Below are 124,775 nucleotides of genomic sequence, written 5' to 3'. Positions count from 1 at the left end.
CCTGTGGAATCGCTAGCCTAATAAAATGAGAAGTGCTGAGGGGTAGGTGCTTCTGAGTGAGCCTTCTGTGCCTTTTGCAAGCCACATGTGCTTAAAGATGGAGAATGGGGCATGCGGGGGCCGGGGCATATTCAGCCTGGGAATGTGGCAGGTGTGGGCTGTGCACTGCTTCAGTCTTTGGCAATGAGCCGGGGATGGATCCTTTTGTGTCCTGTCACAGCTGAAGTCCTTGGATGGCAGTGATACAGTCCATACTTGGGGGGTGGGACTACTCACTGTGCCTCTTTAGTCGTGAGAAGCAAATGAAATTAGGCACGAGAAGGTACTTTGTAAACTATCAACGGCAGTACGAATACACAGTGATATGACAGGCTGTATGGTTTAAAGGAAGGAGCTCTGCTTTCACTGACTGAAGACCTGAGCTTGCGACCTTGGATTACTAACTTGCTACTTGTGTGGCCTAGGACAGTCTTTTGTTTTGTAGTTTTTTAAAATTGTAAAATACACATAACTAAAATTTACCGTTTTAATCATATTGAAGCATACAATTCCGTGGCATTAATTATATTCATAGTGTTGTACATGCATCACCACTATTGCAAAACATTTTCAAAAACTCTACTTATTTAACAATTACTTCCCACTCCCCCCTGTCCCCAGAACCTGGTTTCTTCTTTCCATGAATTAGCCTATTCTAGATATTCCATGTAACTGGAGTCATACATTCTTTGTCCTTTTGTGCCTGGCTTTATTCACTTAGCATGCTTTTTTCAACATTCATCCATGTTGACTTCGACAAGTCTTTTAATCTTTCAGAACTTGTTTTTTGTTTGGGGGTATGTCCAACTGTAAAAATGGGAATGATCGTTCCCCTACCTACCTCACAGGGTTGTGATCACATCAAGAGACAAGATGTTTGGAAGTTCTTTGGGAAGTATAAAGGGATTGTTAAAAAACAGCACAGCTAAAGTTGTCAGATTTCTCCATAACTATGGTTCAACTACTTAAAATTGGTCCCATAGTTATCTCGTGTGACAAGCCCAGACAGCACATTATCTTTCGCCCTAGACCTGCTCCTTCCTTGGTTTCTTTAGCTTGATATCATCACTAGCTGGGGGAGCACAAAAAAGTATATGTGTGGCTCCCCAACAATGATCAAAGCAGGGTTATTCAGGAACCACAAACCAAGGACCGTGATCATTAAAAGTTTGCAAGCTTTGTCACTTATTCACGTTTAATAATTATACTGTCTCCTGTTTCTCTATAACGACTGGCAGTGAGAGAAACCTTGCACAGACTTTTGGCTGTTCTGCATCACGGTGACTTTTCAGTGGCTTCCCATGTTCTTTCACCCATGTGGTAGGTCCCAGGTCCCTCTTTTCTGCTCCTTCAGTAGCACCATTACCTCTCCATTTCCTTGGGATTCTCTGATTCCCAAGAGAAAACATGGGCTTCCCAACAATCAGCCTTCCTGCTAGCCCCTAATAGAAGAACATGCATATTCTTTCACCTTGGAGGACTTTTGACTGTTAATCACTACGGGGAAACAGTTGGGGGATAAAATAACATATTAAAAAATGATGATGTTATAAAGCCGACAAAGTTTTCACATCAGTGAACTCTCTTCTACTCCTTAAATCCCTCTGAGATAGTAAGTGAAAGTCCTTTAGGTGCCTGTTCTCAGCTTTTATTCTGGAAAGGTGTATTTCCCAACCAGCTCCCACTCCCTAGCCTAGGCTTGGGGTTCCCTGTGGGCAAGTGACAGTGTCTGAGTTGTACTTGGTATTCTCAGTGCTTAGCATGGTGCCTGAAACCATGTTAGTAAAATGAACATTTATGGAGCATTTACAATACCATATGAAGCCTTTACATGGATTATCTCATTTACTCCTCAGATGATTCTTTGAGGGACTTATTATTATATCCCTGTCTTAGAAAAGAGGAAACTGCAGACAGGCCAAGTAAATTTCCAGGATACGCAACTGAAGTGACAGAGCTGGGATTTAATCCCAGGCAGTCAGACTCTAGAAGCTAAGATCTTACCCTCTAAGCTGGAGATATCTAAACATTTGTTGAGTGAGTGTATTAAATTAATCTTCCCCCACCTTGCAGCTGGAGTATCCTCTTCCATTTCTTATTCACCTCAGTCCTCTCCATTCCCAAGCCCAAACTCTCTCCTCTATCCCTGGAACTTTACAATTTCCTTGTAACTGTTCATCAGACCTCCAAGATGTCCTTTCCCCACTAGGCCAGAGGTTTTTAACCTTTCTTGAGTCACAGAGACCTTCAAGAATTTGATGAAAACTATGGACAGCTCCCCAGGTTATCATATACATTTACACAAAACTTTCATACTCACATAGATTATCTTAAACCCATCTATGCTGGTTTGAAATTGTTGTGTACCACAGAAAAGTCATGTTCTTTAATCCTTATTCAATATTGCTGGGTGGGATCTTTTTGTTTAAGTTGTTTCCATGGAGATGTGACTCACTGAATTGTGGGTGGGACCTTTTAATTAGGTGGTTTCCATGGAGATTTGTCTTCACCATTCAAGGTGGTGTTACTTAAACAACTGAGTCCTTTAAGAGGGAGCATTTTGAAAAAAAAGCTTTGGAGCCCACACTGCCAGAGACCTTTGGAGATGCAGAAGAAAAACGCCCCTGGGAAAGCATTCTGAAAGGAGAAGCTGGGAGAGAAAGCTAGCAGACATCACCATGTGTCTTCCCAGCTGACAGGTGTCCAGCAGCCAGATCCCAGCAGATATCAGCCATGTGCCTTCCCAGCTGACAGGGTGTTCCGGATCACATGAATCTTTCTTGAGTGAAGGTAACCTCTTGTTGGTGCCTTAATTTGGACATTTTCATGGCCATAGAACTGTACACTCATAATGCAATTAATTCCCTTTTTAAAAGACGTTCAGTTTCTAGTATATTGCATTCCAGCAGCTTTAGCAAACCACAACACCGTCTGTGAGCCCTCAGGTCAAAAACTCAAGGTTCTTTTCTTATTCTGGGGATGGCGGTGGGAATGAAAATGTCTGACACTACTTTGCAGGGCTTGCCAAGCCAGGTCTGCATTTCTAGCCTCTTTCTGGACACACATCTTAAGTTTTTGGCTTAAACAAAGAGGGCAAGTCTCTGGACACTTGCTTATTAAATTCCCATTTGAAGTTCCCATCCCCTACACCCCTACCCGACACATTTCTCATCAAAACCCAACTCGAACGTCACAACCGCTCAGGAACCTTGACAACCCCAATGCCCTCAAAGAGAATTGTGCGCCTGTAATACTATTCATAGCTACGGTGGCGATTATCACACTATGTTCGTTGCCGTGGAGCAGATCTCTCTAGACTCACCGTCTGCTCGTCCGGAGCACTGATACTATGCCATTCATCATTGTATCCCCCCAAATTTAGGACGTGCATGACACACAGGAACTCAAGACGTTTGCTGAATTCGTCTGTGGGTAGCTTGGCTTTGGTTCTGTGAGCAGCAAATTTACTACAAGTTCGTTAGCCCCCAACACGCCAAGGAGAGAGTTGAGCGATCTGGGTCCCGCTCGTGGGGCAATAGCCTGAGAGAAAGTGAGATGAAGCTAGTTTTTCCGAGCTGAGAAGCCTGTTTTCCCGAGTTGAGGAGAGAGCAATACACCGCCCGCGCGGAGTCGGGAAGAGAAACAGGAGAACACGCGAGCTCAAGTCTTTCAGGGTCAGAACGAAGGAACTTGCGCGTTGCGTGCTGGGATTGCCGGCTGCCGACAACGATGCATGCTGGGACTTGTAGTTCCTCTCCCTGGCGGGACACAACTAATGACATGCGGCTGCACGCAGCCACATCCTTACATAGATAAGGTGTGGTTTTGGCCATCCCGCAGAGAATGAAAGTGTTCTCCAACGCAGGTTTGCCTAACATTACTCCTCAGAGCGAACCTAATTTCGGGGTTGACTACCAAGAGAGGGCTTTGAGGCGTGGGAACGCGTGGGCAACTCTGCGTCCCTGTGTGTGCGCATGCGGTAGGCCCGCCCCAGAAGGACAATCGTTGCGCGCAAGCGTCGCCTGCGCAAGGCCTTCTTGAGCTGGGTGGCGCAGGCGCAGTGTCCCCGGGCCAAGATGGCGGCGCGGTGCTCCTCACGCTGGTTGCTGGTGGCTGTGGGGACCCCCCGGCTGCCGGCTGCAGCGGGGAGAGGGCTCCTGCCGCCCAGGGCGGGCGTGGTGGGGGCGTCGCTGGGCCGCAAGCTGAGCGTCACCGTCTGCGCACCTCCCTTGGGAGCTCGAGGCCCAGGGACGCTGCTGACATTGAGACCCAGTGTCAGCCTCACAGGTGAGGGCGGGCTCCAGCCCCGAGTAGGGGCTCCAGGGCCTATAAAGGAGAGACTCGTTTCGCTCAGGGACTGAGGGAACAGGGCGGAGTGTGGCTTCGGACTTGGATGCGGAGTTGCTGGGGGGACGGGCAAGCAGGAGGCGTAGAGGCCCATGTGGCTGCTTGGGAGCGGTGAAGGGAGGGTGAGCTGCGTGGAGCCCTCGGCAGCAGCGACGAACTGCGCCGCAGGCCTTGAACCTTCACCTCTCTGTCATCATTTCTGGAGGCATCTCGGGCCGCCGCTGCTGCCTTGCCCTATTCCTGTCCTGTCCATCCACCTTCTAGCTGGTGTTCCTTCAGCCTGTAGCGGAAGAGAAGCGGTAGCTGCGATTTGGTGAGCACCTATGGCAGGGATAAGCATTCTCTGTCTCATCTCATTTATCGTCGCGACAACTCTGCGAGACAGGAATCGTCATCCCTGTTTTACAGGATGGGAAACTGAGGCTCTCACAGGAGGCAGCTGCCTGCCCAAGGTCATAAAGTTAGAGGAGTGGTCCCAAACCCAGAGCTGTCATTTCTTAGCATCCGCTTTTTTGTGTTTGTTTGTTTAACCCCATGATATTATAAACCAAAGGGCACATTTTACAATCTTTTTTACAAATTCTTAAATTGGTAATTTTAATAACAATTTAATCTAACATTTAAAATCTCATTTCCATGAGACGATAGACGCTGATATTTCTTTGGGAGGCGTTAAGCAATTTGTAATAGGTCACAAAGCTAGGAAGTATTAGAACCTTGATTTGAAACCTGTCTGTTTACTTGTCAGAGTGATATTGAATTAATTAGAAATATATTAAGCTGTTAAGTACTTTGCCATGATGAGTTCTTATGCTATGTGTTGGATGACTTCTGTTTTAGTAAGGGGAAAGGAGGGGAGGAAACATTGCTTCCCTGCCATGCACCTGAATTGTGATAGTTGTTTATACATTGTATCCTCTAGATTTGTTCAAATGAAATTTAAACTATCTATAACCTTAAAATTAAGACCAATTAAAGGGTCTTGACAAGATAATTTATGCAAGATAATTTCCTATTGGGATCCAATTTTATAGTACTTACATAATAGGCACTCATTAAAGCATCAGCAGTTGTGATTACTTTGTGCAGTACCAAGAAAAGATCTGGAGCTTTAGGGGTGAACAGACTTGCATCCACCACTGTGTGTGACCTTGGTAAATTATTTAAACCCTTTGAGCCTCTGTTTCCTTAACTGTGAAGATTTATTCATTCATTCACAAGATGTTTATTAAGGGCTTGTCATATGCCAGCTGAGAAGAAACAAATAGTGTGTGGGTTTAGTCAGATTAACCCAGTTTTTGTTTCTGTTCCTGCCATCTGTATTTCCTCATGGATGGGTCAATAGTCTGCTAGTCTGTCCAGCTTTCTTTAAGATTATTTAGAAAGATGTCCTGCCCTAATTCTCAGTCTAAGCAAAAGTGTCATCTTTAGGTTTTGCTGACATTTTCTTATGTCAAGGTGAAAGACAGGAGCTGTTTAAAATGAAATTTGATGGCATCTATTTTTTCTTTTTTATTGGTGTATATTCACATACCATGTAATCATCGAAAGTGTACAATGGTTTATAGTATCATCATATAGCTGTGCATTTATCATCACAATTGACTTTTTTATTAATTTTTTAATTTTTTAAAAATATAACAACAAACACAAATATTCTTAACATATGATCATTCTGTTCTAATATATAATCAGCAATTCACAATATCATCACAGAGTTGCATATTCATCATCATGATCATTTCTTAGGACATTTGCATCAATTCAGAAACAGAAATAAAAAGATAATAGAAAAAGATTCATGCATACCATACCCCTTACCCTCCCTTTCATTGATCACTAGCATTTCAATCTATTAAATTTATTTTTTAACATTTGTTACCCCTATTATTTATTTTTATTATGTATATGTTACTCATCTGTAGATAAGTAGATAAAAGGAGCATCAGACACAAGGTTTTCACAATCAAAGTAGATAAGTAGATAAAAGGAGCATCCAGATACAAGGTTTTCACAATCAAACAGTCACGTTGTGAAAGCTATGTCACTAGACAATCATCTTCAAGAAACACGGCTACTTGGCCATTATCAACAAAACAGAAAATGACAAGTGCTGGAGAGGATGCGGAGAAAGAGGCACACTTACTCACTGTTGGTGGGAATGTCAAATGTGCAACCACTGTGGAAGGCAGTTTGGCGGTTCCTCAAAAAACTGAATATAGAATTGCCATACGACCCAGCAATACCATTGCTAGGTATCTACTCAAAGGACTTAAGGGCAAAGACACAAACGGACATTTGCACACCAATGTTTATAGCAGCGTTATTTACAATTGCAAAGAGATGGAAACAGCCAAAATGTCCATCAACAGACGAGTGGCTAAACAAACTGTGGTATATACATACGATGGAATACTATGCAGCTTTAAGACAGAATAAACTTATGAAGCATGTAATAACATGGATGGACCTAGAGAACATTATGCTGAGTGAGTCTAGCCAAAAACTAAAGGATAAATACTGTATGGTCCCATTGATGTGAACCGACATTCGAGAATAAACTTGAAATATGTCATTGGTAACAGAGACCAGCAGGAGTTAGAAACAGGGTAAAATAATGGGTAATTGGAGCTGAAGGGATACAGACTGTGCAACAGGACTAGATACAAAAACTCAAAAATGGACAGCACAATAATACCTAATTGTAAAGTAATCATGTTAAAACACTGAATGAAGCTGCATCTGAGCTATAGGATTTTTTTTTGTTTGTCTGTGTCTTTTTTTTTCTTTTTCCTTTTCTTTTTTTTTACTATTATTATTATTTTTATTTTTTTCTCTATATTAACATTCTATATCTTTTTCTGTTGTTTTGCTAGTTCTTTTCCTAAATTGATGCAAATGTACTAAGAAATGATGATCATGCATCTATGTGATGATGTTAAGAATTACTGATTGCATATGTAGAATGGAATGATTTCTAAATGTTGTGTTAATTTATTTTTTTTCTTTAACTAATTAAAAAAAAAAAGAAAGAAACACGGCTACTGCAACGCAGCTCTACATTTTCAGGCAGTTCCCTCCAACCTCTCCATTACATCTTGACTAACAATATGGTATCTATTTAATGAGTAAGAATAACCTCCAGGATAACCTCTCGACTCTGTTTGAAATCTCTCAGTCATTTGCACTTTATTTTGTCTCATTTCACTTTTCCCCCTTTTGGTCGGGAAGGTTTTCTCAATCCCTTAATGCTGAATCTCAGCTCATTCTAGGGGTTTTCTCAGTCCCTTGATGCTGAGTCTCAGCTCATTCTAGGATTTCTGTCCCACGATGCTAGGAAGGTCCACACCCCTGCAAGTCGTGTCCCATGTAGATGGGGAAGATGGTGAGTTTGCTTGTTGTGTTGGCGGGAGAGAGGGGCCACATCTAAGCAACAATAGAGGTTTTCTTGGGGGTGACTATTAGGCCTAATTTTAAGTAGGCTTGACCTATCCTTTGTGGGGTTAAGTTTCATACGAACAACCCCCAAGATTGGAGACTCAGCCTAAAGCTTTGGTTGTCCACACTGCTTGTGAGAAGATCAAGAATTCAACTTGGGGAAGTTGAATTTTCCCCCTTTCTCACCATTCCCTGAAGGAGACTTTGCAAATACTTTTTTATTCACTGTTCAAATCACTCTGGGATTTATCGAGGCATCACTGTGGACAAACCAACAAAATCTCATGTCCTACTCAAGGTTCCATGTACTTATGGTGTTCAATTAAGCTGTCTACATAAGTTATATTAGGAAATGCACTAGTCAAAATATGAATTTTGTATCAAGTAAACATTTTTTTGCTTTAGTCTCACACATAAGTTAATATTTTAAAATATTAATTACCATCTATTTTCAATGCCCTGCAGTATTGACATTCCTTTGTTCTTCCTCATGCAAAAGCATTTTTAAATTTGTACATTTAGTCACTATCATTTTACACTCTGGGCATTCTTAGATTATACCATTCTCAGTCTTTATCGTCTGTCTTTCTTTCTGATTTCATTTGTGCCCCCAGCCCTCCTCCCTCTATCATTCTCATATTCAGCTTCATTCAGTGTTCTAACCTAATTGTATTACAGTTAAGTACTATTGTGCTATCCATTTCTGAGTTTTTATATTCAGTCCTGTTGCACAATCTGTATTCCTTCAGCTCCTATTACCCAACATCTTACCTTATTTCTTTCTCCTGATGATCTCTGTTACCAACTGAAATTCTCCAAGTTTATTCGCTAATGTTAGTTCATATCAGTGAGACCATACAGTATTTGTCCTTTTGTTTCTGGCTAATCTCACTCAGCATCATGTCTTTAAGGTCCATCCATGTTGTGACATACTTCATAATTTTATTCTGTCTTACAGCTGCATAATATTCCATCCTATGTATATACCACAGCTTATTAAGCCACTCTTCTGTTGATGGACATTTTGGCTGTTTCCATCTCTTCACAATTGTAAATAATGCTGCTATAAATATTGGTGTGCAGATGTCTGTTTGTGTCCTTGCCCTCATGTCCTCTGAGTAGATAGCTAGCAATGGTATTGCCGGGTCATATGGCAATTCTATACTTAGTTTCCTGAGGACCCAACTTTTTCTTTTTTGTGAAAAATAACATATATACAAAACAGTAAATTTTCAAGTACCTTGCAATAATTAGTTGTAGAGCAGATTTCAGAATTTGGTATGGGTTACAATTCTATAGTATTAGATTTTTACTTCTAGCTGTCCTAAGATACTGAAGACTAAAAGAGATATCAATATAATGATTCAGCAGTCATACTAGGGTATGATTTAAAAAACTTGTTTGTTAAACCCTACCTTCTCTGTATAATGCCATTATTGCCTTTGATCTTTCTCCTACTCTTCACAGGTATTTGGGCTATGCCCTATCTAAGTTTTTCTTTTTGGAAGGGGCTATTGATAATATGGGATGGGAAGTGGAACTAGTTGATGTTCTTGAGAAGCTGTCCCCTCTGCAGTTTAGGACTTATTTGGTCCAGGGACACATCTGGAGGTTGTAGGTTTCTGGAAAGTAACCCTAGTGCATGGAACCTTTATAGAATCTTATATAGTGCCCTATTAGGAGTGGCTAGAGTGGTTTTGGTTGGGGTTTGGCAAGCTGTGATAGGTAGCAGTGTCTAACTGAAGCTTGTGTAAGAATGACCTTTCGACTCTATTTGAACTCTCTCAGCCACTGATACCTTATTTTTATCACTTCTTTTCCTCCTTTTGGTTAGGATGGCGTTGTTGCTCCCACAGTACCAGGGCCAGGCTCATCCCTGGAAGTCATCTCCATGCTGTCCGGAAGACTCATCCCTGGATGTCATGTCCCTCTTAGTAGGGAGGCAATGATTTCATTTGCAGAGTTGGGCTTACAGAGAGAGAGGCCGCATCTGAGCAACAAAAGAGGTCCTCCGGAAGTAACTCTTAGGCATACCTATAGGTATTCTAAGTTTCTCCACTACATACATGAGCTTCACAAGAGCAAGCCTCAAGATCAAGGCTTAGCCTATTGATTTGGGTGTCTCTAATGTTTGACCCAGTATCAGGAACTTCCCCAGTGGTAAAGTTTAATAGTTCCATATTTTTTCTTCTATACGTCAAAGGACTTTGCCAATACTTTTTGATTATCTGCTTAATATACTCTAGGATTTATCCAGGCATTACATTAAACTATACAGGATTAAAGGCCCTCATTCTTATTCTGGGCTCCTTGCATTTGGAATGCTTAAATGATCTATCCAGACAGGTTGAGTTAGATTATGTGCCACAGAAGATTTAGGTTCTGGGCAAAATAAACCTTTCTTCCTTTGGTCTCCAAGTGGCTGCATCTTTTTGTTCAAAATATTAATTCCTTAGATGACTTGCTTTATTAAGCTAAATTTATTCATAGTACATTTGTACAACTAGGGAGAGCGTTTTTTTTTTTAACTTTATATTTAAATAATTTTACACTTACAAGAAAGTTGCAAAAAAGAATGCAAACAGCTCCAATCTACACCCTACGCAAGTACCCGCATTTATCAACTTTTAACATTTTACCACATTTTTGTCATTCTTTCTGTTTTCTAAACATTTGAAAGTAGATTGCTTACGTGATACTTCTTTACCACTTAATACTTCCATCCATATTTCCTAAGAACAAGTAATCACTTTTGTAATCACCTTAAGTACAATGATCAAGTTCAAGAACTTTAATATTGATATGAAGCATACAGTCTGTATTCTGATTTTTTTTTTTATCCCAGTCATGTCCTTTTGGGCATTTTTCCTCCATTATTGGATCCAGTTCGGGATCATGTATTGGATTTAATTGTCACTGTCTATTTAGTCTCTCATTTTTTTCAGTTGTGTTAACATACATCATAAACTTTCCCTCTTATTCACTCCCAAGCGTTACCATTCAGTGGGATTAATCACATCCATGATTAATCTCCCTTCACCACTAGCTTTTATTGCAACTTTTCCATCACTTTGGGGAGCATTTTTGATAATTGTTTGAGAAGGAGAGAGAGGTGGAAAAATGAGCCTTGTATTGAGTCAATATCAAGGAACCACGGTCAACTGCCCTTTCCCCAAGTGAAACCCTAGCCCACGGTAGACATTCTTTGTGGCTGGTGATGAGCATATGTGAGAGGTGGCCTTCACAGGGTGCACTCTGAATCTGTCACATCTGAAGTCATCGCCTCAGCTCCAAAACATTGCTCTGTGATCTTGTCTCATAGTTAGTATTCTTGGAAGTAACTTGGAAGTTCTGTGTTCTAGAATAGGCAAGCTATTTATTGGTCATATCTTGAAAAGCAATTATTACATGAACTTATTCTAATTATTGCTAATCATCGATGCATTTTAGGTAGCATGATACATTTTCAAACTTGGAATAGTTAAAACATGCAGTTTTTTTAAAAAGTATTTTTCTTGAGATATGTTCACACATGTGCAGTCTATTCAGAGTATACAGTCGGTGGCTCTACATAGTTGAGTATTCATCAACATCATTTTTAGAACATTTGCATCACTCCAGAAAAAGAGATAAAGAAAAAACCCATACATCCTGTATCCTTTACCCCTCCTTCTTATTGACCACTAGTATTGCAATCTACCCAATTCTTTTTTTACCCCTTATCTCCCCCCATTATTTATTTTTTTTGTCTTTATTTTTTTACTTATCTGTCCATACCCTGGATAAAGAAAGCGTCAGCCACAAGGTTTTCACAATTATGTGGTCACGTTGTAAAAGCAAAACATGCAGTTTTGCACATTATTGTCTCATTTATTCTAACTTAAATGCAAGTTCTCTCCTCACTCTGTTGAAGGCACAGCTGGCAGAGTTTTACCCCTCCCAGGCTCAGTCTTCTGGGTTTGGAAGGAGCACTGGTGGGATCAGGGTGCTCTTCACTGATGAGTAATGAGGCGGTAGAATACAGAGTCATTGGAAACATGCTCATTGTTTTCTCAAGTCTGGTCAAGGTAGCAGTCTCCAAGCTCCTGGTACTCCCACACAGCTTTTTATATTCAAGGAAGTCCAGAATATAGCATTATAAAGTGAGTATTGGGGATACTGAAATTTAGATTTATTTTCTATTTCCTATTTCTGGTTTTCACCACTCTGCCATTCTGACTCATTCCTCTGTCTGATCTTCTTTAATCCTGCCTCCTTCCTGGACATGCCCTATACTCCTGGTTGTCTTATACTCAAATGAAGTAGTCTCCTAATCGTTTTGAGAGTTCTTTCTCATATGCAAATCTGATTAATTCCCAGTTTAGAACTTGTGGCTTCCTATTGCCCTCAAGATAAAATCCAGTCTCCTTAGCATAGTTTACCAAGCCCTTCTGCTTATTCCTAGGCCTCAGTAGTCAACCCCTCTCACCACCTCTGTACCACCACCACCACATGCACCCATGCACGCACATGCAGGCAGGCTGTTGTCTAGCCACATCAGAGTGTTGGCAGTTCCTAAATTCACTAGGTTCTTAGCATTTACTTTTGTCTGAACCACTCTCTCCAAACCCAAGGTGATCATATAATTAGTGTCCACACAGAGCAGTTTGAAAGTGAAAAGGGATGCTGACAGCAATTACACCAGGACAACAGGTATAAATCTGGATGAATTCAGATCCCTTCTTTGCCTAGCTATTCTCTACAGCTTAATGGCAGATACCCTAGGAAATCTTCACTGAACTTGTTGGATTGGGTTGTCATTGTTTCTCAACTGGGGAGGTTTTACCCCCAGGAACATTTACAGTGTCTGAAGATAGTTTTTGTTGGGGAATAGGTGCTTCAGGCATCTAGTGGATAGGGGCCAGAGATGCTGCTACATATCCTATGCTGCACAGGATAGCACCTACATTGAGGGGTTATCGGCCCTCAATGCCAATAGTGTTGAGGCTGAGAGACCCTGGGTTAGGGGACTCTTACTGTATTCTCAACCCGTACATGCCCCTTCATAGCACCATACGTGTGCTGGCTAATAACTGTCTATATACTACCTACCACACTCTCATACTAGACTGTAAGCACCTCCAGGGCAGTGGCAGAGACACTTTCTATTCCTCCTGTATCTTCAGGGCCTAATACAGTGCATATCTTACCACTGAGCCAATTAATAAATATAAGCTCCAGGATTGTTGCAACAGCCCCAATGTGGAGAACAATTCTTTGCAAATAGCAGGTTCTGAGTATTTGTTGAATGTGTGATTGGTAAATGTGGAAACTAATCTGCAAGCAATGTTCAGTTTAGAAGTCCACTGCTTCCTAATGACCCTTATTCTCTTTTCTTGACCTTACTCTCCTTTGTGCCTTATCTTGGCCCTCTTTTACTTTGGCTCCACCCTCCCCAACTTTTTTTTTTTCCACCCTCCCCAACTTTTAGTTGTCGTGTCCTGGTTGGGAATTAGAGGGCAGGACCAGGGATAGCAGAGCAGCTTCCCAAGCTTTAGAGGGCAACAGGCTAGTCTACACTTCTTTGTCCCTCTGTGCAGAAAGGTCAGTGCAGTAGATGTATTGGCCTTTCCTCAGAGCTGCTGATGTAAGAGATCTGAAAGAAGGGTAATGCATTTGGCTACCTGCCATGTAGCCACGTGCTTTGATTCCTTTTAAGTTGTCCACTCTGGGGTAAACAGGCTAGGACCAAGGCCTTTTAACCTTGGGTCTGTCCATTCCCTAAAGTTGTACTCAGTTTTTATGTCTATGTGTATATTTTTAGGGGAGGGAGTCAGCACTTTCATCAGATTCTCCAAGAGATCTGTGACAGTTAAAAAGGCTAAGAGGGTGGGCCATGGTGGCTCAGCAGGCAGAGTTCTTGCCTTCCATGCTAGAGACCTGGGTTTGATTCCCGGTGCCTGCCCATGTTTTAAAAAAAAAAAAAAACAACCAAAAACAAAAAAAAGCTAAGATCCATTTCTTTAGCACAGTGATTCTCAAACTTGAGTGTCTATCAGAATCATTATCAAGAGAGCTTCCTAAAACACAGCTTGCTGGCGCCCACCTCCAGAGTTTCTGATTCAGGTTTCAGATGGGTTCTGAAAACGTGCATTTCCAACAAGCTGATGGTGATAGGGCTGGCCTAGGGACCAGACTTTGAGGACTTAGCAGATCCCCAAGGTTGCAAGGTAGAGTGAAAAGGACCTAGGGAATTGTTAAGAATTAACTGAGAAGAATATGACAAAACCTAGCATGTTGTAGGTGCTCAGTAGTGTGAGGGAGCTAAATTCCTTTGTTCTCTTCCCCCAGATGCCGCCCCCAATCTGAGGCTAGACCTTTAGTGCTATAATGAGGCTCCTCCAGTAGTGTGATCCAGCAGAGTCAACCACACCCAGTGTTTTATATTAATTGAATACTGAACCTAAGCCATGCTTGAAATGGTACAGTATGTTTGGTCCCCACTGGACTTGGAGGACCACAGATCCTCTAGCTGTGATCTGTTTATTCCTTCATGGGTATATTCCAGTTGGTAGTTTACTCACAAATTCCTCTTGTTGAACACATTCCCAGACTGATTTTCTTTTTTTTCCTTTTTAGGAGTGAAAAGTTACCCTTTTGCTTGTACTGCTTCCTTCCACACGAGCACCCCTTTGGCTAAAGAGGATTATTACCAAATATTAGGAGTACCCCGAAATGCCAGCCAGAAAGAGATCAAGAAAGCCTATTACCAGGTCTGTATGCCAGCCAGTGACTATAGACCAGATTGTGGAGTGAATCTGAGTGTGATCTGATTCTGATGAGGACAGTGTGTGCCCGTCCTGAACGGCAGCCTGCAGCCGATAGTCCAGGACGGGATGACAGATGGACTTGGCGCACTGCATTCTTCAGCAGGTAATGCCGTGGCAAGCGGTTAATGCTTCAGAAAAGAGTCAGAACCAGAGATTTAAAGCATTCTTTTTCCAGAGATGTTTTTGTAATTAACTTTGAGATTTCTGTATTGGGAGGGTGGGCTATGGTTCTAAGTTCATTATTTGCATTCAGGTAAAAGTTTATAGATTTTAGATTTATTTGTTTTCTTACCCCAGAAGCTATGAGATTTCCTTTGTCATACCCCACAATGTGATAGATTTCATTAAAGCTGTATGTGAGTTACCTAGACCAGTGGTTCTCAGATTTTTGTTTTTCTCTGACCAATAAGATAAAACAAGAATAGGGGGCACCAATGTAGGATTGCTGGTTTATGGCTTGGATGGCTTCTTCCTCTTCCTTCCTTCCTTTTATTTTAAGTGTACAATTCAGTGGTTTTTAGTATATTCCCAGAGTTGTACAGCCATGACCACGATCAGTTTTAGAATATTTTCTTCACCCCAGAAAGAAACCCGTTAGTAGTTATCCTATCCCTGTTTCCATGAGTTCACCTGCTGATTTGGCTTAGAGAGAGAGGCCATATCGAGCAACAAAAGAGGTTCTCTGAGGGTGATTCTTAGGTGTAATTATGTCGTCTTAGCTTTTTCTCTTCAGGAATCAGTTTTGTAGGGGTGGGCCCCAAGATGAAGGGCTCAGTCTGTTGAATTGGTTGTCCCCAGTGCTTGCTAGCATAACAGGAATACCCCAGGTAGGAAAGCTTAATATTTCCTCCTTTCTTCCCAGTCCCTCAAGGGAGCTTTACAAATACTTTTTTATTCTCTGCCCAAATTACTCTGGGGTACATGCCCATTTTTTAATTGTTATTTTTTGAGTTGTAATGGCCTGAGCAAAGTCATGGATTTTGGAAACAGATCCTGGCTTGGGAATATTATGTCTCTTTTCTGGGGCTGGAAAGTAGTCTCCTTGAGAAGATTGAAAAGATGGAGGCTGGGGCCAAATTAATGTGATGGGAGTAGTTAGCAAGTACTGAAGACTTAATTTAAGAGAAAGTAGGGAATTAGTCAAGCTTTTAGGAATGAAAGTAAAAAGATCAGGTAAAGATGTTCAATTTAAAACCTGAAATTTTAAAAATCAGCCTTTATTGAGCAATTACTAGGTGTTAGACACTGATAAAAGCTTTACATGCATTCCATCATTTAATCCTCATGGCAACTTCACAGGGTAGTTATTAATATCCCTATTATGCCAGTGAGGAACCTGAAGCTTGGAGAGGTTATGATCTATAACTAAGGCACATGAGCCAGGGGACTGAAGTACAGTCTTTCTTGACTCAGAAGAGTGCTCTTGTGTGAGCTCAGGAGCAGTCAGGTGTGTCTTGCCTTAGCATTTGGGATGGAGCCCCCCCCCCCCTCGGAGCTCAGCACGCAGGTGTGTTTCTATAGGACACTTTGGGGACGAGCACCTCTAGCAAGTAGAATCTGGAGGGACCAGTGGAGCTGTGCCTACTTTTTCCATTTATGATTATCTTCACATTGAATGGTGGAGCTATATCTGGCGATACTTTTGTTCTTGTCTCCCTGACTTTGGGAAGTAAGTGGATATTTCTGGCAATTTCTGTAAGCATCCTCATTCCTCCTAGAAACTTTGAGTGGCATGTGATAAAGTTTTTGTTTAATTTTTTTATTACAGGCCTAGTGACATATACTGCTTCTTTTGCTGAAAGAATTGAGACTTAGCTATTCATCTTAGCATAAAAGAAAGGATTTAATGCATCATGATATCTAGTTTCAGTTATTTACTAGGCTCTTTTGTGGAACATTTTTTTTGGAAGATGGATGAAAGTTACCTTATGATTCCAAAGTGCAGAAGTGGAGTCACTTAACCCCACTCTAACCAACAACTTTCTAACAGAGCTAGTGGCCGGGGCACATTCTACCTTGGGTGGTAGCGAGCTCCCTATCTCAGGAAATACCCCTGCAGTGTTTCTCAAACTTGGGTCATGTGTTGATGTCTTTTTAACTACGTGAATTTCAGGTGTTTGATAATGCCGTTTGTCTAAAACCAGGTTGCTTCTCCTGTCGTGGTTATTGTACAGATGTCTCCAGCACAGGGTTTTTGGAGTTGCTCCCCTGCCCCCTGTACAGCCCTCTGATGTTTTATTCTCCTAGTACTTATTTGAATTCACATTGCTTTGAATCCTTAATTTGCATTCTGAGCCATGATATCATTTTGCCTTTACTTTGCAAAAGTACATTATTTGTGTATTCTTGTCTCCCTTTGCTCTTTTCACGGTGGTCCTACTGGCACCACACCATTGTAGACAAAATGCATGCTTTGAAGTGCATTTTATTCATCCTAGTGGTTCAGAGGATCCTGATAGCAATAATTTTTAGAGCATCATTGAAATTTAAAAATTTCTATTAAAATTTCTTAGATGCCCCCTCCTGAATATATCTGTATACTCCCTATTTTGTCCTACTAATAGTTGACATCAGGTGTTACTGTATACTGTGCCTTGTGCTTAATTCCTTATCTGTGTTATTTCATTTTAGTCTTATAGCAACCCTATAAAGTAGATACCATTATTCTTGCCATTTTACAGACAAGAAAACTGGTTTACATGCCACCCCCTAGGAAATGATAGATCTAGGCAATCTAACACCAGGGGCTATGCTTTTAAAAACTTCCTTGAGCTATACCACCAGCTGAGGCCGGACAGCCAGTGGCAAGTGGTGATGAAGTCAGATGGTTCCTTGAGTTGCTTTTCAGCTTTAGGATTCTGTGAGCCACCTTGTCCTCGCACAATGGACAGACAATAGTCTGTCGACTTGGCACTCATTGGTGGCTACAGCAAACAGCAAACCACAGCCAGAGGTAGCCTTCGTTTTAGAGCTGTGCCTGGGCAGCCACGTGAAATTTTATTCTGTTTTGTTTTTTTAGTAGTTAAACCTGTTTTTGAATAGATAATTGATTCACTTTGTTCAAAAGTCAAACAGTACAGAGGAGGGTACAGTAAAAACTTCCTTTTTCCCCTTCATCTACATCTCTCTGGTAACAATTAAAATTATCAGTTTATTATGTATTTTTAGAAAAATAATTTACATAGCAGATATATCCATCTAACTGTTTAGTCAGACATACAATTTTATACCTTGCTTTTATAGTTTTTCAGGCTCTAAGGAATTATTATTTTCGGTAGAGATTAGTTGTGGCTGAAAAAATGTGCATATACTTCAGATTTGGAGAGACTATTTTAATGTCTTAAATCTTGTTTTATGGCTTGCTATTGGTTGCTTAGTCTCAAGAGAGACAGCTGCAATGAAAGAGGAATAATTATGACTAGCATTTGGGTGTCCTTTTGAGCATTTATCTTGCATCTGTAGTAATTAATCTTTTTCCCCCTTAGCTTGCCAAGAAATATCACCCAGACACAAATAAAGATGATCCCAAAGCTAAGGAGAAGTTCTCCCAGCTGGCAGAAGCCTATGAGGTAATGTGATTGGCTTGTAAGCAGTTACTGTCATTTAACCATGTGCCGTGACTAAGTTTTTGGACAGGGCAGCCAGGCATGTCATAAAGTTTAGTGCGAAGGCTGTGTTCCCTACATCAAAATCATCTTGATTTAAAAAAAAAGAAAAGATTCCCAAGTCTCACTCTAGGTATACTAACTTGGTATCTTTATGGACAGGATCTAATAATCTGTTAAATAAATCCCCAGGTAATTTGGACTTAGCCAATTTGGGAACTCCTGGTATAAGGGACCCCAGCCCTTTATCTTATTTGGATTAATTAATTCATCATTTATTTGATGAGCCCCTACTTGGTGCATCATTATCTGTTAGGCACCATGGGTATTATAAAAATAGAAGAATGTCACTGCTCTGAAAGAATTTAAAATGTAATCAGAGGTAAGTCCTAAATTGCAGTGGGGTCAGCCTTTCTAGAACATCAACTAGTTCCTTCCCCCTATCCCATATTATTGACAGCCCTTTCTAACATGAAAAAGTTAGAATGGGCATATCCCAGATATTCCTAAAGATCAAAGGTGATGGTGAAGGAAGGTAGGGTTTAACAAATGAATGTGATTGCTGAGTCGTTATATTGATATTTCTTTAAGTCTCCAGTATCTTAGAGCAGCTAGAAGTAAAAACCTAAACTTGTGGAATTGTAACCCATACCAAACTTGGAAATCTATTCTACAACTAATTGTTGCAATGTGCTTTGAAATTTACTGCTTTTTTGTATATATGTTATTTTTCACAAAAAAGAAAAAAAGTATTGATAAAAAATATGTATGTTCCTTCTAGCCTCTGATGTTCTGGAGCAGCTAGAAGGAAAAATATGAGATGATAGCATGGTAGCCCATGATGAACTCTGGGATCTGTCCTGAAACTACTTGCTGAAGAGTCCTTTGAAAATTTTTGCTTTTTTCTTTCTTTACTTTGTATATTTGTTAAATTATACAATTTAAAAAGTTAAAAAAATAAAAATAAAAAATAAATGAAAGGATATTAGCAGTTATTCCTATGGAAAGGGTTGAAACCTGGAAGTATGAGCCCCCAGGAACCCTAGGGCTTCTGCCTGTCTCCTTCTCTCATGTCTTCTGCCTCCTTTCCCAGCAGACCTGCTTTCTCTTCTTCTTAGTCAGGAACCCACAGTCCCCAAGGCACTGGTCCATTCTATGACCAGTCCGCTTTGTTTCCTCCTCTGATTCTAGACGGAGGAACCCTTTCCCTTTTTCCCTTTAGGGATGGACGCTCTTTTCTGTTTGCTCTGCAGGGCAGTGCCTTTTTAACTTTCTGGTGTGAACAAAGCAGACTTTATTTCAGTTTCTCCTTTCCAGGGTGGCTGAAGCCTTCCTGTGTTCCAGCAATGCTATGTCTTTCCGTCTCTTCCCTTCCATCTTTTGACTCGTGTCTCCATTTCCTTAATTAAAACAAAATGAAAAAGGTAAAACAGAGAGATAGAAGAAATACACAGTGAATGCAAGTTTCCTTCTTAGCCCTCCCTAGTCCCTCTCCCCCAGGTAAGCCTGTTGGTCTGGTACATGTGCCTGCGTCAGCATTGGTGAGCAGGATCTTTAGAATGTTTACATAAAGAATATGCTGTGCCTTCTGCGCCTTGCTGCTGCTGCCACTTCCACCTGCAGTTCATTTGTCCTGGCCTCTAGAAGCCTGGTGGATGAAGGGTAGAGGCTATGCAACATAAATTCTCTACCAGACAGGGTCTCCTGAGAAGAGTGGCAAATGTGGACCAGTGAGCAGTACAGGCTGCCTATGATGTCCTTTAAGGAAACACAAACATTTTCACATCAAAGGCAACTCCAGGTGGCATCCATTAAATTTTTAGAAGTACTTCCAGGTCCTGTACTCAGACTTAAGCACAGTTATCTCTTCTGTCATTTTCTAGAAAGTCACAATCCCATCCCATCTCAGAGGACATCATACAATATATTTTCACACAGTAGCCACTTAGTAAATGTGACTGATTTACTTGGTATGAACTCTTTTCTGTATTTCTATGTATTTCTGTGCCTCGGGAGAAAGAGAAATGCATGATTGCCCTGCCTTTTGTCTGCTAGGTGCTGGGTGATGAAGTGAAGAGAAAGCAGTATGATGCTTATGGCTCAGCTGGCTTTGACCCTGGGGTTGGCAGTTCTGGGCATAGCTACTGGAGGGGGGGCCCCACTGTTGATCCCGAGGAGCTCTTCAGAAAGATCTTTGGGGAGTTCTCATCATCATCGCCTTTTGGAGATTTCCAGAGTGTATTTGATCAGCCTCAAGAGGTAAGTTTCTCATTTTGAAAAGTTGTTTGAATTTTAGGCTAAGTGTGATGAAAAAAGAATCTCAAAGAAAAAGCAAAGCAGATTAAATGGAATGATCTGGAGGCAGCCATTTGTGTAGAAAATAATTTCGATATTTGAAAACTGCTGTAGATAGCAGCCTATTTTGACTATATTCTTACAATTGCTTAATCAGGCAGCACCTCAGGCTTTGAGAGTTCATAATGTGGGTATGAGTATTTTATCCAAAGCCTGCTATGTTATTCTAGAAGAGCTCAATACAATAGAGAGACCTGCTGATCATACCTCTTTACTGTATTTATGTCTCAGTGACATTGGCTGAGTTTGAGAGGGGGAGTATTTTATGATATAAGTTATGATTTTGTCATTCAAAAAATGTTAGTAAGTGCCTTGTGCAGATACTATCCATGGACATTTCAGTTTGTTGAAAAGTGTTTTTTCACTTAAATTAAAAACATGTGTTGTCCCTTAAACATCTTGAAGAGTAGGGCAGAATCAGTTTAGTGAGTCCTGCTCCTTACTTGGCAAAGGACACTCAAGCAATTAAATAGTACTGACCAGTGTCCCCTTTACCTTTTTGTTTTAATTCTTTGAGCAGTTGGTAGGTTTACAGAAACATTCTGCAGATAGTAGGTTCCCATTTATCACCCACCCCTGTCAGTTTTCCCTATCATTAACATTGTGCATTCATGTGGTACCTTTGTTATAATTGATGAACCAATATTATTTGCGTTATTTTATTTAAAGCCCACAGTTTAAATTAGGATCCACTCTTTGTGTTGTACGGATCCATGGGTTTTCTTGTTTTTTTTTCATTTTTATTGTGCTACCATATTTACTACCAAAAATCTTTCTCGTTAGCCCCTGTCATTCAGACAATGCATTGTGTTAGCCACATTCCCTTCTGTACTTTAGATTTTTATTTTTGGGGGAGGATGGTGCATGGTCTGGGCATTGAACCCAGGTCTTCTGCTTGGAAGGTGAGCATTCTACCACTGAACCACCGTGCACCCTCCCTCCTGTACTTTTAAAAGCAGAGCATCACTTTGATAATTGTAAAAAAGAAAGATGATGGGTTTGTATCTTGGTTTCTGTAGTACATCATGGAGTTGACGTTCAACCAGGCTGCCAAGGGAGTCAACAAGGAGTTCACGGTGAACATCACTGATACCTGTGAGCGGTGTGATGGCCATGGGAATGAGCCTGGTACCAAGGCGCAGCACTGCCACTACTGCGGCGGCTCCGGGATGGTAAGGGCTCAGCTCTGGCACCCCTCGATCCCCATCTGCGCTTCTCCCACCCTCCCCTATTCCTGTCTCCTGGGGGTATTTATTTAGACAGTACAGTGGGCTCTGAGAGCCCATAGCTAAGTGGGACTAGTAGAACCTTCTGCATTTTACCAGAAGAGCTCTGACTTAAGTAGGCAGTACAGACAGAGCAAGGGGACTATGTTATTTTCTTTGAAAATATAGTCTGGGATATTTTGGAAAGTTGAAAGCAGGGGGAAGGACTTGAATTTTGCTTCAAGTATCATCTGGTCTCCTTTTTGCTTTCAGATAACTTTTTATTTTATATAATTCAAATTTACAGAATAGTATAAAGAATTCCCTTGTATCTTTTACCCAGACTTGCCATTTTGTCCCATTTGCTTGTCATTTCTGGTGTGGGCATTCTCTTGCCCTCTGCATATTTGTTATATGTTACATGTATCTGTATTTTCCCCACCTCCAGAACCAGTTCAAACATAATGTCTCTTTATTCCTAAATATGTCAGCTGATATTTTCTAAGGACAAGAACATTCTCTTTGGTGACTACAGTACAGTTGTTAGAATCAGGACATTTACTATTGATGCAGTACCATTATATTGTCTGTCACATTTCTTCAGTTGTCTTATAATGTTATGTACAGTGTCCCCCCTTCCCTCTCCTCCGCATCCTGGTCCTGGATCTAGTCCAGGGTTGTGCATTGCATTTGCTTTTATCTTTAGGCCTCCTTAAGCAGAGTAGTTAAGACCTTGTCTCTTAATACATTTCTGAAGATTACAGATCAGTTGTTTTGCAGACTGTCCCTCAATTTGAATTTATTTGATGTTTTCTCATGATAAAATTCAGATTATGCATTTTTGGCCAAAACACCAACAGAAGTGATGCCTGTTGCAGCAGACTAAGCCGGGTGAACATGTGTTTGTACACATATGTGTACATATATGCACATAGCTACATCTCTTTCCATATTCTTACCTACACGTGCGTAGATAGAGATACTGAAAAACATATACCTATGCATACCTACCTATATATATAGAGAGAGTTCCTCCTGAAACGTGTGTCCTGTCAACGCGCATACCCTAAGTCAGAAGATATCAGTTTGTCCCCTAATTGGCGACGTTAAATTTGATCATTCTCATATGATTAAAGTAGTGTCCTCCAGGTTTCTCTACTATAAAGTTTCTTTTTTTCCCATTTGAAATTAATGGGTAATTTGTGGGGAGACACCTTGAGATTACATTAATATCCTTTCCTCATCAAACTTCTTTCCCCCCCAAGTTTTAGCCTCCTTTAATCATTCTGGCCTCATGGTCATTGCTGTGATTGGTTGCACAGTGGTGATTTTCTAATCCAGCATCTCTTATGCATTTATTGGTTAGCATAAAGTTCCCTTCCCAATTACTTATTCAATTCTTTATGTCAGTATGAACCCTTATGTCAGTATGAAATCTTATTTTATTTACTGGATTATAATCAGTATTATTAACTTCGATACTTAGATTGTCCTTGATTTGGCCAGAAGTCCTTTCAGTCTAGTGCCTGTGTCGATATGTTCCCACCATTTTTTTTTTATTAATTAAAAAAATTAACTAACAACATTTAGAAATCATTCCATTCTACATATACAATCAGTAATTCTTAATATCATCACATAGATGCATATTCATCATTTCTTAGTACATTTGCATCGATTTAGAAAAAATAGAAAAACAGCAGAAAAAGAAATAAAACGATAATAGAGAGAAAAAAATAAAAAAAAAACTATACCTCAGATGCAGCTTCATTCAGTGTTTTAACATAATCATATTACAATTAGGTAGTATTGTGCTGTCCATTTCTGAGTTTTTGTATCCAGTCTTGTTGCACAGTCTGTATCCCTTCAGCTCCAATTACCCATTATCTTACCCTTTTTCTATCTCCTGATGGTCTCTGTTACCAATGACATATTCCAAGTTTATTCTCTAATGTCGGTTCACATCAGTGGGACCATACAGTATTTGTCCTTTAGTTTTTGGCTAGTCTCACTCAGCATAATGTTCTCTAGGTCCATCCATGTTATTACATGCTTCATAAGTTTATTCTGTCTTAAAGCTGCATAATATTCCATCATATGTATATACCACAGTTTGTTTAGCCACTTGTCTGTCGATGGACATTTTGGCTGTTTCCATCTCTTTGCAATTGTAAATAATGCTGGTATAAACATTGGTGTGCAAATGTCCATTTGTGTCTTTGCCCTTAAGTCCTCTGAATAGATACCTAGCAATGGTATTGCTGGGTCGTATGGCAATTCTATATTCAGCTTTTTGAGGAACCGCCAAACTGCCTTCCACAGTGGTTGCACCATTTGACATTCCCACCAACAGTGAGTAAGTGTGCCTCTTTCTCCACATCCTCTCCAGCGCTTGTCATTTTCTGTTTTGTTGATAATGGCCATTCTGGTGGGTGTGAGGTGATATCTCATTGTGGTTTTGATGTGCATTTCTCTAATGGCCAGGGACATTGAGCATCTCTTCATGTGCCTTTTGGCCATTTGTATTTCTTCTTCTGAGAGGTGTCTGTTCAAGTCTTTTTCCCATTTTGTAATTGGATTGGCTGTCTTTTTGTTGTTGAGTTGAACAATCTCTTTATAAATTCTGGATACTAGACCTTTATCTGATATGTCGTTTCCAAATATTGTCTCCCATTGTGTAGGCTGTCTTTCTACTTTCTTGATGAAGTTCTTTGATGCACAAAAGTGTTTAATTTTGAGGAGCTCCTATTTATTTATTTCTTTCTTCAGAGCTCTTGCTTTAGGTTTAAGGTCCATAAATCCGCCTCCAATTGTAAGATTCATAAGATATCTCCCTACCATTTCCTCTAACTGTTTTATGGTCTTAGACCTGATGTTTAAATCTTTGATCCATTTTGAGTTAACTTTTGTATAGGGTGTGAGATATGGGTCCTCTTTCATTCTTTTGCATATGGATATCCAGTTCTCTAGGCACCATTTATTGAAGAGACTGTTCTGTCCCAGGTTACTTGGCTTGACTGCCTTATCAAAGATCAAATGTCCATAGATGAGAGGGTCTATATCTGAGCACTCTATTCGATTCCATTGGTCGATATATCTATCTTTATGCCAGTACCATGCTATTTTGACCACTGTGGCTTCATAATATGCCTTAAAGTCAGGCAGCGTGAGACCTCCAGCTTCGTTTTTTTTCCTCAAGATACTTTTAGCAATTCGGGGCACCCTGCCCTTCCAGATAAATTTGCTTATTGGTTTTTCTATTTCTGAAAAATAAGCTGTTGGGATTTTGATTGGTATTGCATTGAATCTGTAAATCAATTTAGGTAGAATTGACATCTTAACTATATTTAGTCTTCCAATCCATGAACACGGTATGCCCTTGCATCTATTTAGGTCTTCTGTGATTTCTTTTAACAGTTTTTTGTAGTTTTCTTTGTATAGGTTTTTTGTCTCTTTAGTTAAATTTATTCCTAGGTATTTTATTCTTTTAGTTGCAATTGTAAATGGAATTCGTTTCTTGATTTCCCCCTCAGATTGTTCGTTGCTAGTGTATAGAAACACTACCGATTTTTGAATGTTGATCATGTAACCTGCTACTTTGCTGTACTCATTTATTAGCTCTAGTAGTTTTGCTGTGGATTTTTCAGGGTTTTCGACATATAGTATCATGTCATCTGCAAACAGTGATAGTTTTACTTTTTCCTTTCCAATTTTGATGCCTTGTATTTCTTTTTCTTGTCTAATTGCTCTGGCTAGAACCTCCAACACGATGTTGAATAACAGTGGTGATAGTGGACATCCTTGTCTTGTTCCTGATCTTAGGGGGAAAGTTTTCAATTTTTCCCCATTGAGGATGATATTAGCTGTGGGTTTTTCATATATTCCCTCTATCATTTTAAGGAGGTTCCTTTCTATTCCTATCCTTTGAAGTGTTTTCAACAGGAAAGGATGTTGAATCTTGTCAAATGCTTTCTCTGCATCAATTGAGATGATCATGTGGTTTTTCTGCTTTGATTTGTTGATACGGTGTATTACATTAATTGATTTTCTTATGTTGAACCATCCTTGCATACCTGGGATGATTCCTACTTGGTCATGATGTATAATTCTTTTAATGTGTTGCTGGATTCGATTTGCTAGAATTTTGTTGAGGATTTTTGCATCTATATTCATTAGAGAGATTGGTCTGTAGTTTTCTTTTTTTGTAATATCTTTGCCTGGTTTTGGTATGAGGGTGATGTTGGCTTCATAGAATGAATTAGGTAGCTTTCCTTCCACTTCGATTTTTTTGAAGAGTTTGAGGAGAGTTGGTACTAATTCTTTCTGGAATGTTTGGTAGAATTCACATGTGAAGCCGTCTGGTTCTGGACTTTTCTTTTTAGAAAGCTTTTGAATGACTGATTCAATTTCTTTACTTGTGATTGGTTTGTTGAGATCATCTATTTCTTCTTGAGTCAAAGTTGGTTATTCATGCCTTTCTAAGAACTTGTCCATTTCATCTACATTGTTGTATTTATTAGCATAAAGTTGTTCATAGTATCCTGTTATTACCTCCTTTATTTCTGTGAGGTCTGTGATTATGTCTCCTCTTCCATTTCTGATCTTATTTATTTGCGTCCTCTCTCTTCTTTTTGTCAATCTTGCTAAGGGCCCATCAATCTTGTTGATTTTCTCATAGAACCAACTTCTGGTCTTATTGATTTTCTCTATTGTTTTCATGTTCTCAATTTCATTTATTTCTGCTCTAATCTTTGTTATTTCTTTCCTTTTGCTTGCTTTGGGGTTAGTTTGCTGATCTTTCTCACCATTTTTTTTTTTTGATGCTCTGCAGTGGGGTCACATTTCATTCTTTTTCCATGTGCATATCCCTTTATCACAGCACCAGTTGAAGTGTTTTTTGTTCATTTTTTTGGAGTGCATGGGCTGGAAATTGAACCCAGGTCTCCCGCTTGGCAGACTAGAATTCTACCACTGAACTACTCATGTACTCCTGTTCCCACCATTTTTTCAGTTCTTCCTTTCTTTCGGTCTCAATAAGATATTCTAGGCTTAGCTTGGTTTTTTTTTCTGCACAGCTCTCACACCAGCCATTTCTCCTAGGAGCCCTGGTTCCTGTTAGTGTTGATTGATATTTAGAAACCAAGGCCTGTGCTCTAGGTGTACTCATTGCTGCTGGGGTGTTGTTGCTTCTGTGCTCTCACAGCAGACTAAGCCAGGGTGAACATGTGTATATGTGTTTGTGCACATACATGTGCATACATGCACGTAGCTACATCTCTTTCCATATTCTTACCTACACATACATAGATAGAGATACTGAAAAACCCTCATCTGTGCATACCTACCTATACATATATATGAGTTCCTCCTGAAACTTCCAATTCCAGTCTTTAGTACTACAAGATTAATTTCAGTCTTCTGCCTAACCATGGCCATATTTGTAACTTTTTCCTCTAACAGAGAGAAATCTGACTCTGATTATCTCAATATATTTACTCATTTGCTCAATTCTAGAACACACAAAAAGTAGTTTCAGAATTGTTAACTCATACCACTGCAAAAAAACAATCCTACTTACTGGCATTCAATATTTGTTTAGAGTTCTTTTTTGCATTTAGATTGAGGGTGTATAATAAAAAATACCAGATTCAGAATTACTTGGGTGGGTTCTTTTTTAACCCCTTCACTGTGATTACAGTATTTATTTGGAATAGTTTCATTTGATCGTGTTTGTATCCCCTTTAGACGGTTTCCTTTTTAAGGGAGCAAGGAACACGTCTACCACCACGTTTACATGTATGTGTGTATCAGTCGGACAATTGTTTTTTTTTTTTTTTTTTTATTTATTATTTATTTATTTATTTTTATTAATTAAAAAAAGAATTAACAAAACAATTAGAAATCATTCCAATCTACATGTACAATCAGTAATTCTTAATAACATCACATAGTTGCATATTCATCACTTCTTAGTACATTTGCATCGATTTAGAAAAAGAAATAAAAAGACAACAGAATAAGAATTAAAACAATAATAGAAAGAAAAAAAAACAAAAAAAAAACAAAAACAAAAAACCTATACCTCACATGCAGCTTCATTCAGTGTTTTAACATAATTGCATTACAATTGGGTAGTATTGTGCTGTCCATTTGGGAGTTTTTATATCCAGTCCCGTTGTACAGTCTGTATCCCTTCATCTCCAATTATCCCTTCTCTTTTTTTTTTTTTTTAATTAACGGAAAAAAAGAAATTAACCCAACATTTAGAGATCATACCATTCTACACATGCAATCATTAATTCTTAACATCATCACATAGCTGCATGATCATCATTTCTTAGTACATTTGCATTGGTTTAGAAGAACTAGCGACATAACCGAAAAAGATATAGAATGTTAATATAGAGAAAAAAATAAAAGTAATAATAGTAAAATCAAAACAAAACAAAACAAAACAAAAACCTATAGCTCAGATGCAGCTTCATTCAGTGTTTTAACATGATTACTTTACAATTAGGTATTATTGTGCTGTCCATCTTTGAGTTTTTGTATCTAGTCCTGTTGCACAGTCTGTATCCCTTCAGCTTCAAATACCCATTGTCTTACCCTGTTTCTAACTCCTGCTGAACTCTGTTACCAATGACATATTTCAAGTTTATTCTCGAATGTCCGTTCACATCAGTGGGACCATACAGTATTTGTCCTTTAGTTTTTGGCTGGATTCACTCAGCATAATATTCTCTAGGTCCATCCATGTTATTACATGGTTCATAAGTTTATCTTGTCTTAAAGCTGCATAATATTCCATCGTATGTATATACCACAGTTTGTTTAGCCACTCTTCTGTTGATGGAGATTTTGGCTGTTTCCATCTCTTTGCAATTGTAAATAATGCTGCTATAAACATTGGTGTGCAAATGTCCGTTTGTGTCTTTGCCCTTAAGTCCTTTGAGTAGATACCTAGCAATGGTATTGCTGGGTCGTATGGCAATTCTATATTCAGCTTTTTGAGGAACCGCCAAACTGCCTTCCACAGTGGTTGCACCATTTGACATTCCCACCAACAGTGGATAAGTGTGCCTCTTTCTCCGCATCCTCTCCAGCACTTGTCATTTTCTGTTTTGTTGATAATGGCCATTCTGGTGGGTGTGAGATGATATCTCATTGTGGTTTTGATTTGCATTTCTCTAATGGCCAGGGACATTGAGCATCTCTTCATGTGCCTCTTGGCCATCCGTATTTCCTCTTCTGAGAGGTGTCTGTTCAAGTCTTTTTCCCATTTTGTAATTGGGTTGGCTGTCTTTTTGTTGTTGAGATGAACAATCTCTTTATAAATTCTGGATACTAGACCTTTATCTGATATATCATTTCCAAATATTGTCTCCCATTGTGAAGGCTGTCTTTCTACTTTCTTGATGAAGTTCTTTGATGCACAAAAGTGTTTAAATTTGAGGAGTTCCCATTTATTTATTTCCTTCTTCAGTGCTCTTGCTTTAGGTTTAAGGTCCATAAAACCGCCTCCAGTTGTAAGATCCATAAGATATCTCCCAACATTTTCCTCTAACTGTTTTATGGTCTTAGACCTAATGTTTAGATCTTTGATCCATTTTGAGTTAACTTTTGTATAGGGTGTGAGAGATGGGTCTTCTTTCATTCTTTTGCAAATGGATATCCAGTTCTCTAGGCACCATTTATTGAAGAGACTGCTCTGTCCCAGGTGAGTTGGCTTGACTGCCTTATCAAAGATCAAATGTCCATAGATGAGAGGGTCTATATCTGAGCACTCTATTCGATTCCATTGGTCGATATATCTATCTTTATGCCAATACCATGCTGTTTTGACCACTGTGGCTTCATAATATGCCGGACAATTGTTTTTAAGTCCTTAAAAAACTGAAACATAAGTTTCTGATAATCCCACTGCTTTAGGATTTTAATATGTTTCCTGCCAGTTTTCTCTTTTAGATATATAATAGCTATTGTTTAACATTTTTCATTGTAAAATATAACATGTATACAAAACAAAGAAAGAAAAAGCAATAATTTTCAAAGCACACTTCAACAAGTGGTTACAGAACAGATCTCAGAGTCTGTTATGTGTTACCATTCCAGCATTTCAGATTTTTCTTTCTAGCTACTCCAAAACACTGGAAGCTAGAAGGAATATTAATAGAACAATTCAGCAGTCATACTCATTTCTTAAATCCTGTTTTTTCTGTTATACCTCCTCCTGCTCTGATACCTCTCTTAGTCTATAGGGATCTTTAGGCAATGCTCGTTCTGACTTTTTCATGTTGAGAAGGGGTATTAACACTAAAGGATGGGGGATGTAATTAATTGGTAATCCTGGAGAGGCTGGTCCCTCTCAGTTTCAGGATTTATCTGACCTAGGAACCTTCCAGGAATTATATGTTCCAGGAAGGAAAACCTAGTGCATGAAGCCTTTATAGAATCTCAGTTTGAGACCTAGGTGTTCTTTTTTTTTTTTTTTTTTTTTGTAAACAACAAACATGCAAACATTTTTTTTTTTTTTAACATGGGTAGGCACCGGGAATCGAACTCAGGTCCTCTGGCATGGCAGGCAAGCATTCTTGCCTGCTGAGCCACTGTGGCCCTCCCTTTGCAAACATTCTTGACATGGTTACAATTAATGGCTCACAATGTCATCACATAGTTGTGAATTCATCACCATGAGCATTATTTTGGTAATGTGGGACATTTGCATCTCTCCAGCAAAAGAAAGAAAAAAGGAAAAACCCATACATGCCATACCCCTTACCCCTCCCTCTTGTTGACCACTAGTATTTCAGTCTCCTCAATTTATTTTAACCTTTGTTTCCCTATTATTTGTTTATTTCTTATCTCTTATCCGTATTTTTCACTCATCTGTCCATACTGTAAATAAAAGGAGCATCAGACACAAGGTTTTCATAACCACACAGTCACATTACAAAAGCCAAATCATTATACAGTCATCTTCAAGAAACATGGCTACTGGAACACAGCTTTACAGTTTCAGGTACTTACTTCCCTCTAGCCACTCTAATATACTGTTAACTAAAAAGGGGATATCTATATAATGCGTAAGAATAATCTCCAGGATAACCTTTTGACTCCGTTTGAAAACTCTCAGCCACTGACACTTTATTTTGTCTCATTTTTCTCTTCCCCTTTTTGGTCGAGAAGGTTTTCTCAAACCCTTGTTGCCAAGTCCCAGCTTATCCTAGGATTTCTGTCCCACATTACCAGGGAGGTTTACACTCCTGGAAGTCATGTTCCACGTAGAGGGGGGAGGATAGTGAGTTTGATTGCTGTGTTGGCTGCGAGAGAAAGGCCACATCTGAGAAACAAGAGGTTCTCTGGGGGTGACTAATTTTAAGTAGGTTTAGCCTGTCCTTTGCAGGGATAAGTTTCATAGGGGCAAACCCCAAGATTGAGGGCTCGGCCTGTTGAATTGGTTGTTCCCACCTAAGTGTTCTTAGAGTCAACGGGAGTGATGTTGGTTGGGGTTTAGCAAACTACGGCAATTAGCACTGTGTAACTAAAGCTTGCATAGGAGTAGTCTCTTGACTTATTTGTTCTGTCTTGGCCACTGATGCCTTATTTTATTACATTTCTTTTCCCCCTTTTGGTTCAGAAGGCATTGTATTTCCACAGTGTGTGGGCCAGACTCATCCCCAGAAGTCACACCCTGCACTGTCAAGGAAATTTTCACCCTTGAATGACATGTGCCACATAGGGGAGAAGCTAATAATTCTCCTTACAGAGTTAGGCTTAGAGAGAGGCCACATCTGACAAACAAAGGAGATTTCCTGGAAGCAACACTTAGGCCTTGTTATAGGTATTCTTAGCTTCTCCCCTACAGAAATAAGTTTCATAAGGGCAAGCCTCAAAATCAAGGGCTTGGCCTATTGAGAGTCCTCTGTGGATGAGAGGGTGACTGGGTTTCCCAGGTGGTAAAGTTTAATAGTTCCATAAATATCCCCCCCCCCACACACACACTTTGGAACCTCAAGGGACTCTACCAGTAGTGTTTAACTATCAGCCCACCGTAGTCCGAGATCTCGGTAGATATTAAGCTAGAGAATTAACAAGGCCTTGTTCCCGTTCTGGTTTCCAGGAGTTTGGGTTGTTTAAATGAGCTGTCCAGACAGGTTGATTTAGATCATGTGTTACCAAAAATTTAGTTTCTAGACATAATAAACCTCTTTGCCTTTTGTCTCCTATAGTAGGTGAAGTTCTAGAGTACTTTTTTTTTGCATGGGCAGGCATCGGGAATCAAACCCGTCTCTGGCATGGCAGGCAAGAATTCTGCCTGCTGAGCCACCATGGCCTGCCCTTTAGAGTTTATTTTTTACCCTGTGTTCTGATTTACCTGAGATCCAGCCAGATCGGCTTTACTTTTAAACTCTAATTGAGGCTTGATCTCTTTTTCAGTTACTTGAACTGTTATTTATATAATAGTTATTTTTTAATAGATAATACATACAAGTCATAAAAGATTCATCAAGTATAAATTGTTAACAGTGTAAAAAAAGTCTTTCCTCTTCCGAATTTTTGGCCTTTGAATTCCACGTCCCAGAGGCAGCCTCTAGTCATCATTTCTTGAGGAGCCTTCTAGGTGGGGATCCTGTGTGTGTGTTCATGTGTGCATTGTTTTATACTAAAGGTAGAATATAGTTATCACTGTTTTGTGTCTCGATTTTTGTTTTCTTTTGTTTCCATTTCCCAATCTCCATCTTTTTAATGGCTTTGGTATTTCTTTATATGAGTATATCATGATTGAGCCAGGCTCAATAAGCCAGGCTTATTGATTCTTAGATTCTTCCCATCTTTTCCTATTACAGACACTGAATACCTTTGCATTTTCTTATTTTTCCATGTGTAAGTATCTATTATGTGAGAAGTTGAACATCTTTTCTAAGATGTGAGAGTTTTTTCCTTGTGAATTGAATTCATATCTTTTATTCCTTCTACTGGGTGATTCTATTGGGTCTATCTCTTATTTGTTTGTAGAAACTTTTATAAATTAAGTGAGCTAGCCCTTTTTCAGTGATTTGGATTTTTTCCTGGTTTGTCATTTGTCTTTTCACTTTTTATGTGTTTTTGGCTATATATGCATAATTTACCACATAGTTGAATCTGTAATATACAGAGTTTTTTCTTACTTTTCACTTAATTATTTTAATATGAACGTTTTTCTCAGTCTCTGGATATTTTTATTTATTTTTTAAAATTAATTAATTTATTTTTTGCATGGGCAGGAACCAGGAATTGGACCTGGGTCTCCAGCATGGCAGGCAAAAACTGTGCCTGCTGAGCCACCATGGCCCACCCTTTTATTTATTTGTTTGTTTTTATTTTTTAATTTTTTCTAAGTGTTTGGATATTTTTAAGTGTTTTTAATAAATGAATATTTGTCCACTAATTGGTATATCTTACCTATAAATACTCCCATTGATAAAAAAGATCATTTGAATCTTAAAGAATGTGAGATTGAGGATTATGTTCCTCTAGAGGGTGGTCTTGGAGAAGAGGATTCCTGTGGCTGACTCGACTCCCTGCAGTTTTATAAGCTGGGGTCCTCTCATTGCTTGATTCTCAGTTTTCTTACCTAAAATTCCCAGTTCTCTCCCACTCCCAGGGTCCTTTCTCCAAGGCCCTGAATTGTTGTGATTTTTTTATTTTTTAACATTTCTGAAGTGAACATTGAAATAAGATAGACAGTAAGGAAGATGGTGGCTTAGCAATGCACGCGTTTTAGTTCATCCTCCAGAACAACTACTAAATAACCAGAAACAGTACAGAACAGCTCCTGGGGCCACGTCAGTGGCCGGACACATAGTGTACCCCAGTCTGGACCAGCTAGACCAGCTGCAAGCCTCCCCAGAACTGTGAATTCCCCAAGCCGCGTGGCCGGCGCCCCTCCCCCACAGGCTGCTTCCCAGAGGGAAAGGAAAGAGACTTTACCAGCAGCAGGGGCTGAGCCCAACCAAACACCAATTGTGGCATTAATTGACGAATTCTGACTACTAAAAATAGGCCCCCAGCTCAGGTGAACCTGGTCAAAGGGGAGGTCGATCATTTTTGCCCCGACTCCAAGGGGGCAGGGCTGACAGAAAAAGAAAAACAAATGAAGGAAACAGGTTTTTGTGGCTGTGTTTCTACAAAGGCTTGACTGCCTTAGGATTCAGTGGCAGGGCTTCTCAGGCTGCAACTGCCCCAGGCATAGGCAGAAAGAAGCTTGTTTGAGGGCTTGTCTCGAGCCTGTGCCTTCCCCAGGGGAGGGGTGAAGCCCAACTCAGGCGGAATCCCTCCCTTAAGGAACTCAGACACCAGGGCTTGATAATTTGAAGCCATTAATACCAGCCTACAACCTCTCCTCTGTCTCCACCACGCCCCCAGCAGGGAGAGTCTGCCAAAGTTAAAGGTACCGCATCATCTTATGCTGGTGGGACCTGCAGGCAGACAAGCGCCACCTACTGGGCAGGAAAAGAAAAACAGAGTCCAGAAACTGCACAGGAAAGTCTTTCAAGCTGCTGGGTCTCACCCTCAGGGAAAATTGACACAGGGGTCTGTAATACCTAAGCACACCCTCCTAAGGGTGGGGGGGGGGGGCGAGGCACCATACAAGCAGGGCAAGAAACAAGAAAACAAAAACTGAAAATTTCTCCTCTGTTAAACAAAACCTAAGCTAGAGGTCCAGAATAAACTGAACTGAATGTCAAAGAACAGATAGACAACAAATCCATCCAGCAAGAACACCCTAGGTAAAGGAAGTGAAAGCAATCTCCGGAATTAACTAGTTAAGGTAATTAAATGTCTAGATGCCAGCAAAAAATAACAAATCACACCGGGAAAATTGAAGATACGGCCCAATCAAAGGAACAAACCAACAATTCAAATGAGATACAGGAGCTGAAGCAATTAATTCAGAATATATGAACAGACATGGAGAACCTCATCAAAAACCAAATCAATGAATTGAGGGAGGATATGAAGAAGGTGAGGACTGAACAAGAAGAAGAAATGGAAAGTCTGAAAAAACAAATCACGGAACTTATGGGCATGAAACACACAGTAGAAGAGATGAAAAAAACAATGGAAACCTACAATGGTAGATTTCGAGAGGCAGAAAATAGGATTAGTGAACTGGAGGATGAAACATCTGAAATCTGACAAGAAACAGAAACTATAGGGGAAAAAATGGAAAAATATGAGCCGGGACTCAGGGAATTGAATGACAATGTGAAGCGCATAAATATACGTGTTGTTGGTGTCCCAGAAGGAGAAGAGAAAGGAAAAGGAAGAGAGAAACTAATGGAGAAAATTATCACTGAAAATTTCCCAACTCTTTGAAAGACTTAAAATTACAGATCCAAGAAGTGCAGCGTACCCCAAAGAGAATAGACCCAAATAGACGTACTCCAAGACACTTACTAATCAGAATGTCAGAGGTCAAAGAGAAAGAGAGAATCTTGAAAGCAGCAAGAGAAAAGCAATCCATCACATACAAAGGAAACCTAATAAGGCTATGCATAGATTTCTCACCAGAAACCATGGAGGCAAGAAGACAGTGGGATGATATATTTAAATTACTAAGAGATAAAAACTGCCAACCAAGAATTCTATATCCAGCAAAATTGTCCTTCAAAAATGAGGGAGAAATTAAAACATTCTCAGACAAAAAATCACCAAGAGAATTTGTGACCAAGAGACCAGCTCTGCAAGGAATACTAAAGGGAACACTAGAGACAGATACGAAAAGACAGAAGAGAGAGGTGTGGAGGAAAGTGTAGAAAGGAAGACTATGAGTAAAGGTAAAAAGAAGGAAAATTAGATATGACATATAAAATCCAAAAAGCAAAATGGTAGGAGAAAGTACTACCTGTATAGTAATAACACTAAATGTTAATGGATTAAACTCCCCAATCAAAAGACATACACTGGCAGAATGGATTAAAAAACAGAACCCATCTATGTGCTGTCTACAGGAAACATAGGTGAACATAGGTTGAAAGTGAAAGGTTGGGAAAAGATATTTCATGCAAATAACAATCAGAAAAGAGCAGGAATAGCGATACTAATATCTAACAAATTAGATTTCAAATGTAAAACAGTTAAAAGAGATAAAAAAGGATACTATGTATTAATAAAAGGAACAGTTCAACAAGAAGACATAACAATCATAAATATTTATGCACCGAACCAGAATGCTCCAAAATACCTGCAGCAAACACTGAAAACCCTGAAAAGAGAAATAGACACATCTACCATGAGAGTTGGAGACTTCAATTCACCACTCTCATCAATGGACAGTACATCTAGACAGAATATCAGTAAAGAAACAGAGAATTTGAATAATATAATAAATGAGCTAGGCTTAACGGACATTTATAGAACATTACACCCCACAACAGCAGGATACACCTTTTTCTCAAGTGCTCACAGATCATTCTCGAGGATAGACCATATGCTGGGTCACAAAGCAAGCCTCAATAAATTTAAAAAGATTGAAATCATACAAAACATTTTCTCAGATCATAAAGCAATGAAGTTGGAAATCAATAATAGGCAGAGTGCCAGAAAATTCACAGATATGTGGAGGCTCAATAACACACTGTTAAACAACCAGTGGGTCAAGGAAGAAATTACAAGAGAAATCAGTAAATATCTCGAGGCAAATGAAAATGAAAACACAACACATCAAAACTTATGGGATGCAGCAAAGGCAGTGCTAAGAGGGAAATTTATTGCCCTAAATGCCTATATCAAAAAAGAAGAAAGGGCAAAAATTGAGGAATTAACTGTCCACTTGGAAGAACTAGAGAAAGAACAGCAAACTAACCCCAAAGCAAGCAAAAGGAAAGAAATAACAAAGATTAGAGCAGAAATAAATAAAATTGAGAACATGAAAACAGTTGAGAAAATCAATAAAACCTGAAGGTGGTTCTATGAGAAGATCAGTAAGATTGATGGACCCTTAGGAAGATTGACAAAAAGATGAAGAGAGAGGATGCAAATAAATAAGATCAGATATGGAAGAGGAGACATAACCACTGACCCCACAGAAATAAAGGAAGTAATGACAGGATACTGTGAACAGCTTTATGCTAATAAATACAACAATGTAGATGAAATGGACAACTTCCTAGAAAGGCATGAACAACCAGCTTTGACTCGAGAAGAAATAGATGACCTCAACAAACCAATCACAATAAAGCAATTGAATCAGTCATTAAGAAACTCCCCAGAAAGAAAAGTCCAAGACCAGATGGCTTCACATGTGAATTCTACCAAACATTCCGGAAAGAATTAGTACCAATCCTGCTCAAACTTCAAAAAAAATTGACGAGGAAGGAAAGCTACCTAATTCATTCTATGAAGCCAACATCACCCTCATACCAAAGCCAGACAAAGATATTACAAAAAAAGAAAACTACAGACGAATCTCTCTAATGAATGTAGATGCAAAAATCCTCAACAAAATTCTAGCAAATCGAATCCAGCAACACATTAAAAGAATTATCCATATGACCAAGTACGATTCATCCCAGGGTATGCAAGAATGGTTCAACATAAGAAAATCAATTAATGTAGTACACCATATCAATAAATCAAAGCAGAAAAACCATGTGATCATCTCGATTGATGCAGAAAAGGCATTTGACAAAATTCAGCATCCTTTCCTGTTGAAAACACTTCAAAGGATAGGAATAGAAGGGAACTTCGTTAAAATGATGAAGGGAATATATGAAAAACCCACAGCTAATAGCATCCTCAATGGGGAAAAGCTGAAAACTTTCCCCCTAAGATCAGGAACAAGACAAGGATGTCCACTGTCACCGCTGTTATTCAACATCGTGTTGGAAGTTCTAGCCAGAGCAATCAGACAAGAAAAAGAAATACAAGGCATCAGAACTGGAAAGGAAGAAGTAAAACTCTCACTGTCTGCAGATGATATGATACTATATGTCGAAAACCCTGAAAAATCCACAGCAAAATTACTAGAGCTAATAAACGAGTACAGCAAAGTGGCAGGGTACAAGATCAACACTCAAAAATCGGTAGTGTTTCTGTACTAGCAATGAACAATCTGAGGGGGAAATCAAGAAACAAATTCCATTTACAATTGCAACCAAAAGAAAAAAATATTTAGGAATAAATTTAACTACAGATACAAAAGACCTATACAAAGAAAACTACAAGAAATTGTTAAAAGAAATCACAGAAGACCTAAGTAGGGGGAAGGGCATACCATGTTCATGGATTGGAAGACTAAATATAGTTAAGATGTCAATACTACCTAAATTGATTTACAGATTCAATGCAATACCAATCAAAATCCCAACAACTTACTTTTCAGAAATAGAAAAACCAATAAGCAAATTTATCTGGAAGGTCAGGGTGCCCCAAATAGCTAAAAGTATCCTGAGGAAAAAAAATGAAGTTGGAGGTCTCACGCTGCCTGACTTTAAGGTATATTATGAAGCTACAGTGGTCAAAACAGCATGGTACTGGCATAAAGATAGATATATTGACCAATGGAATCGAATAGAGTGTTCAGATATAAACCCTCTCATCTATAGACAATTGATCTTTGATAAGGCAGTCAAGCCAGCTCACCTGGGACACAACAGTCTATTCAATAAATGGTGCCTAGAGAACTGGATATCCATATGCAAAAGAATGAAAGAGGACCCGTATCTCACACCCTATACAAAAGTTAACTCAAAATGGATCAAAGACCTAAACATTAGGTCTAAGACCATAAAACAGAAGAAAATGTAGGGAGATATCTTATGAATCTTACAATTGGAGGTGGTTTTATGGACCTTAAACCTAAAGCAAGAGCACTGAAGCAAGAAATAAATAAATGGAAACTCCTCAAAATTAAACACTTTTGCGCATCAAAGAACTTCATCAAGAAAGTAAAAAGACAGCCTACACAATGGGAGACAATATTTGGAAATGACATATCAGATAAAGGTCTAGTATCCAGAATTTATAAAGAGATTGTTCAACTCAACAACAAAAAGACAGCCAATCCAGTTACAAAATGGGAAAAAATTACACAAAATTGTGTAATTTTGTACACAGTTACAAAAAGTGTCTTGAACAGACACTTTTCAGAAGAGGAAATACAAATGGCCAAAAGGCACATGAAGAGATGCTCAGCGTCCCTGGCCATTAGAGAAACGCAAATCAAAACCACAATGAGATATCATCTCACACCTACCAGAATGGCCATTATCAACAAAACAGAAAATGACAGGTGCTGGAGAGGATGTGGAGAAAGAGGCACACTTACTCACTGTTGGTGGAAATGTCAAATGATACAACCACTGTGGAAGGCAGTTTGGCGGTTCCTCAAAAAGCTGAATATAGAGTTGCCATATGACCCAGCAATACCATTGCTAGCTATCTACTCAAAGGACATAAGGGCAAAGTCACAAACAGACATTTGCACACCAATGTTTATAGCAGCATTATTTACAATTGTAAAGAGATGGAAACAGCCAAAATGTCCATTAACAGACGAGTGGCTAAACCAACTGTGGTATATACATACGATGGAATACTATGTAGCTGTAAGACAGAATAAAGTTATGAAGTATATAACAACATGGATGGACCTTGAGGACATTATGCTGAGTGAGATTAGCCAAAAACAAAAGGACAAATACTGTATGGTCTCACTGATATGAACTGACATTAGTGAATAAACTTGGAATATTTTGTTGATATCAGAGACCACCAGGAAATAGAAATAGGGTAAGATATTGAATAATTGGAGCTGAAGAAATACAGATTGTACAACAGGACCGAATATAAAAACTCAGAAATGGACAGCACAATAATACCTTGCTGTAATACAATTATGTTAAAACACTGAATGAAGCTGCGTGTGAGAATGATAGAGGGAGGAGGGCTGGGGGCATAAATGAAGTCAGAAACAAAGATAGATGTTAAAGATTGAGATGGTCTAATCTAGGAATGCCTAGAGTGTATAATAATAGTGACTAAATGTACAAATTTTAAAAATGTTTTTGCATGAGGAACAAAGAATGTCATTACTGCAATGTGCTGAAAATAGATGGTAATTAATTTTTTAAAATTTCACCTTATGTGTGAGACTAAAGCAAAAAATGTTTGTTTGTTACAAATTTATATTTTGACTAGTGCATTTCCTAATATAACTTATGTAAATAGTTTGATTGAATACCTTAAGTACTTGGAATCTCAGGTAGGACATGAGATTTTGTTGGTTTTTCCAGAGTGATGCCCCGATGAATCCCAGAATGATTCGATCAGTGAGTAGAAAAGTATTTGCAAAGTCCCCTTCAGGGAATGGTGAGAACGGGGAGAAATTCAACTTCCCCAAGTTGAATTCTTGATATTCTCACAAGCAGTGTGAACAACCAAAGCTATAATCTGAGTCCCCAGTCTTGGGGTTCGTTCATATGAAACTTAACCCCACAAAGGATAGGTCAAGTCTACTTAAAATTTAGGCCTAAGAGTCACCCCCAAGGGAACCTCTTTTGTTGCTCAGATGTGGCCTCTTTCTCCAGCCAACACAATAAGCAATCTCACCACCCTCCCCTGTCTACATGGAACATGACTCCCAGGAGTGTGGACTTCCTGGCAACATGGGACAGAAATCCTAGAATGAGCTGAGTCTCAGCATCAAGGGATTGAGAAAAACCCTAGAATGAGCTGAGACTCAGCATCAAGGGATTGAGAAAACCTTCTCCACCAAAAGGGGGAAGAGTGAAATGAGACTAAGTGGCACAGTGGCTGAGAGATTCCAAACAGAGTCGAGAGGTTATCCTGGAGGTTATTCTTACGCATTATATCACCTAGTTATTCAAGATGTAATGGAGAGGCTGTACTGAACTGCCTGAAAATGTAGAGCTGTGTTCCACTAGCCATGTTTCTTAAGGATGATTGAATAATGATATAGCTTTCACAATGTGACTGTGTGATTGTGAAAACCTTGTGTCTGATGCTCCTTTTATCTATCTTGTCAACAGACAAGTAGAACATATGGAATAAAAATAAATAATGGGAACAAATGTTTAAATATATTTAGTATGAAATGCTAATGAAAGCGAGGGGTGCGGGGTATGGTATGTATAATCTTTTTTTCTTCTGTTTTCGTTTTATTCTTTTTCTGTTGTCTTTTTCTTTCTTTTTTCTGAATTGATGCAAATGTTCTAAGAAATGATGAGTATGCAACTAAGTGATGATATTGTGAATTACTGAATAAATGTTGATGTTTTAGTTCATTTGTTAATTTTTTTAAACTAATAAATAAATTTAAAAAAAAGATAGACAGTAAGGCCATTCTCTCAAAATGTAACGTTTGAGACTGGGGAAAATATTTGCAGCACATTTGATTAAGGATTAGTGGTCCTTTATGTAAAGGGCTCCTTTGGATCATTGAGAAAAAAACTGACAGTCTGATAGAAAAACTAGTCAAGACTGAAAAGAAGAGGAAATACAAATGACCAAACAATGTTTTTGCGGCAAATGGAAACCAGAAGCTCAGAGAATGGAGCCCACAGAGGCTAGGAGCACTTCAATGCACTTCCTATTTGAGCTGGCATTTCTGGATGTGGGAATGTGCTCTCCAGTTGCCATGTGTCAAGTTGCTTGTGGGCGAGGGTGTTGCATGCATGGGTGGCACAGTCAAGGATTGGAGTAGCCCCGTGACTGGGCAGGGTCTGAAATTTCAGGGTCCATCTGTGTGACGGGAAACTCTGTCCACTGCTATGAAATGGTTTCCAGGATAGTTGCTTAATTCTAAGTAGAATGAAAAGCTGCAGAACTGTGTGCATAGTGTGCTCTCTTGGCTTATCCAGTTAGATGCGCAGATGAGGGCTGGAAATATGTACAAGACTCTCACAGTAGCTGTGTCTCCAGGGAAGGTACTTGGACAATTAGGCCTGGGGCAGGGAGGCAATTCTTGCCTTTACTGTACACCCGTTTTTCACTTTTGAATTTGTACCATGTGCACAAATTACTTTTTCAAATAAATATAATACATGTGTGTTTTTAAATATAATAATTATGTGACTCAGCAATTCTAACTTTGGGAAGCTATCTTATTAAAATAAAGGCATCAAAACAGAAGGATATATGTGCAGGGATTTTTTTCCCCCAACATTGAAGAAAAAGTTAAATGTTACAGTCAAAAATTAAATCTGATTTTGTTGGCCTGTAGGAACTTTCATGATATATCATTAAGATAAAAAGAAAAGCAAGTTACACACTAGTGTGTATAATATAATTTGATTATAAAATTTACAGTTTTTTTAAAAAGGCTCTTGTTTACAAAAAGAAAAGAAAGTTGTGCAAAAAAATACCCCAAACTATTAACTATTGTCATTGGTTACCTCAGGAGTCAGGGCGAGGAGATATTAATAACATTTTCTTTACATATCTCTGTATTCTTTGATTTGCTATAATAAGATGGTATTGACAATTTACCAAAAAAAAAAAATCTAAAGACATTATATAAAAAGATAATCAGTTTCCACATGCCAGTTGAGAGGTTGATGGGAGTGGCCACAAATCATAGGGACTTGCCAGCTCTGAAGGATGGCAGGGTGGGCTGGGGAATATAGATTGGAGAGAATAAAGGAGAAGATATTCCAGATAGGAGGAATTTTAGTAAAAAAGTACCTCACAGATTCAGAGAGAGCAGAACGATGTAGCCATGAGATGCAGAGAGTCCACGAGCCAGCAACCTTTGGAGATGAAGAAGGAAAACGCCTCCCGGGGATCTTCATGAAACCAGAAGCCAGGAGAGAAAGCTAGCAGATGACACCGTGTTCCCCATGTGCGCTCCAGCTGAGAGAGAAGCCCTGACTGTGTTTGCCATGTGCCTTCTCAACTTGAGAGAGAAACCCTGAACTTCATTGGCCTTCTTGAACCAAGGTATCTTTCCCTGGATGCCTTTGATTGGACATTTCTATAGACTTGTTTTAATTGGGACATTTTCTCAGCCTTAGAACTGTAAACTAGCAACTCATTAAATTCCCCTTGTTAAAAGCCAAAAAAAAAAAAAAATTACCTCAGCTCTGTTCTTACCTGTCAACTTGAAAGCAATTTAATTCGAGTTGCCTTTAGCCTCACAGCCTTATCTGGTCTTCTTGTTCCCATCCATTTTCACCAGAGCAACTGTGTGGCTAGCCTGAGTCCCTTTGAACCGCAGCTGTTTGATGCCTTGGACAGCTTGCTTAGGAGGGACAGACTTGGGAGTGGAGGTGGGAAGGAGGGATAGGCCAGGGCACTGGATAATGCCTGAGAGTAGAGCTGCCTGTTTCACTGTTTCCCAGTACCTGTGATTGAGGGTAGGGTGGTGGTGGTCAGGGGATATGTTAAACCCCTGCAGGTTCCTTTTCTGTCCATATGGCCCTATGGAGACAGAGTGGCCTGGGCCTCTCCAGAGAGCAGGAGGAGCACGTCCAAGGGCCAGTGTTCTAGCTTACTAGCTGCCGGAATGCAATACACCAGAAACAGAATGGCTTCCAAACAGGGGAATTTAATCAGATGCTAATTTACAGTTCTAAGGCCAAGAAAATGTCCCAATTGCAACAAGTCTATAGAAATGTCCAATCAAAGGCATCCAGGAAAAGATACCTTGGTTCAAGAAGGCCAGTGAAGTTCAGTGTTTCTCTCGCAAGTGAGAAGGCACATGGCGAGCACAGTCACAGTTTCTCTGTCATCTGGAAAGGCACATGGTGAACATGGTGAGGGTTCCTCTCTCATCTGGAAGGTCACATGGCAGACATGGCATCATCTGCAATCTTCTTCTCCCAACTTCCGGTTTCATGAAGCTCCCTGGGAGGCATTTTCCTTCTTCATCTCCAAAGGTCGCTGGCTGGTGGACTCTGCTTCTCATGGCTATATCGTTCTCTACTCTCTCTTAATCTCATTCTCCAAAATGTTTCCTCTCTTTTTTTTTTTTACATGGGCAGGCACCAGGAATCAAACCCGGGTCCTCGGGCATGGCAAGCAAGCACTCTTACCTGCTGAGCCACCATGGCCCGCCCAATGTTTCCTCTTTTATAGGACTTCAGAAACTAATCAAGACCCACCTAAATGGGTGGGGACACATCTCCCCTAATCCAGTTTAACAGCCACTCTTGATTGGGATACATCTCCAGGGGCATGATCTAATTACAGATTCAAACATACAGTATTGAATAGGGATTATTCTGCCTTTATGAAATGGGATTTCGATTAAAACATGGCTTTTCTAGGGTTCATACATCCTTTCAAACCAGAACAACCAGTGACCAGCATTGAGGCCCTGGATGGTGGGAATGCATTCAGTTGTCATTTTCCTCTTCATTTTTCTGTTTTCCCAACCATCACTTTTGTGATTAGAGGGGCAATAATCTTTTTAAAATGTATTTGCTCAGCTCCCAGGGGTTTTAGCTACTTCTATACAGGCGGTACCTCATTTGTCAGTCTCACGTAATCAACTTGTTGATTTGGAATTCAGATGTAGATGTGTACTACAAGATTAGATTATCAATTTGAGCACCTGCATTCCTGTTTTTAGGCAATGCTTTTTAGTGCATCTGCATGTGAAGAACAAACCATTTATGAAACATTTCTCTCCTATACCTTGTGGTCCTGGCTCCATGGCCCTTGGAATTTACCTGAGCACTTAAGGGTACCATGTTTTATCTCCTTTTCATTAGGAAACCATAAATACAGGCCCTTTTGTGATGCGTTCCACATGTCGGCGATGTGGCGGCCGAGGCTCCATCATCACATCTCCCTGTGTGATCTGCAGAGGGACAGGACAGGCCAAGCAGAAGAAGAAAGTGATGATACCAGTGCCTGCCGGTGGGTTCTCAGGCTCGTGCCACATGCAGTGAAGCTGGTGGAGCTGGGGTCCTTGTCTGCCTGTGCTTTATTTGCTGGTGAAAGCTGTGCTGCGGTCCTGGTGCCTTGGAGTGAGGAGGAAAAAGAACCTCATTGCATTTTCTCTTTCAACCATTTGTCTGTAAAATCTGTGCTTTAAGGGTATTATTGGGGGAAAGAGACTGGATGGGCCAATGCTGCTCACACACGTAAGGGAGCTCCTCTCCAGACGGTTTACTATCCTCCATCACACCCCATCTTCAGTTGACAAAGGCCAGCATCATCCCTGGTATACACCACCCCTGGTCCACACCACCTTCCTCTTCCCCTGAGCAGCCTGTGAACCCACCCATCTTTGCTTCCCAGGGTGGTCATTTCACAAGCTGTCTGATCTTGTCATCCGCCCTGTTTAAGACCCTTCAGTGACTTCCTGTTGCTCCTCCTATGAAGATGAAAGCCCTCTGCTCCCTTCTCTGGCCATGCTTGCCCCTCCAGCCTCTCACTTACTATTCTTCCCCTTGTTGCCTGCCCTGCAGACTTGCTGGTTTGCTTTTAGATCCGTGAACGGTCCCTGCAGTCTCTCAAAATGAGCCTTTGCACATGCTATTCCCTGTGCCTGAAACTGCCTTTCTGCCTTCTTTTCAGGGTCAACTCTGTTCATGCTGGAGATCCCAGCCAAAGTATCACTTCCTCGGGGAAGCCTTCTCAAACCCTCCCCTCTCCTCTTTAGATATGGAGTCTATGCTTTTCTGTTTTCTTTCTAAGAACATGTCTTCATTTGCAATTACGCATTTATTAGTGTTTTCGTTTGATTAATATCTGTCTCCCTAACTATACTGTAAATTCCCTGGGGCTTTGGGTAGGTCTGGCACGAGGCAGGTGTTCAGTAAATTTGAATAAAGGGAAGGTACTCTTGCTTGGTTATCCATTACCAAATGTTGCATCTTCAGAAAGTTATACTTGCTGCCATTTTGATAATTGTGTTATTCCTCAATAAAGAAACAGGAATGAGCAAGGAAGCCCATGGGTTGTAAATGGATCTTGGGGTAGGAAACGCCTTGCTTGAGAGGTCCAAAAATAATTGTTCTCTATTGAATTTTTTTTCTTATAGGAGTGGAGGATGGCCAGACTGTCAGGATGCCTGTAGGAAAGAGAGAAATTTTCATTACATTCAGGGTAGGTACTCCGCTGTGCACAGCTCCAGCTCCTGTTAGGGCCCTTCCTCCTTCTGAGAGGATGTGACTGAGGCTTCTCAAAGTGAGAGAGTAGCTTTACAGGAACCTGTCTTTCCATTTGGATTGCTAAGGGGAGCAATGTACACCTTAATGTGGTTATTAAATGTGTTACAACAAGGCTTTATCCTAGGCATGGGGAGAACAAAGCTTCCTCGTGACTTACAAGTTGGTTTCTTAAAGATGGTTGTATAATGATATAGCTTTCGCAGTGTGACTGTGTGATTGTGAAAACCTTGTGTCTGATGCTCCTTTTATCTGCCTTATGGACAGATGTGTAAAACATGGATTAAAAATAAATAAATAATAGGGGATCAAATCAAATATTAAAATAAATTTAGTGGATTGAAATGCTAGTGATCAATGAGGGGGAGGGGTAAGGGGTATGGTGTGTATGATTTTTTTTCTGTTTTCTTTTTATTTCTTTTTCTGAATTGATGCAAATGTTCTAAGAAGTGATCATGATGATGAATATATAACTATGTGATGAAAGAAAAAAGAATGTTCATATTGTATGTATTGGTTTTATTAATAAAAATTTAAAAAAAGACAAGTTGGAAATAGGACATATAAATATATATAAAACATTTCCTTGTGGGTTTTTTTTTTTTTAGTGTAACCAATTGTTGGTAAGAAGAGTAAGTGCTGTCAGGTGCTGTACTATGTACTTGGTTTTCTAAGATGACGAAAACATTAAAGAAGGTTACACCTTATGCCAGCAGTCACTGCAAGATCTATACTGAGAAAAGCCCATACATGGGCACCAGGTGATGGTTCAGGGGTGTGAAGGGCAGCCTTGTATCTGACAGCAAACTGGACACCAGCCACCTGTCCCTTAACAAGAGGCTGGTGCAGTGAGCTGAGCTGGCATCCGTGCCTCACCACACACAGTCAAAACAAGTGAACCTGGGCCATGGGTATCGATACAGAGACATCTCATTTACAGAGGACAAGTGAAAATCATCAGATTGCAAGAGGATTTAGGTAATAGGATGCCTTTTAGAAAAGTTGTAAAACATGCAAAATGGTATTATGATATTACTTAGAAATATACAATATGTAGTATCAGTAAAAAGATACTTGTAGGAATGAGAAATGCTAAGTTCAGGAGCGAGGTTAACTGGAGGGTGATGGGGAGAGGTACCGAGGGTTGCACCGAGGAACCTTTGACTACTTTTAGAATATTTTATTACTTAAACTGGATTCTGGCTACATAGCAATTGCATACTACTTAGTTTACCTTTTTTATGTAGGTGAAGCCTTTCACCTACATAAAAAATAAAGACAAAAGTAATATAAAGGACGAATCTTCTAGACTTAGAAATTAAAGGGTGAAGGCAGAAAGCTGGAAGCCAGTCTATATAAAGTTTGGGGGAGAATTCAGATTTTGTTCCTATTAATAGGGGGAAAAAAAAGAGAAGAAATCACTGGAGGGCAAAGAATGTCTTTGAGACAAAAAAAAGTCCTTAAGACAAAATGTCCTCAAGACGAAAGATCGTACTTATAAAATCAGATTAGGAAGGAAGGATTCCTCCGGCTTCGCCATGGCGGCGATTCCCCCTGACTCTTGGCAGCCGCCCAGCGTCTACTTGGAGACCAGCATGGGGATCATTGTGCTGGAGCTGTACTGGAAGCATGCTCCAAAGACCTGTAAGAACTTTGCTGAGTTGGCTCGTCGAGGTTACTACAATGGCACGAAATTCCACAGAATCATCAAAGATTTCATGATCCGGGGAGGCGACCCAACAGGGACAGGTCGAGGTGGTGCATCCATATACGGCAAGCAGTTTGAAGATGAACTTCATCCAGACTTGTAATTCACAGGGGCTGGAATTCTCGCAGTGGCTAATGCAGGGCCAGACACCAATGGCAGCCAGTTCTTTGTGACCCTGGCCCCCACCCAGTGGCTTGACGGCAAACACACCATTTTTGGCTGGGTGTGCCAGGGCATAGGAATGGTGAATCGAGTGGGAATGGTAGAAACAAACTCCCAGGACCGCCCAGTGGATGATGTGAAGATCATCAAGGCCTACCCTTCTGGGTAGACTTGCTGTCCTCTTGAACAGATCTTTGGGTCATCTGAGATGGCCCCGTGAACCAGCTGCCAGGTGACTTGGAACTACACCTAATTCTAAATGTCCTTTTGGCCTTGCAAATCACAGAACTAAGGAAGCTGGGTGAGTTAGAAATGAAAGTACATTTTAACAAAATACAACTTTTCTCTTCTCCCCGTGCCTACATCAGCACATACAAGTTCATGCACAAGTTACTGCTAACTGCAAATGATCTACACTACTCCTTCTGGTGCATGTCCACTTTGATCCACTTGGAACAGAATGCAGCAGGATCTTTCTCTCCGTGTGGTATTTAACCAAACTTCTTCCTGGGGAGATTTATATTGAGGCAATCTTTGGTGGCTGACAGCCACAGAATCCAAAACCAAGTAGTGTCTGCCAGCCTTGTTAACTCTGCACACCCTATTTCAGTCTCCTACATTTGCTCTTCCAGGGGAAGTTTGCATCTCTCCCCTATTTTCCCTCAAAACCAGAGCATCAACACTGCTGTCTCTAATACTCAGGCATCCCACGGAAAGCCACATTGAATTTTTGCCAGATGAAAAACACATCCAACAATCAAATTTCTAAGAAGGTGTCAAGTGGGGAATGATAACGTGTAACAATCGAGAAATGAGTTTATTAAAAGATAGCAGAAGCAGTGACCATTTTATTCCCAAGAAGGAGTGGAAATCTGTAGTAAGCACAAGTATAGGCTGAATTCTTCTTAAAAAGCCATGTTCTCATAAAAAAGAAAGGCATCACTTAGATTTTTTTAACTTAAGATTTTAGAGAAACTAGATAAGAGATTTCTGTATGCTATTTTTTTTAATCTTCCTTTTTTTTCTTTTCCTTTTTTCTTTTCTTTAAGAGGGTTAGGAATAAGACCAAAGTTAATACATATGTAATACATAGAAACTTCCAAAATAAAATACCACTGATGGTTAAAAAAAAAAAAAATCAGATTAGTTCCAGTACTGCCAGTCTGCCTTGAAAGCAGTTTGTATCGTATGACTCTCTGGAAAACAAACCTTTTGCCTTTGTAAATGCATTAATTAGTCTGTATCTCTCTGTACTTTCTAGTAAAAATAAGTAATTTAGTAGGTATAATAAATAAGAAAGACTTTTTTGTGTGTTTAAAAAGCCAATGTTCCTTTTTTATTTTCCTTTACAACTGAGCAGCTTGATCTGCAAGAACCAGGGCATTTTTGCCATTGCAGTATATAAAGTGCAACTGGGACTCAGAGGTTAACCTTTCACTTGGTGAAAGTACACTGCTTTCACCCAGTCCCACGCCTAAGCGTGGAAGGAGGTGTAAAGCTAGTCGGGCTGAGCAGCGGGGTGAGGGGGCTGGTGCTCAGAAGCAGCTGGGTCTCAGCATCTTCTCTGGTCAGTGCTCATCGTCTCCTTTTGGCTCCAGGTGCAGAAGAGCCCCGTGTTCAGGAGAGACGGCGCGGACATCCACTCCGACCTCTTTATTTCTATTGCCCAAGCTATTCTTGGTGGGACGGCCAGAGCCCAGGGCCTGTACGAAACAATCAATGTGACGGTGAGAGGACTGGCTGGGATGTTGGGGGATGCTTCTGCCTCCTTTCTCTGTGTAGCTCTGTGTGTGGCTCTGTGTGGTGGCTCTGCATGGTGGCTCTGCATGGTAGCCTTTGGTTCTGAAATGGACCTGGTTGGCCGTGGCTATAGCCCATGGGTGGCTGTCATGTCAGGATTCAGAAAGGAGAATAGATTTGGTGCAGCTGTGGGGACCTTAGTTGCTTCTGGGCACTGCTGTCTCCCACCTCAACTCATCCCGTTTCAAGATCATGCTCCTTTTCTCATTCTGGCTCAGGGCCTACCCCACACTCTGGTGACACTTCGGAGAACCATCCTCTATGCTTCTTGAGGGCTCCAGTGGAAACAGGCCCTAGTTGCAAGGAGCCAGGCAGTCCTAGTTCAGTTTTTCATCCTTCTGTGTCTCACTCTCTGTGCTCCCTCATTCCTTCTTCCTTGTCTTCCCTGCCCAAAACTCTCTGCACACAGGTCCTTTGTGGTAGGCTCTGCTTTGGGGGATCCCTGGCTTTCCATGTGATGGTGGTTAGTTTAGGTCTAGAAGACTGAGTAGAAGTTCTTTCCTTGGAATCACCATAAGATTGCCTTTCTTTAGTAAAAGTGTTTTCACTTGGGCAACTAGAGCCCCAAATCAACCACAGATTTCCTTTCCTTGTAGATCCCTCCTGGGGTTCAGGCTGACCAGAGGATCCGGATGAGTGGGAAAGGCATCCCCCGGATTAACAGCTACGGCTATGGAGACCACTACATACACATCAAGATAAGGGTTCCCAAGTAAGCACCCCGTGGGCAGTGCTGCAGTCAGCCAGAGCGCTGCACATGCTCATCCTCGGGAGGAGCCCTCTCCTAGCACTTCCACTGCCAGCCCCTGGGTCGAGCAGTTCAGTGCAGTAGCTGAGAGCATTGTTCCAAGCCAGAACGCCAGGGTCTTATTGGAGCTCTGCCTCTGGAAATTCAGTGGCTTTGGCCGCATGCTTCTCTTTTTGAGTCAGGGGTTTCCTGCCTAAGCTCTCCTTTTGTAAAGTGGACATAATAAAAAGAAAAGCAACCTCGTTGAGTTGTTAGGATGAAGCGAATAGTTGGTAGGAAAGGCTTGCCTGTTGCTGCCTTGCTGATGTAGTATAGTGAATGTTATGGTAGTATAGTGAGTGTTATGGGTGTTATTGCCACTCTCGGGAGATTTCAAGTTCCCGAGAATGACAGCAACATCAGACAGATCTGTAAAGAACTCACTGTGCACAATGGCTCTGTCCTCTGAGAGGATGGTCTGGGCATGGTGCTGGGAGCTTCCCTCCTGAGTGAGGCACACCCCCACCTTGCTTGGGAGCACCACATTTCTAGCACTCATCCTTTTCATTAGATAATTTCTTACCTGCCTTTCTCTCATCCAAACACACATCACAACTCTTTCCTCCCCCGCCCCCTAGTAAAACTGTATTTAGCATAACCACAGTGGCAGTTCTTTCAACCACCTTAGAGCATTTAGGAAATTTTCTTCCTAGAAGTTTGGAAGCCACGTCTTTTCAAGTTCTCCTCACTGGCTCAGGCTGGGTCCCTTTCACCTGCTCCTGGGCCTAGAGCCTGGGTGCATCCATATGCTCCCCCCAATCCACCAGCTTGTATAGGGTGAACACTGGGTACATCAGCATCTTCTGCTCAGAGGAACCCCTGATGTGCAAATTCTGCTCGGTTCATAGGCGTCTCACTAGCCGGCAGCAGAGCCTGATCCTGAGCTATGCCGAGGATGAGACTGACGTGGAAGGGACAGTGAACGGTGTCACCAGCACCAGCACTGGTAAGGCGTCCCCGGGCAGTGCCTGCCAGAACTTTAAAGTAGCCTGTAGTGTCCTCTGAATCCCTGAAAGTGGAAGATGCAGAGAAGCACGGTAAGGGTTTGCCACTCGGAGATCATCTTGAAGCTTCCAAAAGTGCTGTGAAAGGAGGAGAGCTGGGCGGTAGGAACAACTGAAGCAGTAGCCTTGGCTTAAAGATGGAAAACTTCTCATCTTTTCTTCATGTGTATGTTGTACATGTTTGAGGTAAGAGAGCACTAGAAGACTTCCTTACAGATAACAGCTGTGTGGCTTAGAGAGCTGGTCCTCTGAGTTCTATCCTTGGTTCTGCCACTTGCTCTGTTACCTTGGGCACATCCCATGGGAGAGTTTCATATAAAAGCTTAAGGAAAAGATGTGTCGAAAGATCTGTGTGTTCCTAACCCACTATGTTTAACAGATATTTCAGAGTGTCTTGTAAACAACAGCAATCACAACAATCAAAAACCATTATCATATGCCTCCAAATCTGCAGTTTTACAGTGTGTCTAACTTTGAATTCATCTGGCCATGGACAGAAGCCTTATTTACTCTCAGCTCAGTGTCCTCACGTTTTATCAGTAGAACACAGATAAATATTAGTGATTTCATACAAAAAGATTTGCAGGCAGAAGCTTTGGTGGTACACGTCGTAATCGCAGCTGCTGTTCTGGTGGGAGGTAGGTGGGCAGCTCTGCCAGAGGGAGCCCTGTCCCTGTTTATTGGGAAGTCTGTTGGTTCAGAGAAGGCTGTGCTGAGGGTATAATTAGCTTCAGCTGTACAACATGTTTCATCCCTGTTGCATCATTTTGTTTTTTTCTGGGCTGGATGCTCCTCTCAAGTTCTTAGAACATCAGCAGCGTTAAATTATGTACAGTACTTCAGAGCAGGTGTTTTGAGCTGGGTGTGAGTTTTCCAGTGAGGCGGAGAGCTTGGTCATGAAGCCCCTGGGGTGGCAGGAACTGGGTTGTTCAGCAGCAGCAGCCTCCTTTGTGTGAACTTTAATTGAGCGCCTACTGAGTCTGTGACCAGAAGTTCTCAGTGAAAAAGTTGCCACCACAAACCCTGTCTATACACTGTCAAGGCCCTGAATGGTTACTTGTTTAATAGTTTTCTCCTTTTGTTGTCATATCGAACTAGTTACCCCAGCAATCCAGTGTGCCTCTGGCGTCTCTTTCCTCCCTTTCTTCCTTGTGTTAGTTAGTAAGCTGCTGGAATGGCTTTTAAAAAAGAAGAATTTAATAAGTTACTAGTTTACCATTCTAAGCCTATAAAAATACCCAAACTAAGGCATCCAGGGAAAGATATCTTAATTCAGGGAATGCCAATAGGTCATTGAACACCTCTGTCAGCTGGATATTCACATGGCTGGCATCTGCTGGTCCCTTGCTCCTGGGCTCCATTGATTTCAGCCTCTGTTCCTGTGGGGGTTCCTCACTTTGCTTCTCCAGGGCTGGCTTTCATCTCTTGGCTTCCCTTGGCTCTCTCCAGGTTCTGGCTTACTTCACATCTCATGGTGATGTCTGCTAGGCTCCAAACATCTCCAGCATCCATGTCTCTGTTCTCCACGTGTTGGCATCTGTGTCAGCTCTGGGGTCAGAACTGAGCCCTCTTCAAAAATGTTTCCTCTTTTAAAAGATTCCAGTAAGCTAATCAAGACCCACTTAGAATGGGTGGAGTCATATCTCCATCTAATCAAAAGAACACCTACAATTGGGCACGCCGCCTCTCTGTGGAGCTAATCTAATCAAAAGTTTCTGTCCTACAGTATTGAATTAGGATTAAAAGAAATGGCTGTACTCACAGGATTGCATCAGGATTAAAACATGGCTTTTCTGGAGTGCATAATAGATTCAAATCAGCACATTCCTGAAACCCGAATATTCCCCCAGTCTCCTGACATGTGAAATCTGGGTTTTGTAGACAGCTCTCACATGCGCTTCCCTTCTTCTCCCTGCCCACGCAGGGAACTTCGGATCTGCTGGAGCTGAGCCCTGAGAAGGACATGAGCATTTTTTCTGTTTGAAAGTTAGTTATCAGCTATAGCAGGTTGATTTTTAAACTTTTCTCTGATAGCTTAAAGTGAGAGTTGACGATATGGCCAGTTTGTTAGTATCCTTAGAACCCTAACTGAGTTCATGTTTCCTTACCCTAATGAGCCGGTTCACTCATTCAGCCAAGATTTATTGGGAGTCCGTTGTATGCCAAATACTTTGCCAGATTTTCGTTTTAGATTCTTAGTGATATACGTTTTGCTACATATAGTTTAACCTTAATATATGTATTGGATGCATTTCTGAAGTTGGTTCTAACTAAAATGGGTATGCCAAATTATTATTATTAAATTTTTTTTTTTCACATGGACAGGCACCAGGAATTGAACCCAGGTCTCCAGCATGGCAGGCGAGAACTCTGCCTGCTGAGCCATCGTGGCCCACTCCCAAATTGTATTTTTAAATGATAATTAAGAATCTCAGAATAGACTTCAGGGGCACACTGTCTCGGGTCTGCTGCCCAGGTGTGATGGAGTCTCTCACTACACCTTCAAGAAAGTTACTTTGCAGTCCACATATGAAACGTTATAGTATGTATAATTCTTATTTCCTGGTACCGTACTGACAGTGCTTTATCTAAGTAGAACAATCTTTTATGGTAGGCATTCAACAGAACTTTTAACAAGAGTTATACTTGAGTGGTTTGCATTCATTTATCAGTTGTTCTTGGGATAAAGACATACTCATGTCGTTTTTTTTTAACTTTTCGTTTTTATTATTTTTTATTAGAGACAGAAAAATCATGCAGAAAGTATATTTCCATTTACTCTCCCTTACACGTGCAATTTTTCATATTAACACTGCATTTGTATGGTATCTTTGTTACAAATGGGTAAAGAGTATTCTTAAACATCCTATTAATTGTAATCAGCAGTTTACATTAGGGTTCACCATATAATAGTCATTTTTTTGTTTGTTTTAATTTGTATTCAGCTAACATATACACAACCTAAAATTTCCCCTTCTAATCACATTCAACAACATAATTCAGTGGTGTTAATTACATTCACAATGCTCTACTACCATCACCGCCATGCATTGCCACACTTCCATCACCCCAAATAGAAATTCTTTACCAATTAAGCTTTAACTTCCCATTTCTTACTCCACCCTCAGCTCCTGGTAACCTGTATTCTACTTTCTGACTATGAGTTTATTTATTCTAATTATATTGTATCAGCATGACAATACATATATGTCCTTTGTGTCTGGCTTATTTCACTCAACATGATGTCTTCAAGGTTGATTCATGTTCTTACATATATCAGAACTTCATTCCTTTTTACGGCTGAATAATATTCCATTGTATGTATACAATGTATACATACATTGTATATGTTGTAACACGTTGTAGTTGTGACATACATTTGTTCTAGTCACGAAAGAACATTCTTATATTTGTACTCCTAACCACCTTTATCATTCACAGCAGGGTTCCCTGTGTTATACAGTCCCTTTTTTCTTCCTCTAGCTCTCCTTCTAATGGTATAACATGACTACACAGTCCCCTTTCAACCACAATCACACTCATAATTCAGTGCTGTTAATTATACTTACCCTAATCACCTCTGTCCATTTCTAAACATTTAACCTAGTTAAAAATTTTACACACAGGAAGCAGCCGCTCCCCATTCTCTACCTTCATACTATCTCTTGGTAACCTATACTCTGGATTCTTTGTTTAATGCAATTTTATTGAGATATTCACACAACATAGAAACCATCTAAAATGTATAATCACTGGTTCACAGTGGCATCATATAGTTGTGTATACAGCCCCATGATCAAATTTAGAACATTTTCATTACTCCAGAAAATAAAAAAAAAAAAATCCTAATCTTCCCACACTCTTTATCTCCCCATATTATTGACCCATAGTATTAGTGTGGTACATTTGTTATTACTGATGAAAGAATATTAAAATATTACTGTTAACTATAGTCCACAGTTTGTGATAGCTACATTTTTTCCATATACCCTTCTGTTATTAACTCCTTATAATCGTATTGTACATCTGCTCTAGTTCATGAACAAACTTTTTTATATCTGTACAGTTAATTATGGGCATTTTCCACCACAAGATTCACTGTTTTATATATTCCCATGTTCTAACCCCCAACCTTCCTTCTATGACATACATGACTCTAAACTTCCCGTTTCCACCACACTCACACACCATTCACACTGTTAGTTATTCTCACAATAACGTGCTACCATCCCCTCTGTCCATTTCCAAATGTTTAAGTTCACCCTAGTTAAACATTCTGTGCATTTTAAGCAACCATTCCCGATTTTTTAGCCTCATCCTATATCCTGGTAACCTATATTCTACATTTTATGTCTATGAGTTTACATATTTTAATTAGTTTATATCAGTGACATCATAAAATACTTGTCCTTTTGTGTCTAACTTATTTCACTCACCATAATGTCCTCAAGGTTCATCCATGTTGTTGTATATTTCAGGAGTTCATTCCTTCTTACTGCTGAATAATATTCTGTCGTTCATATATACCACATTTTGTTTATCCATTCATCTGTTGATGAACACTTGGGTTGTTTCCATCTTCTGGCAATTGTAAATAATGCAACTGTGAACATTGGTGTGTAAATGTCTTTCACATCCTGCTTTCAGTTCTTCTGAGTATATACCTAGTAACAGGATTACCAGATCATACGGCAGTTCTGTACATAGCTTCCTGAGGAACCACCAAGCTGTCTTCTATGGCTGCTGTACCATTTTACATTCCTACCAGCAGTGAATAAGTATTCCTGTTTCTCTACATCCTCGCCAACATTTGTAGTGTTATGTTTGTTTAGCAGTGGCCATTTTAGTAGGTGTGAAATGATATCTCATTGTGGTTTTGATTTGCATTTCCCTGATAACTAGTGATGTTTAACATCTTTTCTTGTACGTTTTTAGTCATTTGTATTTCCTTTTTGAAAAAATGTCTTCAAATCTTTTGCTCATTTTTAAATTAGGTTATTTGTCTTTTTATTGTTAAGTTGTAGGGTTTCTTTATGTATTCTAGATTTTTAAATCCTTATGGGATGTGTGGTTTTCAATATCTTGGTGCACAAATGTTTTTTAAATTTGATGATATCCCATTTATCTATTTTTCTTTTGTTGCTTGTACTTTTGGTGTAAAGTCTAAGAAAACACTGCCTAATACAAGGTCCTAAAGATGCTTCCCTATATTTTCTAGAAGTTGTATAGTTGGGGCCTTGCTCCTTTTTTTTTGGAGGGGGAGTCCACATTTCATCCTTTTTCCATGTGAATGTCCCGTTATTGCAGCACCATTTGTTGAATCTTTTGGGGTTTTTTTTGGTTTTTTGTTTGTTTTTGTTTTTTTTTGGGGGGGGGGGGAAGTGCACGGGCCAGGAATCAAACCCAGATCTCCCACATGGCAGGCGAGAATCCTACCACTGAACCACCCTCGCAGCCCCCTAGGTCTTGTTCCATTTTGAGTTGTTGACTTTTATATAGTATGAGGTAGGGTCCACCTTCATTTTTTGGATATGGATATCCAGTTTTCCCAGCACCATCTGTTGATGAGACTTCTTTTCCCATTGAGTGGACTTGGCACCCTTGTCACAAATTAATTGGCCATAGATGTGAGGGTCGTGTCATTCTCTAAGTTCACCTGAATACTTAGAGACTGATGAGAGTCGTTTACAAATACAGATATTTCCTAGGTATTGTTGGAGACTTATTTTCATTATGGAGAAAGGGAACCTAGAAGGCATTCAGAATAAAACAATTATGTAGGCAATTGACTCAGAGTTTTTAATGGATTTAGTGTCTCGTGTTGATTTCTGTTCCGTGTTGCAGCAACTGAAACCCTTTGTCGCTGACCCTAGTCTCTTCCAAGTCTGTGAACCAAGAAGTTGTGAACCCCACAATGTGCTTGAGTGCTCTTAGCTCCCAGAGTTGAGCAACCACTTCTTCTGGCAAGAAGACACAGGACATGGGGGGGCATTTTGAGGATGTGGCATGACTTCCTCACCTTTCTAGTCAGATATACACTCATGGCTCGTTGTGTTGTTTCTGGATCATCATTAATTTTTGTTATAATACATGTCTATAGTCAGCTGAAAGCATAGAAACCTTTCCAGAGCTCAACATAAGTAATTTAGAGATTGTACATGCTGTTTGTCTTCCCTAGCCTGACTAATAGAGTTGATAGTCTGTCGCCTTTATGTAGGGTGAAAGTGAGAGGAAGCAGTGAGGAGACCTTTCAGCAGAAGTGGAGGCAGTGCAGAGCCCTGCTGACCTTCACGTCTGTGTGCAGACGTCTCTAGTCAGGCTGTGAGTGTGGACTGCACCTCCCCTGTGGAGTTGACCTGTTCCTCACAAGCCACATCCTTTATTCCCGTTGGCTTCTGTTCTTCAAATACTTCTTTAGCATTTACCATGTAGTGAGAAGCGATGTACAAGGATTTCATTATAATGTGGGAAGACTGGACAATCCACAAGTAAGTGCTAGACCTTTCTTATTGCTCCAGGAGTTATTACCATGGGGAAAACATTTTTCCTCACACGGTCAGAAGGGTTGTTGTCTGGTTAGTCTTCCTCTTGCATGCCTTATAAACAACCATCAAGTCCTGTAAGAAATTAATTGTTTCTTCTTCGTACTCCCAGTGCCTGCAGATAATCCGTTCCCGGTCAGTACTGTCATGTTCATTTGAATTCAGCTCCCTACCCATTGTCAGGGAAATGCTCCAAAGAAGAGATGGCTCTCAGGAGATCCGTGTGGGGTGTGAGGCGGGTGTGCGGGACTGTCCCACATGCAAGTCCTGTCTGTGGCTAGCTGAGCGGCCCCTCCTGTCGGAGTGGGCTTCTGTCCCAGGCATTTCCTTCTTTTCCTAGAGTACAAACACTGTGTGCCAGCTTTATTTGGAAAAGTTTGGGGAGTAAAGCTCTCAGCTCTGTATCTGTAATCCTATCACTCAGAAAGCCCCTGAGAGACCAGGACATCCTAGAAGGACCTTCCCTCCTCCTAGCCCAGGCTAGTCCTCAGAGAAATCAGGGCTTGGAGAAAAGTGATATATTTACAGATTTCGCTTATAGACTTCATTATCTATGTACAGAAGCTCATGGTTGATTACTGACATTTGGTTCAGAATTTTGAATTCAGTTGCCCATATCCATTCATGTCCCTGAATTTTAAATTCAGTTGCCCATAATCTTTTCATGTCCCTAGCAGTAAACCTAATCCCTGAAGGAGCTCTTTCCCCTTTTAGCTAAAGTTAAAATAAAAAGAGAGATGAGACCATCATACCTGATGGTAGGTGAGGAGAATTTCTGGGTGTGCACTTATGTTTTGTTGTTTTGATTTTTGTTGTCCTGTTTGAGTCATATAATATCAAGGAGTAGACAAACAGGTGCTTGTACCAGCTCTTCCTGACTTTGGCCACTGTGACTCAAATATGCAAGCTCGTGGGATTCCAGCCACTTCTTCCCCTCCAGGTGGCAGGGACAGCATTTGGCGTTGGGGAAGGAGAGGGAGAACAGTTACTGAGCAGTTTTTGGTGCTACTTCTGGAATTTCGTTCCATTTTTACTAGTGATTAAGAGCTTGGGTTCTGAAGTTAGATGTTTCAAATTCCAGGTCTGCCATTACTAGCTGTGAAACCTTGGGCAAATGATTTAACTTTTCTGAACCCAGTGCCCTCATCTGTAATTGAGGATAACAGTAATAACTCCTTCATAGAGTTTTTATGTGATTAAATAAAGTCACGTAGGTGCAGCATTTGGCACAGCACCTGGGCCTTCGTAAAAGCTCCATGACTAGTACCTCATCTCATGTGACAGACACAGACATTCTCAGCACCAAGACCGTCCCCTTACCCACTGAGGACCTAGCCCATTTCAGTACTGCTGCTCTCCTTTGTCATGGAAGGCCCAGGAGTAATTAGAAATTTTATGGATTCCTTTGGGTTAAGAGTCCATTTTTATTTTTGTTATTTAAGATTTTAAATAAAAAGGCATGCTAAGGGCTAAGGGCAGGTGGCCTCATCTGCGTTCTTCAGGCCCTGCAGCAGTGAGTGCACTCAGCCTCTGCCTGCCTTGAGGAGCCCGGCTCCTCGTCCATAGAGCCCTGGACTTGGGATGCCACCCTAGCTGCTTTACTTTCATGCTTACTCAGATCTCATTTAGCCCTTTCCTTGTTGTGGTCACCAGTATTCCTCTGAGAGCAAGCCAGGGCGGGAAGGGTATGCCATTGTCCCTCCCCAAGTCCAACAGGTAAGTGCTGATGTACCCAGGATGCCTCCCCTCCTCCTACCTCTGCAGGCCTCTCCTCCTACCACCCCTGCAAGTGTCTCCTCCTCCTCCCGCCCCTGCAGGTGCCTCCTCCTCCTCCTACCTCTGCAGGTGCCTCCTCCTCCTCCTGCCTCTGCAGATGTCTCCTCCTCCCGCCCCTGCAGGTGCCTCCTCCTCCTCCTGCCTCTGCAGATGTCTCCTCCTCCTCCCGCCCCTGCAGGTGCCTCATCCTCCTCCTGCCCCTGCAGATGTCTCTTCCTCCTCCCACCCCTGCAGGTGCCTCCTCCTCCTCCTGCCTCTGCAGATGTCTCCTCCTCCTCCCACCCCTGCAAGTGCCTCCTCCTCCTCCTGCCTCTGCAGATGTCTCCTCCTCCTCCCACCCCTGCAGGTGCCTCATCCTCCTCCTGCCCCTGCAGATGTCTCTTCCTCCTCCCACCCCTGCAGGTGCCTCCTCCTTCTCCTCCTCCTGCCTCTGCAGATGTCTCCTCCTCCTCCCGCCCCTGCAGGTGTCTCCTCCTCCTCCTGCCTCTGCAGATGTCTCCTCCTCCTCCCGCCCCTGCAGGTGCCTCCTCCTCCTCCTGCCCCTGCAGGTACCTCTTCCTCTTCCTCTTCCTCCTGCCTCTGCAGATATCTCCTCCTTCTCCCACCCCTGCAGTGTCTCCTCCTCCTACCCCTGCAGATGCCTCTTCCTCTTCCTCCTGCCTCTGCAGATGTCTCCTCCTCCTCCCACCCCTGCAGGTACCTCCTCCTCCTCCTGCCTCTGCAGAATGTCTCCCTTCCAACCTCTACAGGGGCCCTGTTGCCCCACAGCTTTGGGCCTCACATTGACAAAGGTGTCTGATTCAGACTGAGATCTTGGGGCCATGTTTGTCTCTTACACTCTGTCTTTGGTATCTGGTCATAGCACAGTGAGAATGAGCCTACAGTATAGAATGTTGGGTACAGGTCTGTAGTCCAAAAGGCAGTGAAAGGCACACTTGCTTGCTCTCATATGTGTATGCCCTCCTTACCTAGTGGTTGGCAGATCTTTAAAATAATGCATTGTGCAGCCAAGTTATTTTAGGTAGTCTCAACCTGGGCTCCAAAGAAACAGTAGGACAGTTTCCCTCTATCAGGAGCATTTAGGGTTAGACATCCTTAGATGAGGGAGCATCCTCCATCAAATACAGTGGCATCCTTCTCTAGTATGAAGAAGAGTTGTACAGTTATAGGGTTCCATGTGGCACTGAGTCCCTTCTCTGAGCATCCTGGAGACATTACTGTCTGCGTGTGTGCAGTTAGAATCTGGGTAGTTGGCCTAAATAGAGGATCTTGTCTTGGCTTTATTATTTAGCTTCATATAAATATGAAGAAGCAGAAGCCTCGTGGTTAAGAACCTAGACTTTGGAGTAAGACTGCTTGGGTTTGAACTCAGTTCCACTCCTGCTTACTGGGTCTGTGACCTTGAGAAACCGCCTAACCCCCCCTGTTCCACCTTTGTCATCTGTAACCGTTAAGCAGGAAAGTTTTCCTCAGGGTTGAATGCCTAATGCGAGGGAACTGGCCTGAACTGCCCGCTTAGGCACCTGTGCTGGGTAGGGTTTGTTGTTATAATTCAGACTAGAGACAGCTGGTCATTGTCAGTCTCTATTTCTTGTTGCCTTTTGCGGTTCATGATTTGAAGTTGGAATACTGAGCAGCCTCTTGGCTTCAGTCATCTGACAAGTCAGATAGTTCTTGCTAACGTGGTAATGGCCCCCCTTTTCTTGGGGTGGCACTTGGTTGCCCCTGGATGCCAGGCCTTGGGTGGCCATGGTGTGGGTCGGTGGGCCTGGGTCGTGATGCATGGAAGTGTGTGCCCCTGACCCTGTTCTTTCTACTGTTTGTGCCCAGGTGGCAGTGCCATGGATAGCTCTGCAGGAGGCAAGGCTAGGCCTGAGGCTGGGGAGGACAAGGAGGGCTTCCTTTCCAAACTTAAGAAAATGTTTACCTCCTGATAGCCCAGCCGAGGTAGGCAACTCTTGAGGTTTTTTCCCTTATGAACCAATTCCTGTTTTCTTTCACTTTAACCAACACCACGCCCCTCTAGGAGTTGGAAGAGGTACCAGTTCTGATAAATCTGGTTCTGCTTAGAACCCAGTCTCTCGGGTACTTGTGCACGAGCCTGCTGGCATCCCAGGGCTGCATCAGCACAGCTGCCAGCATCTGCTCTTCCCACTCACTGGCGAGACTGGGTTTTGGCAGTCTGCTTTCCTGCCCACAGTGGTGAGGCCAGGCTGCCCATGGTCATGTTTGTAGCAGAGCCAGGCCTAGAACTCAGACCTCCTTCCCCCCTGCCATCTTGCAGTTTGCCATGGGGCCATCTGGCCTGGGGTGTGGAGGCGCCCAGCCTTGGGTCTGGTGCCTGGAAGAGCGCCCACTTGCTACGGCTCCTGTACCCCCCTTGGAATTTGTGCTGTTTTCCAGTGGCTGGAGCTCTTGATCCACGTGTACAGGCACTGTCCAGGGATTAATAAGAGCTTGCCCACATGGATGAGTTCTTGATGTGCTGCCACGAGAAAGTCACTGTTTGTCTCCTCTACTCAGGAAAAAGGTCCACTGGAAACTAGACCGGGACACAGCAGCCATTCCTCATGGCCAGGACACCTCAGAGCCAGGAGGATTTCAGAACAGCAGCGGGACCCTGCCTGTTGCAGCCTTTGGACTCCTTGGCAACAACAGAATCATGTGACAACGCATCTTCCTGGAAAGGGATTACTGGGGAGCGCAGGGCAGGAAGATGTTGATGCCTCAGGGGTTGGTATGTTTCCTGTTTGCGGGTAGGTAATTTAGCCTCTTCCTGCCTTGGGGTAGAGGTAGGCAGGCGGATACTTCTTCAGACCTAAAGCTCTAATTTGAAATTGAATGCGGTGGAGATCTTAAAGAATTAAAGGCCATGCTTACAGCTTAAAAAGGAAGCCTTAAACCGCACAGAATTAATTGATTTGATTGATTGATTGATTTCCCTCTTAGCAAATGTCAGGCATCTCGAATGAGTCTATTTTGATAGGTGGTCACTCTGGGAATCTGCACCCTGCACGCCCCCCACCACTGTCCTGCCTGCCACAGGCTCTGCCTCTACCACAGTTGTTCCTCTCGAAGTTTGTTTTTAATTCCCAGGGGTCCGAGCAGCCTGAAAGTGGACACTTTAGGGGCATGGGGGAAACACACACGAAGACTCAGGGGCTCCAGGGAGAGTGCCCCTTCCTGACCATGTGGGTATTGGTCTTTGTCAGGACAAACCACCTTCCCTTCCACCCATGCAGGATGTTCCTTGTCCTGCCAGGTGAGCTCTGTTGTTTTAGGATGGGCCATGGGTAGGGACCCTGCCCTTCTGCAGACCCACAGCTGTCCTGCAGCCACTGTTCTGGGATTGAACTCGGTGGCTTCATCATGCTGAGCCCTGTCTCTGGTGCCAGCCAGGGGCTTGTTCTCACCACTTAGACTGCTGACATTTATTTTCAAGAATGTCTTTAAATTATTCAATTAAGAATCATTGTCTTTTCCTGCGTAAATGTTTGTTCAAAAAGAAAAACACAGTTCAAACAGTTCTAGGTTCTTTGCAGTTAAATCATCAAAACACTATTTCCACAGCCACTGCTTTGTTGGAAATTGCCGTTTCCGTGTGTTTCAAGATCTTCCAGCTATAGTAAGACAGGTTAATGAAGAACATTTCTGAATAGTTTCCTTTTTTCCCCCTTTATAATTTACTAAAATAAAGCATCTGTTAGTGTCAGGTTTAAGAATGTAAAATGATTCTGATCAATGTAAATAAGATTATCTACTGCAAAGAGATATTTAAAACCTAAATCGTGGTCATTTCTTCTTTGCAAGAGTTCACGTACCTTTCTTCAAGTGACTTAGGAGGCTGCAGGTCGGGCCGTCTAGTTTCTCCCTGGGGGAGGCCTCTGTCTTCTTAGTGGGCCAGCTGGAGAGGGTGCCCACTTCACCCACCTTCTTGTCACACCCACCCGCTGGAGCGGACATACGGTGGCTGTGTGATGCCTTTGCAGGAGCTTACCGCACTTCTCATGGTAGGGGGCTGGCCATGAAACAACGTTCTGTTAGAATGAATATTCTACATTTGGGGCATGGCTTTTTCTTTTGGAACCTGGTTGGAGAGACAGGGCAGCCTCCTCATCGAGGTCCCTACACGATTGTTTTTTATGTCACTTGGTTGTTATACTTCCATTACTTCCAGAGTCTTTACATTTTCTTATGTTAACATTTTCACTCACTGTGGTTTAACTAGTTGGGGCTACTGGCAGAGACCTTCTCTCCGAAAGCCCCCATGCCTGCCCAGTTAGAGCAAGCACCAAGCACGCAACTGGGACTCTGGACTGAGCAGGTGAGGTGTATGGGTTTGCTGGAGTGGCTGGGAAAGAGAAAGAGGTGAGGGCAGAGTCGATGGATTCAGAAGAGGCTCTGCTGTGACATCCTACTAATTTCAGATACTTTTAATTCATTCAACAAATATGTATTTACTAATCCTGAGGGTAGCAGCATGGAGCCATCCACTGTCCCTCTCTCACAAAAGCTTACATTTTATGCTTGGAGAAGTCAACCCACTCTCAGTAATCTAGAGAAGGACTTGCAGAAAAAGGTGTATTTCTTATTGTCAGATACTGTAATTGGGGCACGGGTGTGCCATTTCCCCAGAAGGCCAGAAGATGGCAGTGCAACCTCTTTAGAATGGATTGTACTTGGAGGCTAGATTTGGGTCATTTCCACAGGCTGCTCCTGAGGCATTTGCCACCAGATTTCTTTGCAGCCTCTGAGTTGGAGCTGGGTGTGAGTAAGGCATATAAAAAAAAGAAAAACACACAGACGCAGGCAGGCCACGGTGGCTCAGCAGGCAAGAATGCTTGCCTGCCATGCCAGAGGACCCAGGTTCGATTCCTGGTGCCTGCGCATGTTGGAAAAAAAAAAAACAACACAGACATTTCTATGCTCCCCTGAGCCTTTGGATTGGGAGAAGGGAAGAAAAAGATGGCTGTTTAGCATTGTCTGAACTGTTCGGAAGATTGGCTGCAAAGAAGGTACAGTCCTTTTGTGGAAGATTTAGAGGCTTGGGAATTGGACCTTGGCTCTGGTCCCACATTCAGGGCCCTACTCTGCTTTTGTTTCCCACCCAAGCTATCATCCTTATAGTTAGTCCTTGGGGTTCTGGTAGAATGGCTTCTGTCTGCTTTCTTCCCTGTTATCAACATCCCCCCTCAACATACAGGAATCCTTTCCTGTTCCATGAGCCTCCAGTGTCTTCTGACTCCCCCCGAGCATAGGGACTGCCCCAGCCCCTCCCTTTATTCTCCTGCAACACTTGCCCCCCTCCCATACTGAGGATCTGAGCATGCAGAAGGCTTGCCTTAGCACTCTTGTATAATAATAAACAGTGTGAAATCTGCACCTTGTCTTTTGACTAGAGATTATCTTTATTTGGCCCGACCCTCTTAAAGGGTCATAAATGGGCCAATAAGGAACTTTACATTAAATAGCAGAAGTAAAGTGACCAAGAACATCGACTGCAGCCTCGGTGTCCAGGAGGCAGGCAGCTGTGGTGGAAGCTGGACTTCCCATCTGAAAGGCTCATGCCTTTCAGCCCCAACCAAGCTGGCTCCACAGGAATTCAAACCAATGCTACTGGATCTGATAATTTCCAAGAGAAGCTGGTCATTCATTTTTTAAAAAACAGCTTTATTGAGATATAATTCACATACCATACATTCATCTATTTAAAGTATACAACTCAGTGGGTTTTAGTTATTCACAGAGTTGTGCAACCATTACGATCAATTTTAGAACATTTTTATTACCTCAAAAGAAGCCCCAGGAGTGGAGAAAAAATATGGAATTGTTAAACTTTCCCTCCTGGGAAACCCCGGATACTCTGTCAAACACTAGGGACTCCCAAACTAATAGGCCAAACCCTGTATCTTTTTTTTTTTTTAATGTTTTTGATAAGCAACATACAAACACAAGCATTCTTAACATACAAAAATTTCATACATAGTATACAATCAGTAGCTCGTAATATCATCACATTGTTGTGTGTTCATCACCATGATAATTTCTTAGAACATTTGCATCACTCCAGAAAAAGAAATAAAAAGTAAAAAAATCACATATACCCCTTACCCCTCCCTCTCATTGACCATTAGTATTTCCATTTACCCAATTTATTTTAACATTTGTTCCCTCTATTATTTATTTATTTTTAATCCATATTTTTTACTCATCTGTCTGTATCATAGATAAAAGGAGTATCAGACATAAGGTTTTCACAATCACACAGTCAGAAAAGCTATATCATTATACAATCATCTTCAAGAAACATGGCTACTGAAACACGGCTCTACAGTTTCAGGCACTTCCCTCTGTCCTCTCTAATATACCTTAAACTAAAGAGGGGATATCTATATAATGTGTAAGAATAACCTCCAGGATAACCTCTTGACTCTGTTTGAAATCTCTCAGCCACCACACTTTATTTTGTCTCATTTCTCTCTTCCCCCTTTCAGTCAAGAAGGTTTTCTCAGTCCCTTGATGCTGAGTCTCAGCTCATTCTAGGATTTCTGTCCCATGTTATCAGAGAGGTTTACACCCAGGGTGGGGGGGGCAGTGAGTTTGCTTGTTGTGGAGATAGGCCACATCTGAGCAACAAAAGAGGTTCTTTGGAGGTGACTCTTAGGCCTAATTTTAAGTAGGCTTAGCCTGTCCTTTGTGGGGAAAAATTTCATGTTAACAACCCCCCAAATTGAGGGCTTGGCCTATTGATTTTGTTATCCTCACTGCTTGTGAGAATATCAGGAATTCTCCAAATGGGAAAGCAGAATTTTCCCCCTTTCTCGCCATTCCTCCAAGGGAACCTTGCAAATACTTTTTTACAAATCACACTGGGATTTATCAGGGCATCACACTGAACAAGCCTACAAAATCTCATGCCCTATTCAAGGTTCCATGTACTTATGGTGTTCAATTAAACTATATATTAGGAAATACACTAGTCAAAATATAAATTTTGTACCAAATAAACCAAGCCCCTAATCTTAAGGCTTGCTCTTACAAGATTTATTTCTGTAGTGGCGAAGCTAAGTCTAGTTATAATTATGCTTACGAGTTACTTCCAGAAATCCTCTTTTGTTGCTCAGATGTCACCTCTCTCTAAGCCCAACTGTATAAGGAAAATCATTACCCACCCCCTGATATGGGACATAATGTCCAGGGGTTTGATTCTCTCTGGCAATGTGGGACATGACTCCCAGAATTGAACCTTATCCTGGCTCCGTGAGATCAACAAGGCCTTCCTGAACGAAAGGGGGAGAAGAAATGTAATGAAATAAGGCAGCAGTGGCTAAGAGAGTTTAAATAGAGTTCAGAGGCTATTCTGAAGCTCTTCTTACCCCATCTAATGTCATTTCTGTTAACCCTAAAGAACACCCAGTGCTCTGAGATCTTATAGAAGTTGTACACACTCTAAGTTTATTCTTCAGAAATCTAAAACCTTCAGAAGGTTCCTGGGCAAGATAAGTCCTGAAACTCAGAGATGCCAGTCTCTTCGGGAACATCAATTCCATCCCCTCTCCCATTTTGTCAACACTGCTCTTCAACATGAAACAAGTTAAAATGGTTATAACCCAAATATCCCTAAAGATTGAGAGAAGGATCAAAGGAAAAGGAATTAACAGAGAAGTTAGGATTTAACAAGTGAGTATAACTGCTGAATCATTATACTGATATTTCTTTTTAGTTTCCAGTGTCTTGGAGCAGCTCTAAGGAAAAACCTAAAAGTGTAGCACCATATATATATATATATATATATACACGCTAAACTTTGAGATCTTATTTTGAGTACTTGTTACAGTATACTTAGAAACTTACTGCTTTTTTGTATATATATTTCACAATTTAAAAAATAATCAATTGACAATAAAGAAGAAGCCCCGACTTGTACATCTATGGCAAATTGATTTTTTACAAGGGTGCCAAGTACATTAAATGGGAGAAAGAACAGTCCCTTCAACAGTGGTGCTGAGAAAACTGGGTATTCACTGGCAAAAGAATGAAGTTAGACCCTTACCCACATACCATATACAAAAATTAAATGAATCAAGCATTTAAGCATAGAAGCTAAAACCATAAAACTCTTAGAGCAAACAGTGGTAACCTCTATAATCTTGGATTTGGTAGTAATTTCTGAGATCTGACACCAAAAACACAAGCCATAAAAGAAAAAGTAATTAAAATGGACTTCATCGAAGTTGAAAACCTTTGTACATCAAAGGACTTTATTAAGAAAGTGAAAAGGCATCCTAAAGAATGGAAGACAATAATTGCTAGCCATATATCTGATAAGGGTTTAATAACCAGAATATATGTAGAACTGCTATAACTGAGCAATAGAAATACAACCAAGTTTTTAAATGGGCAAGTTACTTGAATAGACATTTCTCCAAAAGATACACAGATCACCAATAAGCACATGAAAAGATATTCAACATCATTGGTCATTAGGGAAAGACAAATCAAAACCACAATGAGATACCACTTCCCACCCACTAGGATGGCTGTTATTTAAAAAGAAAATTTAAGTTGGCGAAGATGCAGAGAAACAGGAATGCTTATACCTTGTTAGCCTTGTAAAGTGGTGCAAGCATTGTGGAAACAAGTTTGGGGGCTCCTTGGAGAGTTGAACATAGAATTATGATCCAGCAATCCCACTTAATATATACTAAAAGAATTGAAAGCAGGGACTCAAATATTTGTACATCATTATTTATAGCTACTTTATTCATGATAGCCAAAAGTTGGAAGCAACCCAACTGTCCATCAGCTGATAAATGGATAAACAAAATGTGGTACATCCTTCTGTGGAATATTACTAAATCATAAAAAAAAGATCTACAACATAGGTGAATCTTAAAGATAGCATGTTGAGTGAAATAAACCAGACACTAAAAGACAGATGTTATATGATTCAACTTATATGCCAGAGAACTCCATCTTCACATCTATTTGAACTAAGACCAGAGCCTTTAGGACACTCCACGTTTCCCAAATGATCCCTTAAGCCTGCACGGGCTACCCCTCCCCAAATCCCATCTTTTTCAGGGAAAGAGGGACTGGGCGAAAACTTTAGCTTGATTCTTATTATTTTGAATTTTTAATTTGAATTAAATTTTTATTTGAATTTTAATACTATCAGTGCCCCAGTAGTTGCCACCCTTGTCCAAATCCCACAAACAAACTTTCTTTAAAAAAAAAAAAATCTATCTGTATATCTCTATATATAGATATGTGTCTGTGTGTGTGTTTTACTTTTTACTTTGAACTAATTTCAAACTTACAAGACAGTTGTAAAAATAATACAAACCCCATACAGACTACTGTAACATACCCCTACCCTCCAGATACCCAGAACCACCAATTTTAATAGTTTGCCAACTCTGCTGGATCATTCTTTCTTCCTATCTACCTGCTTACCTACTTACCTGCCTACCTACTTCCCTATCCTGGGTGAAACTGTTGTCTACCCCAGAAAAGTCATGTTCTTTAACCCTGATTCAGTATTGCTGGGTGGGATCTTTTGATTAGGTGGTTTCCATGAAGATGTGTCCACCCATTCAAGGTAAGATTGCTTACTGGAGTCCTTTAAGAGGGAAACTTTTGGAAAAGCTTTAGAGCCCACACAGCTAGGGACCTTTGGAGATGAAGAAAGTAAATACCCTTGGGGAAGCCTTACAAAATAAGAAGCCATGGAGAAAGCTAACAGATGTCACCATGTGCCTTCCCAGCTGACAGAGGTGTTCGGACCCATCAACCTTTCTTGAGCCAAGGTGTCTTTATCTGGATGCCTAGGTTTGGACATTTTTATAGCCTAAGAACTGTAAACTTGCAACTTAGTAAATCACCTTTTTAAAAAGCCATTCCGTTTCTGGTATATTGTAATCTGGCAGCTTTAGCAAACTAAAGCACTACCTATCTAGTGAGTATGTGAGAACAAGTTCCACACATCATACTCTTAGAACACACAATAGTTCCACATACATTTCCTAAGAACAAGTATATTCACCTATGTAGTCACCTTAAATGTAACATTGATAGAAAGCTTTATGTTCCAGTACTGTCTGTTTGAGGCTTTCTCATCCATTCTTAGAGCCATCTATTACCACAAATTGCATTTAATTGTCATTTTTTGTTTGTCTCTCTCTGTCTCTCTGTCTTTATACACACATATATATCTCTCGATCTGTTTTAGTTTCCTTGGCTGCTCAAGCAAATACCATGCAGTAGGTTGACTTAAACAATGAGAACTCATTCGTTCACAGTTTTGAGCTAGGAAAAGTCCAAATCAAGGCATCAGCAAGGTGATGCTTTCTTTCCAGAGACTGGTATTCTGGGACTGACTGCTGATGATCCTTGGTGCTGGGCTGCTCTGTCACATGGCAGTGCACATGGCAGCATCTCCTGCTCTCCCTTCTCTTGCAGGTTACATTGAAACTTAGGTTTTTGCTTCTGTGACTTTCTCTGAATTTCATTCTGCTTGTAAAGGATTCCAGTCATAGGATTAAGACCCATCCTGACTGAGTTGGGCCACACTGTAACTGAAGTAACCTCATCAAAAAGGCCCTACTTAATATGGGTTCACACCCACAAGAATGGATTAAGAACATGTTTTTCTGGGGTACACTATCCCAACCTCTCCCAAGCATACCATTCAGAGGGAATAATCATGTTCACAGTGTTGCAGTGCCCTCACTACCATCCATTACTACTACTTTCCCTCCGCCCCAAGCAAAAACCCCACACACATTTGGCGGTACCCCATTGCCTCTGCCCCTACCACTGGCAACCTGTACTCTACTTTCTGTCCCTATAAGTTTGTGTATTTTCTAATATTTTGTTTAGTTACCATGGGCTTAAATTTACCCAAATTCATAACGATCTCATTTGCTTTAATAACAGCTTAATTTCAATAAAAGACAAACGCAATGTTCCTATACCTCTCTATTCTCTCACCTTTATATAGTTCTTGTCACAAATTCGATATTTATGTATTGAGTCCAAACCTGTTGATTTATCATTCCAATGTGTGCATTTGCCTTTTAGATCCTGTAGGGAGTAAAAAATACAAAATACAATAGTACTGGTATTTATATTTACCCATGTCATTCATTATCTTTATGGGGGATTTTATTTCTTCATTTGGCTTCAGTCAATTATCTAGAGTACTTTACTTTCAGCCTGTAGAACTCGAGCATTTATTTAGGACTGGTCTAGTGTTGATGAAGTCCTTCAGCATTTGCTTATCTTGAAATTTGTAATGTCTTAATCTACACTCATTTTTGAAAGACAATTTCATGGATATAGAATTTTTGATTGGCAATTTTTTGCTTTCAGCACTGTAAATCTTCCTTCCCACTGCCGCCTTGCATCCATGGTCTCTAATGAGGAATCAGTACTTAATCTAATCTTATGGAGGCTCTCTTTTACATGGCATATTGCTTCTCTCTTGTGACATTCAGAATTCTCTATCTTTGGCATTTGACAGTTTGATTATCATATGGTACAGTTTGGATCTACTTAGATTTATCCTGTTTGGAGTTTATTGAACATGCTGGATGTTTGTATTCATGTCTTTTGTTAAATTTAGGAAGTTTTCAGCCATTTCTTTGAATATGCTTTCTGCCTCTTTCTTTTTTTTCCTTCTGGGACTCCTGCAATGAATATATCAGCATTCTCGAAAGTGCCTGTGGTAGTTAGATTCAGGTGTCAACTTGGTAAGGTGAAGGTGCCTAGTTCTATTGCTGTGGATATGAGCCAATGGCATGTGAACCTCATCTGTCACTGATTACATCTGCAGTCGTCTAGAAAGTGTGCCTGCCGCAATGAATGATGTTTGATTTGACTGGATGCTTAAATGAGAGAGCTCAACATAGCACAGCCCAAGCAGCTCAGCATACCTCATCTCTGCACTTGCAGCTCAGCCCAGGCCTTTTGAGATGCAGAAAGGAATCACCCCAGGAAGAGTTGTTGGAACCCAGAGGCCTGGAGAGAAGACCAGCAGAGTTCGCCCTGTGGCTTCCCACATAAGAAAAGAACCTCAGTTGAAAGTTAGCTGCCTTTCCTCTAAAGAACCATACATTTTTAACTGAATAAATCCCCTTTTATTAAAAGCCAATCCATCTCTGGTGTGTTGCATTCCAGCACCTAGCAAACTAGAGCAGTGTTCCACAAGTTCCTCAGGCTTTGTTCACTCTTCTTCGTTCTTTCTACTCCTCAGTCTGGATGATTTCAATGGTCTTATCTTCAAGTTCACTGATTCTTTCCTCTCCAGCTGCAATCTGCTGAACTCCTGCAGGGAATTTTTAATTTCTGTTACTGTGATCTTCAACTCTGTTTGGTTCCTTTTTATAATTTCCATCTCTCTATTGATATTCTATTTGTGTTCATCTGTCATTTTCCTGGTTTCCTTTAATCCTTCTCTATTTTTCTTTTGGCTCTTTGAGCATATTGGGACCATTTTTTAAAGTCTTTGTCTGGACTATCTCAGGCAGGTCTGATTCTCCTCACTGATAGTTTCTAATGCTTTAATCTTCTCCTCCTGTGCCTTCACTTCCTGTTTCCTTGTATGTTTTGTAATCTTTTGTTGAAAGCTGGGCATTTTGATATTTTAATGTGTTATCACTGGAATCTAGACTCTCGAATATCTGTTCGTTAAGGTTGTGTCCAGCTAGTATTATGAGAGAGTTTTTCTTGAATGCCAGGACCTAACCAAAAACAAACAAAAAATCAAAAATAAGAAAATACCTCTCCTGGTTGTTTTGATTTGCTATCCTGTCAGGATGCAATATACCAGAAATAGATTGTCTTTTACAAAGGGCATTTATTAAGGTACAAGTTATAGTTCTAAGGCCATGAAAATGTCCAAATTAAGGCATCAACAAAAGTATACCTTTATTCAAGAAAGGCTGATGTCACATGAAAGACACATGGCAATGTCTGCTATCTTTCTCTCCTGACTTCTGGTTTCTAATGGCTGTCCAGCTGCTGACATCTCCTGGGGTTTCTGGCAACTTCTGCATATCCCAGTGTCTATGTCTTTGTCAGCTCTTCTGAGGACTCCAGTAAACTAATTAAGACTCACTTTGAATGAGCAAGGCCACAACTCCATTAAAATAATCTAATCGAAAGGCCATGCCTTGACTCCCAGGGGTGTGGACCTTCTTGGCAATGTGGGACAGAAATCCTAGAATGAGCTGAGATTCAGCATCAAGGGACTGAGAAAACCTTCTCGACCAAAAGGGGGAAGAGAGAAATGAGACAAAATAAAGTGTCAATGGCTGAGAGATTCCAACAGTGTCGAGAGGTTATCCTGGAGGTTGTTCTTACGTATTAAATAGATATCACCTTGTTAGTCAAGATATAATGGAGATTTGTTGCTCAGATGTGGCCCCTCTCTCCAGCCAACACAACGAGCAGTCTCACCACCCTACCCCTCTTTACATGGGACATGACTCCCAGGGGTGTGGACCTTCCTGGCAACGTGGGACAGAGATCTTGGAATGAACGGAGACTCAGCATCAAGGGATTGAGAAAAACCCTAGAATGAGCTGAGACTTAGCATCAAAGGATTGAGAAAACCTTCTCGACCAAAAGGGGGAAGAGGGAGATGAGACAAAGTGTCAATGGCTGAGAGATTCCAAACAGAGTCGAGAGGTTATCCTGGAGGTTATTCTTATGCATCAAGTAGATATCATCTTGTTATTCAATTTGTAATGGAGAGGCTGGAGGGAACTGCCTGAAAATGTAGAGCTGTGTTCTAGTAGCCATGTTTCTTGAGGATGATTGGATAATGATACAGCTGTCACAATGTGACTGTGTGATTGTGAAAACCTTGTGAGTGATGCTCCTTTTATCTACCTTGTCAACAAAGGAGTAGAACATATAGAATAAAAGTAAATAATAGGGGGAACAAATCCTAAAATAAATTTAGTTTAAATGCTAGTGATCAATGAAAGCAAGGGGTAAGGGGTATGGTAGGTATAATTTTTTTTTTCTTTCCTGTGTTTTATTTCATTTTCTATTGTCTTTTTATTTCTTTTTCTGAATTAATGCAAATGTTCTAAGAAATGAATATGCAACTAAGTGATGATATTGTGAATTACTGATTATGTATGTTGTTTCTTTATTTTTTCAATTAATAAATAAATTACAAAAAAAAAAAAGAAAAAGAAACCACACACACACACACAAAAAGATGTAATGGAGAGGCTGCAGGGAACTGCCTGGAAATGTAAAGCAGTGTTCCAGTAGCCATGTTTCTTGAAGAGGATTGTATGATGATATAGCTTTCGCAGTGTGACTGTGTGATTGTGGAAACCTTGTGTCTGATGCTCCTTTTATCTACCTTACCAACAGATGAGTAAAGCGTATGGATTAAAGATGAATAATAAGGGGAACAAATGTTAAAATAAATTTGGATTGAAATGCTAGTCATCAATAAAAGGGAGGGGTAAGAGGTATGGTACGTCTGAATTTTTTTCTGTTATCTTTTTATTTATTTTTCTGAATTGATGCAAATGTTCTAAGAAATGATCATGATGATGAATATGCAACTATGTGATGATATTGTGAATTATTGATTATATATGTAGAACGGAATGATCAAAAGTTAAGAATTTTTGCGTTTGTTTGTTGTTATATTTTTTAAAAATTAATTTAAAAAAGGCCATGCCTACAATTGGGTGGGTCACATCTCCATGGAAACAACTTAATCAAACTATCCCATCCTACAATGGCTCTTCCCCCACAAGATAGAATTAAAATAACATGGTTTTTATGGGGTATATAACAGTTTCAAACCAGCACACTAGGCTTTACAGATTGACTTGTGTGGGCCCTCTCCTTCAGAGCTTATTCATTCATTGAGTTTATAGAATTGCTCCAGGCCAAAGCATAGGGTCTCCATGGTCCTTTCTGCACATGCCTCTTTGTCTTGAGAGTGCACATTTGGCACCAGAATTTCCTCTATTTATGCAGATATGAATGTCCCCTCTTCCCTTGGAAACAGTTTCCTCATGGTTCAGGCACTGCACTGCGATCCCTTGCTCCAGGTGGCCCGAGTTGACTGTTTCCTCACAGCATTCTGTAGGAGAGCTTGTGGGCCACTTTCTCCATGCAGGGCAAGTTCTGAGACAGCAAGTCCCTCAGGCTGTCCCCAGACCGATTAGGCTAGCATTTGGCTCCCAGTATGTGCAGAAGGGTACCTCTGCCCCCTCCGGAACCAGGACCAAGGATATCGGGATCCACAGTAGGAGCACAGCCAGCTCTGCACCAAGCTGGCAAAGTGTGGGGGAGAGGCCAGCCAGGGCACCACAAGATCCTACTGCTTTTTAGGGGCCGTTTTCTTGATTTGGCGCTTGCCCTGTTACTATAGTCCTTTGTTTCTGGAGCTTTGAGAAAGATGTTCTGCCAGTCCTTGCTCATTGTTCAAAGCCGTCGAGAGTTGGAGCCCTGAAACATCTCACTCTGCCATCTTGATCAGTGTTGCATCCCACTGATTCAGAGCAGGACTTATCCTAAAAGAAGTAATAGGGGGTACCCAGTTGGGACTGCTCCAAACTGCCCCACAACGGAGCCAGTTGAGATTCTAAAGCAAGAGACACTGAATGTCTATGTGATCAGTCCATAAGCATTTAGTAGGGGGATGTATGTACAGAGAGCTGCAGCTGCCTTGTGAGAGACAGCAAAATGGCAAGAAGCTCATCCAAGGATGTTTGCACCTATCGTAGCTGCCCTACAGGTTACATGTGGCCAAGGGATAAAGGTGGCTGGTGCCAGGGGCTTGTGTGCAAGGAGGGGGAAAACACCTTGGTATGTGCTCTTTTCTTGAGACAAGATGCGCTCTGGGCAGGCAGCATTCAAGGTTATAACAGCTAAAGCTCCATGTGCTCCCGGAGAGTTCCAGGGAGGGATGCTGGCAGAGGGGGCAGGGCCGAGGTCTGTATTCCCTCTGTTAGGAGATACGACATATCCCTGACTAGTCCTTACAATCTCACATGCTGCTGCTTGCACAAGAGTCCCTGGGATATGGTCTGGGGGCTGGGGTTATAGCTAGTAAGACTGTTTTCACCATTTTTCAGGAGCATTGGAGACAGAACCCACACCAACAATATATACAGGTATGTAGAATAAGTCTATTTGCCACAATACCTAAAAGGCTTATTAGTTTGTTAATGCTGCCAGAAAGCAATATACCAGAAATGGAATGGCTTTTAAAAAGGCAATGTAGTGAGTTACAAGTTCATAGTCCTAGTGAAGTGAAAGTGTCCAAATTAAGGCACCAACAAGAGGTTACCTTCACTCAGTAAAGGCTGATGCCTTCCAGAACACCTCTATTTGCTGGTCCTTATTCCTGGTTCATTGCTTCCAGCTTCTGATGCCAGTGGTTTCCTCTCTAAGCATCTGTGGGCCTTCACTTAGCTCCTCTGGGGACACATTTCTGGGTTCTTGCTTAGCATGTCATGCGAAGGCACATGGCAACGTCTGCTGGGTCCTGCCCATGTCTAGCCATCTTCTCTCTCTGTGTCTGCATCTGTGTCAGCTCTGAAGTTTCTCCAAAATGTTTCCCCTTTTAAAGGACTCAAGTAAACTAATCAAAACCCACTTTGAATGGGTGGGGTCACATCTCCATCAAATCAAAAGGTCCCATCCACAATTGGGCATGCCCCACAGTCTCTGTGGAGAAAATCTAAGCAGAAATTTCCGCACACTACAGCCTTGAATCAGGATGAAAAGAAATGGCTGTCCTCACAAGGTTGGATCAGGATTAAAACATAGCTTTTCTGGGGTACATAACATTTTCAAACTGGCACACTCATCAACAGTACTTTCCACTGGCTACACCATCCCATGAACTGTTTTTTTTTATCTGAGACCACTATGAGTCATCACCATCTGATCTAGGGGACACAGTTGTTTTTGCAAATGAACTAAGGATGTATCTACCTCAGCCTTTTAATCTGGAATGTAGACACACCACTCGGTTTTATTAAGGCGCATGTTCTCTCATGCTGTGGTGAGAATATCCTGCATGGTTTTGTGGCACCACCTTGTGCAGAGCCCAATTTTTTGATCTTGTGCCGAAAGACTGTGTTTACTGTCACAGAAGGCTGTGGTTACAGATTTTCAGCAGGTTTTTATCTTGAGCATCATGTCAATAATATTTCCTTGGGGAACAAAAACAAAGACCAAATAATCCCAGTAAGAGACTACAGACCTCTCCTCCAAATAGGCTCATTTAAGGGCTCTGGGATTGTGTCTGATATTCTAGAGCGCATCCAGGGGAAGCCAAGTCCTCTCCTCCGCATCCCCCTGGGGCCACCTGTCTATGCTACATAACCACCATGTGCCGCCTTGGGAAATGCAATAGATACGGGGGCCTTGGCTCCAGTCAGTTGCAAATCAGTCACTGCTATTTTAGACAGTGGTACAGGATTATTTCTCAGGAAACAGCTCAATAATTTGTCCATGGCATTCTATGTGGTGTCTTTGTTCCCAACACAGAGAGGCAGGTCGAGGCAATATCCCCATGGTAGGAGTTAGCCAAGTAAACCCATCCCTTGGTTGGGCCTAGGACCCCAGGGGGTAGAAGATTGTATTCTCTGGGCTTATGTGCTTTTTCAATGGATTGTTTCCAAGGTTTTGCTGGAAAAGTTAGGTTGTGCCCCAGAACACCCTACCCCATGAATCAACAGTGTCACCTGTGACATCGGTCATGTTCAAGGTTGACGTTTCCTTCTGTGGTTCTCTGATCCAGCGTTGGACAGCCTCCCAGCCATGAAGCATATCAACCCACCAGGGGACAGCTCCACAGATGCTGTAAGGCATAAGGCCACAAACCCAGTGGCTGGACTGGTTTCATGTCTGCAGTATGGTGGGCCCAGGCTGAAAACACATTTTCAATGGTGTGTCAAGCTTTAGCATAAGTAGTTAGCCATAAAAGACACACAAGCTAGCAATGAAAAGACAAGCTCTTCCGAGAAACCCAGATTGGGCTCTCTCACCCTTCGACTCTTGAGACTAGTCTTGGTTCCTCTTCTGGCAGTGACCGCTGCTGCAGCAGGGACTCACCCTGGCTGACTGCCACCATGGGAGAGGCTGTCCCACCCCCACCCCATGCTAACAGTGTTAATGTTACTTCAGCCACAGCTGTGCTGTTGTGGATGGGATGCCCACCTACCCATTGCCACCATGACCTTTCTCTTCCAGGAATGTCGGAGTCAGCCCTAGGCTATCAGGGGCCTCCTGCCTTATCCATCCATGGGTGCTATCCACCCCAGATCAGCACCTGTGGTGATGGGGAGAGGAGTTCAGAGTGTTACCCCATCGAGGATGGCACTTAGCTCAGGGTTGCAGGCCTCTATCCATTTCCATATTTGCATGCCTTGTGCAAGGGCTGGCACTGTGAGGACCCTATCAAAGTCCAGCTTCCCTCCTTTGGCAGCCACTTCATAAGGTTTCTGAGGCCTCCAGTAGGACTGTGGCCCATCATTTTAGAGATGGCTGCACAGAGGGCATTGAAATTTTCCTGTCGTGGGTTGTTATTCCTGTCTATCATGCCCGCCCCTTGAGGGTTATAAGGCAAAGGGAACTGCCATGTTATCCCCAGTCTTGTATTAGGGTGCCAGTGAAGTGGGCACCTTGGTCGTTAGAAGTGACACCAAGCGTGATATACATCATAGACACTGCAAACCTTTAACAGTGGACATTTGGTTGGCATGTCTGCAGAGGGTGCTTGCATGAATCACTGACAGTGTCTACAAAGACAAGTGCATAGAGATGCCCTCAGCACCTCGGAAGAGGCCCTTTGTAATCCACCCACCAGGTGTCTAAGGCTTTACTGCCCTTTGTGACCTGGGAAGATGCCCTGGGCTGAGTTTGGGTCGTGCTTGTCAGACCAGCCATTCCTACCAGCCTCCAGGTTGTGATGTGTGTCTTGTCAGTCCTTTCACTGCCTGCATCTCTGCTAGGATATCTGCTTTCCTCTTTCCTGGGAGAAACATTGCCTGCAGGGCGGCCATGTGGAAGACCATAACCTTCTCCTGGATGTTGTACATGGTCCCAATTTCCTGCCATGTTTCAGCCCCCCATAAGGGATGCCCATTTATAAGCTTTTGGTGGCTTCCCATTGGACAAGCCGTATTGTTAGCCCTTTCACAACTGCCTGTGAACTGGTGCAAACAGTATGTATCTGGGTGGCTCCAGCCAGCTCTCAGTGTGCCCCCCCCCCCACTCCTGTGTCACATTCCCCTCTGCACCCAGGGTGTCCATGGATGGTTTATGGCCACCACTGTCCAAGATGGGGTTAGCCTGAGCATCCTGTGGGGGTATCCCTGCTCCTTTCCTTATCTGTCAGGGCTTTTCTAGGGGCAGCCCTTGGGCGTGTTTTGAGTTCATGGTGTATATTACAGGCCCCAGAAAGACTTATGACTCCAGTGAGATGGGATTGGTTGCTAAGGTCCCTCTGCTGTAGGTATCATGTCACGGCACTAAGGTGCTATTCTGGGTGACTATGGAAACAGGCCTCACAAATGGCCCCTCTACCCATCCTTTAATGGAACATGTGGTTTTTCCTTCCATTGCCACATCCTCTGTGAAGGCCTCTATTTGTAATAAAGCTTGGGTCACAGCTAGTGTTGCTCTTCTAGAATGACAGAGCAGCATTTAACTCTTTTGAAGAGTTGAGATGAAAACCCTCCAGGAATCCTTGTCTTCCTGTCCCGTTGCCATAGGGCCCACCCCAGTCTCTCCTGTGTTGGGAGGTGCCTAGGTCAAATGGTCTCCCTGGTGTCACAGTTTGCAGGGCTTGTGCTTGGGCTACTAAAGTTTTTGCTTTGGCAAAGTCCTCCTCCTCCTTGTGCCCCCAATCCATTCTGCTCCCTTTTTATTAGTATATACAGGGGGCACAGACATTGTGCCAGATGAGGGATGAAGGTCCTCTGACAGCCCAATCATGGGGGCAGGGGGAAGACAATGGAATCTTATTTATCACAGCAAATGATAAAACACTCATCTTACTTGGCCATACCACCCCCAGGAACTTGATGGTGTTTTCTGGTACCTGTATTTTCTTGGGCATTAAGCATTCTTCCTCTTTCCTGGAAGTGCTCCCAGACTCTCCCCATGGCTTTCTAGAAGACTTGAATCTATAGAAATTAGAAGACATCACCACACAGAGTTCTATGTGTAGTCCTGCCTGGGGTTGGCCCCAGGGCAGTCAGGTCCCTGGCTGCTCATCCATGGCTGGTAGGAGAGCTCTGTAGCTCTCTCGGGGAAGGGGATGGGAGGTCTACTGCTAGCCCTCCCATGTGAAGGCAAATGTCCTGTAGACTGTTTATCTCTTGATTCACTACAGAGAGCAGTGGCCAAATCTATACCAGCACTGACAGGTCCCAGGACTGGTTGTTGATCTAATATTCAGGTGGCAGCATGTGCAGCATGGATGGTGGGTATCACTTAGTTCAGTTCCCGCTAATCTGCAGTCATTTTTCATGTTCCATCAACTTCCTGTGGGCCAGACTGGACTATTAAAAGGGCTCTGTGCTGGCTGGATCATTTGTAGTTTCCAATTCCAAGAAAGTTGCAGATATTACTTGGTGCCTCCTGGTACGTGATATTATTTAATAGCCATTGTTCTCCCTGGTTGCCATAGGACCACAACATGCCCTGGCAGCACTGCCCTCATGACTGTCACCCCAAGGTGAAATTCTCCTGTAGTAGCATGTAAGGCAGCCCTAGGAGCGTGTCTTTTCCCAGGGTATTTTCAGGTACAGAGGATGCACACCTACCTGTAGGATGGAGGGGCTTGCCCTATTTCAAGGGAGAGACAAGTCTTTGCACCAGGATGGATGGTCCCCCCCATACACACGTCAGTCATCAGGGGTCCAGAGAACCATGGGGGATTCCTGTATGAGGGGCTTCTGCCCCCGTGTTGATTAGGGTCAACACCTTTTGTCTATTTTGTTGGGACCAAAGTATAGTCACTTTCAATTACCATAACCTGACCTTCCATCTTAGGGAATCTGGGCCCTTGGTGTGGGGTTACCATTCCCTCCCTGTCTCCTCCTCCTGGGGGAAGCAGCTGGATGTAATCCTGTCCATGGCCCGTCTAGCGTGTTGTTGCTCTGGCCTCAGCCCCTTGCGGTGTTTCAGCAGAACGGTGTTGGGCCGTCTGCTGGTTTTCTCCCACGCCACTCCACTTCAGCAAGGCCTACTGCCTCTGGCTTCTGGAAGCCTCTTTGTGCTGGATTTGGAATTTCACTCCCATTTGGCACTCCAGATGCTGAATGTCCTGGTGTCCATCTCTTTCCTGTCTCAGCCAGGCTTACCCTACTCTGTACCCTACCCGACTCTGCAAGAGAACTTAGTATAGTGGGGAGGGCGCCCCTTCTGGCCAGGATGTGCTACTTTTGATCATTGTTTCCTCCCACCTGCCGCAAAGGTGACTTCATCCTTTTTGTCCTGGCCTCGGAAAGAGTGGGGCAATAAAGGGTCTCTCTCATGCATCACAAGCCTCGCAGCAGCGGTTGTGTCCTCCAGTAGTTTTCCAGGGGACACCAGTGCCTCCTGGCATTTCCCACGCTGACAGCCACACATCTCGGGGCAGGCAGAGTGCTGACACTGTCCTCACCCCATGGCAGTGCTGTCTGACAGATGCGTGAGTGGTGACATTATTTACTTTTTTGGCCTCCCTCCAGGACAAGACCATCCTATCAGCTCCACTTGCCTGTGACCTGACCAGCCACACTGCCAGCGTCTCAGGGTTCTGGCGGAAACGGCTTGCAGTGTCAGTTGACCCTGCTGAGGTACATGGCAGGATGGTATATGGTTGATTCGCTGCTGGAGGGGGTCCCTGTGTTCCCACTGGTCTAGGCTGTTCTACTTTATTCTGGATAAGGGGACATGTGTGCAGAATGCCACCCCTTCCTCATCCTCTGAGCTGCTTACCACAACCCCCTGTAACCAGCGCCCTGCTGGCAATGGTGCCCTCTGAGCCCTGACACAGGTCCAATCGTCTTGAAACTAAAAGAATTTAGAGATGAGAGGGCCAATAAGAATAAATAGTAAAGTTTACTAAAAGAGAGAGTATATGTTAAAGAGGTTAACAGAGTGTCCAAGGTAGGGACAGGGACTGAGTGAGTGGGCCCAGCTTGTTTTTTAGGAAAGTTTTGTTGGTAACAGGTTTCTATGGTGACCTTTGAATACAAACAATGTTTTCTTTATTCTAGGAAGAGACAGCTAGCAGAATTTGTGGTTTGTTGTTACATACCTAAAATTTGTCTTTGGGTAAATGGTTTACAATCTTTATGACCCTATGCTCTCTATTATTAATTAAGAGTTTGCTTTGGGCCCAGAATTTTACAAGCTTTTATGGTTTGTGGAAGTTGCAACAGTTTGGGGAGGTTTAGGGAAATTCTTGTCCGAGGAAGTTTGCAGCTGCTCCTTTGGAGCTAGATAAGAAACAAAAGGACTTGCAGTTTTGTTAACTCTTTCAGAGCTGAATAGGAAACCAGGGACTTCCAGTTGTCCTATTTTGTCCTGCTTCAATCCCACTCACTTTGTAAAGTACTCAAATCTTTGCATCTCGATCGGGAGCTTGCACTCTAGGGAGCCTTGTCCCACTCCTTTTTGCACACAGCAGGCCAAGCTGTTTGGTCAGGACTCCCCTCCTTCCACCTTCGCTGCCATATCAGTCACCAGCAGAGTTGCAGCTTAGGTAGCAGGCAGCTACCTGGCTCCAGTAGCTGCTCTTATCACCCACAGTAGGGGGCTGCCCTTCCCCCAGTCCCCAGCCCCTTCACCCCCTTGCTGGCTGAGTGCAGCGATAGCCCTTCCACAGGGAGGTGCAATCTGCCAGAGTTATGGAGCACCTTTACTCCAGGGCGGCCCGCAGACATCTAAGAGAGGTGCAGTGGACCCCTACATAGACCCTTGCAGCCAGCCTGGGATATCCTTAATCAGTTCTCTCCCCAGCCCATTTCTCCGGAATTCTGCCAATTAGACCGATGGTTATGTCTGAACCAGTAGCAGGCCTCGCACTGGAAAAAGAATTAGGGAAGACCCAGCCGGACTGCCCCAAGCCACCCCACAGTGGGGCCAGTTAAGATTCCAAAGAAAGAAGCATTGAACCTGGGGTAATCAGTCCTTAGGCATTTAGGAAACTCCCCTGCAGAGTGCTGTAGCTGCCTTGCAATGGACAGCTGGACAGCAGACAGCTCACTGGAGTGTCTGCCCCTATGGCAGCTGCCCTGCAGGTTACATGTGCTGCGGGGCAAAGGCGGCTGGTGCCAGGGGCTTGTGCACAAGGAGGGGGAAGACACGTTGGTGTGTGCTCTTCTCTCAAAACAAGATGTGCCCGGGGTGGGCAGTGGGAATTCTGGGCAGGGGCAGGGGTGAGGTCTGTATGTATAATACAATTGGGGCCCAGAGGCTTTTTCATTTGAAAACCAACTGCAAAAACAATGGCCTTGGGTGCACAGGTGGTTCCATGGTAGAATGCTTGCCTTTCATGCAGGAAACTGGGGTTTGATTCCCAGACCATGCACTGCCCCCCCCCCCCCCAAAAACAATGGCCTTTATTGAAAAAAATTTTTAAAAATTAACACAACAAAGGATAATTGTAGTTCTGTGCCTCTCCTCTCCCAGACAGACTCAGGGTCTGGGAGGGGGCAAGTCACAGCCCAGCAAAGTCCCCTTTGTGCTGCTCCAACCACTGGTCCAGGGTCCTGGCCTTAGGGTTGAGTCTCAGGGTCAATTCGATGTTGCGCTCAGGTCTCATGGCGTAGAAGCGGAACATGTTGGCCAGGTCCTGGGCCCCAGGGAAGCCCAGCTTCTCATACTCCTCGGGAGTTGTCTGGAAGCAGAAGGGCACCTGTCACTGCGTCAGTGTCTTCCCGGGCCGGGTGAGGCCAGGGGAGGGGGTGGTGGCTGGGGCCTCATGCCTGCCTGCCATGGACGCCCGAGATTCTAGGGAGAGCTCATCTGAAAACTGTTCTACCAAAAAGATGAACACTTGGAAACCAGTGTTCTTGTGTGCCCTGCCTGCATGTTCCACGTCAGTTCAGATCCTAAGATGAAAGCTTCCCAGTCCCTTTCAAATCAGAAATTTGCTTACATCATTTTCTTGTTCAAAACCAAAGCTGTTCCCCTTCCGATATTGAATTGAACTGTGACTCCTCAATCTGATCTTCAAACCCCCTCCAGGACCTGGCTCAGCCTACCTTTTTACTTAAATAGTAATATGTGGCCATTTATTGCACGTTTTCTGTGAGCTAGGCCTTGTGTTAAGAAACTTCTCCATTGATTATTTCATTGAATCCTCATCCCCACCATAGAATGCTGACACTCAATATGCCCATTTACAGATGGGGAGACTAAGGCAGACAGGGGTTGGGGAGTAGGCTCAAGGTCACCCTCAGGATCTGGGTCTGGGATCTGGCCTGTCCTAATGCTCCCCGCTACTGCCCCCATAACTGCTCTGCTTGGGTCTGGGGGGCCTTCAGTGTGATTTTTGTCTTCTCACAACTCGATATTTCCTGGACTTTCTTTATTGGGTATGGCCCAGTTTCATAAGGGGACCTAGAAACTGGCCCCAGAGCAGTGTGGGGTCTGGGCAGGAAGAACATGGGCCAGCAGGGCTGGGAGGTGACAGCGGACTTCCTGCCCTCCCCAGGCCAAGGAGAGGGGAAAGTGGGGCCTGGGCCTGTCTTCCCGGCTTCCCCTCCCCTCCCCTCCCCTCCCCTGCACGGAGGCGCCCTGCACACCCTGCATTTCCCTCCTTGCCTGGACAACCCGTGCCCCCTCTCCCAGAGCCGTTCTCTCCACTCAGTGCAAATGCTGAAGCCCATATCAGGGGTCCCACTTAGCCCCCAAGAACAGCACAGCAGAAACGTTACCTGTGAGGCTGGGTTTGTATTTACCTTATTCAGAGAGGGAGGGGGCACCCTACAGACCCCCTCTCCCCATGCCCCTGGGAACGCTCTCTGTGAGTTCAGACAGCCTGACCGAGGCTGCCGAGCTGCCCCGGGGAAAGCCCACCTTGGCATCGTGCACGGCCTTGCCCGTGTGCTTGGAGAGCAGGGCGGTGTACTCCTCCACGGTGTGCCTGCAGGTGCTGAGCCCAATGTTCTGTCCGATGTATTCCCCTGGCATCTGCAGTAGGCTGAGCACCACGGGACCCAGGTCCATCACGGCCATCCCATCCATGGGGACGTCACCCATGGGCAAGCCTGGGACAGTGGAGAGCAGGACCTGTCAGCACCTGTCCTGAGGGGCACGTATAATGCCCTTCTCTGAAGGTGGAAGCTGGGTGCTCCAGCAGTCAGTCACCTGGGCACCTGCACAGGTCCCTGCTGGGTGCAGAAACAGTGTGGGAGGAGAGAGAGTGGGATTCGGAGTCAGGAAATTGGGGGTGGAAGCCCAACCCTGAGTCTTGGTCAGGACATTCCTAGAATGGGGATATGAACCCTTGAACCCTTGAGTGCCCCCTGCCTCAGGGCTGAGATAAGGGAGAGCAAAGAAGGGAAAGGTAGGGGCTTTGAAGGCTGCCATCAAGAACTGTGCTGGTGCCCCAGGGGCCCCACTGGACCCCACGCATCAGCCCTGGTGTGCCTCATCCTATCCTCAATTCCTAGTACCAGAAATTTGTGGACGGAGCATCCAAATGGTCGCTCTATTGCCTGATGAACCAGAGGCTAGGCCTGTCCCTGAGAAGGCATGACAGGTGTGGTAAGTATCTGCTGAATGAATAAATGACTCTCTAGATGATGCAGAAGCCAAGGAGTGCAGCAAAAAGGGCTGGAGGTGGAGACAGAAACACTGGCTCCTGCCATTTCATCTATGGAAAGTGACCACCCCAGCTGTCTGTTGGGATCACCCAGGGAGCTTGTGGGGATGGAGCGCCAACTCAGAGATGGAACACAGGACTGTCTCCCCAACAGGTTTGCAAACGAGAAAGGATGGTGCCCATGTACCATCCCTAGGGCCTGACTGCTCACTGGGTGGACGGGCTCTCGGGTGGCTGCTGACAGGCTCCCATGCCAGAGTGAGCCAACATCTTCCAGGGTGCAGGGTAGGGCTGGACGAGGGCACTGTCCCCTCTGCCTCTGGCCTCGTGAGCTTCTCCCTTGGAACCACTGAGTCGGCCAGCAGGAGACAAGCTGTACTTCCTTCCCAGCCAGGGCCAAGGAGGCTCAGCCCATTTACAGATTTGCAAATGTTATTTAAGAAGAAAGTGTTTTTCTACTCTGTGAAATCGACAATGGGACCAGGTCTTCTGGATCTTATTTTTGAAGAAGTAACAATAACTGCATTCGTTTCTGTAAAGCTTCCCAGCTGACAAAGCATTTCTTATCTGCCGGGGAGGCAGATTGTCTCACCATCCCTGCGAAGACCAGTGTTATCTCCATTTCAAGTTAAATGGCTTGCTCAGAACCACAGACCTGATGTGAGAAACAGCTGGGCTCAAACCCAGATGGACGTGGCAACAAGCGCCTATCCTGCCACACCACAGCTTCCCGAGATAAGAACTCTGTCTCCGCAGGCCGGTGAGAGCAGAGGGGCGAGGACAGGTACTCACTCAGCAAGTAGCTTTTTCCATCCGGGGCTTTCTGGGGCAAGAAGTAGGAGAGGAGGTTCTCGAAATAGCAGGGCAGCCGCACGCTGGTCATGGGCACGCCAATGTCCCTGAAATACTCCTCCACCTCCCCCTTGCCGTCGAAGTGGCCGGCTGCCAGCTTCCCACCTGTCAGCTTCGCAATGTTCTCCAGGCCACTATAGACCACATAGGAGAGGCCCAGGCGTTTGGCCAGATCAGCCAGCAGCTTTCCCTGGTGGGCAGAAAGGCAGAAACCAGATTGAGAGGAAGGATGTGTGTCCCCAAACACGGCCCCGGCTCTCCTAACCTAGCACCACCATGTCTATCTAGGAGCCAACCCCTCCATGATGCTCATGCATGTGCCACCCCCTTTGATCCTGATGGCGGGCCTTCTGCCACCTGCAGCACCCAAGCAGCTCTCCAGATCATCGTCCTTAACTATGCCGACCATGTGAGGTATGTGAGACTGGGCAATCCTGCCGACTTCCCAGCTGTGCCTGGGGTGGGCACCTTGTCCATGGTCCTGTGCTATTTCCCAACAGGGAAACCTTGGGGCCCTATTCTGGAAATGCTACAGCTCTGCAGTGAGGCACGCAGGCACTTGGTTTCTAAGGCAGGCTCTGCGACATGCCAGCTGCATAAGCCAGGACAAGTTATTTAACCATCCTGACATTGTCAATTACCCGGGGATAACACCACCACCTGCCATGAAAGGAGACGTAGGAAGCTGAGTGGTGCCTTCCCAAAGTTTATGTTCACATCCCAACCTCTGGAACCTGTGAGTTTGACCTTGTTTGGAACATGGCCTTATTTGCAGATGTAATTACAAGATGAGACCATCCTGGGTTACCAGGGTGGACCCTAAATCCAATGACAAGTGTCCAAAACAGACACAAGAGAAGATGTGGACCCAGGAGGAAACCACGTGGAGACGGAGGCAGAAGCTGAAGGGACGCAGCCACTCAGAGGGGGCAGGCCCAGGTGACACTTTGATTTCAGACTTCTGGCCTCCAGAATGGTGACAAAAAGCATTTCTGTTGTTTGAAGCTACGTGGTTTGTGGTGATTTGTTAATGGCAGCCCCTGGAAACTATTACAGGTGGTCAGAGATCTACTTCTATCGAGGAACTGTCCACCTCCTGTAATGGGCTTCCATGTAAGATGGTACGCGAAGAAGGGGTCAAGGCTAAAAAAAATATTTGGAAACCAGTAGTCCAATCTGATCTACTTTTAGTTTACAGAGGATGGAAACAAGGACCAGAGAAAGGCAGTTATGTCTCCAAAGGCATACAAAGAGCTTATGAGAGAGGCAGGACTTAAATCTCAGGCTCGTGATCTCGACTTCGTGCTTTTTCTCTGGCCCCAGGTATAGTTCCACTTTGATAGCTGAATGCCTTCGGGGTGACAGGCATCATGTGGGGAGCTGAACACTATCCTCATGAGACAAAAAGGGGGCTGCATCTCATGGTTCTCCAGCCTTATTCCCAGGCTCCTGGCACAAGTTGGATAGCCCGCTGGGCGAAATAACCACTTGACTTGAGGGAATCCAAGGTGGGAAATGGAATAAAGGAAAATAAATGTGATTTGGAGTTCATGTGATCTTGGGATCAAAAGTATAAAAGGGAACATGGGGAACTTTCTGGGATGATGGAAATGTACCATATTTTTTTATAGTCATGTCCACCAGAGCCTCAGAATGCAAACTTATTTGGAAATAGGGTCTTTGCCGATGTAATTAGTTGGAATGAGGTCAGAGTGGTTTAGAGTGGGCCCTGACCCAATGCCTGCTGTCCTTTTAAGAAGAGAAAACAGAGACAGGGGCACACAGGGAGGTGCTGATAAGCCAAGGAACACCAAAGGATGGCCGGCAACCACCAGAAGCTGGAAGAGGTGGGAAGGATCCTCGCCTAGAACCTTCTGAGAGCATGGCCCTGCCCACACCTTGATTTGGGACATCTGGCCATTGTAAGAGTACATTTCTGCGTTAAGCCACCTGGTTTGTGGCACTTGGTTACAACAGCCCTAGAAAACGAACACACATAAGTATATATATTTTTTAAGTTCATGAAACTGTACAATTAAAATGTGTACATTTTATTATAAGTAAATTATAAGTCAACAGAATCGTTTTTTTAAAAAGTGGAGCAAGTCAGCGGGTGACAAAAAGTTGATTAGTGGTTACCTGGTTGGGGGGATCAGGGGGTGACCCCTAACCCTGGGGCTTTGGGCTGATGAAGATGTTTGGGAAGTAGATAATGGTGATGGCTACACAACTGTGAACATACTGAACTGTACATTCTTAAATGGTAAGTTTTATGGTACATGGATGATTATCTCCAAAACAAGGTGGTGGTATGGGAACGCAGCAGCCTGCCCCCTCATAAGTCTGGCATGGCTGCGGGGAATCGGTGGTCAGCACCTCTCTGGCAAGGTGGAGCCAAGGAGGGCCTTCAAAACTGCGTGGCCCCACGGCCTTCCTCCTACCCTCACCTGCTTGACCTCCTGCTCCCGGCTGAGGTGCTCCCAGTAGTTCGTGACGATGAAGGTGGCGTCAGCCCCACTCAGGGCCTGCTCCATGCTGGCCGGGTCGTCCTGGTCTCCCCGCACCACTTCTGCCCCTTGCAGCCTCAGCGCCCTCGCCGCCCGCTGTCCAGGATTCCGGGTCACCGCACGAACCCTGAACGTCCCATCGTCCAGGAGCGTCCTGGCCACTGAGCCGCCCTGGGCACCTGCAAAGTGGGCAAGGCCTCCAGGAAACACCCGAGAAAACCTCGCGGGTACTTTTTAGTTTTTAAAGCACAACTTTACTGAGATAGAATTCACATGCCTTACAATTCACCGTCTTAAAGCGCACAAGTCACAACCGCGCAACCATCACCACGACCAATTTCAGAACCTTTCCACCACTCCCAAAGGGAAGCCCGTCCCCATGTCCCTCCAGCACCCAGGCCACCGCGGGCAGACACTGACTGCTCCCCGTCTCATGCAGCGGTCGGTTCTGGACGGTGCCTATAGATGCGATCACTGTGTGGTCGGTGCGGCCGCGGCCCCCACCGTGCCGGCCTCCGGACCATGAGTTTGGGGTCTCGCTTACCTGTGGCTCCAAAAACGACCACCAGTTTCTTGTCCGCCATGAGCGCCGGAGCGGGAGGTCTGGAAGTGGTGGGAGGCGCGGGGGCTCCGGAGCGCACCGAGTAGAGGCCGAGGGGGGCTGCCCGGCCGGGGCAGGGAGACAGCTGTCCCGAGATCTTGGGACTCCGCGCCCCCCCGGCCCACCTCCTCCCACCGGGTCCCTGTGGCCCACGCGACCTCCTCGCGGCGGCGCAGGCGGAGCACGCACCAGTGAATGCGCGCCCCCGAGTCTGCAGCAGAAACCACCGCTGAGGGGGGGAAGGAATCCTGAGCAAAGGGCTGGCCCCCACCCGCAGCCCAACTCCACCTGGACAAGCGACACCTGCCGGTCGCAGCATGTGAAAGAACCCCCAGCTACCCCTACTTCTGAGCGCCCTTGGACCCGGAGCTCGACTGCATGGAGCAGACCTGCCCGCGCCCCCCACGCTGGCACAGGTGGTTCGTCCCGGCTCCGGCGGGACCCAGGCCGGGGTTGGGGTGTGCCAGCCCGGGGGTTCGGAAACTGGATTTGTGTAAATCGGGGCTATTAGAAACACGAGGCTCACACGGCTGCTTAACGGGATGCCGTGGGTGGGGACCCGGCAAAGAAGAAAGAAAGAGGGAGGGAGGGAGCCCTCTCTAATTAGCAAGAACATCTGCATTTTCACCCAGATATTTGGTGTTGCCTAAAAATGATTAAACATGTATTCATGACTCTCAACCCTCGGATTTTTTTGCCTGTGTGGTTCTTAGATGACGAACTCACGTTTGAAGTTGCAACTACTTACATGGATTTGAGTTCTTTTTAGCAGAAAGGTGGAATTTCTTTCCCTTTAATAAAACTAAGAAATTACTGTCACTCCTCTTCTGAAAAACTCATTGCTGCCTGGATGTCATTTTCTCATTCAATGCTTTGTTCCAAAATGTGTATCCCTCCCTCCAGGATGTCAGGGAGAGCAGGCTAGTTGTCTGTGCTCACTGCTGAATCCCCAGCACTTAAAAATAGTACACATAGTAGGCACTTCTGTCTTTTTTTTAAATTAATTTAAAAAAAATTAACTAACACAACATTTAGAAATCATTCCATTCTACATATGGCACTTCTGTCTTTTATGTGTTTATCTTGCATAAATCCCTGTCTCCTGCACACGCTATTAGACATCTGTGCTCAGATTGTGCAGTCTGTTTGGCATATCTTCCTCCCACCACCCCTGCGGGTGGAGTGGGGGTGGGGGTCTCACTCCTACTCATTTCTCAAGACTGCATGTCACCATCACCTCCTCCAGGAAGTCCTCCTTGACACCCCTCTCCCCTGTGCCTATTCTTTTCCCATCACTATGCCACTGGCAGAATTGTCTGTCTGCCACATCAGACCAAGGAATTCCCGAGTGCCCACATTGTTTTGTTAGTCACCCTCCCAGCAGGTCCAGCACATAGTAGGAACTCAATAAATATCTGCTAAATGGGACTGAAATGCATTTTACTTTGATAAATGCATTTCATTACACGGCTTTTTTTTTTTTTTTTTTTCAGGAGGTTAAGCCAGTGTTCTGGGGCCTCTATCTTAAGGAAATAAATTCAAACAAGAAGGTACTCAGTAGGACCAACTGCCTAATTTGTGGGGTTTCGTGCAAAATGAAAACTCAGGGCCTCTTGTTAAAAAAGTATCAAGAATTTAAAGCAGCAACAGCAGAGCATGAAACCAAGCATGGGGCCTTTCTGAGCAGAGCCGGTGGGTCCCGGTGCCCTGGTTTAATTCAGAGTAGCCTACCAGGGCGACATCGGAGGCAGGGCACGCCAGCACCTTTTTGCCACGCTGAGCCTGCAACTCAGAAATCAGAACTGGTGTGAGTGCAGGGCATACAGTGGTTTCTAGCTGGTGGTGCTAGTGCCCGCGGGCTGTCCGGAAGCAGTCTGGCAGCTGGGGACAAAGGTTCTTGTCTCTTGAAGCCACAGTCACGACAGACAAACCCCGTGTACCGGAAGGGAGAGCTTTGGCCACTGACTGGTGCACTCGGCCGTGAGTCAGCACTTTTCGGTAGGACTTTGTATCTTACAAAGGACTTTCTATAAAGCACTTGACAGTCCACTGAGCCCTAGTGACATACTTTCACGATGATGACATGGGAAATCCATTTCTGGGCTCGTCGAATGTAGCAGGCATAGGCCAAGCCCGTATCATCTCATTTGAACCTCTGCAGCCACCACTTCTTCAATCAGTGCCACTTGATTTAATTCATTTTTATGTGGTGGGTGGGGGTGGGGGAGTGCAGAGTGTGCTTCCTGCTATAATTTTCTTAAAAATCACTCTTTTTTATTGCGTCTTCCATAGCCAAGGAATGCATTATGTGTTTGCACATTTATGCATTCTCATTAAAAAACTTAAATGATATAACTAAAGCAAAAGTGACCCTGGACCTCCCTAAGTCATCCTAATGTGTAAATATTCTAGGGCTTTTAGGGGTATTTTTTACACACCTAAACATTAACAGGTAGAATATATCATTTTATAGTTAAAAAAAGTGAAAAGGATCCTACCGAATATATTTTCTCTCAAAACTTTAAGATAGTCTATAAACATATGGAAGTTGAAAGGATTGTACACTGAACACCCATTTGCCTACCACCTAGATTCTTCAACTCAACATTTTGCTATATTTGCTTTTTCAGATATCTGTTTATCTATCCATCTACCCATCCAACCATAAATCATCTCATTTTTTGATGATTTCAAAGTAAGTTGCAGACACCAGAACCCTTCCATTTTAAACAATTAAGCTTGTGCATCTTTAACTAAGTTCAATACACACACATACACATATTGTAAGGTTACATACCGTGAAATGCACAAATCTATTGAATGTATTTTTTTTTAAATGCTTCCCCCCTTCTAATATTTGGAGAGTTCTCCATTTCTTCCAGTGGTGGGGCCTGCCCCTCTTTTATAACTGTGGCACAACTTGTCTATGAATGGATGCATCACTGTCAAACCCGCATCCCCTCTTGATGGACTTTTGGGTTGTTTTAAAGTTTTCACTAAAATGGAGTCATCTTCCTTGTTTGTGCTTCTTTGGGTTCTTGCCAGTATTTCTCTAGAATCATTACCCAGAGATAGAATTGTTGGGTCAAAGAGCATCACATTCTGAATGTTGTCAGATCTAGCCAAATCATCCCCTCACTTCCTTGTAATTCTTACACCATAAAGGAGCCTTCAATTTGCCACACCTTTGCCAATCTGGATATTGCCAGTCATTTAATCTGTAGTCAGGGATTGATTGGAAGCCAGCGTGGCCAGAACAGAAAAGGCAGGTGGAGCACAGCTCCAGATGAGCCTGAAGAGCTCATCTCAAGGGGTGCATGGTCTAGCCTGCATGAGGTGGGTTCTAGGCCAGGGCAGGGATCTGGATCCAAAAAGCAAAGGGCGCTGTGCACGAGTTTTAAGCAGGAGGAGAGAGTAACAACCTGATTTCAGCTTTTAAGAGATTGTTCTGGCTGTTGTTTGGAGTATGGGACAAGGCAGGCCAAATACAAGGCTGGTGGTGGAGGAACAAATTTTGCAGGAGGGTCACACAGGACTGCTGAATGAATTGAACAGGCAAGTGACAATTCATTTAGTTGTAAAACTGAATGGACATAATTAGGGTTGAATGAGCCCCGAGGCGTCTTCAGAAACATTTGCCTTTATCAACACTAGCATCCATCTCGAAGCATCCCAATTTCCCCAATCAAGCCCGGGTGGGTCTCCAGCCTCTGCGGTCCCGCAGAACACGCCACGCGCCTGCCGCAAGAGACGGGTCCTCCTAAGGCCCCGCCCCGCGCCGACCAGACGCATCAGGCTCCGTCCCCGCATCGCCCTACCTCCTCGGGCCCCGCCGTCGCCCCGCCCCTCCCCGACCAAGCCTCCTCCTGCCCCACCCCCCGCCCCGCCCTAACCCCTCAGGCCCCGCCCCTGGCGCTGCGTGGCCACGTCCGGCAGCCCTCGCGCCCGCCCGCTCGGTTGCGGCGGCGGTGCCGGAGAGAGTCGCTGACTGACTGACGCTGGGACTGACTGACGCGCCGAGCGGACCCGCGGCGGGTGAGTGACCCGCGCGCGCTCTTCCGGGCTCTCCCTCGGAGGCTCCTGGGCCAAGCCGTCCGTCTGTCTGACCCTGTGGTCGCCGCGCACAGGCGCCCTGCTCGCCCAGGCCGCGGCCCGCTGCGCCCTCGGCACGGGCGTGAGGGGACCCACGCCGGCCCCCGGTCTTGCGGGTTGGGGGCGACCGAAGGCGGGTTGAGACTGGGAAGGGGACAAGGGAGGGTCTCCGGGGACCCGGACGAATTAGGGGAGTGTCGGGTTGGGGCGCACCCGGGAGACGCCGCAGCGGGGCGCCGGGAAGCCTGATCGGCTCGTCGGGGTTTGTCCCCTTGACCCACGCCGTCCCAAGGTGTCGCGCGTATCTGGCGAGGTGACTCCGGGGCCTGCGGCCCGGGCCCAGCCCCCGTCGGAGGAAGTCGGTCCCCGGCGGGGCGGCGTGCGCTTTTGGCACGCTCAGGGGCTCTGCCCCTTTCCTGACTGACCTCGGGCCAAGCGTCCCTTGGGTCACTTCTGCCTGAGTGACCCGTGGCACGTCTTGGGAGCCGAGTGTCACATTGGGCGGGATCAACCCTGGGGCCGCGGGGTTGGTCTGGACGGGGAGTTGACCTCGTCTGCGCCGAGCTCCAGGTGTACTAACTGCCGGGAAGTGCAGCCGGGGCCGCCGCGGCGCGCAGCCTTTGCGCAAGGCCTGTCCGTGTCATCCTGCCATTGCGGCCCGTGGCTGTTCAGTGTTACGTGGATGGTTCAGTAACCAGACAAGGCCGAGCGTGATTCAAAGAATTTAGAAACACGGGTAGAGCACTCTGCAGGTTATGAAGCCCTCTTGCTCTCACGGGCTCCTTCCAACAACCCCCGCTTGTGAAATGGGTTACTGATGGGACTCAGGTTAAGTGACTTGACCTTGATCTCACAACGACGAAGATGGCACAGATGGTCTTGGATCTGGTCTTCTGCCTCCACATTCTATGTTATTTAAGCTGCTTTCTTGACCCCTCTCTCTAAACTGTCCTCCCCAGTGTGTGGAAGCTTGAACTTTCTGGTTTTATGCGTTTGAATTTCTGGTATGGCTTTATCCAGTGTGTTTTGATTAAAATTTTAGCTCTCATTAAAAGTTCAGTTTTTTATGTGGGGTGGGAGGCTACGGAATAGAAATTAAGTCTGTGGTTTATTCATTAGTCTTTTTTTTTTCTTTTCTCAAAAACATCATAAAGTATAATCCTTTCTAGCCAGGAGTTTACAGTTCAATAGGACATTTGCAAGTTTACTTAGTGAAATTGGAAGAAGTTTTCTAAAACTGTAGCTAAGCTAAAAACTGGTGAGGGTGTGGCAATTCTGGGAGCCTCGGAAACTCACACTCATTCAATGACCTCATTAACTGGGGATATGAAGAGGGAAATCCTTTGGTTATCCCATTGTCTGACTTGATTTCCTTTTTTCCTTTGCTTGGGCCAGTGAGGTGAGAAGCCCTGAGTCACCAGAGTCTTTTGTGGGCTACTGCAGAAGTGACAGTGCCAAGGAAATAAGTTACAGAAAGTAGTGTTCATTGCCTTAAGCTTACCCCTCATCAAATCTGCCTAAGACTTGCAAAACTGGACAGCTGGGACTTTTGAGCTACTCTTGAGTTTTTTTCCCTTGACTTTTAAAAGCTGATTCTCTTCATAAGACTGTTGGGCTTTGCATCAGGATTGCACAAAAAATTGGAATATTACTCTTCCAGGAGGAAGATCTTTTTAAAATTGGAATTGTATATTTAAGCATAAAATTTAGAATTCAGTTTGTAATAACTTGACGAGAAGAAAGATGAAAAACTTGAACTGCAAATGACCTCCTTGTATATTGTTGGCCATATAGTTAAAAAGTTATAAACATTTAATGGAATCTTTTTTTCTGATATTAGCCAATGAGAGAATTAAGAGATCTTGGCCTGTATATCTGTTTTTTTAACTTTACTTATATCTAGTAGCTTTGTTATATGCAAAAACATAGGATGAAGGCTCTGTGTCTTTTGTATTAATCTGAAAATTTCTTAGGATATTTTTGTCCTGTTGAGAGGCAGGAACATTACCAAGTAATTGTTGCTAGGAATAAGTGAGAGAAAAGAGATGAATCTTTAGTTGGAGCCATTAATATAACTGCTTGTCTATAGGTCTTCCTTTATTTTATCCTGGATGGTACTCCCCCGGTTGCCAGTCCACCCTGCTCTCTGATCCATCCACTGTATAGGTTACTTTCCCACATTGACTCATGTATACACCATAAGATGTCATCTCCCCACTGTATTACACATTTTACAGCCAACTAATGAAGCTAAGTCCCTCAGACATTTTCAGGAGATCTTTTTGGAATGACTAATATGTTTCTACTTCAGAATAATAATGATTATTGGAATTTATTATAGATAAATTATAGATAATTATAGATAATTTAAAGGTGTATAGCTATTGTAAGGGCACAGTTTACAAATAGCCCATCAGAGAATTGCATCTAAATTGTGGCCATGGCAGATAGAGATGGAGACAGGAACTCTGACTGGGTCTTCATACCGACCACATCTAGATTCAGACCTCACATGGCAATATTCTGAACGGTTAAGGAGGCATTCAAAACAGAAATCAAATTCAGTAGGCTCTTGTCTGAATAGGTTTTAGTATTGTTTTGGTGTCATTTGAAAAGACTTTTAGCAAACATGCTTCTTTTTATATGATGTATATTTCTTTTAAGCAGGTATTTTACAAGTAAGCCATATGCTGTCTCAACCACCCTTGGAGTAGGAATTGCCCCAGAATAGGCATCTTCTTGCCATTTGGTGCCTGTGGTGTCATGGAGAGTAAGGAAGCTACAGATACACTGACTGTTTGTACTCCAAGATGATTGAATTTCTCAGTACAAAATGAAGCTGATTAGTCAGTTTATAACCGTATTTTCACTCACAACTATTCAACACTGAACAATTTGGTATGTATGTATATGTATCTAATAGGTACATATTAATTATGTTAGAAAGAATGAAACATAGTTTGTTTAAAAAAAAAGGGGAAATTATGGCCACATCTCTTTGACTATGAAAAGTCATTTAAACCTTTTGAGCCTCAGTTTAGTTTCTCTGTCTGAAAATGAGGTTAGTACTTGATCCTCTCTTTGGTGCCTTTGAATGCTACTAATAGATGTAATCAGGGGTTTCCATACATGTCTAGTTTGGTAAGATTGGGATTGGGCTTGGAAATCTTTTTAATGTGACCCAAGAGATTCTTGTTTGGGTCACCATGTCTAAATTACAGGCTAGACAGAAGAGGGCAGGACTGTCAAGGAGAGCAGAAAAATAAGCGAGAAGGATACATGAGTAAAGGGACAGCAGAAAAGGAAAGAAAGGTGACTATTCAGTGATAACTGGACTGTCAACTTTTTTTCCCCCATAAAAAAAACAAAACAAAACAAAAAGGCCTGTCAACTTTTACACCAGAGACCAAGTAAGTGGATATCCTCTTCCCTCTGCTGGGGAAGAAGAGATTACTTTTTGCCACATGAATAGAATTGTTTCCTCCCCAGGAGTATGATAGGCCTATTTATTGTTATAGTTCTTAGTAATTTTATAAAGGGCTCTGGGGAAGAATGATGGGTGGTCCCGCCTTCTTGAGTTAATGTAAACACTCTCAGCTTCCTGCCTTTCTCCAGAAGAGAGGTTTTGGAAGACGTATTGCTCCTTGTATTGTATTTGTTCGCATAAACCGGTACCTGAGGGCCCATGCTTAAGGCATTGTGCTGAGGCCTGTGGGAACATGCTAACCTCATTAAAACAGTTTGCCAGCATGTTTTAGCTAATCTGGTTGCCTGCTCAGCTCAGTAGCTGAGATGGTGTTTCTAAGGCAAACACCAGGACGCATAGTCTAAGTATATAGGTAACTGAAGGAATTGGTAGGACAGGATATTTGAAATCAGAACTGCCCTAAAATATGTGAAACGTAGGCTCTATCTTTAGCATTGCTGTCTGTACTGCACAATTAATATTTATAGTACAGTGCACATTGCCATGTTGTTTATCTTTTTATTTCTCCAACTCTCTCTCTGTATTGAAGACTGCTTGAAGTCCAGAACAAGGTCTTAGCCGTCTTTGTAGTCAGAGTCCATGAGCATGATAATAAATGTTTGTTGATGATAATAAATCATATGTAATGTCACCTGCACAAGTGTATCCATCCCTTCCTTAGATCCTGGATATGCTATTCTCTTTGGCAAGACCAGTACACACTGCTGCAGAGAACCTTTGGTCACCCGGAACAATTCCTAGGAAGTCTGGAGAACCGCAAAAGGGTGAAGGGAAAGAATCAGTGAAAACTGAGTGTGGGTAGAGAGAGGGCCAGGTAGTAGTGTTGGAAGGCAGATGGGAAGAGCAAGCCAGATTGGGACCTGGGTACTAGAAGTCCAGAAAGCATTAACCTTTCACTTCCTTCTTTTTCTGCAGGAAGGCAAGAGGCGGTTCAGGCCTTCTCTTTTCTTAGTATTGGCAGGTATCACACTAGTTAAAAGATGACTTAAGTTTAAAAAAACTTAAAAAACACTCCATTACTCTATTGCACACTTGGGTGTTTATCACCCTCAGCAAATTTCCAAGTGCCTGTGCTCAGGGTCCTGCTTTGAAAGACTTTGTGTTTGCAAAAAAGTTGTATTAGTGTACCCAAAAGAAGAAAAATGTGGGCAACTAAGTGCTGTAATTTTGCTTTTCTGCCTCTGCATGTGACCTTTCTAATGCATGTGCCAGGTTTGGGAGATACCAACACTTTCGATTCCAAATGCCTAAATAGGTAAAAGGAGGGAGCAGAGACATCTGCCTGTTTGGTGAGTATGTGCTGAGCCTCTGTCGTGCCCAGAGAATTAGGCTCTGAGAGCATCTGCAGAATAACAACAACAAACCCAGCAGAGTCCTTGTCTCCTAGGAGTTGGCAGTCACCTGGAGGAGACAGGTGTACATGTGCAAAATAGCAAAGTCACTTGGTAGGTTTATGACTGTCATGCTGACCCAGCTGTTCTGGCAGGCCAAGCAGTTGCAGAGCACTGAGGAACAGAAGGTGGGGGAGAACTTGACCTGAGCCCTGGGACTAGATAAATGAGAGGGTCGGGAGAGAAAAGAAGAAGGAAGGACAGAGAAGACTGAAAGGGGATGAAGAGAGAGGACAACTAGTAAAACCCCTCTCAGACCCCTGAGGGCTCTGACAACATTTTATCCACAAGGATATCGTCACTCATAAACAGACACCTTCTAGAATAGGGTTTCTTAATCTGAAATTCTGGGTCCATGGATAAACTTTAAGGGACTTTGGGTCCTGTAGAATGGCGTTTGCAACTTTTTTTCTTGTGATTACCTTGGAGAGAGTCCATTAGCTTTCATTAGATTCTCTGGGTAGGGGTGGGATGGATGGAAGGTGTTGCAGCCCAAAAAAGGCTAATGATTGTTCTGGCAAATACGTTTCTATCCATCTTAGGAGGTGCATGTCTTTGAATTTGTGATTTCAATTGTAGAAGTATTTGGATGGAAGATTAAAAACAGAAACTGCTAGGATGTTCCTTTGTAAACAAACAGTCTTTAACTGAAGACCAACTGTCATGGAACATGCACAAATGCATGTCCAAAGGACAGCATGTTCCCACATGTACACAGTGATCTGATCTGGTTCCCAGAAGGCTAGGCACAGGCTGCAGCTAAAGCACCTTCACTGGCTAGCATGAGTGAAACAAATATATAAGGCTCAAGGTCTGCCTTCAGTGTCCTTACAGTTAGTGCAGCTGATGAGACAAGTGTGCACTTGTCCAAAATACAGAGTTAAGTACAAAATGCTGGGGTGAGGTGATTTGAAGACATAGAAACTACCTGCCTCTTGGAACATCAGGAAGCTGCTGCTGCTGGACCATTGGAAACAAGGTATGAAACAGTAGGAATCCTGGCAGCCAGAAGGTCCTGGGCAGGTTCAGGGATAGTGGCTAATCTGGGACCACCTACCTTTACCATTTAGGACATACACATTTTAGAGACATATAAGACTTAGTACAGACAGCTGGAATGGTTAGCCACTGGTTTAAGGGGGTGTTCCTGCTCCTCTGAACCCCAGCTACACAAACTTGGCAGCCCTCTTGGTCCTCTAGGAGGCTCGGGTGCTGAGCTCCTGAGACCCCCCTGCCCTCTCCCTGCGTTAACTCGGGGAGCTCCATTCTGCCTTCTGTCTTCTGTATAGGTTTTTTTTTTTTCTTTGCATGGGCATGCACCAGGAATCTAAACGGGGTCTCCGACATGGCAGGCGAGAACTCTGCCTGCTGAGCCACCGTGGCCAGCCCTGTATAGGGTTTTGTTTGAAAGTATAGTTGTGTGTACCTCTGACAGTCCTGGAGTACCGGTTTCTCTACCTTTCTTGGCCTGTCATCTATATTGGACATTTACCCTCCCCATCTTGTCTAGCTTCCTTTTTCCTAAAGTTATTCATTTGTTATTCTGTAAACATGTCTGAGCTATTTGAATTTCCTCTTGATAATGATTAATGGAGACAATGATATTTGACTACTTCTGGAGACTTCTTGGAAATTATAGGGGTGCACTTTTTGTATTTTCACTTGATGTAGTTTGTGGGCCCTGCCTCATTTGAGAAGATGGACCAGGAAGTTACTTAATTTTATGGCTGCAAACTGTTGTGTTTTTTTGCTTTTGTGTTTGTCTGTCTCAGCAGATTGTGATCAATGTATCATTTTGGTTTTTTTCCTCCTGATAATAACTTAATGCCTGGGTGTGTTTCCTCCAAAATCTGTACACAGACAGGATGTGGGTACGTTATGAAATTGTATAACTTTTGCCTTCCTGTGGCTGACCCCTTTCCCTACAGGAACAGACATGAAGAAAACCTGCTGCTGCTATGAAAGAGAAGCAGGAAAACTGGAGGGGATGAGAGGGCTTTTTTCACAGGTGCAGATGCTGGTCTGTGCCAAGAGGATTATGTCTGCTTGTGGTAGAGGAGTGCTGACAGGCATTTGTTACCTTGGTTATTAAAAGTTTGCCTATACATTTCTTTTTTAAAAAGGGGAGTGGTGGGGTAAGGTGGTAATTTGACCAGTCAGACTTTCAAAGGTCTTAAAATCTTAAAGACATTCTGTCAGTAACTGTATCTGTGGAGTGTAAGGAAGCTAGTCTAAAATCAAGGCAATACAGCATTTCTTCTTTAAATAATATAATAAGGAGTGAGTTATTCGAGTGCAAAGAATCACGTTTGATCCCCTCAACAAAGCCATTCCCACTCACCCCCAGAGCAGACATTGCTACTATGAACTGCTGCTCAAAAATGCTTACTCACTAGCCAGCCATTTTTCTTATTTCTGAAATTCACTTTCACTGGTTTTTGTTCTCTTTGTTATCAGCTCTCTGAGACTACCTAGGTTTTGAGAATAGCTCGACTTCTGGAAATCATTCATTCACTCAGCACACCCTGATTGGGTGGGTGCCCTGTTTTACATAGTAGGGTACAAATACAAATGAGTTATAAACTGGAGAACTGACCGGTAAACAAATTCTGTAACAGGATACAAGTACTATAATAGATCATAAAAGGTTTGCTTAGGCAGCTTTTAATGGAACATGAGACCTTCAAAATCATCAAGTTCAGTGTTTCCTAGACTTTTAGGCAACAGCACAGCCCCTTTTTCAGAGGAATATTCATAAAAAAAATATGGGAGCTGCTCAGCTGAATGGGGCTCACTGCCTGTCCCGCTCTGCCTCCTGTTCAAGCCCATTCTTCCTGTGGCTCCCTTAAAAATGACTCTTACTTTGTAAATGAGGACATCTGACCTCCAGGGAAGTCATATAGCTAGCTAGTAGCAGACTTGGTAGTAAAACTTAATTCTGATTATTAGCCTGCTCATCATTTAGATACCAGACTAATGAACGGAATAATCAGGTATCTCCCAATTTGATGTTCCATCCCACAAAGAAGTCAGTCAATATGATATCAAGGACTTCACTTCTGTCTTGCTTTGTTACCGAGCATGCTTTACAGATGTAACCTACTAGGGATCCAAATACAAATAGGCCTCTTCCCAGGAATGTATTGTGACCCTTTTATTGTCAGCTGTGTGAACTGCTGAAGTGCTCCACCTGCCAAGAACCTATTCTCTTTTCTGGTAGAACCTCAGTTTCCCTAGAAATCTTTGTAAAGGGTATTTGATAAAGCTGTGAAAAGTGGTTTGAAGGATAGTGTCAATACAAATCTCCCCTTGTCCCTCTGTAATGACACTTGGGGAGGGGATGATTGGGTAGGAGTCTCTTGTCCCTTTTGAGCTACCTCAGCACTGCCTCTGCGGTGGAGCAGGGTTTCTCAGCCTTCGTACTATTGACATTGTGGGCTGTATAATTCTGTGGTGGGGTTGTCTGTGTATTATAGGATGCTCTGCAGTATCCTTGGACTCTGCCCACTAGGTGTCAGTAGCATTCCCCATTCCCCAGTAGTGACATTTCCAGATGTCCTCTGGGGGGCTGAGTAGCCCCTTGTTGAGAACTGCTGGGTTGGGGATTAGTTATCATGGGATAATAAATGCAAATCAGATTTGTCACAGGATCAAGTATTTCATAAGTTTTTCAGTGACCTAAAACATTTACCTAATTTATGCTCAAGGTCTCCTTGGAAGAGCATGAGCTATGTGCTCCTAAGGTGTTAGCCATTTTCATTTAGGTCTTTTTCAGACTTTATTTAGCTAGACATTCCAAGGTTTTTCTGTTCCTTTCTTGGTAGTTAGTGTTGACTTGGGCCACTGTAGGGCTTTTCATGGAGACAGGTATTGCCATTTCTTATCTGAAAGTACATGAGATTGATATTTACCTTTAAAGTGTAAGTGACATTTTCTTTATTAGTATCGTATGACATGTCACAGTTTATAGATCATTTATCTCATTTAATTTTCATACCTACCTGGAAGATTTGTTATTATTGGCCCTGACAGATGAAGAAATTGGGACTCTGAGATGTTAATAGCTGGTCCAAGGCCACCCAGCAGGTATGTGGCCGAGTCAGGGCTGGCTCTTGGGTGTGCCTCTCTAGAGCCTGTGCCTGAGACACATCCCTGCAGCCCTTGGCCTACATGTGGCCATTAGATTCTCTCCTGGCTGGGCTCAGGCCAGCTGACCTTTGTTGGATACCTCTTCTTGGTCCATCTCTAGAGATGGGCACAGAGTTCAGTACACAAGTCATCTCTTTTGGTGTTGTTTCAGCATGTTAGTACTGTTCTGTGCAGGGAGGACGTTGATGCGTATGCCTGCTGTTACATGATTCTAACAGATTCTTCTAGAGATTTTCAGATACAGAGATTTTGTCTCCATGCCGCAGGATGTGTACTGAAATTCAAATATTTTACATCTGCATCTAAATTCTTAGTCATATGTAGCATTCATCGAGGTTGAATTATCACCAAGTGACTGCTGCAATGGGGAGGCATGTCCTGGAAATTTCATACTGATAAGGAAAACAAAGAGCATGGCTGTGGAAATTCCATACATCAACGGGGCAGAGTAACACGTGGCTATCCAGTATCTCTTCCATTATCTCCTAGAAACTTTCACTGAGGAGCTAGAGTGTCTGGAAAGCTTTCCTAGAAAGATAGAATAAGGGCATTCTGCTAAGTAGTCACTGGGTCACTTTGTCTTTCTACCTTCTTAAGGGTGGCTATGAGGTGTGTTGCAAGTAATTTGTTGCTAACCGAAGTTTTTTATTTGTCTTTTAAAAATAAGTTTGATTGGGTTAAAAGATTTTTTGTATAAGGCAACTGTCACTCTTGGTGAGAGGCTTTCTAGAATGGAAGAGAGGGGTGCCGATACAGCCAACTCCTGGCAATTCCATGTTGTCTGCCACCAGTTTCCTCTCTGCTCCAGCCCCTGGCAACTCCCACAGGACACTGTCATTCACGTGCAAATCCTGCCAAATATACTAGGGGAGGAAAACCATGGAGAACCTCCAATTCCAAGAGCTGTGGTTGTCTTGTCCATTAGAACAAGGAATCAGAAGTTGGTTGACTGCTCCTTAGGTAGAGGCAGGGCGTGCTGGGAAAGGAGACTCCCCTTCTCTGAGAAAGTCAAGGAGCTGCCTCTGCTGATTCCCGTGCAGCCATAGACAAGCCTGGATAGGATAGGGCCAGATGCTTGGAGTTCCTGGTTCTTGGTCTGGACATCCTCTCCCCTATCCCAAGTCAAACTCCCTGAAATCTGGGCAGTCATTGTGGAAAATCCTAGGAATAACACCTCACGCTGTAGGCTTGTGGAGCCAATTAGCCAGTTGTCCAAGCAGTTTGTGTGTCCATTGCAGTACCAATATTCCAAAGCAGAATATTTTTTTATCAGCAGAAAGATAGGCCTGCTTAGCTTTAAAACGTTCAACACACAGATTGCCATGCTCTTAGGTTCTTTAAAACCCCGTCTTCCTTTTCTCTGTAGTTACTATGGCAATGGGTGCTATAGAGATGTACTGCCCGATTGTGACCTCCCCCTGGAGTAGGGCTTCACTGTTCATCAAGGTTTGGTGGGTCTGGCTGTTTCCCCCCAGGCACCAAGCCGTGGGTGTGCATCCTTCCCTTTGGGACCAACTGTCCCCAGCCTTGGCCTGCCCTGCAAATCAGCAAAGCAGGGTTCAACAAAGAACAGTCTCTTCAGGTTGCTGGTAATCTGAGCATGCCAAGGTGAGTGCCATGAAGAGAGGTAGTGAGCATTTCTTCTCCGAGTATAGGCTTGAGCTCACTTTCCTGACTAAAAAACTAATTGTGCTCCATGGTTTGGAAAATCCCTGTGCTGCATGGATAAATGCAGGGTGTACCGGCATCTCTGGCCCCACAGCCACCAGCTGCAGCATTGCCAATAGCCTCTGGCTATGCCACACTAATCTCACCTGCGGGCATCAAGGAGCACAAGCCCTGCCATGGGAAGAATCACACTGCCTTGTGATTAACTTGCCTGTTACCTCCCTGAGTGACCTTGGTTCTGTTCCTTAATTCCCTTGGTCTCAGCTTGGGACACAACTGTAGTGACTTAGCCTGCAGGTCCCCAGGTCTGTTAGCCTTCTTGTCCAGCAGGCACTATCTCCTAGGGCTCCCTCAAGCCTGGGTATAGAGAAGCTGTGAGCTCTGTGAGCTCTGAGCTGAAAGCACTTCTAGGTTTTCCAAAATGGAATTTCAGTAGACCCATCCTGATCACCTAATGGCCTTCTTCTCACCTCTGAATGCTGTCCAGGGCCATGGCTCATGATAGAGGCTCAGGCTACCGGTGACAGTTGTGCCTGGATGAAAGGAAACGTGACTGGCTCTACTTAGTCTCCAGGACACATTCAAGATTGCTCCAAAGCTGGAATAGTTTTCCCCTGATGGGTATCTTGGGAGGATCCAGGGTTTGGTAGCATTTCCTGTTAGAACCAGAGCTGTATATCTGGTCCTAAGCTTTGTTTTCCTTATAAAAATCTGTTCTGACCATTTGAAAATTCAGTCAGCTCCCTTTACCCCCCACTCCCTTTCAGGTGCTCCTTAGGGATAAAAATTCTTTCCTTCTCCTCCCTGAGATCTCTTCTTGTAGAAGATGAGGTGGCAGTCAGGAAATGTTGAGCCTCTCATTGAATTCCTGGTAGCAGGAAGTGTTCTTTACCAGAGTCATCCTTAGGGCCAGCAACCGGGGGTTCCTGGCCCCCTTGCTGGCGCTCCTTTTAGAATTTCAGTGTTTCAGGTTTCACAGTATCCTCTTTGAATCCTTGCTCAGCTGTATTTGAACTTGCTGGAGATGAGCACCCCCCTACCCTACCTCCCTACCCCTCCCACCCCGAAGTAAAAACCTGCAAGAGAAGCCTTGTACTTCCTGAACTGGTATCAGTTATGAGGGTGCTGAGGCCTTTAGTTTATAGTGGTTTTTGCTTTCTGGTTGCTTCCTGCCCTGATATGCAAGTACATGTGCAATAAATCCCATTCGAATGCTTTGGGATCACTTTCACAGCATATACTGCCTGAACTTGCTCTTTATCAAGTAGTTGATTATTGTCCGTTCAATGAACTGTGTGATTGAATTTACAGTTATTAAAATGAAAGGAGTGAAGATTGTATGTGAGATTTCCCGAGGAATGGCAGCTCCAGAGTTCAGAGGAGACATAGTACACTTATTTACATTCAGAAGCTGTCGACCTAGAGAAGGGATGAAAGCTGATTTGGCCCTGTCCATTCCCAACGCTGGGTTTGGCAGCTTCAGCAGCATCTGTGATGTGAGTCTTCTAGCCTGTGGCCCTCACTTGCCTCTCCTGGAAGGAACAGGTGCTCTCCCTTGCTGATGCTGCCAGGAAATGGTATCTAAGAAGATCTCAGATGTACCTGCCTAGAATTACCTGTGGACTCACTGGATTTCAGCTTTCTTCTTGGTGTTTCCTAATCAACCAGCTACTCATTTTGGCCAGCACTGTTTTCAATTAAATCAGTATCTGAGGCAACATTACAGTTTATGAAATATATAACATAACACGTTAGGTCATTTAGTTTTTACAGCACTCTCAAGAGAGTGAAGCAAAGAGGGTTTTGTTACCTGATTTGTGGACAAAACTAAGTCTTCAAGAGGTCATGACTTATCCACAGAGCTACTAAATGTTGAGACTCCAGATTTCAACCCCAAATTTTTAGCTCTAAAGGACTGTGCTCTCTGTGCACAGAGAGCCACCTTTCCTCTCCAGAAGGTGAGCTGGGTCTAGCAATAAGCAGTAGTGAGCAGGAGCCCAGAAGTGGCCCCAGTGACCCAACAAGGTTACTGAGCTTGTGTCTACCCTCTCTGAAATAGTCTAGCCTCCCTGAGGCCTGGGAGCAGGGCAGGGTGGCCAGGTAGCTTGATTACCTAATGAAAGCAGCAGCTCGTACCTCTGGGTATCAAGTCACCAGATGAGAGACAAAACTGGATCTAGCATGGAGCTTACCCTTATAAATGCTGGATTTTAGATGGTGCTGAGGAGAGTGAGTTTGTCTCTAAGCTGCATGCAGAGACAGGGCATTTCCCCTGTTGAGAGTTTCTTGGTGTCCTAACAAAGTCTGCAAAGCTAACCTGGAGCATCGACTAGATTGCTGTCTCTTAGGGTAGACTGGCTAGTAAAGGTCTCTGTGTTCATTCTCATTCTTTTGGCAACATTTGTTAACATTTAAAAATTTTTTATTGCTATACATTATATATTCACATAGCAGGTAACCATCCAAAGTGTATAGTGAGTGGTTCACAATATCATCATATAGCTGTGTATTTGTCATCACAATCAACTTTTTCCTTGTGAAAAATAACATATGAAAAAGCAATAAATTTCAAACTCCTAATATTTTTAATGAGATGGTATTACAGTCATCTTATTTGATCATCTCAGTTGTTTTGGGGTGTTGAATACTGGGCAAGTAAGTGCTAATTCCGTTTTACAGGTGAAATTTAAGGCCCAAGAGCTGTAGGGCTCTAAAGAGAGGTCCTTTCTACCTCTGACTTGCTCTCTCCTGCTGTTTGTTCCTTTCCTGGTATCCTTTGCATTTGGTATTCCCCATATCTTATGTAGGTTTATGAGTAGAATGTTGGAATTGATATATCCTTTTTATGTACACGAATTCAGAAAAGGGTCCCTAGTGATGGGTAAACAACCCTACTGTTTATATCTGATAAGGCCTGATGGGATTGTGTGGCACTGTTACGAACTGACCAGCCTGATTTGTAGTGTTAAACAGAAACAGGTATTTTTGCTCAACAGTAAAAAGCCTTTAGGGCATAGAGAAAGGAGGAACAGATCTCATAATGCAGGAAAAGGGAGAGTTTAGGATCCTCATATTGTGTTTATCATCTAAAAATATTTATGCAGCACATAATTGCATATGGTTTCTGTCAGAGGTAATACTTCCTTCTTGAATTGTGACCCTCCTGAATGTCATAATACAGGTGGGTGGAGAGAGGTCATAAATATGTACACACTGGAAAGGTATTTGTTCAGATGAAAGACTAGAAGACACCCACACACCCACCCAATTGGGGGCAGTAGGACTAAAGCTCTGCCAGTGTTGAGAGCGAGACCTTCAGATAGAGGACACTGGTGGCCTCACTGTCCCCAGCTGTGGCTAAGAAGAGTAGCCCAAACTGCTCTCAGAGGTGGGCAGGGTGGGGCACAGCCTTACTGGGAGCTGGGGGGATGTGGGACCGGTATATGGAGGCATCAGACGGTGCCAGGGTCTGGTGTGCAGCCCGCAGCCCAGGGCAGGGGTGCCTACATCTTGGAGCTGAGGGAGCTGGGGACACTGGGGAGCAGCCGTGAAGACAGACAGAAAGCTCAGTAAACTGCAGCAGCCAAGCTGGACCCTGAGGGGCACACAGGCCCTGGCCGGCTTAGTGGCAAGGGAAATATAAACAAGCCATGAGTTAGAAAATCCAGACCACAAACAATCAAAAGCGGGAAAGAGAAAAATCAGAACTGAAGAGAGAGAGAAAGCCAGATATCGTACCAGTTAATTGATAAACATGTACCTAATTAAGATTATTATTTTATATGGTTTCAGAATTTAACCTTGTTAATTCTCGTTATTCAATACATATACACACACATACACACACCCATATTTATAACATTTAGCTGGCTTTCTCAGTGGGCATTTCACCTAAGCTTTTATAATGATTACAAATCAGGCTGGAGACCTTAGGGATGCTGGCCTCTGGGAAATGTGGCATGACATCAGTGCTCAGTGTTGTGAGGGTTGAATGAGGTGTGCAGTGGGGTGACCCTCACTGTTGATTTCATAATTCGAGGGGCCCAGAGCTGGGTGGAATTGTTACATTCCAGGAGCTGGTGATCAGACCTTTCCTTTTCCCCTTCATCCACTTTCCTCTCTTTAGTGCTGCCTGAGCACAGCACCCTGCTCCCTCTCTTTCAGTCCTGGTTTTTCCAGGGCAAAGAAAAAAAGAATGAGAAAGAGAAACAATGAGGGTTGTTACAGATGAAGTCTTTAATGCTGCTTTTTGGGTCTCCAGAGGAAAATGAGTGGTAAATGCTGGACTTAGATTTTGTTCTGCCAGCAGCAGTACTAAGGCACCTGAAGTTTGACTTGGGTCTCTGTGGGGGAGGATTTGACACCTTTAAACATACCTGTTGTTTCAGAAGCCCTAATGTCTTGAGCCTGCAATTATTCAGGAGCAAAAGCTGTGGAATGAGCATCCAGGAGCTGGCAGTCATGTCTAAGAACCTCTTTTGCTGGCAGTTCAGGGATAGGAACGTTACTGCCAGCAATGGTCAGGTCCCAGGTGACAAGCCAGGAGGGCAGGAATTTTGGAGGTAGATTTTATAAATAGAGAGTCACGGTTTTCTGGAAGTGGCAAAGAGAGAGGCAGGTTGACCTTTCTGGAATTTGTGATAGCAAAGTAAAGAGGACCTCGAGAACTTCCTGTTGATTAGTTCAGTGCACGGTCTTGGCTGCTTGGTTTAGCACAATTCCTCTCTTGGTTATTTTTACCTCTCCTTTCTTTCTTTATTCAGGAGAATGGAATGCTTTATATAAAAGAACTCAGTTAGTTAAAAACAATATACAGAATTCTAGTATTGTAGCTTTCTAGGTCCGTTCCTGTCATTGTCAGTACACTTACTCCCCCCTCCCCCCCCCCCGTTTATTTAGGGCTCCTTTTGTTTTCCTTTATGGTGTTTTGTAGTATTTGGTACATAGGTCTTGCACCTTTACCTTTCATTATATTTTTTCCTGAAATCTTAGTTTTTTTCTTGATGATATTATAATTGGTATTTTTCTTGTAATTCTATTTTCTGTGGTTTATTATTAGCATAAGTAAATACAATTGACTCATGAACTTTGACCTTGCTAAATTCTGGCAGCGCTCTTTGAGAGTCTATTTTTTAGATTCTTTAGGACTTTCTATTTACACAAATCATTTAGCTGCAACTCTTAACCACATTTAGGTGTAACTCTTCCTTCCCAATCTTTATGCATTTATTTCCTTTTTTGCCTTTTTGCATTGGTTGAGGATCACCAATAGAACATGGAATAAAAGAAATAAGAATAAATATCTTTCTTTGACCCTGACCTTTGATCGAAAGCATTGAAGTTTCCCTGTAGAGTGTAACATGAGCTGTAGGTGTTTTGTCAACGTCCCTGGTCAGATAAGGATGTCTGGCTTTGCTAAGAGTTTTCATCACAAATGATAGCTTAATATTGTCAAATGGTCCTTTTGCATCTACTGGAAGGATTATTTATTCCCTCCTTTATTCTGTTAATATAGTGAATTACATTGAGTGATTTTAATTCAAAAGAGTTCCCTCTTCCTCTGTTTTCTTTGTGTAGGATTGATACTATTTTTTGCTTAAATATTTGATAGAATTTGTTGTTGAAGCCATCTGTACCTAGAATTGCCTTGTGGGGAAGTTTTCAATTATAAATCTAATATCTTAATTGATATAGAGCTACTCATGTTTTCTATTTCTCTTTGGGTCAATTTTGATAACTAAGGTTTTCCAAGGAACTTGTTTATTTCATCTCTGTTGTCAAATTAATTGATATAAAGTTTTTTGTGAGTACATCTACTTATAATCAGTGTATGGGATCCTTTTTTCCAGATATATTTGTGTGTCTTTTCTATGCCTGGACCTCTTCGGTAGACTTGTCACAGCTGCCTTGGTGTTGAGGAGTCATACCCTCTGCTGTTAGGCTGTATGGGTTTTCCTAACATCAGTGGGACTATTTATCATTTTGGTGGCTTACTATTAATATTTCTTGACATATGCCCCACAGTGGAGTCTTTTTTTTAGATCTTTTTGTTTTTGTTTGGTTTTGTTGATTTTGAAAGGTTGATGCCTAGAAAGGGTCTATGTTTACAATTTGGGTCCTGATTTTCCAGCGAGGCCAGTGGTTCCTGTAAGGAAAAAAAGGATTCAAGTGTTGGGGTGAGCTGGACTAAGTGTGAACATGAAGCTTTTCAAAGAGTGAAGTGAAGTCTGCATCTGCCATTGCAAGGTGCTCTAAGTGACCACATTAACCCAGCAACTCCCCAGAGGGACAGGGGTGGTCCCAGGCCACTTTCTCTGCTGCCCCTGGCCTGTGTGGGTCGACTGTTAACCAAGCTTCCTACTGAGAGTGTCCTCACTCTCCCACTTGTGTACAGATGGTGCTTTCAGTCTATGCTGAGGACTTAAGATTCTTGCTGCCAAGTGGGATGAGCCCTTATCTTTCCTTCCAAGTAAAATTGGTGAATCAAGTTTCTGGTTTAGGGAACTCTTGATATAATGGACAATGGATTACTTTTGAGGGTTTTTTTGGTCCTCCCTTCTTTCCTTTCCTTTTTTTTGTTGGAAATTTATTTATTTATTCAAGTATGTTGTCTATTGGAAGTCTGTGGAGGAGCTTAATCCATATCTGGCAAGGCCCCCTCAGTAAAAGGCTCTTAGGGCAGCATCCTGCCCCCTTTCAGCATTTCTTCCCGGGCTACCCCCTTGACCTAGAGGCCCTTCCTTGCCCCCACTACGTCCTGTCTGATGTCAAAGGCCCAGGGGAGGAAGTCTTTCCAAAGGCTTCATCTCCATTTGATTGCTGAGGGCTTGTGCATCCTTCTAAGACTTGTATAATACACCATACTCGGCCTCAGTATTACTGGAGATGACAGTGTATCTGACCTGGCGTTGAGAGAATGTCCCATTTTCTCTGTAGCCTGCTATTTATTTTCTGGGCATCATTGGACAACATCTCCAAGCCTGTCAAAATGCAAATACCACCAATCTTAACTACCGCTCTTCAAGGCTTACTGTGTGCCGGGTGCTGTGCTAAGCTGCACCCTGTTTGTGCTTATTTAATCCTTTTGGTCCTTAACCCTATTGCATAGATGCTAAAGCGAAAGGTGAGAGAAGGCTCAGAGAGACCATGCCAAAACTGTGCCACAAATATGAATCTGTGAGATGATAATGTAACTAACTGTTTGCCTGGAGGAAACTCAGAATGAATTTGTACCAATATATTAAGAAGGCTTCTATCTATGTGAGGGAATAGAAATTGTTTTTTATTTTCTTCTTGTGTCTTACAAGGACTGCCTCTTAACACCTCCTTGTCCCCCCTCCACAACCATGAAGCTGTTGGTGATGCACTTAGAAAATGTTAAGGAAATGAATAGTGGTTGAGGTAGGAAATTGAGGTCTCTTCTTTCCTTGGCTGGCTCAGTGTGGCCCCAAGATTTGTGCCTCTGTCTTTGTGAGTTACTTTGTGTGATCTGCTGCTGTTCTCTGGAGATTTCTTCAAATGGGCCACCCCTTCCACTGCTGGAGCAGAGGCTCCGAGGAGGAGGATGAGCTGGTCATGCGGTGGGACCATTTTTCCCTGGCTGACGAAGGCTCAGCTCTTGCAGCAGGCACCAGCAGCTGATTGGCCAACACACACTGCTTCCTTCAGCCATGCAGAGTCCCGAGTGGGCTGGGAACAGTCTGCTTGTTTGGTGACTCAGATGCGCTCACACGGGCTCCTCGGGCCTTCCCAGCTGCTCTGCTCTGAAGCGTGTTGCGGGGAACAGCCCGGCCCGTGCCAGTTAGTGCCTGGCTCCTGCTGCTCTCGGCCCACGGCCCACCTGACCTTTGACAGGTAAGGAACAGCTGGCCTCAGACCTGGCTTGTATGTAGAATCTGTGTGTTGCTTGCTAGCCTCAGGGCTACTGTGCTGCTGCTTTTTTTACTTTGTTTTATTTTATTTTTAGGTTATCTGTAATATTTTTTTATCATTATCCTTTTTTTGGTAATTTTTAATTTTGATATAATTTCACACAGAAAAGTTATAATAGTACAAAGAATATTGTGAGCCATTGATTGCACACCAAGTATGGAATGTTCATACGTTAAGAATGTACGTGTTGTATGTTGATTGGTTTTATTAATAAAAATGAAAAAAAAAAAGAGAGAGAATAGTACAAAGAACCCCTGTATATCTTTTTTCCAGGTCCACTGACTTAACATTTTGCCTCATTTGCTTTCTTATTCATTTGCCTGTATGTGTTCACTCCCTGTCCACATGTACACGTGCATACACAACATATACTTTTTCTGAACCAGTTGAGAACCAATTGCAGACCGTAGATTCCTCCTAAATATTTCAGTGTGTATTTTCCTAAGACAAAGACATTGTTTTGCCATAATTACAACACAATGAGTTAAAAAAAAAAACAACACATTCAACATTAATGAATCCATAGCCCATATTTGGATTCTTCCCGTATTCAGATACGGTCCCAGTAATGTCAGAGCCTTACTTCTAAAGAAGTAGTTCTGGGGTGCATGGGCTCTCCCTTTCTCTTGGTTACGTTGGCTCTGAAGTGTTTGGGAAACACTGCTGAGGGCCCCGCATCACCAGCTCTGTGTGTCTCCCCCAGGACCAGAGGAGTGAGTGTCTGGAACCACACTCGGCAACATGTCAACAGAACTGGAGACATCAGAGGGGGTAGATGAATCAGAAAGAAAGATCTCCGGGACCACAGAAAGGGAAAACCACACCAGGTAAGCAAGGGAGGCCTGCTGGACGTGGTCAGGGTAGTATCCCAGCACTCCTGGCCGCACTGCTGGTGCGGCACTGAGGACCCAGGGGCAGAGGGTCCACAGAGATACCACCCAGCACCCTCAGCTGCTCAGCTCCATTTCTAGGGTGTGTCCTCATCCATCATCTCATCCAGGGAGGTGGGACAGACACGGCTAGGAATGCTTAGAGAAACTGAGATTCCTTGTCCTTCATCCTTTTTAAAAACCTAATAAATTTTTTTCATGTGGGTGAGAAAGGATGCCGGAGGCAGAGCAGGCACCTTTTATAGCATCTGCTACTTCCTAAAAGATGGGAGCAACTCTGGCTCCCCTCTAGGACAGTGTTTTCCTTTACTGTGTAAGGCCAGAAGACCAGTTCAAATTATCAGGGCCTGTTCTTCATTGTTCTTAGCCTCTCATTATAGTCCTATCATTGACAGGTTCTTTTTTTTTCAAATATCTTGAGTAATTGCTAATAATAAACTCATTCTCAGCAGGTGGCTGGGCGACAGGAGCCAGTCTCCATAAGAAGCCCACATGGGCTGCACTGTGAGAGGGCAGAGTTTGTCTTCTCTCTCGTGGGTACATGAGCCCCTTGCCCAGGTGCCAGCATTGGTAGGCTCAGGCCATCACCACCTCCTCCTGTACTGGCCTCCATGGTACAGCTCTATCTGGGGTAATTTTTTTTTAAGCAGCACAGTGCCAAGGTCCCAGCCCCAACCCCTCTGGCCTGTTTCCTTTTCATCCTGCTCAGCCTGGGTGGGCCCAGCCAGTGTAACTCTGCTGAGGCCACAGGTCCATAGGGGAGGATGGCAGTGGGGCTGCCCAGGAGGCACATGGTCCTGGCCCTCTACAGTAGCAGGGCTTGGGGACATGCTACCAAAGGTTCCCTGGAGAAGGTGGCAAGCACCAACAGGACACTAGTTTTTGGTGTTTTACAGCCACAGAAGCAAAGCATCATTTACTCAGGTGTTCATGGCACAAACACGTACAAATAAGTTGGAGGAGGCGGCCACAGTCATCCCCGTGTGGGATGTCATCTCGGCCTGCGCAGGGCTGCCAGGCAAGACCCTGGCCATCAGGCTGGAGTTAGGTCTAGTCACCCTGGAGTCTGAACGAGGTGGTGGGTCAGGACTGGGATAGCACACTCCTGCAGCTCTATGTGGTCCTTTCCCGGGAGCTGAGAAGGGCTGCCCACTCATGTACCGTGCCCCCATCTCCACAGAATGCCCGACCTCTCCGAGCTCCTGAAGGAAGGAACCAAGGAAGCCCATGACCGGGCAGAAAACACCCAGTTTGTTAAAGATTTCCTGAAAGGCAACATCAAGAAGGAGCTATTTAAGGTTTGTGCCCTCAGTCTCTGAAGAGGTCAGGGTAGTAGAGTACCATAAGGGGCGTCAGGGGCCTTAGTCCCTTCAGGGAGGTCCCTTCGGAGCTGCCTGGAACTCAGCTCCTGTCTGAGGTCCAGCTATAGTTCTCATGACTTAAATGGCATTAATAGGATGATGTAAACGAAGCAAAATATTCATGTCCCATAGAATTCCCTGTCATTCCTTTATGAAACTTCATAGCTTCCTGGTATGATAGACAACTCTCGACATAAGAAGGGGTCCCTGGTTGAGTCTAGGGATGGAGCGTGGAGGGAGGGTACCTGCACCATGGCCTTCAAGTAGTGGGCCCCCGAGAAGCCACCAGGCCCCTGCAGCCCTCTCAGTCTCTCACATCGCCCTTGACAGCTGGCCACCACCGCACTTTACTTCACATACTCGGCCCTCGAGGAGGAAATGGACCGCAACAAGGACCACCCGGCCTTTGCCCCCCTGTACTTCCCCACAGAGCTGCACCGGAAGGAGGCACTGACCAAAGACATGGAGTTTTTTTTTGGTGAAAACTGGGAAGAGCAGGTGCAGTGCTCCGAGGCTGCCCAGAAGTACGTGGAGCGAATCCACTACATTGGGCAGCAAGAGCCAGAGCTGCTGGTGGCCCACGCATATACCCGCTACATGGGGGACCTTTCTGGGGGTCAGGTGCTGAAGAAGGTGGCCCAGCGAGCACTGAAGTTACCCAGCACGGGCGAGGGGACCCAGTTCTATCTGTTTGAGAATGTGGACAATGCCCAGCAGTTCAAGCAGTTGTACCGGGCCAGGATGAATGCCCTGGACCTGAACCTGAAGACCAAGGAGAGGATCGTGGAAGAGGCCAACAAGGCCTTTGAGTACAACATGCAGGTACTGCTGGGGACAGCCAGAAGGGGCCCGGGGCATCAGGGGAGATAAGGACTGTGCAGGTGAAGAAGGCAAGTTGTGCCACCAGGGGGCAGGTGCCCACTAGCCAGGTGTGCCAGCCTGGGGTGGCAGAGCCTGAGGAGTCAAGATAGGGGTCCACGAGCATGGAGCTGCCTCTCCCATCTCAGCCCAGGATTCTGGTCTGGAGGTCCAGGTAGTCTCTTGCTTTTAGGGAAGGATTGTTACTCAGTAAGTAACTCTCAGAGAGTAAGGAGAGTAACTTGCTTTACAAGTAGCCTTTGGTTGAGACCAAGGTTGAGGTGACTAATTGTGCCCCAAGCTCTGCACAAGCCCTGTCAGGGAAGGTGGACGTAGGGGAACAGAACCCTGGCCTGCCACCACCAGGCCTCCCAGGACCACGAGGACGGGTTAGCCCTGTGTGACTTGTTCTCCTGTGTCCTGTTTTTCTCTTCATTATGTTAACACATGTACAACGTGAAATTTTCCATTTTAACCACTTTCAAGTATACATTTCAGTGTTGTTAATTATATTCACATAGTCTGCAACCATCACCACTATTCATTACCAAAACTTTTCCATCTCCCCAAATCTACCTTTCTTTTTAAAGATCCCCAGTGGCTGGAAGTGGAGAAATAACCTGAGCCACAGGACTGTCCTGGGTAACCTTTCAGGCTAGGCAGCTCTTTGACCCTACCAGTCCCATTCCTTGAGCCACCTAGGGAAGGCCAGGCATGGGTTCTGAGGCCAGGGAAGAACCACCTCAGGTGGCAGCATTGGGGGCAGAGTGCCAACCAGCATAGGGGTGGCTGCCCACCTTGCCAGAGTGCCCTCCACGCGGGGAGGGAGGGTTTGCTCTAAAAGCAGAATAATCAGTTAAGCAACAGCTCAGTGCCACTTCTGCTCCTGTAGATATTCAGTGAACTGGACCAGGCTGGCAGCTTGCTGGCCAAAGAGGCCCTGAAAGATGGGCTCCCTGTGCATGATGGGAAGGGAGACGTGCGCAAATGCCCCTACTATGCCGCCGAACAAGATAAAGGTAGGCCTTCTGCTTTGCAAGCTCCCCTTTCCCACACGGCATGTCCACCCCTCTCCCCCCACTAATGCTGTGTCTCCTCTTGGCTCTGCCACACAGGTGTCCTTGAGAGCAGCAGCTGCCCCTTCCGAACGACCGTGACAGTCCTGAGGAATCTTAACCTTCAGCTTGTTCTTGCCACCAGTGTGGCCCTGGCTGCTGGACTGCTGGCCTGGTACTATCTGTGAAGGAACCCCTCACGTCACGCTGGCGCCTTCCTGCCCGAGTGACCACTGGCCCTGCCCCGCCCCACCCCTGACTAAACTACCACCTCAGGTGACTCTTTTTTTTAACGCTGGGTTTGAGAAAACAAGCAACCAATAAAAGCCAGACACTATAGCCTCTGTATGGCAATCTTCTGTGTGCCCAGAAGCTGAGGTGAGGTGCAGACTCATCATCCCTCCAGCCCCCAGGCCGCTGCCATGGGCTACACAGCTCCATGGGGAACCTGGTTCTGACCCCAGGCATGTTCCCTTTTCCTTCCTCTGCTGGGAGCAGAGTGGGCCTGTGCTCCAGGTTGCTGAGCTGTGGCAGGCAAGGGGGCTATGCAGGGTGCTGCCCTGGGAACACCCTTTGGTGGCCATCCTCACCCTTCTCAACTAGAAGAGCCCTGAGAGAGGTCTCTTCAGCCATAGCTGGTCCCCTACTCTGCTGTGGAAACGCCACAGTACCCTACAGTGGATTCCGCAAGCTCACTCCCTCCTCCGAGTGGCCTCCTTAGGAGAGGAGGCCCATCAAAGCACAGGGAGTGCCTGGGTGGGGTGGCCTGCCTGCGTCCCTGCCAGCAGCCCCCTCCTGCCGGCATGTGCTTTTCTAACTCACAGGAGTGCTTGAGGGTTTCTGTTTTTTTTTTTCATGTATACTTCTACAAATAAGGATAAAAAGGCACATATTTGTATTATATAACTATTCACCTGACCATCTAAAATAGAAATCTGAACTTATTTTTATTAATAGAGGCTTATTAACAGATTTTATACACCGGGGATCTACAGAAGTTTTATTTAAGAAAAGGATTAAACAGTAGGGAACATTTTATAACTACTGACTTAGACCACCATTTTCCAGGTAAGTGGGTTCAGGGAGGGGCAGAGGCTTCTGACCATGACTCAGCCCCAGTGGCTCCCTTGTCTCTAGGGAGTGGCAGGACCGCCCACGAGCTAGGGTTACCCTGACCTGGAACTTGGGCTGCTCCAGTTTGGAGGTGCTATGGATGTATGGTGTGTGTGGGGTCAAGGCCTGCATCAGGGAGGTGAGGTGACCTGAGGGCCTGGTTTGAAGCAGCCTCACGCACTGGGCCTGTATCTGAATCTGTTTTAATCAAGTTCTTAAATGTCACGTTGGTACCACACAAGCCCCTAGAGTTAACAGACTGAGCGGCCTGAAAGACAGCCTGGAGGCTTGACCCCCTTTCCTGCTATTAGGCCTCTTACAGCCTCTTACAGCCTCCCCACCTCCACCCCCACCCCCACCCCCTTGCCTTTGCCCTTGCCCTTGCCCTTGCAAAGAAAGAAAGCCAGGCAGGAGAGCAGAGGCCCAGGGTAGGATAGCGAAAGGGCCAATTTAATGAGAAACTACAAACAGGCCACAGGAGCATGCAGTGGCAGCGCAGAAACCGGGGTGGGGGGGGGGGTGGGGCAGCGGCAGGACGCAGCAGTCCACGTGAGCAAGTTCACAACAGACCATTTGGGAAACCCAGGTGGGCGGGCTCAGGTCCCAGGAGAGCTGGCATCCAGGAGGGCATGTCTGCCCCCAGGGCTGCTCCTTCCGCCCAAGAGGGCTTGGCAACAGTGAGGTGGCTGGTGCTCACAGCCCAGCACATACTGGGATGAGAGTCAAATGGAGTGCACTGCAAATCCAAGCGTGCCCCTGGGAGCCCCTTCTCTGCTATCTCCCGTCATAGCTGGGACTCCCCAACCACCGGCTCATGGTCATCTCCACACATAGTGAGGAAATGGTGTAGACTAGAGGTCAGACGTGGGCATTTCTCTCTGGCCCAGAAATGCAAGGTTTAATAGAGGCAGGACCAAGACAGGGACTGCACACACAGACGCAGAGGGAGCTGGGCAGGGGTGAAAGGTGAGCTCTTCCTTCTCAGCTAGCCAAGGCCCGTTCACTCACCACTGCCCCACTGTGGACTGTCCTCTCTACTCCACAGCAGGCTGCAAGGGGCTCTTGGGCACTTGGGCAGGTGTCAGAGTTCCTGGGTTTCGATACCTGAGAGTTCTAAGGACCTGAGCTGGCAGCTATTCCTCCTGACCTTCATGCCTTCCTCTGGCTCCAAGCACAAAGTTACAGGGACACAAATCCAGGCCTTATGAGCCCCACCTGCTGGGGTCCACCTGACCCAGGTAATGCTCCACTCCCAGCCCCGGAGCTCAGAACGACTATGCCAGGGCCATAGGGCCATCTACGGACCACTCTCCTGGTGGACACCCTGGCCCACGGGACCATGGGACCAGCTTCGGCTCTGGCTGCTTTTTGGTCCCAGGGAGAATGAACAAATCAGGACCAAACCTGCACATCAAGATAGAGAGGGGAGAGCCCTAGCAGGGAGACGTGTGAGGAGCCCCTTCCAGCTTATCATCCTGATCACTGATACCAGCAAACCAGCAACATACAAGCTCAGTGCCATCCACCTGCTGACCCTTAGCCTTAAATCTGACAGAATTTTTGCCAGAAGATTTTGCACAGGGAAGGACAAGGCAAAGAGAATACACACGACTTCCTGGGGACGGTGAAATGCTTCCAACCCCAAGTGGGAGTGGGGAGCAAAGCACAGGGTACCAGACTGACAAGCAGGTGGGGAGTCCTGAGTTCTGGTTCGGTTAGCACAGGCGCTTGTAGGTATAGATGTAGGCTTTGCAGTTGGGGCACGTGTGTGTCACGTCCTTGAAGTCGTTGATCAGGCAGGGGATCAAACAGCAGCCCAGATCACATCTGAATCAGAAGAAAGGTAGAGACAGAATGAGCCTGGAGTGGGGGGAGGAGACGGGGGGACTGGTTTCCAGAGGGCCTGGCGCCTGCAGGCCGGACGTGCACCCAAGCTGGCCCCCTCCACATGCCGCAGGCCCATCATGCCACCTACCCCATGAAGCAGCAGAAGAAGCCCAGCACGAAGTTCATGAGGCCGATCTCGTAGGAGATCTTGGTGGTGACAGCTTGCTGGCAGTGGGGACACACTGTCTGCACAGGTGCGCCTTCGAAGATCTCGCCCTGCAGCACTGTCACTGTGGTGGCAGCCCCTGAAGGGACTAGGACTGTGGCCGTGTGGCCCCCTGGGCCAGGATAGGGCCCCGGTGGGTAGGGCCCTGTTGGGTAGTAGCCCATGGGTGGGTGGGGTCCTGAAGGTGGGTAGAAACCTGGAGCAGTGCAGAAGACAAAGCAAAGGGGTCAGTGACTTGCTGCAGGTCCAGGCAGGAGAACAGCACCAAGGCCCCAGGCCTCTGGCCCCCAGAACAGGCAGGCTGGGCCTGTTCAAGGGGACATCCAGTCTCCCAGCCCTTCGTGATCTGCAGCTCTGTCCATGGTGGGGAGAAGCCACAGCATGGGTGGCTGTGACTGAGGGGACTTTCCTGGGCCAGCCCTTCTGGCAGGGCTTGGTACAGACCCTTGTATGACACCTTTCTGAGACCGGGCCACAATCAGCCTGAGCTCCATGAGGGCAGGGGCTGGTTCCATGGTTTGCAGTAAACACCAACACAATAGCTGATGGCTCCTGGGCTGGTTGGTTTCTCCTGCTCGGGGGGGTGGGGGGGGGTGGGGGGGTGGTGGGGGGAGTGTCCCTTCCCAACCTACCTGGAGGCATGTAGGCGCTATCTGCATTCACATGGGGGGGTACGAAGCCGGGCTGAGGCACTGGGTGACCCGGTGGTTCATAGGGTGGGGGGCCAATGTCTTCTGGGGGCAGAGGCATGCCTGGGGGGGGCTGCATCACAGCTGGGGAGGTACGTCCTGGACAGAGAGAAGAGAGGCGGAGAGATGGGTCAGCTGGAGACATCTTAGGAGCAAGGCTGGCTGGACTGGTGGCAGCTTTGGGAATCAGATGGGGTTCAAGGGCTGTTGTCCGGAGTGGGGCCCCGCAGGTTCAGAGGGCCCAAACCAGCCCTCAGGTGGGGGGTTGTGCTAGGCATTGAGTGCCAGGGATCCTCAGGGGCCTTAAAGCCTACCTGGAGCGGGCGGGGTTCCACTTTTCTCTAGAAGTGGGGCCGTGGGGCCCCCAGGATAAGGAGGGGGTGGCTCATTAGACATCTTCACTGCTTCTCCTGGACCTGGGGGGAAATCCAGAAGTGAACTGAGCTCCTAGCCAACGTGCACCCTAACCTGGCCGGCCACCTTCAGCGCCACCTCTGCCTGAGCCCAAACACGTGCAGGCCGCGCTGCCCTCACCTTGCCCGGCGTTCAGGTGAGCCTCTGGGCTCTGGGAGGGGCAGGGCTGAGGGGTTGGGGACCGAACCCTTCAGAATTTGCCCCCACCACCCCCTGGGTAACCCACCAGAGCTGCCATCCTGCCCACCTCTACCCTCATGGGTCCAACCCTACTTCCTGTGGGACCTGGAGAGCTGGAGGGCAGAGTCAGGAAGCAAAGTCCAGGGAGAGGCAGCCCCCCAAGTCCAGCAGCCCTGGGGACAGCCTCTAGGGCTGGCTGCCACATGTACAGCTCCACCACTGGGCCCCCTCCCCGCTGTCACTGAGTAGGGACCCAGCCGCCCTCGGGCAAGGCCTGCTTGTGATCTCGTTGTGGGATGGGGTCCCTCTGCCCAGGAACGACCTCAGAGTTTTTTTGTTTTGTTTTGTTTTTTACCTTAAATCCTGGTTCTGGGTCAAGAAAGGTGGGCAGGTAAGCCTCCTTCAAGATCTGGCTGGGCGCAACTGGCAGTGGTTACAGGAGCTGTCTGAGGGTAAGGGAGAGCAAAGGCGCGCACCCTCAGCCCTGAGCCAGGGCTGACCCCGAGCCCCCTGGCTGCCCTCTGCAGCTGTCCCAGGTCATCTAGTAGCCTTCCAGGGTAGCCATGCCTTCCTCCCCAGGGGTCCAAGACAAAGCTCCCTTCCCACATCCCCAGCCCCTCAGCCCACCGTGCGCCGCTCCCCACCCCCACCCCGTGACCATCAGTTCTAAGGCCAGAGCGGCAGGTGGGGGGGGGGGGTGCTCGGGGGGGGGGGTGTGTGCTCAGGGCCAGTGCAGATGGCCGGGGCTCGGGCTAGGCCCCCTCTTGTTTGGGTGGTTGGTTGGGGGTTGAGGAGAATGGGAAGGAAGAAGATAATCTCGCTTTTATCATTCACCAAATTCACTGAGCACCAGCTCCTTGCCCTGGGGTCCTGGTCTCCCTAAGCTCCTTTCACTGTTACTTAAGCATTAGGCAACAAATTAATAGCGCTCTGAAATGGGATTCAGTTGCTTCTTTTTCAATGTAAAGAAATAATATGCCCAGGTGAAAAATCTAAAGAGTGCTGAAGATATACAGTGAGAGGAAGTCTCTCCCCAGTCTAGCCCCTTCTTCTTAGAGCCCTCTGTAGTAAGGAGGGGGCACTCCAAACAATTAATTCTGCCAGGGAAGGAGAAGCCTGGAGAGTTAAATATAAAATTTAATAAATCAGAGCTGCCGGGCCAAAAGGAACCAAGTCCAAGCTCTCGGGTTAAATTAGAAAGTAACATGACTTTCTAAGAACAACTAAAGGAAATGGATCACAAACATAAATGTAAGAGCTATAAAACTTTCTTAGAAGAAAGCAGATGTAAGTTTTCATGACCTTGGGTTAAGCAATGGCTTCTTAGATATGACACCATAAGACAAGTATTCGGACTTCATCAAAATTAAAAACTTCTGAGTTTCAAAGGTGAAGCACCAGAAAGTGAAAAGACAACCTACAGACTGGCAACAAAGCTTTACAAATCATGTATCTGTTAAGGGACTTGTCTTATTTTGTATATATAAAGAATTCTTACAACTCAGTAACAAAAAAACAAAACTAAGTGAAAAACGGGCACTGAACTGACATTTCCCCAAAGAAGATACCCAAGTGACCAATACGTACATGAAAAGATAACTCAACACGATTAGCCATTAGAGAAATGTAAACCCAAACCGCAATGAGATAACATGTCACACCTGCTAGGATGGATATTTAAAAAAAAATGCTGGAGAGCTGTGGAGAAGCTGGAACCCTAACGCGTGCTGGTGGGAATGTACAGTGGCACAGGTGCTATGGGAAGCAGTCTGGCAGTTCCTCAAAAAGTTAAACACAGACACAACATATGACCCAGCAATACCACTCCTTGATATATAACCCAAGGGAAATGAAAACCTGTACACAAATGTTTACAGCAGCACTATTCATAGAAGTCAAAAAGTGGAAACAACCCAAATATCCAATTAATAAATGGATAAGTAAAATATGTTATATCCAAACAATGGGATATTATTCAGCCATAAAGAGATGAATGAAGTTCTGACACACCCTGTAACATTGTTGAACTTTGAAAACATCATGCTGAGTGAAATAAGCCAGACAAAAAAGGCAATTGCTGTATAATTTCATTTATAGAAAATATCCAGAATAGGTAAATTATATAAAGACAGAAAGCAGATTAGTGTTTGCCATGGGCTGGGGGAGCTGGAGGGAATAGAGAATGACAGCTAATGGGCACAGAGTTTCCTCTGGAGAAAGTGTTCTAAACCTAATGTGACAATGGTTACACAACTCTGAATATACTAGTAACTACTGCATTCTACACCTTGGATGGGAAAGTGTATGGTATGTGAATTCTATCTCAATAAAGCTGTTATTAGAAAAACCCAAACTGCATGATTCCACCCCCCTAAGGCGGCCCATTCTATGGCCGTCCCTCCCAGGCTGTAGGCACAGGCACCGCTGTTTACATAGAGGCGCGGCCATGGCAGTGTAAAAATCCCTCTAATGCGGTGTCACACGTATTTGCCGCATCTTGCACAGACCCCATGACCATCGGTTTAATGTTCTATGAGAGAGGTCTGTCCCTGCTTACTTGACCATTCCTATATCCTTCAGACATCTAGTGCTGCCTTCATTTCTGCTGCTTTCATAAAAAAGAGGGAACACTTTTGGCTAAAGCTTGGATTATTTCCTTGGGTTAAACCTGCCAGAAGTGAGATTCCTGGGCCAAAAGGCAAGAACATTTCATGCCTTTGTTAAAAGATGATGTCACTTTATGCTGCCAACTTTGGAAACTCCTGCTGTAGTCACTCATCTGTAGCGTTATAAGAGTACTTGGGCGGAACATTTTCTTAAGTGTTGATCAACTAAATTCCCTCACCTATGAGCTGTCTACTCCTCATCCTTTAAGGACATGGAACTGAGAAAGGAAGGGGTTTGCCCAAGGTCATCTGGCACACGGAGCACACCTAGGCCTAAGGACTCTAACGTGGCTCTCCCTCTCCTGCTCTTGGGGCCAATTCCAACAGCTCTGTTGAAGAGCAGGCTGTGGCAACACCCCCCAGTGCAGCCCAAGTCTAGGTGGGATGCGGACTGAGGAGGCTGCATGTTGCCCTGGCTCTTGCCTGTGCAGGGGTTCCAGAGGCTACCACAGGAGTTCCCATCCAGTTCTGGCAAGTGTGCGAGCTGGCACGGGGTCTTGCCCAGGCCGCTGTCAGCCCCCAAGGCGCCTTACTTCCAGCTGTGAGGTGCTGGTTTTATAGGACTAGGCTGCTGGCATGTGCCTCAAACTCTCATAACACCCCCAGGTGGGAGCCCTCTGACTGGCCTGGACTCACCCAGGGGAGCAGTCAGGTGGTGGGATGCCCCAGGCAGCCTGGAAGAGCAGCAGGCAGCCGCTTAAGCATGAGGAGATTCTCAGAGGGAGGACCCTCCTGCTCCCCTCTCCCTGCTGAACCACCACTTCAAGTGTGCACACGTGCATGCACATGCCTCAACTCTGAGGATGTAGATGCTGCCCGCCTTTTCATCAAAATGAGACTCCTCGAGTGCAAACACCCTACTCTGAAATACATTCTTAGGCTTTAAAGGCTTCCTCATTGTGCTGGTACAAGCCCTGCACACAGGTATAGTGTTCCTTGGTGTCCCCCAACCCTGGAGCAGTCCTCTGTCCCAACAGCAGATAGTGACAACTGCACAGGTTGCTGGCTGACGCACCGGATCCCGTGGTCCCTCCTGGCCTTGACTTCATGCTGCAGAGCCCTGCTGAGGCTCGGGAGGACAGGACCCCACCCACCCCCAAATCTCCAGCCTCGTCCTATACAGAGACTGTGGTGCAGCGCCTACCAACAGGAAGGAGAGAGAGGGTTCTGAAACAGCTCAAGAAGATTTTTAGAACACAAACACCATTTCACCCAGCACCTCCCAACTAAAAAATATGTATATAAAGAAGTACCACCACAAAACTGTTGATTACAGTGTAATAAAACCACAGCCCA

At 44.0% G+C, this 124,775-nt stretch overlaps 4 protein-coding genes and 1 pseudogene across 15 annotated transcripts in view; 3 read left to right on the top strand and 2 right to left on the bottom strand.

Moving 5' to 3' along the window:
- Positions 1–3,308: 3,308 nt before the first annotated feature.
- On the top strand, positions 3,309–63,485 carry DNAJA3 (DnaJ heat shock protein family (Hsp40) member A3). 3 transcript variants are annotated; one of them, XM_077141943.1, is made up of 12 exons: positions 3,309–3,904; positions 14,443–14,576; positions 18,119–18,202; positions 20,294–20,497; positions 21,613–21,765; positions 44,517–44,664; positions 45,794–45,858; positions 49,389–49,517; positions 50,187–50,302; positions 51,226–51,323; positions 61,530–61,646; positions 62,223–63,485. In XM_077141943.1, exons 1-11 carry the CDS (start codon positions 3,883–3,885, stop codon positions 61,631–61,633), a joined length of 1,257 nt encoding a protein of 418 aa, XP_076998058.1. In that variant the 5' UTR covers positions 3,309–3,882; the 3' UTR covers positions 61,634–61,646; positions 62,223–63,485. The 3 variants fall into 3 exon arrangements, with proteins under 3 accessions (XP_076998058.1, XP_076998056.1, XP_076998057.1); XM_077141941.1 differs by lacking the exon at positions 3,309–3,904 and adding an exon at positions 4,083–4,326; XM_077141942.1 differs by lacking the exons at positions 3,309–3,904; positions 61,530–61,646 and adding an exon at positions 4,084–4,326.
- Positions 46,523–49,370, top strand: LOC143667583 (peptidyl-prolyl cis-trans isomerase-like 1 pseudogene; annotated as a pseudogene).
- Positions 63,486–83,290: 19,805 nt separating the features above from the next.
- Positions 83,291–89,677, bottom strand: NMRAL1 (NmrA like redox sensor 1). Of its 2 annotated transcripts, none has more exons than XM_077141944.1 (5): positions 89,425–89,677; positions 88,821–89,110; positions 86,314–86,563; positions 84,774–84,964; positions 83,291–83,589 (listed from the first exon to the last, which is right to left on the bottom strand). In XM_077141944.1, exons 1-5 carry the CDS (start codon positions 89,462–89,464, stop codon positions 83,410–83,412), a joined length of 951 nt encoding a protein of 316 aa, XP_076998059.1. In that variant the 5' UTR covers positions 89,465–89,677; the 3' UTR covers positions 83,291–83,409. The 2 variants fall into 2 exon arrangements, with proteins under 2 accessions (XP_076998059.1, XP_076998060.1); XM_077141945.1 differs by having other exon boundaries at positions 88,821–89,059; positions 89,425–89,675.
- Positions 89,678–93,391: 3,714 nt separating this feature from the next.
- Positions 93,392–116,703, top strand: HMOX2 (heme oxygenase 2). Of its 4 annotated transcripts, none has more exons than XM_077141946.1 (6): positions 93,392–93,516; positions 112,904–113,027; positions 114,271–114,388; positions 114,782–115,273; positions 116,202–116,328; positions 116,425–116,703. In XM_077141946.1, exons 2-6 carry the CDS (start codon positions 112,942–112,944, stop codon positions 116,550–116,552), a joined length of 951 nt encoding a protein of 316 aa, XP_076998061.1. In that variant the 5' UTR covers positions 93,392–93,516; positions 112,904–112,941; the 3' UTR covers positions 116,553–116,703. The 4 variants fall into 4 exon arrangements, with proteins under 4 accessions (XP_076998061.1, XP_076998064.1, XP_076998062.1 ...); XM_077141949.1 differs by lacking the exon at positions 93,392–93,516 and adding an exon at positions 99,095–99,430; XM_077141947.1 differs by lacking the exon at positions 93,392–93,516 and adding an exon at positions 104,014–104,208.
- A 1,203-nt stretch (positions 116,704–117,906) lies between these two features.
- Positions 117,907–124,775, bottom strand: part of CDIP1 (cell death inducing p53 target 1) — a 43,858-nt gene continuing 36,989 nt past the window's right edge. For 4 of the 6 annotated variants that reach the window (XM_077141952.1, XM_077141953.1, XM_077141950.1 and 1 more), the window contains 5 exons: positions 121,169–121,259; positions 120,534–120,635; positions 120,163–120,318; positions 119,453–119,726; positions 117,907–119,304 (listed from right to left, as the gene is read on the bottom strand). In XM_077141952.1, the coding sequence (XP_076998067.1) occupies positions 119,193–119,304; positions 119,453–119,726; positions 120,163–120,318; positions 120,534–120,615 (624 nt within the window). In that variant the 5' untranslated portion in view covers positions 120,616–120,635; positions 121,169–121,259 and the 3' untranslated portion in view covers positions 117,907–119,192. The remainder of the gene's footprint in view (positions 119,305–119,452; positions 119,727–120,162; positions 120,319–120,533; positions 120,636–121,168; positions 121,260–124,775) is intronic. The other 2 variants (XM_077141951.1, XM_077141955.1) reach the window with 1 other exon arrangement.

The sequence above is a fragment of the Tamandua tetradactyla genome, chromosome 23 (assembly GCF_023851605.1).
Source record: "Tamandua tetradactyla isolate mTamTet1 chromosome 23, mTamTet1.pri, whole genome shotgun sequence".
In the NCBI taxonomy this organism is placed as follows: Eukaryota; Metazoa; Chordata; class Mammalia; order Pilosa; family Myrmecophagidae; genus Tamandua; species Tamandua tetradactyla.
The sequence above is the reverse complement of the archived record's forward strand: the minus strand, read 5'-3'. Positions and strand labels throughout refer to the sequence as shown.

Bases quoted from the DNA above. Each gene is read 5' to 3' on its own strand.
- DNAJA3 (XM_077141941.1), top strand. From the start codon at position 4,116: ATGGCGGCGCGGTGCTCCTCACGCTGGTTGCTGGTGGCTGTGGGGACC. The intron at 14,577-18,118 runs GTCTGTATGCCA...TTTCCCCCTTAG, and splicing joins TCAAGAAAGCCTATTACCAG to CTTGCCAAGAAATATCACCC. The intron at 18,203-20,293 runs GTAATGTGATTG...TTTGTCTGCTAG, and splicing joins AGCTGGCAGAAGCCTATGAG to GTGCTGGGTGATGAAGTGAA.
- NMRAL1 (XM_077141944.1), bottom strand. From the start codon at position 89,464: ATGGCGGACAAGAAACTGGTGGTCGTTTTTGGAGCCACAG. The intron at 84,965-86,313 runs GTGAGTACCTGT...CCACTGTCCCAG, and splicing joins TGGAAAAAGCTACTTGCTGA to GCTTGCCCATGGGTGACGTC. The intron at 83,590-84,773 runs GTGGGCTTTCCC...TTCTGCTTCCAG, and splicing joins AGGCCGTGCACGATGCCAAG to ACAACTCCCGAGGAGTATGA.
- HMOX2 (XM_077141946.1), top strand. From the start codon at position 112,942: ATGTCAACAGAACTGGAGACATCAGAGGGGGTAGATGAATCAGAAAGA. The intron at 113,028-114,270 runs GTAAGCAAGGGA...CCATCTCCACAG, and splicing joins GAAAGGGAAAACCACACCAG to AATGCCCGACCTCTCCGAGC. The intron at 114,389-114,781 runs GTTTGTGCCCTC...CGCCCTTGACAG, and splicing joins TCAAGAAGGAGCTATTTAAG to CTGGCCACCACCGCACTTTA.